This window comes from Haliotis cracherodii, unplaced genomic scaffold (assembly GCF_022045235.1).
Source record: "Haliotis cracherodii isolate W230 unplaced genomic scaffold, xgHalCrac1.p SCAF_2, whole genome shotgun sequence".
Lineage (NCBI taxonomy): Eukaryota > Metazoa > Mollusca > Gastropoda > Lepetellida > Haliotidae > Haliotis > Haliotis cracherodii.
This window is the reverse complement of record NW_027266275.1, coordinates 48,822,998-48,942,419: the sequence shown is the minus strand read 5'-3', so window position 1 is coordinate 48,942,419 and position 119,422 is coordinate 48,822,998. Positions and strand designations below refer to the sequence as shown.

At 40.2% G+C, this 119,422-nt stretch overlaps 1 protein-coding gene across 2 annotated transcripts; it reads left to right on the top strand.

Annotated features, from left to right (window-relative positions):
* The first annotated feature begins 21,983 nt into the window (after positions 1-21,983).
* LOC139468161 (2-oxoglutarate dehydrogenase complex component E1-like) lies at positions 21,984-118,341 on the top strand. Of its 2 annotated transcripts, none has more exons than XM_071249947.1 (20): positions 21,984-22,068; positions 22,183-22,774; positions 28,335-28,529; positions 35,115-35,217; positions 41,117-41,217; positions 52,074-52,228; positions 52,549-52,695; positions 56,667-56,937; positions 64,532-64,660; positions 68,340-68,519; positions 68,647-68,799; positions 75,076-75,295; positions 76,498-76,648; positions 77,005-77,132; positions 92,271-92,449; positions 93,333-93,404; positions 97,779-97,904; positions 106,459-106,695; positions 108,945-109,108; positions 117,764-118,341. In XM_071249947.1, exons 2-20 carry the CDS (start codon positions 22,562-22,564, stop codon positions 117,876-117,878), a joined length of 3,039 nt encoding a protein of 1,012 aa, XP_071106048.1. In that variant the 5' UTR covers positions 21,984-22,068; positions 22,183-22,561; the 3' UTR covers positions 117,879-118,341. The 2 variants fall into 2 exon arrangements, with proteins under 2 accessions (XP_071106048.1, XP_071106049.1); XM_071249948.1 differs by lacking the exon at positions 35,115-35,217 and adding an exon at positions 34,419-34,521.
* Positions 118,342-119,422: the final 1,081 nt, after the last annotated feature.

Sequence of the window (119,422 nt, the reverse complement as noted above, 5' to 3'; positions counted from 1 at the left end):
AACACACAAACACACACACGTACATGCACGTCGCTATATAAGTGCAATAATCTTGGACGCGACGTTAAACCCAATTTTACCTCACCTCACGTTAACTTTGTGCGGACAGACATTCGAGGAATGGAGGTGAGGTAATTATTTCCAATACCTGGCAAGACCACCTGGCAGACTCCAGCAGGCATATCTCACTGTTCACATGAACAAGTGTGAACTCGCTCAGGCACAGGTGACATGCCGTAGCCCCCGTCACAGCAAGTGTAGATGGAATCCTCGCTCTTCTCCGCGATTATACACATCATCACTATATTTGGAACAACTTTGTTCTCTTTCAATAGTCACCATATTTGGAAAAACTTTGTTCTCTTTCAGGTTGTCATTGACTGGACTGTCAGTAAATGAACATTTAAGTATACAACACTTTCTTGTGGGGTCTATGATACGTCTGTTAGCTAGTTGCCAAGTTCATCAGATGCCCACCATGATTTACGCCAGTATATTGTAACTATACTCACACACAAAAGAAACGCAAGTGGTTTTAAGCAAATAGGTAACAAACACGGAACCATAAACTGATACGAGTTTTACCATGTAGTGAAGCCTGAGGGTGTTATCAATATTTTTGTTTGCATTTTGGAAGCCCCGAGTAAAAACGCAACATAAAAAACGAATCGCCAAAACGCACCATTTCAATGAATGTGTGGGTATCATACACCCATTTCTCGCGAAATCGAAAATGCACGAACTGTCACGAACTGTAGTGGGTATAAAACTGTGGCCGATTCTTGGACCTACCACTCCTTGGTCAACAATGCCACGCCTAACGCAAATTCAGAGAAACCTGGCTATCGGACGTTTGGAAGCTGGAGAGTCTGTCCAAGATGTTGCCCGTCATTTCAACGTTAACATAACCACAATTTACCGTCTCCTGCATCGATACAATGCTACACAGACCACAGATGACCTTCCTCGGAGCGGTCGTCCTAGGGTCACCAAACCTCGACAAGATCGGCAGATTACCCGTCAACACCAGCGACATCCGTTCCTAACTGCAATTGAAAGTGCTCGACAGACCATAGGAACACATAATCGACACATTAGCCGGGACACCGTGATCCGACGTCTCCGTTCCAACAACCTCAGATGTCGCCGACCAGCACGTCTCCAGTGGGCACAGGGTCATCACAATTGGCGTCATCGTGAGTGGAGGCGTGTCATCTTCTCTGATTAAAGTCGCTTTTGTGTCTCCCATGCAGACGGAAGAGTCAGAATTTGGCGGCGGCGAGGTGATCGTTTCGCTGACAGAAACGTTGTGGAAAGGGATTCATGGGGTGGACCTAGAGTCATGATATGGGCAGGGATTGGACTTAATGCGAGACTTGGACCCATGTGCTTTCTGAATATTGGTCAAGGTCGGGGACACGGCGTCACTGCTCAGCCGTATATCGACCAAGTGATCAGCCCCCACGTTGTTCCATTTTTTGCACAACATCAACAACACATTTTCCAGCAGGACAACGCTCGCCCCCATGTTGCCCGAGCTACCATGGCCTTTCTGCAACAACACAACATCCGTGTTCTACCGTGGCCAGCCCTCCGCCATGATTTGAACCCCATCGGACACTTGTGGGATGAGGTTCAAAGGCGTCTGCACAAAATGTGCCCAGTCCCTACAACTGCCGATGAACTACGCACAGCTGCTCTGGATGTGTGCAGGGGGATCCCTAGGGCCTTCACAATGCACAGGAGATGTGTGGCAGTGATCAATGCTAATGGTGGTCACACCAGCTATTGACCCGAAACTGTGTAAGCCCTTAACATTTGAAAAAAAACAATTATGTCATCTGCCTTTTAATCCATTAAACTGTCTTCAGTCAAATTTTTGTCAACAATCTTGCCCTATTAGTATTTCTTGTCTTTACTGTTGAAAATAAATAACATGTATATTGCATACTCGACTTGCGTTTCTTTTGCGTGTGAGTATATTTTATAGTCCAAGTGACTAGCCCAAGTTGCAGGGAAATGCCTTTTGTGTTTATTTCCCGTTATTTAACCCAGCCGAGGTTATTCACTCATTAGAGTGTTGAGTTAATTGACTCAGGTGGTAACTAGTGGCAGCAAAATGAAGTCAGTTCCGTTAACGCCACTGGATTTTGGCAGGTCATTTCTAAGTGTGGTGGCAGTCTTGAAGTGATAACGTCTTGCTGCAATTGAGAGAAACCTGTCTTCCCACTGTAGGGTGGAATGCTGTGACCTCCTGCATGTCGCTGGGTAGCTGATCCAAAAGTCTAGTATCGATTCCATGACCTGCCGATTACACTTTGTCTGGCGCCAAAGACGTTTGCAACATCGCGTTATGCTGACCCAGTTTCAAACATGCCTATTCATCTGCCTAATCCTTCGGTCGTCAAACGACGTCTTTGACATTGAGAGGACACAAGTGCATTCAGTTGTTGCAAGCCTTCGTAACATATACTCAACAACAAAAGTTCCTGTGACACCAATATGTTAGTGTATTTTTCAAACAAGTAAAGTTTGGTTTTCAATATTGTAGTACATGTATGGAACCAAGTCACAAAAACGCAACTGCTACAGAAAAGTATGCATTCCATGCAAAAGTTGACTTTTATGCAAGCCCCGTGTATTTCACTACCCAAGAATGGGTATGAAAACGTGCGTTAACGGGATTCCATATGCATCGTGCTGACAACCACTCAGAAAAACAAGAAAATTGCGCAATTATTCAACATTACGAAATGCCCCACCTGTCCGAAAATGAGCGTCTGCGAGCCATTGGTATGCTTGAAGCAGGATCGAGTCAACGTGATGTTGCAAGACAATTCAACGTCCACAGAAACGCCATTTGGTGCAGTCAGAGGCCATCCTCGGAGTGCCAAGCCAGGCATAACCAATAATCGACAAGACAACTGGATTCGAACAACACACCTACGGAATCGATTCCAGCCAGCCAGCCTGCAAGAAGCATCCCTGGCCTTCGACGAATATCTTCACAAACCGTACTCAAATATGAAGGGATTGTCGCCAGAAGACCCGCCAGATGTCCTTTTTTGACAGGAAACCACCGTCAAGCACTTCTACAGTGGTGCAGACAGCGTCTACGCTATACGGCCATGCAGTGGGGACAAGTTCTCTTCACTGACGAGTTTCGTTTTCACCTCAGCCACAGCAATGGACGGATTCGAGTGTACCGACGTCGAGGTGAACGTTACGTCAATCATTGTGTCATGGAAGAAGATCGGTTCGGGGGCGGCAGCGTTATGGTATGGGATGGGATTACAGCAAGACAGAGGATAGTGGTAGAGGGAAATCTCCATGGACAGCGCTACCGCGACGAGATCATCGGCCCTGTTGTTCTACCGTGTTTGCGTCGTCATAGCCCAGGCATTATCTTTCAGTGTGACAACGCCCCGGCCTCATATTGCTCGACTTGTTCAGGACTCTCTTCAACAAAACAACGTGAATGTCATCCCCTGGCCGGCTCGCTCCCCTGATCTCTCACCAATCGAGCATATGTGGGAAGAGATGGATCGGCGCCTTCGACGTCAACCACGTGTTCCACAGACACTCGAAACTTCGAAACATGCTCCAGCAGATATGGACAGATATCCCACAGGACACTGTGCGACGCCTGGTCCATTCCATGAGACGAAGATGTGTTTCTTGCATCGCAACCAGAGGTGGACACACACGCTATTGATTTGTAAATTGACATTTTGGCATGTTCATGGGTTTTTTTATGAAATCGCGCATTTTCTGAAGTCCGTATGGCAAATTAAACCATTTGAGTCTTGTATCTGTTGCAAACCGAAATTGTTTCCGATTTGGTATAAAACATAACTTTGCATTAAATCTTATTCAATGTCACAGGAACTTTTGTTGTTCAGTATATGTTGTGATCTCTGATGAAAAAGGAAATTCAACGATTGTCTGACACGATACATACAAACACACGTTTGGCGGAATTTCGGGGTATATTAAGTGGGTATTTGGGACTCCGAAGTATGCTATCAGAGTCGCGAAACACGTGTTTGGTAACATTCTAAGACAACAATGCTGTTGGTAACTCATTCAAAATATGGGAAAAGGCGGGTGAATAAGTAAGCCACCATACACGGTCATGGTGGGCTGGACATGTTCTCGGCAATGCTAACCTTGCGTTCACCCTTTTTAACCTTTAGACATTCTCCCTTCCACAATTGGCACTGACCATTTGTACACTTTCCTTTGTATGAGTGGGATTTAAGGATTTAATTATACTCATCTTTCTTTCGACAACGGAAATGTGACAAAGGCCAATTATATGCTTGTCGTAAGAGGCGACTAACGGATCGGGTGGTCAGGCTCGCTGACTTGGTTAAAGCATGACATCGTATCCCAATTGCATGGATCGATGCTCTTAATGTCAATCTAAGGATTGCCTGGTCCAGACTCGATTATTTACAGAGTGCGGCGTAAAACAACAAACCAACCAACCAACATCACAAACTGAGTTAACTATTCCGCGAGAAAGCAATGTACGAAACATACTACATGTATTTCTTCAATTGCGTTTATTATTGAGACATTTTCTGTGTTTAAAATATTCGCTGATTTGTGTATAAAATGAAGCATCGATCATACTTACTCGGTTCCTTTTTTTGTGGTATCCTGGTCACAACTTGCCCATATGTTCCACTCTCAGTGACAATAGTTTTCTCGAGTTATTCGGAAGACAAATTACTGATTTCATAAGAAGTACAAGTGAATCCCTACATGTGACGACAATTGTGGCGAAAATAATCAGGCTTAAAACAAAGTCACATGAATGTTTGTGTGAACTTGGTCATGCACATTCATACTGTAATCCTCCAGTAGTCGGTGTATTGCTGATAAACTCTCAAATAGTTAACAACTAATGTTCACCCTCCAATAGTTATCAACTAATGTTCACCCTCCAATAGTTCTAAACTCCATTACCCGATCATGTCAGTCGAACCGTGTTTGTGATCTTTGATAGACAAAACGTAGAAACGCACCCGCTCCATCAGTTAAGGAACTACGCTCACCATTGGTTTGCATGTACCAGTCGACGTTCGCACGTTACCCTGCAACACATAACCTGGTTTTGCAGACTTTTCTTCTGAAATGAAATATGCCTTCGTGATATAACTGAAATTCTGTATTTAAAAAGGGCGCTTGATTCCCAAAACAAGAACCGTCCTGTATATGTGTTAACACTATAAAACTACCATGATTTCTGACCTCTGAGGTAAATGAAACGGAGACACATTAGAAATAAATTTATTTAAGAAAGACGACGACAAAGTTGCCCAATCTGGTAATACGAGTTTCATTGATTTTTGTGCTGCACTCTCGGCTGTAGATGTTTCAGTTACTGCGAGAGTTGACGTTTCATCCAGAACCGCTGTAGGTTGGTTGGTTGGTTGGTTGGTTGGTTTGTTGTTTTACGCCGCACTCAGCAATATTCCAGCTATATGACGGCGGTCTGAAAATAATCGAGTTGGAACAGACGATCCAGTGATTGATATCCTGACAACCCAATCCCGTTAGTCGCCTTTCACGAGAAGCACAGTCGCCTTTTACAGCAAGCATGGGTTGCTGAAGACCTATACTACCCCGGATCTTCACGGGTCACCGCTGTAGGTGTCAACATTGCCTCAGCCGATGTAGAGGCAGTGGATGTCAACGTTTTCGAAGTTGAGATAGTATTGCGATGAGGCGATCGCGATCAGTTCATAAAACGTATTTCCCCGATATTTTTCGCCCTTTAGGTTTCGTACTTCCACCAAGAAACGCATGAGAGTTTTTATTAATATCGGGGTCGGGGTTTAACACGACGTCATCACGTAACCCATGGGATTGTCTTTCCTTGACCCGCGCTTGGAAGACCATGGCGGCCTATCTACTCTTGTTTTCTGTGTTCTGAGAAAAAGCCGAATTACAATTAAGACTTTGAAGATCTTGCTCTGACACAGGCTTGCTAAACGGTTAGGATTTCCAAATACTATCTGCGTCTTCAATGTTATGAGTTGTAAAGGGAATTTGTATGGCCTGTGGAATACTTGCTTCTACGTGTTGAGAGAATTCCACCAAATCTGTATCATTTCCAGACAACTCATCTGATTCCAAGATATCACTTTTACCAACATCAAAGTCTGGTACAGCCACGTCAAGTATTTCAATATGGGCATTAATGAGTCTTTCAAAATCTGAGTTAAATGCTGCCTGGAACGAGCTCGTAAAATGACTTTGTGTAATGAATGTTCATCACGTACAAAGACTGAAAGCTAAATGAGAAATCGCACGTGCCTTTCGGCGCTCATATAAGACGAGACTTCCAATAGTTTTGCTCGAACTTTAGCGCGTTCATGCGCGCAGTTCCTATTGATTCAGCATAAACAAGAACGACCCGCCATTATATATGCACGTGCATATTGGGTGGACATTAGTTTAACATGTATTTTGAATGGGACTTTGTTTTAAGTTGGATATGGTCCTCAAAGTCACGGCCTCGAACTGACATCACGTGCAAAAATAATCGTGACTTTTCGGACCATATCCTACACTGATCCCCATCATGGACGCATGGATTACCAGTGATTGGTTCGTTTGTTTAGTATATTTTCTCCAAATCACAATTTCCTGTTGCAGTCTTACAATAGCACAACAAAGATGAAACAACATGTCATAGGCTCTGTGAATCTGTGTCACTTGCTTACATGTTACGTTGCACTATACACATGGCTGGGTGTTATATTATACCTGGACTAGCTGAAGACATACATTCTGCAATACTCTACTGAAGTTTCATGTTGTTGTGGTCCCTTACAGGTTAAATGAGCCAGAGTATATCTGCGTCACCCATTTCGGTTGTTTAAAACCACTGATATGTATGACCTTCATCTTCCATAAAACAATTTCTGTAAATATTCAATGCTGATGTTTATACGACGGCGTCCTTCAGTGTTCTGTTAGAGCGAGAGTCTTCTTTTACAACTTTCGAAATAATTTGTTTGAATATCTTGATTAAATATTGTGGGAGATTTATAATATGGTAGGAATAAATATAGCACATTTACATAATCCCCCAAAATATCAAAGAAAGTCAAAACGGTATGAGCTGTAAGAATCAAATGCATTCCTTCCAGTATAGATATCCAATGATGTCACAACACTTGATGTCGCAGGCTGTGCCTGATGCCCACACAAGTCAGTGTGACGCAGTTACTAGGAACCGCCTTTCCGAGTACACAGGTACATGCTGACGCGGGCTCCCGGCAAAACATTTGGAACCCGTAATTTGCTGTATTTAAGAGAAAGAAGAAGAAAAGTAAGCTCTGGTTTGGAAAAGACTGTAGAAACTTGAGAAATTTAATAAATCGAAGAAAGGTCTGATAAAATCTAACAGTACACTAAATGAGGCGTTATATCAGAAGAGCCTATAATAAGCATGGATGAAAATGTACGTTAGAAATGAATAAAATAAGATTCTTCGAGAAAATCTTAATTATTCACAAAGAGAATACTGGAATTGTTTCAATAAGAATTACACACAACCAAATGCCTTATATATCGATATCGATACTTCCTGTAATTTCTAAAACACGAAACTAACAAGGAGAATATGACGAGGATTTTAACTCAGACAAAATTTTGAGAGGTAAGTGTAAAGTTGCCAAATATCAGATAAGAGTAGAACAACTGAAGAAATTTAAAAGAAATACACCGTCAGATATAGATCATGTTGAAAATTATTATATCATCGATACAATTGATATTATAGTTCCTTTTTAGGTTGAATACTAGTATTTTAATCTAGTGTTCACTGTTTGGACATTACCTGAGATTTGGCTAAAATGCATAATAAGACCTACAAGGGCTGATCAAAAAGTTTTAAGCTTAACAAACAGAACCAAAAATTGGGAAAGTGTTTTTAATTATATTTCATTTCTTTTTCAACATAATCTACCTGTGTTTCAATACACTTCTCCTCGTTGTCGTCATAGCGTTTTCCACGAGGGTGTTCTTTCAGTGTAGGAAATAGGTGGAAGTCACGTGGTGCCAGGACTGGCGAGTATGTAGGGTGGGGAGGTCTTCGAACCTACATGGTCGCACAGCAGCCATTGCAAGTCAGGTGTGAGAAGAGGCATTGTCATGAAATAGTAGAACTCCAGCAGTCAGCATTCCTTGCTGTTTTTCTTTGATAGAATCCCCCAGGTGATAAAGCAAATGAGCATAATAAACACCGGTAAATTTGACTTCCTAAGTAATCAACAAGGATTTCACCCTTTGCATCCCAGAATACAGTGGCTATAGCTTTCTTCACTGATCTTGAAGACTTGAATTTCTTTGGTGCCGGAGAAGTGGAATGGTGCCATTCCATGGACTGACGTTTTGACTCGGGATCAAAGTGGTAGACCCATGTTTCATCACCCATTACTAATCACTTTTTGATTTGACAAAATATCCTCCTCAATTTGTTCTAAATTGTCTCTAGCAATGTCATTTCTTTTTTCCTTAAGATCAGAATTTAGAAACTTTGGCACCCAACAAGCAGATATTTTATTCATCTGTACATGTTTATGAATAATAGTTTCAATGGACCCACGGCTTAGACCTGTCTCTTCCTCAAGTTCAGCAATGGTAATAGGTCTATCTGACAGTATAGGTTTTCCTTGATTGAATCTTCATCGATGGAAGTTGAAGGACATCCAGACCTAAGGTCATTATCAAGGCTTGTTCTCCCGGCCTTAAACATAGCTGCCCATCGTTTAACATAACAATAGCATGGGCACTTATCCCCATACACTTGTGACATGCCGTCATGAATTTCTTGTCCAGTACTTTTCTCTAAAGTCAAAAACTTGATGACTGTTGGGTACTCGTTCTTTTCCATTTCTGTGTCCATTTGGACCGCTATCACGTTCAACTGTCTGTCACTAATATAAAAATGGTCCCAACAGACCAAATACACTTGCAATGAACTACTCAAACAATGTAGTACTTTGACAAGTTCACTTTATAGCCCATAGCTGAAAGTTAGGCTCAGAACTTATAACCAGCCCTCGTATTTACGAAAACAGGTTCAAACAATTACAGACCAATAACTATTTAGTTTTCCAAAATACTGAACACACGCCTGACAAATTTTCTAGATAATAATGAAATTTTATCTCCAGCTCAGGAGGGTTATCGAAAGACGTTATGACCGCAGACAACATCTTTCTCTTAAATACACTAATGTATATTTTTAAAACTATCGACAATGCTTGCGGTGGTCCAAAATACAAGTAAGTATTGCAGGTAAACATTAGCGAATAACCTGAATATTAATATAAAATCCCTGGTTCAAGCAAACAGTATGTCCCCTTGTCGCCCACGCGTCAGACAGGGAGAGAACTTGTCACCCTCAATATTTTTAAATAACATTAAACCATACCTAATATCTAAGGGCTGCAGATGGGATAGCATTAATACTAATTGTGTACATATTATTATATTTTTGTTTCAATTTATCATTCTTCTTTATGTTGATTACACTGTTCTGGTCGATAAAACGCCCAATAGACTGCAAAATACTGTTGATGTTTTGGTTTTTTTATGATTGTTGTACCATGTGGTAACACAACATATATATCAGCCAAACTAAGATACTAATTTTTGGAGATGGGCCAGCAAAATCTTCTAAATTAAATTTCGGTTTGGGGAAAAAAGTTGATAGTTATACATTCCTAGGAATCCAATTGCAAAGGAACAGACGACGTATCTATGGACTAAAAATATTAAGTGCAAAAGCAACTTAAGCTATGTACTGTCTGTTAAAAAATGCACGGAACCTGTGGTCTATCAGCTTGGATGCCTTGGTTGTACCCATTTTAAGAGAACCTTTAAAGTTATATCTTTTTTTGCTCAAGCTTACTTATGAAAATGGTCCTCCCATATTATCACATATGTTGTATCATTACATTGTGATGACAGTGACGTTAAAGCGAATATGTACCCATGGTTACACTTTGTTAAACAAATTTTGAATAATGTAAGCCTTACACATATATTTTATGACCTTTCTTTATGCACGGGTCACTGGTTTGTTTCATAATGTTTCATAACTACTGAAAGACCAATTTTTACAAAACGGGAGAAATATTATTAGCTGGAAATATTACCATCATTATAAGGCAAACCCAAACTTCGAATGTTATCTTCTTCTTTCCAAAGATATTTCCATTCCTATTCTAAAATTTGTAACATGTAATTATAATATCATTGAGACTACAGAAGATCGACATTGTCAATTAGGTAATTCTTCTGCATTTGGAGACGAGTTACATTATCGCTTTAGATGTGAAGCTCTTATACAACAAAGAATCGATTTAATTCCTGATACATGTATGATCTGGCCTAATCTGTTTATAAGGTATAAATTACACAACTTATGTAACGTTGCGGGATTGAGAAAATTGACAATATTTATTGTACAACTGTTAATTAAAATTGACAAAAATTAACCTCATGTATGTCTGAACTGGACACTCTGCCCATCCTTGTCTTCGTTATTTCTGAGGAACTATTCCACTCATTGTTGTTTATTGTTTATTTGTTTTGTATCAAACGTTCTGGGACAGTGATGCTGGTGTTGTCCTTGATTTCCCCAAGAGAGTATTCCCCCGAAGACATGTACCTTGACTTGAGTCCTGTTTTCTTTCTTTATAGAGGCGGGAATTTTGGGTGGCTCCAAAAAAGAGAGGTGAGATGTCTTTTACCTCACATTTCAAATACAACATATGCAAAGGATGTTAAACTTTTTTCACTGTTCACTAAATCAGTGAAGTTGATTTTGAAAACAGTGAAATGCAAATAGCAGCTCAATAGGGCCTTTTCATGAAATAAATGACCACTTTTTACAACACCATGTGTAGCAAGAGCCCAGGGTGCAGTTTTCTTCAGATTGATATGTTTGCCGAGGAAGTGCAACATGAACAAATAGTGCTATCTAAAAATTGTTTTTCCATCATTAGAATTTAACAGAGATTTACATGAATACCAATTTTGTAAACACTGGTATTTCTGTAGGATATCTACTTCCCTTAAATCAGTATAAACAGTACAAACAAGCAGTATATGAAGTTCATCCTCTATAAAAGTTAGACAGAAGGACACAATCTCACTGGCCTCGGTATAGAACGATGTTAACCATTATTTCAGACAATCCGAGACGAAATCTTGAATATGTTCTGCGCAGAGATATACGTGTTATAACATTTAAATACAATTCAGGTTCAATTAACGATTTAAAAGATCGACACATGACATATCTTGAACTGTTTTCAAGGATCTCCAGTCCTGCTGAAACATATCTAGTGACTTTCTATGAAATAATCATACAAAATCATGTTTATTACCGACACCTTGATACAACCACAGATAACCGAAACCGTGATAAAATAACATATAACGACTATTTGATGCCCATGTTGTGTACCCATGATTTTCCTGATCAAGTACCATTTTGTATGCTTTTCCAGACAGGCGGTCTTCGTGCTTTTCTAAAAAATTAAACCAGTATTTTAAACAACGAATATATGGATTTATATACATCGGATACCTTCCATATTCGCCATAAACCATACAGTTTGGAGTTGATATTCATGTCTTTAAAAACTCTTTACATGCATATAAATGTATCTTCTCCATTGGTTCATAATTTTTAAACCCCTAAACTTTTAAGTTCTGAGCCGAATAAAAGTATCGGCTGTATTTGGGCATCATAGGCTGTATTTGGGCATCATATAGAAGATCCGGGGTAGAATAGGTCTTCAGGAACCCATGCTTGCCGTAAAAGGCGACTATGTTTGTCGTAAGTGGCGACTAACGGGATCGGGATCGGGTGGTCAGGCTCGCGGTTGATGCATGTCATCAATCCCAATTGCGTAAATCGATGCTCATGATATCAATCACTGGGTTGTCTGGTCCAGACTCGATTATTTACAGACCACCGTCATATAGCTGGAATATTGCTGAGTACAGCGTTAAACAACAAACCAACCCACCAACCATATAGCTTAAAATAAACTCTAGGTGGACCAGGTTCTAATTTGGATACGGTAGTAAGTAACATGACCATTGCTATCTTGGCGTTTGCAACTAAATTTTGGACAGTTTTTCCTAAATTCAAAATCTTAGTAAATATAATACCGAGGTATTTATATTCATCGGCAAGACTAACTGTGATGTTTTTGTAAAACCAGTTTTCGGACTTAGCGAGTTCACCACCTCTCCTAAACGCAACCACATTTGTTTTATCTAGGTTTACTGTAAGTTTCCATTCATCTAAATTTTTCTAAGATATTCAGCTGGTTTTGAAGCCCAATTACAGTATCTGATACAAGTATAACATCATCAGCAAACAATAGCATGAATAACGCTAAAACATATGGGTACAGCTGAACACCCTGTTTCCCCTGTCTTACAATATCGAACGTTAACGCGTTAATGAAAAATGAGGACAGCATAAGCAACTTTGTTTCTAACCATGAGGACAATCGAACAAGTCTGTCAACTGATCATCAAACCATACTCATGCTCTTACATTAGCGTATATACATTTTAGCTTCTGTAGCATTTTACCCTTCATGCCAGTATTTTGCAAACAGAGCCATAATTTATGTCGATTAACAGAATCAAACGCTTTCTTAAAGTCAACGAATGCTACATAAAGCTTCTTTATAGATATTGCTGAACAATAGCATAAAGTGTAAACATGTGGTGAGTAGTAGAATAATGTTTTCGAAAAACAGCTTGCGTTTCCGGAATTTTGTCTCTCATATTTGCCCAAAGCGTAGGTCTTAAAATACATGTAAAGACTTTACTAAGTGCACTATTCAGGGAGATTCTTCAATAGTTATTTGGATAATTAAGATCACCCTTTTTATGGAGAGGTACAATTATAGACTTCGACCACGTATCAGGGAAACGGACACTTGAATATATCTTATTAAAATATTTCGACAAAAACGGCAGTATTATTTCCTTAGAACATTTAAGTATTTCATCAAGAAGATTATCTAGTCCAGGGGACTTTCCATTCTTCAGAGAATACATTGCATCAATTATTTCCTCAACGGTGATATTGACATCAAGAATACATCGATCAATATCAGTATAATGCTCATGATCAGAACTGGCTAAGTTCTCAAACATATCAGCAGTATGGAAGACATCTTTGAAATGAGTTAACCATTCGGTGGGATTAATTTTGCAATTGGTATATGGCATCTCTTTCCAAATTTTGTTAGGGTTATCCAGAGATTTGCATAGTTTATCGACTTTATGTTCCCCAACTTGAATTCATACCTCCGACATGTTTGCTAATATTATTCCTAACAGTACTCCATTGTTTTCTAGAACGATCATTTCTATGGCGTCTGAACTGCAGGCACATTTAGCAGATCTACATTCACCATTTAATATTATTCTATTGGGTGTATTGTGGATATTTGACGCATACCTTTTCATACAATCACCTGATTGTAAAATTATTTTATCATATCGTTCAGAGCTTCATCTTCATCTTCATCAACATCTAACAACAGACGATCTAATAACTTAGTAGATCGTAATCTATCTAAAAACTGAACACTGAAGTTATCATTCAAAATGTACTTATTATAATGTACCTAACAAATTCCCCGCTGCTGGTCTTCTGCGTCATCGCAATATTTTACAACTGAGTTACAGGGGGAAATGATCAGAATCTAATATTTCGCAAACATTCAACACAGATATGTGTGAAAAGAAATCCATAGAGCAGATGAAGTAATCGGTAACACTGCTGCCCTGGCGAGTGACGTACGTATATACACCATTAGTGTCACCCTCCATTCGACCGTTCACAATACAGAAGTCAAACAGATCACATAAGTTTAACAACGTGCGACCGAATCTGTCCATCATGGTTTCTTGTGAAGTTCTATCTTCAAATGAAGGGTGGTATCCTCGGGAAAAGGATCACCTCTATTTTGTTTGCTGTCTTGGTTAAAGTCTCTATAGTTTTTCTTGTTACCACAACGAGCGTCAATGTCTCTACACAACACAATATGACAATCTAATCCATCCGGAAATAAATCTGAGAAAAACCACTCCAGCTGATCTATAGCACACGTTGATGGCTTATTATCATACTACGTACATCCATGTGGAGGAATATAAACACATACTACGACAATGTCAAAATCAATTTTAAGAATATTTTTGATAGCCTGAGACAAACAACGTTAACTAATTGGTTTGTATAACTGTGCAAAAACCATCGCTAGCTTGCTTAATACAGACACAAACACCACCACTACATCGGCCGTATTTAGATATTTGATGGCAGGTAAAGAAAAAGTTACATATTCAGGTAACCAACTATTTGGTAATTCGTTGGACAAAAACGTTTCAACAAGACATACAATGTCAAATGTTTGTAAATAATTTAGAAAGTCGCGATCTGAAAGTCTGCTTGAGAATCCATTTATTTTATAAGTTAATAGACGAAGAAATGTGGATTCCTTTAAGGTGTTGTGAATTTCACCGGTGTCGTCTGGAAATAGCTCCTGTGGAAAAAGGCCTTGGCCGCTGTCCTAGCTGGTTGAAGTGTGTCGCTTCGCCGTCTGTCAATTCGACGACTGGCACGTACGAACGGACGCCTGGAGATCAATGATCCCGTTTCCGATGTGATGGGTGCCTGTTCCGTCTCATGTTGGTTCGCACTGTTATCAGTTTCCCTTGCTTGAAATACCATTTCAATCCTTTTCTCTCGTTCCTTCAGACGGTCACGTTGGCGAAAGGTGAGATCGTTGGAGACGCCATAACCGACCTCCTTCAGTACAAGCCTGACTCTGATGATCAATCGCAACATAATACTATGATTAACGCTAGGATCGAAACATAATTCTAAAATTATCTCAGCAACAAAGGGAACAAGCTGTTGATATGATGCATCAAGGAGTCATGACCACGTCGCAACGAGTTTTGGTTGTCACCAAGTGCATGGCCTGACTCGGGCAGACTGGGCCGGTGTGAGACAGGCCTAGGAGTGGCAGACTTCCTGTCACCACCACTCACAATAACGCTACATGCGTATGCTCCATCTGACGGATCGTATTATGATGTTGGCGTCATCAGCCGCGACAGTCTTCCTGTCAGTCGCTGGATAGTGTCCAAGTTAATGCGGTATCTGCAGTCAAGTTAATGCGGCATTTGTAGTCAAAAGAGATCTACTGATTTTGGAATGAAACATAACAGGAAAGGGTCGCTGTACCCTGTTTCAAAAAGATGACACAAGGCCCCAATGCAACATCTTGCCTTGGCCAGCACTATCTCTAGATTTATCACCTATAGACCACTTGTGGGATCACATTGATCGTCAAATTACAGCACAGCCAGGTCGCCCTTTTAGCAAGGATCTACAGTTTGAATAAGCCCTTTGAGAAGAATCCCATTTCTTGTGATCAGACGTCTTAGATAAACAAGCGTGACATTCTGAAGGATTAAAATGAGTTTCATGTGCTGATTTCAGTCTTGGTGGTTCATCGTTTACCGAACGACACACTTTACCTCGAAAACTATGAACACAATACCTTTATTTTTGTTCTCATTCACAAAATAACGTCATTTTTGTATATATAAACAAATTACAACACACAAAGAGAGAGAGAGAGAGAGAGAGAGAGAGAGATCCAAGGGTACGACGTGACTTGCATGACATGGCCTCTTGAAATGGAAGATTTGAAATGATTACAAATAAATATGTAAATAAGGATTATAGACATACTGTTTATCATGCTTATGATTCGGTGTGAAAGATTATGGCTTTGCTCACGAAATACGTTGAATTGATGAGGATGGCTATTTTGACGTCGAGACTTCTTATTGAAGATGGGCTTTGGTTTCAAGCAGATAGTTTCTTTTATTTACACAAAATTATGAGTTGTCAGTATTTGCATGGACCTTCACCTCTGTTCCCCCAGCAATCATAATAGGATGTTCTTCTTTCAACAGCTTTTATTCACTCTTTGTGTCGCTGGTCAACCCACTCTATTTGTCACTTAATTAAGAGACTTCGGCCGCAAAGCTTCAGTCTAAGTCGAACTTCTGGTGCCTTGAGATTGTTTCTGAGTACGAATTTTAGTGATAGTGTCATAGCGACTGATTTATGACTACCATTGTCTGCAGTACATTTGACTTCAAGGGCAATTTACCTTGTAGCCATGTCTCCATAACTTAATTGTCATTACGTTTTAGGCGCTAATCCCCGTTGTTAATCCTCACCAACATTTCATTGTATTTTGACTGTCAGTCAGCCTGGACTACCATATCACTTCCCTTTAACTACTGCTTTTTATAGTATGGCATTTATTGCCCTAATTGATCATCCCATGAACTGTGTTTGTTAATCACGCCCATATGTCCAAAGCAACGTCGTTGTCTCTTTGTCTGTCCATTGTTGTTCATTACTATATATGTGCTACCATTACACAGTTACTAGGGTGTTAGTCAGGCTTGGTATTCCGAGTGCTGGCATAGGGACGACCTCGAGCAGGATATACGCTGCTCGTAGGAAACGCCCTAAGCTGGAAAGTCTGCTCATTGCTGTGTTTGTGTTGTCAGAGCAGGTATTCCGCTCATTATGCAATTGTTGTTTATTGTTTACATGTTGTGCATAAAGCGTTCCGGGACAGTGATGTCGATTTTGTCCTTTATTCCCCCAAGAGCTAATTCCCTGTCAACATGCGCGTTGACAACTGGTGGAGAATCCGGGTAGAGTAACTTTTGAGCTTACTCCCGATCCCGTAACCTCTCTGTATGCCTACCACCCTGAAGAACAATCATCAACTCGAGCCATGAAGAAACAAGATTGAAGAAAACAACAGGAATCTCTCCGAATCTCTCAAGATTTCGTTCATACACAGGACCAAGGAAGTATAAACGCCTATCCCGCAGTGATCCTGACCACAGCCATCATGATGCAGATCATACAGAAACCGCCTCACGGGCACCTACAAGATGGACACTGTGTACAAGATATCTCATTGGGACTTACTAATTTGTGTTTACTTACATGGACTCAATCCAGGATATATTATGTGTGACTGTTGATAAGTGCAACCAGGTATGTTTAATCAAAGCCAGTATATTAATGCCAAAATGTGTATTTCCAAAATTAATTTTTATATGTGCAATATACTCCAATTCCATGTTAAGTCGCGCTAGATCTTTGAAGTTATTGTGTAGGGAATCTTGGAAATGTCTCTAGGCCACGCCAGACATAGATACAGCTAAGCCCTGACAAACCTAAGCTGTAGGGTTATCGAGTCACACCTGAAAGTTAGACTCGTAATTTCAAAAATCTAAACGACCAAATTTGTCATTCGTTACAAGTTTTTAATGTGCACAGTTTGGTACAAAATTGAAAGTATTGTCTTGGACTTTGAATTCAGATTAGGGATTTTCTTGGGTTATCCACCCACACACATGTATATTGTATGTCAGTATTAAGTAATTAACAGCACAGCGGTATTCAGCATTTCAGAATTTTGATGTCGGAATTAAGGATTATTATTTTCCTTGGGCATAGCACCCATAACATATGGGCAAGCTCCGTTAAAGACACGGGAAGAGCACCCATTGTACTTAAAAGGGCAAACGTACCCACAAGTAACGTTTGAGTCACGCGGTAAAGCTAGACTCCTGGTTTCAAATTTCTTTATGTGAAATATTTGCTGAGATGTTTAATTTGTACTTTTTATGACATTACTCATTATCATTATTCAGTACTGAGTCGCACCGCCAAACCAGACTCCTGAATTCAAAGAACCTCAATAATATATTTATTGAATCTGTCCAAAGCGGTAATTAACTCGTAGTGAATTTGCACATTACAAAGATCACTTTCAAACTGGCACTTAATCAAATTGGCTAGATGACCACTTTCATACCGTCATTGCATAGGTATATTGTTGCACAAGAATTTCAACGATATCATGAATTCATCTAACTGATTTTGTTCACATTTTTCACTATTGTTTCCGTTGGTGAAAAAGTTCATACATATCAATTTGGACTTGTCAAAGCTTGGGGTCCAAGCTTCACGGAACGGAGGGAAGTTGTCATAGCGACTGATTTATGACTACCATTGTCTGCAGTACATTTGACTTCAAGGGCAATTTACCTTGTAGCCATGTCTCCATAACTTAATTGTCATTACGTTTTAGGCGCTAATCCCCGTTGTTAATCCTCACCAACATTTCATTGTATTTTGACTGTCAGTCAGCCTGGACTACCATATCACTTCCCTTTAACTACTGCTTTTTATAGTATGGCATTTATTGCCCTAATTGATCATCCCATGAACTGTGTTTGTTAATCACGCCCATATGTCCAAAGCAACGTCGTTGTCTCTTTGTCTGTCCATTGTTGTTCATTACTATATATGTGCTACCATTACACAGTTACTAGGGTGTTAGTCAGGCTTGGTATTCCGAGTGCTGGCATAGGGACGACCTCGAGCAGGATATACGCTGCTCGTAGGAAACGCCCTAAGCTGGAAAGTCTGCTCATTGCTGTGTTTGTGTTGTCAGAGCAGGTATTCCGCTCATTATGCAATTGTTGTTTATTGTTTACATGTTGTGCATAAAGCGTTCCGGGACAGTGATGTCGATTTTGTCCTTTATTCCCCCAAGAGCTAATTCCCTGTCAACATGCGCGTTGACAATAGTAAGACGAGAGCGGGCGCGCACCAGACTGCCTATCTTGAAGTCCGTTCTACGCTTCTTTTCGTCACAACTTCCAACATTATCACTTACCATTGGTCGGTAACCCTTCCCCCTTGCAATAGACTATTACGGCCCTCTAGTGGTTCTTATCCCGATCCCTTATTTAACCCTCTGTTAGGTGCCTCCCAGGACAACTACTATGCCCTATTTGTGACAGATCGGGTGCTATTTTCAACCCTCATTCCCCTCATCCTGACATGTGGTATTCCTGTTGGCCCGAGTCCCACATATACATGCACTCACCTGTTTTCATGTGCTCGACCATTTCTCTCTAAACACTGTCAAATCTTGGTACAGTTCTATTCGCTCTTAATTACATCGATTAATGATTACAAATATAATGTATGATAGACGTCTTACTAATTATCTAAATTCATATTATAATTGCATGCCTGTAATAGAAAGTCAATAGGGGATTAAAGGGAACATCTCACATATGACAAATAATTGGTGAATATCTCACAAGGCAAAACGACACAACTAATTGGTGAACTGTGAGTGAAAAGTTTTAAAATAGATATCAGTGAGTGAGTGAAAATATTTATCATTTAGTATACGATTTGGGCTACAAAAGGATTTATGATACAGACAAACAATATTCCACTTTGGCAAATGCTCAGGCACTTTTACAGTTTTTTCTCAATTCTAAAAGAGGTCGGCTTCAAACTTTCATTGGAAATATTTCCAAAGAGGATGCCCGACCACCATCGGTCGATGTTATCACAATGCTAGTTCACTTTTAGTTGGACGATATGAAGGAAAATGTATCTATTTTGTAGCAAATCGTTATCTACGTGTTACAGTCAAGTCAATCCAGTGTTTGTACCCGTGAATGTTCCGGGGTAGAATAGGTCTTCAGCAACCCATGCTTGGCGTAACGGGATCGGGTGGTCAGGCTCCCTGACTTGGTTTGATGCATGTCATCGTATCCCAAATGCGTGTATCGATGCTCGTGATATCAATCGCTGGAGTGTCTGGTCCAGATTCGATTATTTTCAGACCTCCGTCACATAGATGGAATATTTATGAGTGCAGCGTTAAATAACAAACGAACAAACAAGAACGTTCAGTGTTTGATATGCCCCTCAGCCACACACCCACACACACCCGCACACACCTCAAACAAATACGATATGGGGAGTATCCCCTGGTCGGCTGCTGGGCAAGCGAGCAGTCACCGGTTATGGTGGGTACCCAGCGGGGTGTTGGTAATAAAATACTACTTACAGATTGCTGATTGGTATTTAAATTATTCACAATATCAAGATCCAAGGTGACTTTTCACACATTCAACAATTCTATGTATACAATGTTGTTATTTTTTAAGATTAACAGAAATAGTAGAAACAATATATGTATAGCTGCTATAAGAATCACACACCAGCCAATGAAACCCTTTGTCACGCACCGCTGCACTGGTACCTTCAGGGTACGCCCCAAATGTGTTTGTGTTGGAAGCTAATTACGGAGATTGTGATTTCAGCACTTTCGCTTTGACATTATATACTTTCTACTAATGTCATAATTTTGTTTTCCTCGGAAAATGATTTGACATACGAGTATATAGAACAATTGGTATTCGCCAAAAAATTGCAATATTTTTTTCACTTTGCTTGCCCTTTTAGTGCTTCGACTTTAGTCTAAATGGACTAACGGACAACGGCTCAAACCACTGTTCGAATTCAAATTCGGGATTTTTTCCTAGGAGGAAATATAGCATAAGCTACATATATATGAGTGGCAACAGCGTATTAAAGCTACAAAGGGAACAACAGACGTCGGTGTGGTGGTTTTTTATAACAAACTTTAATCGATACTACGGATTAACATATGTATTAAGGACATCATGAGAAAATGCAGCGTTTGCACTTAAAATGGACGTTATATATAAAAGTAGGAAATACATATGTTAATACCAAGTACCGTATTCGATGTAATAAGTGCCTAGGGCGCTCTCAAAATTAGAAATAGGGGGCTCTTATTAGAATATTATTTTCGTGGAAGAAACAGAGTTGAAAGATAAATTTCGTGGTTTATGCTGACAGGCTGAAATGTTTATATATGACAGATATATCTTTCCAGTATTTAATTGTCCACAATTAAGGGTGCATATAACACACGAGATTATACGCGAATAAATAAGTCTTTTGTCCATTGATCAAACGGAAGAGGTGCTTTTTTGGATTGTTCACTAGCCAATATATTAGCAAATATCGCCGTGGGCGCTTATTACGTCGAATACGGTATTATGAAGTTGACAAAAACACCCTATGCAAGAACGTTTATGTCTGTAAAACACATCCTATAGTCTCCACGTGCCTCAAGTTGTAGCGCCACACACCTGCGTTTGGTGTCATTCCTGATTTTGACACTTTCAAGGAAGGTCGTTAATCACTGTGGGCCATTTTTTTGTCAATCGCATTGATTCTGCTCAGCATACAGTTGTGATTTACTTGATTTCATTCATTGTTTGTGTATGAACTAGCGATGCGACGTCTGCTATGCATGGAGCGTATCATGCCTATTATTAGCATATGCTGGAACCTGACAGAAAGTCAACGTGCAATGTTGCAAGAGGAGTGGGTGGGACAGATTCCCTCAAATCGCCATTGGGAGACTCTTATACACAGTATACCTCTAACCCCAATTGTCCTTCAAGATCGTTGGCGGCCATGAATCTACTGTCATACTTCACTACCGGTAGTAAATAAATGATAGTAAACTTACATGGTAACTTGCAAACACCAAGACATAGCCGAGGACATTGGACTTCGAGGTACTACTAATAATAAGATAAACTACATAATGCTATTGTATAAATTCTCAAAATAACCGCAATGTTGAAACATAACAAATATTGTATTTTAACTTTTATTCATATTTTCAGCTTGACGAGGACTTCTTACCCGATGGCTTCGTCCGTGTAAATACATCACATACATCCAATAAAATGTAAATACATCAAATACCATTAAATACACCATATATATTACTACAAAAATTGTTCTTATCATTATTAAAAATAGAGGTGCCGTTTTCGCCCGACACATAGTAGCCGTTTTCGCCAAATGCGGTGCCGTTTTCGCCAGAGTAATTGGTGACATTTTGGTGAGTTGCCGTTTTAGCCTGCACCCGCCGAAACGGCACATTTCACTCTCGCGGTATCACGCGAGACTAACAGTTGACATTGAGATGGTAACTTCGGTTGATGAGGAAGAGTAAGAAAATACATGTACGTAGAACATTCGATGTTTATTGTCTTTTATTTACGACATCTTAACGTTATGTGTTTTCTTAGACAGCTTAGTACCTTTCATGGTCATATCTGATGCTTTTCGTGTTGCAGATATTCTCGCGGACGACAAGGTCGCCATTTCCTGAGAAGTTACAAAGTCAAAGCACAGATTGTTGCTCCAAAGCGAGTTTTGAGTTTCGACAATCAGAAAAGTGAAAGAAAGCAACATTTCGAAACAAAGATTTATGCGTTTGGATTAATTACCCCCAATTTGGTTGTTTCGTAATTGTGTGGAGTATACTTGAAGGTCACAAACGGAAACGTATACCGTCAGATCATCAACAGATGGTTTGCTAGGCCCAGTTGGAAACAAGACCAGACAACGTTGACAGTATCAACTACAGTGTAGTCCAGCCACCAGGCTGGCATCTATGATTGATCACCATCTTTGCCATAATATAAGACATTTTCACGTAAAAAAGACGTTTACATGATGTATCGCTTGTCTGTAAGGACTTTGTTGTCAAGTGCTCGAACATCTTGTTTGAGCAGAGCATATTCCAGTCGCTCTGATGACACATCCAGGCAAGCAAAAACTTATGCTACCCAAGCAGCAGCAGAGCCCTTCCTCAGTGGCAGTTCCTCAGCATATCTTGAGGACATGTATGTGGCATGGCAGAAAGATCCTGACAGTGTTCATAAGGTGATTATTTGGTATACAAGGGCCTACCTTTAGAATACAGTACCACAAACTTTTCAAACATGTCACAATACCCTATGACATAATTTGTAGTATTTTGTTCCAGTCGCACTGGCGAAGCAATGCCCTGTGGCACCAGGAGTCATCGATTGTGCATAGGCTCTTCCCAGTGATCTGTCAATGTCATTGAATAAGCCCAGATATGTTGAGAGTTTTGAAATATTTGTTTACTAGATAAAGCCTGCGGCAGCACATTTTATAGCAAGCACTAGTTTGTGAAAGCACTTTTAATTTCAATATATATTTTATTATGCACAGGAATGCAGTTCATTGAGTATATTATATGGTGCTAAACACATCCAAATGTCACCAGTTTTAGGGCACGTTACCCCGAACTCTGTCCTTAGCCCTTAGATCCCCTTTACGATCATTAGGGTTAGGTACCTATTTAGTGGCTATTACATTGCCCGAACTCGATCCTAAGCCATTGGATCCTCTTTGTGATTTATTAACCCTAGCTTTACAATCATTAGGGTTAGGTAGCCGTTTAGTGACTATAATAGATTCTATAGCAGCTCCTAACATTCTTCACACTAAAACCTCAAGAAAGCAGGGTGAAATGGTTTAGTGTCGAATATTTTGGCTACTGGAAACTGTCCTGGAACATTCACACAAGTCACTTTCACCCGCAACATTTATTCAGTACTGATTCAGTACTCACCCTAGAGTCGTCACCAACCATGCTTCTGCCTCTCTCGTTCTTTACTATGATTCACATTATTTTCACAGTGTTCCTTAACACACTTTTCTGTCACAAAAATCGTCTGACAGATTTTTAAATACCATGTCATTCATGCGTACCCGCAAGTTTGACTTCTGACACCTGAAGCCGTTTTCAGTTCACGCCATATAGGCTCATTCCTCAACACTGATGATTCAAAAACCTTATCCTTACAGTATTCCTTCCTACATTTTTCTGTCAAAAGTAGACCCAACAAATTTGAAATATAATGTCATTCATCCATAACCTTGAATTTGATGTGAATATTGTAACAAAAATTCCTATTCTAGCAAGGTTAACAGGTACTTCAAAGATCACACTTACAGCCTTTTATGACAGTGGAACAACTCCCAGCCTTCACACTAATTTCAACTATGGTACCAGCATTTGTGGACATCCGGATGACGTTTTGTTGACGTCCGGATGACGTCTGACAGTTCTGAGATTCCGACAGCTATTCCGGATTCATTCCGACGGAATATTCCAAGATTGTAATTATTCAAGCATACAAGGTTACAGTTATCACAAGTGCTGCTGACTGAAAAACCAATACCAACAAAAATGAGAAAAGTGGCCTCTTCAAGTTGGAAGTTCAACATGTTCAGGTGCTGACTGATGGGGGGAAAGGGTTGCTTTGACAATATAGTATCCCCACAACACATTAGTGTGTTTTTGGGTATTACTCTGCTTTCAACAGTATTTTAGTTATCTGACAGTGTCCAGTATTATGGCGGGAGGAAAGCATGCTTTATGTTGCAGTGAAATCTGTGGGCATCTGCTGGGACTGGCGAATCAAGGCTGATACTACACTACATAAAAGAATTGCACCCAAACTTCACTGCATGTAGAACTGGTCTCTTCTGCAGAAGACATACCGAGCCCTCAGATTGACCCGAAGCTGAATGCACTATTCCATGTTCCCTCCCATAACACGACATGAAGTGTTTAGTCTATGCTTCTGATTTGACAGTTTTAATAAATGTTCTTGACTGTTGGCTGAAAAAAAGTTATGATATCCTGTTTTTCAAATTAAGATTTCATCCTAGTTGCCTTCTGTGCCCAATTTAATATTTGGACATCTCTCATGTTCCAGTATAGATGTCCAAATAGTAAATGAGACAGGGAAGGCGTTTAACTTGCTGAACTTTGATGTGTCCATATACAGGGTTCACACATGCATGAAGAGTGCTTGAATTTGACTAATTTTGATAATATTGCTTGAATGTATTAATTTGCCACCAAAGTATGAGAGAAGTTCTTGAATTTGTGCATATATCCTGGAAAGGTTCTTGAATTTTTCTGTTAAATTATTCATTTGTTTACAAAATGTTACCAATACAATTGTGGGTTTGTATGTTGCTTTCAAGATAATTAAAAAAACAAAATGACTAGGCTTTGTCTTAAAAAAAGTATAAAATGATGCATGCTTCAAATACATTAACTTCTTAAAAAAACGTTACATTGATGATGACAGCAAACAAGGTCTAGAAATGAAGTCCTTGAAAACAGCGTGTTATATATGTCAGTGTATTTCAATTTGTTACCTGTATTTAACAATTCTGATAAAAAGTAATGCATATTTGCCTCCCACCATTAAAAGTGTTTACCATCATGTGTTCAAGTAATTGAAGTAAATGTGCTAAGCAATGACTTCTGTTGTTTTTTTAATGTCAGATTATTAGTGAGTAATCAGATGAATCACTTCCTGATCAAAATAATGCAGTTGGCATGGTTGGAGTTGCTTGACAGAACATTAATTTTTGCATTTACTTGTAAGTACCTGCAACTTTCAATTCAATCCAAATACCACAATATTAATACAGATATTTTATACTGCAGTATACAGGGTAGTGGCCTACTTGATATAGTTCATATATACAGTTGAAAGAGGCCCTTTTCTGAAACACACACATTACTTCTTTTCTTTCTTAAATCCCAAAATGTTTACTCATTTGGGTGAAAGTCCCAATAGAGTGATGAATAGATGAGTAAAAAAACCCAATCATGCCAATTAAAATAGAAATCTTTGAGTACAAAAGTTATCTGGAGCTCTGTAAATGGTATGTGAAGCCAACCTGTTTAACAGTTATTGTGAGTTTTATTTGGAGGTGTCCTTATGCTAAATGCTGGCGACACACTCCATCAAATGTGTTTTGACACTAGCATTGAGGACATTAAAGAGCACTGAGGTCTTTCAGATTCTGTCAGCATTAAGTGTCTCATCAGAATAATGGACTTGTCTCATTTGTCTTTGAGTTTAAAGTTCACGTTTGATATGTCATCCGGTATCATTATAATTAAATGTGTCTTTCAGGGATCAGCCAAAACAGAATATGTGCAAAATTTAAGATTATCTATTTCTCTTAAGAAATCTTGAAATCTTTAATCATGTTAATGGTTATAATTAATTTAATTTAGCCTCAATTAAGAAGTATTTCTTCACCTAACTTAGTAGAATGCCTAGTGGTGAAGTGGTGCCATTTGGTTGTTTGAGATTTTTGAAAGAAATATGTTTCAAGTTTCCATAGCAACAACTTTGACTTTAACTTGAAAATGTTCCCACACTAGATCTTTAAAACGGTACAATATTTCTTCACCAAACTTGACACTTAGATAGGCCTAGTTGTGAACTGGTGTCTTTTGAAGATTTGGTATTTTTAAAAATAATAATTTAATGAAATATAATAATGAGGCAAGGAATGATACATTCAAGTCAATAACACTGACCTGAAAAAGAATGCAAAAATAATTGGATAAATATTATTAAATAACTGCTTGAGACAACCAACGCTAACACCGTATTCGTGCATGCGTGATTCCCGTGCAACCTGTTGAGTTGATTGGTTCAACTGTGTCATATGGCCCTGTGATGCAGGGATAGCATTATGCAGATGGCTGTTACAATGAATGCTCGTTCCACCTGTGACGAACAGGTCTGGTTGTTGGTGAAATATAGTGATAGCTAAATAGACAGATTTTTTATTCATGCACCGATTGTCTTTAAATGGAATATCCAGTTATGTATGACTGTTTAATAATCTCATACCAACTTTGACTGGAGTAGGTCAAATAGTTTTTCAGATATTGTAGTTAACGTCGGTACCTTAAATTAACTTCCAAACTATAAGTGTAACACTAACCACCTGGTTATGTATTAATATTATTTTAAGTATTTATAGTAAGTCAAACCAACAGTAATACATATGTGTATCATGCTTGATGCTATTTATAGTAACTTAGATGAGGCAACTTCCCAGCATGCCTAGGTACGAGCATATGCAGCAGTGCTTCAATGTCAGCCATCTTGTACATGTTTTGTAAACAATGACAAGCAAACCCACCTCCATCCCCTACTACCGTCCATGCATATCCTTGTTTCACTTGTATTTCGTGCTTCCAGATTCTCCCTGTAGTATTCATTTATTTGTATTTGCAGTCATAATTTTGAGCATATGCAGTACATGTATTTACCCCCTGCAGTCACAATTTCAGATAGGATGCATTGGATGCCTGTTGTCAGAACACAGGTCATGCTTGACCTCCATGTATTTATCATCCAAGGTTTTCTGTCTGTAAAATGATAGATGTGTCGTTAATTGTCGGAACCAGTTCGTAATTCTCTGTATCAATTGATCAACTCTCATCAATTGATCCCACAGCTTGGGCCTGACCGATGCTCAGTCAGGTACACATAAGTGAGGTACATGTAGTCTATTCGCCTGTGTTTCTACCCATTGCTTGGGAAGGTTGTCAATTGTACAAAACGATTTGATCCCTTGCTGGGCATGGCTGATGCTCAGTCATGTACACCAATACTACGGCAATAGCATTTATGGTCACATTTATATAATTTGCAGTGAGAATCTACTCACACCAAACTTTGTTTTAGGTATGTGTTGTATTGAATGTGTCACAGGTATTAAATCATTGCTGCAAGTTTTGTGTTGAATTGTCATTATACATTAAACTTTCATTATTTTACCAACTCCTGAAACATTGCCAAAGTTAATTGGTTACATATGAATATGTATTGATTTGAAACTGGTGGCTAATTTTTTTTTTATTTATTACCTCTTACTTAGCATCCTTAGTACATATCAAATATACTTTTCAATTTTGTTTAGATGATCACATAATTGATGATCTCATAATTGATTTTAGCACTCTGTATTACTTTTATCAAAGTACCTCAATCCTTAAACACATTCTGAATTGTTTTGGGGATGTGCCTTCTTGCAGATTACAGAAAAGGGCAAGTGTTGACGGATGTGACAGCAATATGCTGAAATGTAACACAGTGTTGGTCATCCATAACCTTTTTCAAAGTTTCAGAAGTGGAATCTTTAGGATGACTTAAAACTGTCTTGCTCATGTTCGGCATACCATTTTTAAACAGTTGAATATGAAGGGCAGTTACACCAAAGTAGGCTGTTCATGCTGTTTTTTCTTGTTGAATTCTCACATTACAGTAATTATGGTAATTTACCTAAGGCAATATTTATGATGCACAAGCTGTTTGATTTACACTTGTAAGAATGTGTGATATTGATAGACATGATACAGACAGGTACTTGGACATGGAACATCTGGTAGATACACAAGATATTAACTATGTAGGATTTGTGTTATGACCAATGCATGGTGAAATGCTCATTTCTTCCCAACATTGCCTTTGTTTCATGAACTGACTAGTCCAGATGGGTCATTTCTATCTGTTGACCCACTTATTACATCAATCATTTCAGCCCTAATGATTTTTAGTAAATGTTTCCTCTTTTTCAGTCTTGGGATTCTTTCTTTCGTCAAACTGCACGTGGAGCCCCTCCTGGTCAAGCTTATGTCCGTCCACCATCGTTGTCTGCTGCCAGTTTGACCGTTGCTCCAATTCCCACACATGCTGTAGCCCAAGGAGCACCAGTAGATGAGAAGACTATAGAGGATCATTTGTCTGTTCAGTCTATTATCCGCTCATATCAGGTTAGTTTCCATCGCTAGTGTTGACAAAGCTTTCATTATTCATGATGTCTTTCAAAATTTGTCGAAGTAATATTTAATGATGTTTTAATGGTGATGTTGTGGTTATCACTGTTGGCCCTGATGGCTTCATGATATGCTTTTCAATAAAGAAATTCTTCAATACAGAGACAAGTAAGGATAATAAAGAGATTACATTGTGTGTGTATCATACTGACTTTACAGAACTTGTGTTAGAATCCAGGTGAGGCTGAAGTTGAACACTGTTGTTTCTTAAATTCTCGGTTTTCAAACTGATTGTCCAGACCCAATGCATTTCTGCAAATTCTTAGCTCACCCGACTGAAAGTCAAGTGAGCTTATGTCATTGCCTGTTTGCCTGTCATCTGTAAACATCTTCTTCCCAGAAAGCACTGAAGCCTGAAGCTTGTTCCCACCAATGATGACAACCCAATTTGTTCAAGAGGTCGAATCTGATTTTCCATATTGAAAAAGCCAATTATGGCCTTGTTTTGTGAACAGTGTAATGAAATTTGGTACATATGTATTTAGTTGTGGGGTTTGACACAAGTTTTCTGTTTTTCGTGGGTCTCATGTGACATTTGCTCACTGTAATCCATCTCCTTTGAAGACAGTAGACATATGAAGCTGAAATTTCACATGCTTGTTCCAATCAAAGATGACAGCTGAATTAGTTCAAGAAATTTGAAACTGCCACAAGAGCTAGATTTGAAAAACCTTTTAAAAGTCAGTATTCAGACATCATTATTCAATTATCTTGAAATTTGGTATATGTGTAGTTAGTACTGGGACTCAACCATGTGCTCCATTTTTTGCGATAGTTTAAGTTTTGACCGTACTGTTTAATTTTACTCCTGTCTTTAAACATGTAAAAGAACGGGTATATTGTTATACCAAGGAATTCTGTACGTCCTTCCGAGGACTTTTTTGCGTGCGACTTATAACTTGAAAACTACTGCATAGATTCTTTTCACAATTGGTGAACACTTTCTATACCAATAGTGGAGACGCTGTGCAAAGTTTGATTTCGAAAAGTGGATTTTCTAAGAAAATATTGCTAATTTCATGTTTTGAACTGAGAAATACTAAACGTCATCTGCTCAGAAACCATTTGTCCGATGAAGCAGAAACTTCACATGCTGATATCCATCGTGGATGAGACCTGAAATTGTTGAAGATGTTTGAATCTGATTTTTGTATGGCCATCAAGGTAGCTATTAACAAGCTATCAACATGATTAATGGCTGTTGCTCATCCATTTGTGCTCAAAATGTAATGTCATTCTCTTAAATTCCCTCAAAATGAATTTTTGAATGGCCAGACTTTTGAAGCTGAACTTGTTCAAATTATTGGGATGAAAGTGTACTTTATTTGAAACTTATGGACAAATTGTATGGCATTAGAAAAGAATTCTCTTTGTGTATAAAGCTGATTTGAAACTTTGTGCAAAGTAAGTTTAACTGCTGTGTATTGCAACAATGTTTTACAATAGTACATTTATTCTTGCTGATTTGGAAACAGTGTGGACATTTAGTTAATTGTTTCAGCATCTGTGCACAAAGTATTTGAGAATTAATGCTGACCTGACCACAAAGTGATTGTATTTGTTGACATTTACAATTGTTGACCAGATAACCATGTGAGTTACAGTGCCGTGGCACTATTTAAAAAAATATTCATGTGCATATTGTTATATTATTTGAATTCGTCATGTCAAGTGGCAAGGTCATCCTTAAGATATTGCTCAACAAGAAATTTGTTTACAACCTATGTCAAGAATGAGAGAGTGTGTGAGTAAGGTTTGGGCTGCTTTTAGCATGTTTAACAATATTTCTGCAATATTACCAGAAATGGGCTTCACACATTGTACCTATGTGGGGAATCGAACCTGGGTGGTTGGCATGACGAGCAAACACCTATAACAACTGGGCTACCCCACCTTGCCCTACTTATTTCAAGGAGGACATATACTGTAGGTCAATGAAACTTGGTACATGTCTTCCTTATGGTAAAACTGAAATCACTAAAGGTCATGTCAGGGTCACAGTGAAGGTCATTTGTGAAGTTTGCCATTTTTCTGAAAAATGCCTATTTTGCTGGTATCTTTCAGGTATTATACTTGTAGTTATATTCTTTGAATATATGATGTCACACTGACATACTTTTTAGGAGTAGCATATGCAATTTTGTCATAACAGGAAATTCTAACAAAGGACATCATATTGAGCTTATATGCGGGATAGCCCTGTTGGAACATTCTTTAGAAACTTGCAACTGATATTGAAGGCCAGATTCTCTACATGTGATCCTCTGAGAATTGTAGTATGTTCACTCTCAAGAAATGTTCATTGTAGTAGGGTCAGATTGTTGCATGTCATCCTTAGGGTGAGGCATCGAAGTGGTACGGTGTTGAGTCATTATTGAGCTGGTTCTGTTTCTTTGTGTCCTGAACCAACTCATGTGTTGGTATGACATGCATATAAGAGCTTATACCTGTGTAATAATTAAAAATAATAAATCATGGCGTTGTCTAAAATTGAGTGTTAGGCGAGACCAATTTAATTGCTAGGATTACGGATCCGCCGACACCATTTTTCGCCAAATCGAAAGGAAAAATATTCTACCCGATTTCCGACATCAATCGATTAGCTTTGTTGTGAGAGATGTTAGGGGAAGTAACTCTAGTTTTTAACTAATATTCGTTACGCAAATGTGTCGTCAAATTCCATTGGTCGTTCCAGGCGAACATAGCCAATCGAATGCGTACTCTCAATTACAAGTGTTTCCCGCATGCACACAACGTGTATTGATTATACATGTGTAGGACATGGGGTGTCAGTTTGGGTGTTTTAACTCTTTTAACACCGTAGGCCGGTGATACGGCAAAGAAGCATCGAGTCCCCAGACACCGAAGGCCGGTTATCCGGCCAAGCCGTAGTCACGTCAAAATAGTATATATTTTTATGGACCTACCTGTGATGTCATTCAATTTATCATTTTTAATCGATACATTAAAAAATTATTCACTATCTCCCGCGATGTTATTGAAAATAAAATTCTCGGACACAAATTTCGACAATGGGTCCACATCGAACATGACAATGAGCAAGATAAAGAGGTTCTAAACAAATCTTTAAATATATTATACAAAGTAATAAATAAGATCAACAAAAATATATCGAAAAGCAATCAAACTTACATCTAAGTTATTATTTTCATCTTTTCTTGCGATCGCTTGTAATGTAAGTCAAATGACATCTCGGCTTTCGTCGCCTTGAATTCTCGGCTCGGACACGATGTTTAATGCAAAAATATATGTGTGAAAAATCTTTGTCACAGCTGGTAACCTAGCAGGATACATTCACGAAGTTTTATATTTTTAATATATAATCGTGATTTCCGGCTTAAAACGTTCAGAATAATACGATTTAACAAAATTCTTTCGCCAACTTCTGAAATGTATCAAACACGAGCTTGGTACCACAGCTGTAATTTGATTGGCTGCATTAGGTCATGTGCTCAAAATTGACCAATCACGAAACTTGTAGCAGATTTCGGCAAGAAAGCGTCATTAGAAACCAATTTTAATCCAATGAAATCGCTTGTTATGACTACGAAAAAAACCAGGCGATGTTACGAGCGTCTAGATGAAGGAATAAACTTTCTAGCGATGTGTCATATGCCATTCTTCGACGAATGTGTTATTCATGCAAAGCCTCAAAAACGGCGGTATTTCTTCATGTTACTGAGCAGACAGCCGATGTTATCGGGAAATGGGTGATGACAGAAACTATATATAAATTCTTTTTAAAATGATTTTCCAATTACGTAAACAATGAAAACAAAACAGAAATAGGCAAGTGGATTTTATGAAATCTTATATTAGCCGAAAATCATCAAGTTTTCGCTTCCTTGGTCCTTAATCTGGATGTTAACAACGTGTTAGCTCACATTTTTTATTTACAACGAACTTAATTAAGTTGTAAATGCATTATTTTAAATAATGTGAAAAACATAACTTTCATATTTATAAACCATAGGATCAGACCTTTCAAATGGTGTATAACATGTAGCAAATATATTTTACAAGCAGATATTTTCTTTGATAAATGTTGGCTTCATCTATCACACAAGCGTCTCTGGGAACTCGGTGTTAATGCCTTTTATTATCTGGTGTCTTTCGACAATGTCAGCAAAGTATTTCAGCGTAAGCATTCTGAAGGGTAGTGCGTGCTTATCAAAGCGAATCATGGAAAGTCCACTGGATGACACAGTTGGTGATTTGGCGACGAAAGCCATATCGTCAATCACCGATGAGATGGACTTTCTATTCAAGAGGTGCATGCAACAGAATCTAAGGCTGGTTCCTACGGGGATATTGTCGAACTTACAACACCTATGCAAGTTTTAGCAGACTTTGGAATAAATTATGTGACAGTGGTGGCAAAATCGAGAATAAACAGGGCTATTTAATTTAAGTGCATTATATTTTTAAAATACAATAAAACTTTAATCAGTTAAAAGCTTGTTATTGAAGTCTACCTGCTTGTGGAAAACAGCCAAAAGATACCTGTAAACCCTGGTCATCAGTAAGGAGTGTCATTAGATAAAGGGACTATAGTGCATTGCTTGCAACATGCGTGGTGGGTAATACTGAAATACTTTTGTAGCTTCTGTGGCACAAGTTAGGGATTTTTTTTTTTATTTCCTCCTATCAGCATTCCCGCCTCCTAAAATCCGTGATACCTGCGGAAAAAAATTCACTCAAGTAATTTTTATTTTTTTTATATTCCCTCCTCCATTCAGCCACTTTACCCGAAAAAATCCGTAATTCTAGCAATTAAATTGGTCTGGCCTTAAATTCATTCAACCGGACGTGACACTTTTTTTATTAGTTGGTGGCTACTAGCTGGAGGTATAGTCTGGCTGTTTTGCATTGAATATATGATTTTCCACACCTGGAAGTGGTATCATTAAGCCATGCATTTTTTAGAGTAGTTGGGGTAGCATTAGGGGTCAAAGATGAATAGGTATTGGTGAAGTCCAATTGGTCCATGCTGCATGTTTCTAGGAGTAAAGTATTGGGCATTCAGTTTGAGGTTGGTAACGTGCTGCTCCTGATTTTGCCTATACTGCAAACTCCCTCAATCTTGAACTCCTAGTTCCATGTCATGCCTATTTTGAGCAAACCTTCATTCCCAAATGTGATTGTCTTCTCATATGATCATTAAATTTGTACAGATATCTTAAACTATGAGATTCACATTCACACAATATTTCAAACTTAGAGTTACTTGTGACTAAAACAATATCTGTATAATATTTGTAATTTTACCTCTAACCTCACTTGAACATGTTGAAATATTTTAAATGATTCGTGTGCACACGTTTTTCTGCTCATTGATATATTGTACTAATAATCATTGCTGAAAGCGCATCAATGATGAGTTCTTACTCAACCATTGTTGCGCGTACACATCTTATATTTGCAGGGTTTGAAATGCATGTAAGTCTATGAATCCAAAATCAGTAAAATTCAGGAAGAACTTGTGAAATTTCCTGGTGGACGACCACTTTTACCATTGGGTAGATGGCAACACTGAAGCAGATCATTTTTGTGGACTAGGGAAAATACATATATATTTCTAACCCTGAATATTGCTGAATTAGGTGTAAAACAGCAAATACACACACATTAGACATGTTAGAAATTATACTTTTCAGGATCTTCTTCAAAATTTAATGTTTTCCTATCAACCATGGTACAGGAACCACAGACTTGATTTTCAGAAACACTTTTATAAAACAGATAAATAGTTGCAAACCTTTATAATTGGTGATATTAATGTGTGATATTTTATGGGTACTGCAGATCCGTGGTCACAATGTGGCAACTCTGGACCCCCTTGGTATATCTGACGTGGATCTAGATTCCGAGGTCCCTAGCGAACTCATACCTAATACTTACGGTTTGGGTAGGTATGCCGGGGTTATTGTAGTTTATATTTGTTGAGTTTGCTGGTGTTCTGTTGAATGTTTTCCCTTTAGTTCACAGGATTGGTTTTGTATTGCAAATCTATTACTTTGTGTGTAATATGTCCTTCATTGGCAGATAGAGAAGGCAGTCAACAGAGGAATGACTTATCAAGGTCCTGCTAATGTTCATCTGTTTGCAGTTCATGGTACCGCACCCTAGCCCAACATCACCTCTTTGCTTTCTTCCTGGGAAATCATAGCATTTTTGTCCTCATTTTCAAGGGTTTTAATTATTATATAGTACCATGCTTAGTCAACAGCATAAATTTGGAATAAGCCCTGCTGTGAGGTGCTATGGAAGCACCTGAACACATGATGCCAGGTAATCTTGTAGTGATGGTAAATGTTTCATTATTGCCAATCATGCTATGTGCAGTGTGTTGTTCCATGTGCATGTTGTGTGAAGGTGACCTTTGTCTCTACATTTCTTTCAGATCCTCTCTTTTGCTCTACATTGCTGGGATAAGGGCGTTTGCCTTCTCTATGCAAGTTGTCTTTAACCCTTCTTTTGTCTGTATTTGGTTATTGCTAGATTCGTGGGCATCATATAGCAGATTTAGACCCCTTGAAGATCAACCAAGTGGACCTGAATGCCAATTCTCCACCTGATCTGCTTGTGAGCCATTACAAGTTTGGTAAGCCCCATGTTGCCTGTCATGTTGTCCAGACAGCAGGGTACACAACAATTTTCTATTTCGTTCAGTCAGTCCACTTCTTGTATGTAAGACATTGTAACATACACACCGAAGTTTCATTGCTAATTTTTTTGGAGGGAGGGAATATAAGAACGAGTTGTTGCATGCTTTGCAGTGAGCTGTTTTGCAGTTGCTGTGTGTAGATATTAGCAAGTGCACTCTGAGGTCGTGGACAGTGTTGCTAGTTTCTCCTGATCAGCTCCCCTTTCTCTACAGCATACCACTACAGTAGTTCTTTGTCTGCATGTTAACCCTACTTCACTGGTCATGCTGGTTCACTGCCATACATGGATTTTGATGGATACATTTTCATGATTTTATCAACTTTTGAATGGAGATACTGCTCCTTTTGTGTTTAAATCTAGGGACCCAATCTAGGGACTCCAGAAATGGGCTTCACACATTGTACCCATTCCGGGAATCGAACCCGGGTCGTCGGTGTGACAAGCGGACGCTTTAAGCACTAGGCTACCCGACCGCCCCCCATCAATCACATATTCAACCTAAGGACACCTTACCCGTGAAGATTCGGGGTAGAATAGGTCTTCAGCAACCCATGCTTGCTGTAAAAGGTGACTTAACAGGATCGGGTGGTCAGGCTTGCTGACTTGGTTGATGCATGTCATCGATCCCAATTGCATGGATTGATGCTCATGATGTCGATCACTGGATTGTTTGATCTGGATTATGTCCAGACTGCCATCGTATAGCTGGAATAGTGCTGAGTGCGGCATTAAACAACAAACAAGGACACCTTGACTTTCTTGCTTACTTTCAAAACTGTATGTCCATAGTCCGTATGTCCTAGATCATTTGTAGATATTGTGATGAGCCAGGGCACAGCTTGTAGTTGGCATTCTTTACAGCTTCACACTTCAACAGTGTTCAAGTGTTGTGTATCATTGATAACAAGATTGTTCAGTCTAGGTCATCATGGTCATTGTCTATATGTATGCTTTGTTTTGAAATCTATAGTAAGTAAAGACTTGTGACCAAAATAGCTTGAAAAGCCTTGAACTTGTACAAAATGACATATAGTTGTTCATAAAAGTATCAACATTCACAACAGACTTTATGTATTTTTTTTGTTTGTTGTGAAAATATACCTTGTTGAAATATTTGTTTTGTACATACTGCTAATATAGAAAAGCTTACGTTTAGTGTCTAATCTTGCAGGGTCAAATTAATTTTTTCACGTAACCTTTTCTTTTCAGAATTGTAGGCTACATTGTTGTCTTGAATTGTGTGGTTTACTTGTACATCTAGCTGCATGTTTTTGTGTTTGGGAGTTCAGTTTTGTTTCTATATGTGTTCGGAATGTTATTTTTTTATCATTCAAACGCTTTATCAGTTTGTTTTATTTGGTAATTTTTGCTCATATGGTCAAAGACCATAAAGGCTTATACAACTGCTCATTGTGCCTGTCATATATCAAAAATTGGTTTCTGGACATTGACAGATATCAATGGATTTTGTCCAAACGTGGTTTATGGATTGTTCCTCATAAGTTCCTCATGGTAGAACTAGGTAACTGTAGATATATTGGAAATGCAAACAAATAATGTGACATTTGTCTAAAACATCTTTTCCTCAGAAACACTGGACCAATGAAAGTAAAATTTCACATGCTAGTTCCCATCCATGATGGCACCCTAATTTGTTCAAGAGGATTGAATCCAATTTTCAGTATGGTTGCCATGACAGCCATTAGATTAACCCTTATATTCTCATTTCTGCAACTGACATGATGACCTTGAAAATGAAGTTTATATTCTGTCTAACGTTTGCATAATAAACTTACTGAAATTGTTCATAATTTACTGTCGGGCTGTTGTTTGATGATTTATACTCATTTAAAATTATAATTTTGGAGATATGATTATTGAAATAATGATTGAAACCATACACCTAAATTCTCTCAAAATGCATTTCCTCTCACTTTAAGCATCATCTCATGAACCACTGGACCAAAGAAGATGAAACTTCACATCCCAAATTTCGAACGCTATTTGTTTCGTCCTTTCTTTTTCAAAATGTCATTAAGCTTTAAATTTTTATCTTCACTTAATGTTTACAGGTTGGACCATGTTCTTTATTTCTCTCACAATACATTTCCTTGCTATGTTAATATCTCTTCAGAACAAATGATGACATATGAATTTGTCCAAGAGGCTGAAGTCTTGATTGGCTCATCGATGAAAATGGCCATTACTTATTAATGGTGTATTAATTTGGTGTATGTGTAGTTAGTAGTGGGGGTCGATGTATGTATTCCAGGATCGTTTTTTGGTGCAATATATACATGAATTCAATACTATCAGCAACTTCTGTCCAATGGCTGTGGTGACTGTCTTTGGTTTTTTTAATACTGTTGACACTTTAAACTTTTAGCTGCACAAATAGATGGGCTGCCGTGCAATGGCGTTATTCTGAATCTGTAAACCATTTTCTTGGCATATGATTAGAAATGTTGATATTTTTTTATCATGATGATTTGCATTTTGTTATTTTGGGATTCAGATAATGTGTGACAACTGTCCTCATATGTTTGCATGACTAACTATGAGTTGTTAAGTTTTCAGGATTTAATAGTGTGAAACATGCACAATATTTTCAATGATACATTAGATGATATCAAAATATACACAGTAAAAAAAAGTGTTGCACCCCCACATTAATACGTTTGATACATCACAACATTGAAAACGCCCAACTCTGGTTTTAATGGTAGGTATTCCTTGGGGATCTGATGTGAAATGTGTAATGTTTTCGGAGGGAAGATGATCACCAAAACGTAGCAATCAGCACGTGAATTGCATGGTGCATGACATTTGCAGATTGCAGTATCTTCTTAAGCTCAACATCGCCTATAAAAGATGTTCTCTGACAGCCCAGTTTATTGTAACCCACAATGCCGGGTAGACGATTGTCAGAAGCAGTCAAGTGGCAGATTATTGGCCTTCATGGAGCAGGTCTTTCGTTCAAGGAGATTGGCAGAAGAACCGGACATCACTACTCAACAATAAGCCGTTTGGTCAGAAAACACGCACAAACTAATGATGTAAGGAATCGCAGACCCTCTGGCAGACCACGTAAGACCACAGTTAGAGATGACAGAGCGTTGTTGAGGGTGGTAAGGCGTCATCCATTTGCTACAAGCACAACCTTGAAACGTCTTTGGCTTCCTCGTCAACAGTTCAGTACCCAGACCGTGAGAAATCGTCTTAAAGCTGCAGGGTTGAAGTCCAGAAGGGTTATCAAGCGACCTAAACTCACAGACAACCACAAACGACTACGTCTAGCCTGGTGTAGACTGAGACAGAACTGGAACTTGAGGTCCTGGAGAAGAGTCCACTGGTCGGACGAAAGCAGGTTCCTTCTGCATGTTGTGGATGGCAGAGTGAGAGTATGGAGGCGTCCTGGAACAGCTTATACTGCAAGAAACATCATGCCAACTGTACCATATGGAGGTGGATCTGTTATGGTCTGGGGATGCTTCTCATTTGATTGTAAGCTTGATTTAGTGACCATACGAGGCAACTTGCCAGGGGAGCGCTACATCCAAGAGGTGCTGAATCCAGTTGTGGTGCCCCATTTTGACAATCATCCACTGGCCACCAGACCGATATTCATGGATGACAATGCCAGACCACATCGTTCACGAGCTGTGACCCAGGTTATCCACAACAATGCTCTGACGCAGATTCCATGGCCAGCAATGAGTCCAGATCTGAATCCTCTGGAACATGTATGGGACATTGTGGGACGCCTGATTTATCGTCGGGACCCTCCTCCACAGAACTTGCGTGAATTGGAAGCAGCATTACACGAGGAGTGGCAGCAGCTGCCCATGGAGCGATTCCAACGTCTGGTGAGGGGTATGAGACGAAGACTTCAAGCTGTGATGCAAGTGCTTGGTGGAAGTTCTCGATTTGACTTACTGTGTTCGTCAAATCTCCATATGACATTCTTACCCTATTGGATGAATTTGGTCACTAAAAATTATTGAGATGTCACCATACTTAATGCGTCTTCGTTGTTCGTTCATTTTTCGTAAAAGTTCAGCATGAGATTATTACATGCCATAAGGTCATGGAATACCCCATTTAAGTTCATTGTATAGACAATACACTGGTTTGTTGGTATACACGAAATCCTGGTTATAATATTAATTCGGTTATCTTTACACCCTTTCAAAACACCCCTCCATGAAAAAGTATAGGGGGTGCAACACTTTTTTTACTGTGTATAGAATTGATTGTAGCATTGAATTTGTTAAAGGTTTTATGGTGGAAAGAACATAATCAATAGTTTATAGATTCTTGTTTAAAGTGATAATTAAGTTCTGCAATGATAAGACATTTAATTAATTTGCATTCTTAAAAGCGTTCTTAGTGCAAATTTATACATTGTGGTTTGTACAGCAACAACAACTTCCACTACTTATCATTAATTTCCCATTTGTTTTGCATTTCTACTTTCCTTTTTTAATGTTTGCATTTGATACACACGCTCAGTGTGCTTATATAAATCTAGGTAACGGATAAAGTCCAGTTTTCCATTGTCTCTGGTGCCATTGTGCCAGGATAGTCTGGATCACCACGACCCTTAGACAGCACATCCCCCATCTTACGTCCGAGTCACCACAACACCAGGACAGCACATCCCCCATCTTATGTCCCAGTCACCACAACCCCAGGACAGCACATCCCCCATCTAACGTCCGGGGAACCATGACTCCAGGACAGCACACACCCCAGGACCCCAGGACAGCACATCCCCCATCTTATGTCCAGTCACCACAACCCCAGGACAGCACATCTCCCATCTAACGTCCGGGGAACCATGACTCCAGGACAGCACACACCCCAGGACCCCAGGACAGCACATCCCCCATCTTATGTCCCGTCACCACAACCCCAGGACAGCACATCTCCCATCTAACGTCCGGGGAACCATGACTCCAGGACAGCACACACCCCAGGACCCCAGGACAGCACATCCCCCATCTTATGTCCCGTCGCCACAACACCAGGACAGCACATCTCCCATCTTATGTCTGGGTCACCATGAACCTAGGACAGTACATTTACCCCCTCCCCACCTCACTCCAGGTCAACACAGCCCAAGGGCTTCTTTCATACTGTTGTGGTATGTTTTATATGCCTGGTTTATGTTGATATTGGGGGCGGTCGGGTAGCCTAGGGGTTAAAGTGTTTGCTCATCAAGCTGAAGACCCGGGTTTGATTCCCTATATGGGCACAATGTGTGAAGCCCATTTCTAGTGTCCCCCACTGTGATATTGCTGGAATATTGCTCACATCGGCGTAAAAACCACGCTCACTCGCTCACTCACTCACTCACTCACTCACTCACTCACTCACTATGTTGTTGTTGCTGCACAAATTGTGCTTATGTGTTTATGAGCTGTTAGATGCCAATTTGTGATACAAAGTCTTTTTTCTATATTTTCCTTTACCTCAAAGGTTGATATTTGCAAGAATGCTTTGTACTTGTTAAAATATAACAACAATAGGTGATCTAATGGATCATGAATAACTGAATATGGAAGTGTGTGAGACAGCTTTACCATCGCTGCTTCATTTGGGATGTTTTGACATATCTTTCAGCCATTCCATTCAAGAATCTGTGAATGAAACACTATGTGTATGTAACAACACATCTTCAGATTATGCATCCTTTGTGTTTCATGCCTCTTTTGTCATAAGTACATTTCAGAGTACATCTAGTATCCTACGGTTGTTTACTATCTTGTGTTTTCTCAATGTTTTTTTATGTGTGTGTTTAAACTAATGCCGTTTACCCTGTATATGTACAGAGGAGCATGACTTGGATCGAGTGTTTCGTCTACCAGCCACCACTTACATAGGAGGCAATGAGGCAGCACTCCCTCTTCGGGAAATTATCAGAAGACTAGAGGTCAGTATTTGTCTTGGCTAAAACTATAATTCTGAAATACAGTCTCCAGGATAATACACATCAAACTTGTTGCTAATACTTCCCTCCCCTTGCCACAGCCCAAATGAGCTTATGTCATTGCCTGATTGGACCCATGAAGATCCGGAATAGAATAGGTCTTCAGCAACCCATGCTTGCTGTATCAGGCGACTAGTGGGATCGGGTGGTCAGGCTCGCTGACTTGGTTGATGCAAGACATTGAACCCAAATGCGTGGATCGATGCTCATGATATTAATCACTGGATTGCCTGGTCCAGACTCGATTATTTACAGACTGCATGTTGCTTGAATATTGCTGAGTGCAGTGTTAAACGACAAACCGACCAACCAACCAACCATTGCCTGATTGTCCAACTTGGTCAGCATCGGTGTCTTTTTTCACACAATTAGCGCAAAATTTAAATTCATCGGCCACCTGATATGCACTAACACTGTTTATGGCACATTTATGACTTTATCACCAAGAATGTATTTGAAGTCATTAGCAAAAGTATTCGAAATCCCATGGCTATATGATTTGGCAGCAATTCGCTGAGTTGCTATTCAGCAACAGCACAGAATTTAATGAGTTGTTCCAAACAATTATATAGAATGAGCCTACCAGTGGTTTGCACATGTCTTTCTTTGAAATCTGATTTGCAATGCCAACAAACATCGTGACCTTTCTGATAGTTACTGTAGCCTTAATATTTCAAGTGGCACAGTCAGGAAAACGTCTGAGGCAAAGAAAACATGTAGAATCACTGACCTCTTTGACATCAGTGCCAGTGATAGTGATTTTGATATGGAATCAACCAAGGCAAGAGAGAAAGTTAGATTTGTGCAATGGCTTGGAAAAAATGATAAAATATGTTGCCTGTCTCTTGTAGAAATTACCGATCGTCTACATTGAAACTAGTTCATCATTGGAATGCACTGAAAAATCAGTTACCGCGGAAAAACTTTGCTGTAGTTGCGAACTTGGCAATTTTTCAGAAAACAGCAAGCAATATTTCTGCCATGTTCTGTATGTATTGGTTATGTCAGGATGGCTTGGCCAATATTGAAACAAAGTGTGTCCTACTTGATGAAAGTATGGATATTAATTCTTTGTATAGTATTGACCTACTGGTTCTTCAAGAGAGGCCCACTTTTCATGAGGTGATGGGTTGTTTTGTTCACTAAATGCAAATCCTAAATGCAACACAGACATGTTGCCAAGAACAATTGGTCCCTGTAGCTAAAACATAGCTTGTATGTTCCAACCATGAATGCTAATGGTTATTCTTTCGGTGTCATACATGAGTTACATCATCTCATCCCAGAATTACTGCCAGCATGAACCTGTGACCCATGTCATCAAGCATTCAGGGTTTGCCAAACGAGTCGTCAAGGAAGCAGATTTTACTACTCTGCCGTTTCCATCATTCATGGAAAATTTTATCAAACAGGCTGATGAATCTATGAGGAACGAACAATTGGAGGATCTCAAAGTACCTTCCCTGCCAGCGAGTAAGTCTATTTACAAGACTCAACTGCCCTTTTCCACCATGCCATGCCATTGATGAGGACTATTTTGAACTAGTTAGAAACCATTCACCCAGAATGCGTATCAATATGCTCAAGGTCAAGGACCTAAGCATACGATGAACACTAGTACTTATATTAATTAGTTTGCTGAAGGTATTTGGCTTGTGCTACCTCTATTCAACAAAGAATATGCAGGCCTATCTGTCCACTCAATGATCGACATAACTTAGATCAGGCGGAATTCATCCACAATACCTTAGACTGTCTTGGAAGAGGTTACGCGAGCTACCAACCAAATATTCCAGAATTCTATCATTAGTCTGATGGCAAGTACTCACAAACGGCCAGCTGAACAAAGTGATCAGTATTTCTTTTTGTGGCAAAGATAGATCAACACGCCCAAACCCACACATATCAGAGATGAGTGTACCTGCCCACAAAACGGAAGAGGAGGCAGAGGGTGACGATGTACATGACGCGATACTAGAACCACATGCTCAACCAATTCCTATTGACCTGGCTTTGTCTAAAGATAAGCTAACTTCAGCATAATGCCAACTCTGGGAAGTTAATCACTTGAAGTTGTTTAATATACATGTTATATATACCACCCAATTGGGCACCAATATCTTCTACAAGGAGGCAGACCCCTGAAGATTCTGGGTAGAAAAGGTCTTCAGCTTACCGTTAAAGGCGACTATGCTTGTTGAAGAGGTGACTAACAGGATCGAATGGTCACTGACTTCGTTGATGCATGTCATCGATCCCAATTGCATAGATCGATGCATATGATATCAATCACTGGATTGTCTGGTCAAGACTCAACTATTTATAGACTGCTGTGATACAGCTGGAATATTGCTGAGTGCAGCGTTAAACAACAAACAAACAACAAGAAACCAAATTAGCGGGTGCAATCTTGCCATTGCCAATCTAGGCACAACTATTTGAGGGAGCTATTTGCCCTGAAAGGAGTCCGACACCACCAAGAGTTCCTACTCCCCAGACTTCTTTGTATCCCAAAAGAACACAAAGGATATTCACATGAGCACAAAAGCTGCTCAACAAACAAAATCTTGTTCGTCCACCATTCCACCAAATTTCAGATTGAATAGGTATAACATTTACGGAACTCTCATACTAGGAGATTCCAAGTGCTCTAGTAGTTGGATGAGGAAGATTGTAGTTTGCTTGATCTGCTGATAGGAAGTCGTCATTGTAGCTCTCCATTAATTTAGAATTTGGGATGTCAAACGAGATAATCCTTGTTGTGTACTTTCAAATTGATTATCATGTATATTTCCAATGTATTTTCCTTCGGAACCAGGAAGAACAGTGAGTAGAATATGGGGATAATATCTGCTTCTCATGTACTGATGGCTCGCTCAATACAAGCTTTTATGGCCAAGTTGGCAGCGGCTAGCTTGGCCCCTGCCGGAAGGAATTGACATCCATTAGGATGTATCACAAGACTTGGCCATACTAGGAAATGGTGTTTGTAGTCTCTTCTTACAACTTCAGACATCCATGCGTTATCTGTGGTTGCTTTCCAATTTTCTGTGAACTGATGAACTGGATCCGAGGCTTGTGTTGTGTTGAATATCAGTAGTCTTGAATGGATGTCGGTGAGGAAGGCAAGGTCAACGGGATTTGGAGAGATGTGCTGAAATTTTGATGAGTGACATGCTACGGGGACCGCCTCTGGGAATTCATTCTTGAGGACTGTCCTTGGGATGTGTAGATGTGTCATTCCAGGCTGGGGCATAAGTATAGAAGGTCAAGGTGTTAATTTTCAATCAAAACCGAGGACGCGTGTTTTATCCAACTTATGAACTGACTAAATGCAAGAAATAACAGAAAAAATAAGAAAACATCGACACACCGTCACACCTTATAGTGAAACAATACAGTGTATTGCTGTATAAAAGGAATTTGCTCAAAGCCTGCAAGAGGTAAAAACGTGCGAGCATGGACGAGGTAGACTCATGACATGATAAACTTAAAAAGTTCTCCTCACCTGCCCTGGTAGTTCAGTGGGTTACAAAACGATATGTGAGGATGCACATCGTGGAATTTTCATGTTTATAAAAATTATGACTTTCAACCAATGATCAAAGACAAGCGTGTTCACATCAAGATTCAACTTAATTGTTTTACCTAGGTATTACCATTTAAATGTATTCATCAGGTCCTGGGCATTGCACAGGAAGGCCCCGGGCATTGTTGATATTGCCTGCCTTGTTAGTTTATCAACATTTAGAAGAACCTCCTGTTACTTTTGTGTGACATCATCAGAGGTTTATAAAAAGGGTTGCCTCCTTGATGTCTCTTTGTTTGCTGGTGAAGACCTGTGGGGCTGTAATAGACTGCGACAACATACTTCTCTTCAGCGGCTCTGGAGGATAGTGACATACCTGCTGTAGAAGATGACTCTGTTGCATGAGCAAGAGCTGTGCCAACATCCATATTATATTATCTGAGCTGACTGGATGTCCTGCATCTTCAGGATATGGTCCAGAGATCTGTCTACGAATCCCACCTGGTGCAGGTCATGTTGACTTGAGTGTCTAAGGGTCGGCTTGTTAGTCAGAGGGACCCAGTTGATATAGTGTTGCTCTCTTGGACTAAGACAGTGTTGTTTTAAAAACATTGATGCAGTGATTATACCCATACTTTGTTATTATCTGAGATCTGGGGTATGGCCCACTGTGAATTAATCTAAAATGTGCAAACTTATTTTTGTAAAAGGGTTATGAAATCAAGTAAATATGCCAGTGTTGTTTGGGCATTTGGCAAATGTGGAAGAGTGCCGCTGCAATATAAGTATGTGTCCCAAGTGTCAGATACTGGTGTAAATTGCTCCAGTTAGTTACTTGTTGATTACCCCATCAATATTGTTTATTCATGTCCCTGGATAACGTTAGAAGGAGGACTTGGGCTACATTTAGTAGAAATATTTATCATGATATTGGAGATGTAAATGTTGTCTACATATAAGCAAAGATTGTATGATTGTCTTTGTCAAGATAGGCATTTGCTGTGGAACTTTCTTCCAAATGTAAATTATATGGGCAGTTTAAATCTGTGCAGAATGTTGAAAGACATTTTTCTTCAGATCTTCCATCATATTATAGACATGTTTTGTCTTGGTTCAGATGTAATAGTCTTAGATTAGTCGTGGCAACAGGAAGGCAGTCATACCACCTACACTGATAAGATTTGCATCTAGTGTGATCTTGACATTGTGACTACATGTCACATGTAGAGGATGAATTCCATGTGTTAATGGTATTTCGGCGGTATGAGGCTGTATGACAAGAACATTTTCCATCTTGTGTAATACAAGATCATGCATTAGAAACTTTCATTCAATGAATGTCCTCTGCTGATGTTGAGATACTCAAGTTCGTTGTCGTAAACAATGTTGCAAAGTTAGAGGTTTTTTCCAAGAATCTTTTCCACTAATTCGTCTACAACAGATTTTTGGACCAAAATATTTTTTTCTTCATAAGTCAGGTGAGCTACAGAGCCTTGTGGCTCTATGTTTCAGTAAAATGAGATCATTTAACTTATCCTGCATTACTCCTTCATGCATTTACTGCTGTTTTCTGACAGAAAGATGAACTGTGTGAGATCCATCTGCTTCAGAAAAGTTGTTCCAACCTGTAGGTGGCAGCACACTCGCACAGTCGTCACGTAACCCGGAAGCTATGATGAACTTTCTTCCAAATGTAAATTATATGGGCAGTTTAAATCTGTGCAGAATGTTGAAAGACATTTTTCTTCAGATCTTCCATCATATTATAGACATGTTTTGTCTTGGTTCAGATGTAATAGTCTTAGATTAGTCGTGGCAACAGGAAGGCAGTCATACCACCTACACTGATAAGATTTGCATCTAGTGTGATCTTGACATTGTGACTACATGTCACATGTAGAGGATGAATTCCATGTGTTAATGGTATTTCGGCGGTATGAGGCTGTATGACAAGAACATTTTCCATCTTGTGTAATACAAGATCATGCATTAGAAACTTTCATTCAATGAATGTCCTCTGCTGATGTTGAGATACTCAAGTTCGTTGTCGTAAACAATGTTGCAAAGTTAGAGGTTTTTTCCAAGAATCTTTTCCACTAATTCGTCTACAACAGATTTTTGGACCAAAATATTTTTTTCTTCATAAGTCAGGTGAGCTACAGAGCCTTGTGGCTCTATGTTTCAGTAAAATGAGATCATTTAACTTATCCTGCATTACTCCTTCATGCATTTACTGCTGTTTTCTGACAGAAAGATGAACTGTGTGAGATCCATCTGCTTCAGAAAAGTTGTTCCAACCTGTAGGTGGCAGCACACTCGCACAGTCGTCACGTAACCCGGAAGCTATGATGTCACCTAAGAGCACATTACTGTATTGTCACCTCCATGGACGGTCGTACTGATGTATTCCTTGTAGAAATAAAGCCTATTGTGTTTGCTTGCTACTCTGCTTGGTTTCTACATTCAACATTAGCTAATATATTATCTAATGTTTCTGGTTTGCGCCCTTTATGGTCATTTCCATACATATTTATGACATTTTATCTCTTGTCTGGGGCACTAGTAGCGGTAATTTACCTGCGTATTGGTGTTCCATCTGCTGTTTTTGAATTTGCCACATGGCCACACTTTCGTGTCTTGCATTCTGAATTATTTTGTCTGTCTTGGGTAATCCATTATTCTGTTTTACCTCATGTTTTGTGTGTTTTAAAAGCATTGAATTTTCACTAACCTTTGCATAAATGTCCAAGCTGAGCTAATGCCATAACGAGGCATCTGTCGTCCGTCCCTCCATAATTGTTTGGATGCATTCTCTGTTGGTGAGGATTCAAAATTGTACAAATGGAGGAGCTGAACCCCCACCCCCTGATGGGAGAAATTGAATCCTAACTTGACCTGTGAATATCCGGGGTAGAATAGGTCTTCAGCAACCCATGCTTGCCCTAAAAGGTGACTTTGCTTGTCTTAAGAGGCGACTTACGGGATCGGGTGGTCAGACACACTGACTTGGTTGATGCATGTCATCGATTCCAATTGCGTTGATCGATGCTCATGATGTCCATCACTTGATTGTCTGGTCCAGACTTGATTACTTACAGACCGCCGTCATATAGCCGGAATATTGCTGAGTGCAGTGTTAACAACAAACAAACAAGCATAACTTGGAATCTATATATACATATACTTGACATCATAACACAAATACATACATGTTACTGTTGCCACTCCAGGGGTCCGGTTCGAAAGGGACTATGGGTCATAATTGTTTAGATCATCAAAATCCCAATCCTATATACCCATGCTCATCTTCATTAGACAATACATCCATGCTACCAGGACAGGGGTTTCTGTTCCATCTGTCCATCACTCTCAAAGGAGTTAGAACCTTGACCATAATATGCAAACCGATATTATCCCCACCCTATAATAAACAGATACATTGTATAAATTTGTTTGTTATGAAGAGAAGAATAATACATTTATGCCAATAGGAATCGCCATGGAGTCTAACCTTGCCTCTGGAAACTTAGATCCTGGATCATAACATGGAAACGGTTCAGATCTATGTTACATTTGTATCTAGAGAAGTACATGTTCATGCTGTCAGTTTTGCCATCCACCCCTTTTAAATGCTGACAGTCAAAATTAGGAAATATTTGCAGTATTATATACCAATGCAAATGTATATTTTGTCATGATTGCTGAGATATCCAGGGGACCAATACAGTCCCAATGGGCCTCTTGTTTTAGTCACATTATGCCTCCCGTTTCCCTTAATATGCTTGCCACATCCATATGACTTAAACTACTTTAATTATCCCCCGCCGCGCGAAAGCGCGAAGCGGGGGATATAGTATTCACGACCGTCCGTACGTCCGTCCGTCCGTACGTCCCACCTGTTTGTTGCCGCGATATCTCAAGAACTAAACACTGGATTGTCTTCATATTTGGAACTATGGTGTATATGCAGACTCCGCAGACACCAGTCGGTTTTGGTGACCTTGACCCCATTTTCAAGGTCACAGCAGGCATATCTGCTTTTGGAGTTGGAAAACGGTGTTGCCGCAATATCTCAAGAACTAATCTCTGGAATGTCTTCATATTTGGAACTATGGTGTATATACAGACTCCGCAGACACCAGTCGGTTTTGGTGACCTTGACCCCATTTTCAAGGTCACAGCAGGCATATCTGCTTTTGGAGTTGGAAAACGGTGTTGCCGCAATATCTCAAGAACTAATCTCTGGATTGTCTTCATATTTGGAACTATGGTGTATATACAGACTCCGCAGACACCAGTTGGTTTTAGTGACCTTGACCCCATTTTCAAGGTCACAGCAGGCATATCTGCTTTTGGAGTTGGAAAACGGTGTTGCCGCAATATCTCAAGAACTAATCTCTGGAATGTCTTCATATTTGGAACTATGGTGTATATACAGACTCCGCAGACACCAGTCGGTTTTGGTGACCTTGACCCCATTTTCAAGGTCACAGCAGGCATATCTGCTTTTGGAGTTGGAAAACGGTGTTGCCGCAATATCTCAAGAACTAATCTCTGGATTGTCTTCATATTTGTAACTATGGTGTATATACAGACTCCGCAGACACCAGTCAGTTTTGGTGACCTTGACCCCATTTTCAAGGTCACAGCAGGCAAATCTGCTTTTGGAGTTGGAAAACAGTGTTGCCGCGATATCTCAAGAACTAATCTCTGGATTGTCTTCATATTTGGTACTATGGTGTACAGGCGGGGGATATTTCGTCACTCTGTGACAAATACTTGTTCAACTTAAATGTATGCCTCGTTGTACCCTCTGCCTGATTGTATGACACCTTGTACTCCATCAGCTCAATGCCACTATTGCAGTCCCCCCTTAGGGTGACGACCCTTACCAGGCTTGCGTCCATGCAGTCTCTGCCTTCTATGTCGACAGCACCGGCACCTGCGCTAGTTTACCCCAACTTGGCATCGGCGGCACCTCCAGCATTCCCAGCACTTCAGGATGCAGCGTCTGCGGCTCTTGTGGCTCCTCCAGCTCCAGCCCCAGTGGCACTGCAGTGCCTCCTGCAATGTTGGCGGCACTGATGGCCTCGACGCTCCATTACGTCTCCTCTTTTGTTGGTTCTGGTGGCTTCAACTATTGCCTCCCCGATGCCCCTCCATCTACTCATAAACCTCAATCATCTCTTGCCTCGTCATCTCTGCCTCTATCACCGCATTCTGCCAAGTCTTCCTGGTCCTGTCACTGCTCTTGCAGTTGTCTGTTGTTGAGATCGTACCTACCGCTCCAACTCCTCGGAGGGATCTTTTCCCCACAATTATGATCCCCCTTTTCCGGAGATTGACACCCACCTAGGTATGTCCCAGGTTCCTGATTGGATAGCCAACCACATATCCTCTGTCGCTCCCTCTCCGAGTTCCGATGTCGATAAGAAGACCACAGTTTGGTCTCACCAGACCTTGCTACCACCAGACCCCATGTTGACGGACCTCGTGGCGGCTTTAGACAAGGACTTTGCTAAGCTGTCTCTCATTCCCCCCTCATTTCTGTCGGGACGTCTTACCAGTCCACTCCTCCAATGTAGTAGATGGAGCGCACCTTTTGAAGAGGACCTACATCGAATGACCGGGTCGTCCAAACCTGACACACGTCTTGCCTTTGCGAGTCGGAACTCTGTCGTTTGCTAAATCCTCTCTCGACACTCGCTTCCTCCGCCACAGCTATCCAACAGGATTTGTCGGAATCCAAATCGGACTGTCATGGTCTTTCAGCTCCCACAGGTCTAGGGTACTTGGCTATTACAGAATGGAATTCCGAATTCCGAATTCCAGAGATCCCTCAGACGTCAACCATGGCCTGGGCCCTCCCTGTTTAACTGAGCTATCACTGCTACACATGCTCGGATTTCCAGCTTTTCGAGGCACGAGACTGTGCTCAAGGCCCTTGAGCACGTCACGCAGCAGTCAGCTGCCAAGTCGTCCAAGGGAAACTATAAACCTCGGCATTCCTCACTGAAGGACACCACCAAGACCCCACAACCTCTCCATCTCCATCGGCGCTACCTGGAATGCGCTCCCTACTTCCGGATGACGACGTTGAGGCTGCTCAGGACAAGAATCAATGCAGGCGATTCCCTGATTGGCCACTTGGAACCTGACACTGATTTTGGTCAGGCCCTGGTGGCCGAGGAGAAGTTGGTTTATTGACATCAGAGACCTCGCCAGAGACAACCACTTAGAACTTCTGGTGTGGCCCAACCTCCTGTTATACCCACACAACTGGTTGCCACACCTGAACTCCGCATGGTTTCATCTGCACGCCTGGCACATTTGCACAAAGCCCTAGAAGCCATGGGCTTTTCGGGTAGAGCAGCCATGGCTATTGCTTTAGCCCACCATCCGTCTACACAGGGACTGTATGATGACAAGTGGTGCTCCTTCCAGGCCTTCTGCTCAGACATGGATCCGATTACTGTGTCGCTGCAATTCCTGGCTGAGTTTTTCCTCTACTTGCGCAGCTCATGTCGGTTGAAAGGCTCTACCATCTCTACGTACCTGGTCTCCATTTACTCTGTGCTTGCCATCCTGGATGATCGGAGAATGACAAAAATTCCCGAACTATGTGGGATCTGAATGGGGTCTTGTAGGCTCTTCGGACGGCTCCCTTCGAACCACTCCACTCACCTTGCTTCTATGATCATAGGAAGAAGACAGTGTTTCTACTGGCTTTGGCTACTACTGCACGGGTCAGTAATGTGCTCTTATGTGACGTCATTGCTTCCAGGTTACATGCCGACTGTGCGAAGGTGCTGCCACCAACAGGTTGGAACAACTTTTCTTTACCAGGTGGATCTCACACAGTTCATCTTTCTGTTAAAACTCAGCAGATAATGCATTAAGGAATAATGCAGGATATGTATACAAATTTATACAGATTTTACTTATAAGGTATTATACTTTTGTTGTGATTAATGAAGGATGTCCATGACTTTTGTTATCCCAATCCAGGAGCTATGTTGTTGGACCGATGTGTAAATGTTTTTTATTAAGTAGCAACATATGTTGACTTTTGAGTTGAGGTCATGTGTTTTCAACCAGTAAAGTTATTAGACCTGAAATGTATTTAGAATTTTCATCAGGCTGACCTAAGTACATTGACAAGTAGGCGTGTGTTACTCTGATGGAAAGGAAATCAGAGTGGAAATTCATGTTTTCATGTTGTTTTACCCAGTGTCATTGTATCCCTGACTTATAAGAATCTTTCCTTCAGGAAGTCTATTGTCGACACATCGGTGTGGAATTTATGTTCATTAACAACCTGGAACAGACAGACTGGATTCGCAAGAAGTTTGAAACTCCTCGTATAATGCAGTTCAGCAATGAAGAGAAGAGGCTTGTCCTGGCCAGACTCATCAGATCTATACGGTATTAACTCTAACACAACTCAACACTTCACTTACATAGTCTCAAAATGGGACACAGATGCATTTCTGTCTTACCAATTTACACTTTTGTATCATCAGCATGCATACATCTACCACAGGATAGACACAAGATGCACTACCAGATCATAGCCCCTGTCATTATTTAGATGTATGAATCTATTGATTGATTGAAAGGTTACACAAGATGATTTTCATCAATTTGCAAATTGTTATTTTTTGGCCAGGGACTTCTTTTAGCACTTGCAGGTTACTTATGTTGTATGTGTCTTTCTGGTGTATGTATGTGGTGTTTATTTGTAGATTTGAGGAATTTCTTGCTCGTAAATGGTCATCAGAGAAGCGTTTTGGACTCGAGGGATGTGAGGTGCTTATATCTTCTATGAAGACGCTGATAGACTCAAGCAGTGCCCTGGGTGTGGACAGTTTTATCATTGGCATGCCTCACAGGTCAGTCTCACCTTCAGATAGATTTGTAATTATCAGTAATGCTGTTTGGTCAACAGGAGTGGAGTAACATCTGAAAATGAGACGGTACATTAATCCTTAGACAGTGTGTTACACCCAGAAATGGTGCATACCCAGATTCGTTAGGGGCATGTCAATTACCATTATCATTGAATTAGAAGTTGGAACAATTGATGTGAACTGTAATATTAACTGAATATACAGCAACATTAATCCAGAAAAAATAACTTATTTTGATACACTTACATTTCTGTCCCCCCATTTTAAAAAACGTCTGTCCGTCTGTCTGTCCTCCATCCGTTTTCCATTTTGGAGCAAAGTCCTGAACCGTTGAATATTTCTTGTTGAAACTTGCTTTACAGACGGTGAAGTGGTGCCTTTTGATAATTTGGGTTATTGAAAAATAATGAACAGCGTGATGTTTTTCTTCACTGAACTGAAGGTATCCATTGGCCATGAACCTAAAGTGGGGTATAAGTAACCAAAATCCATTTCTGAATTTGTCAAGTGCCGGGGGGAAGGGGGAATGTCATCTCCTGATGACACTTGTTAGAGAACATGCCTCTTGATCTTCCGAGGTTCACCCTGCCCTTGGTTAACAATCCGGAGTTATCTGTCCCTGATCCCTCCACTTTCTTCTTATCCTGCACTGTGGTAGTCATGTTGATTTGGACTCTGTATCCATGTTCCAGCTGATATTAGGTGTGAAGGACTAGAAAAAAACGTAGGAATAAGGACCTTGTACTGCTTTTTCAGAATAGAGGGGGGGAACACTTTCTGTACCAGCATATCATTCAATTTTTCGTGCATCAAAATTGATGATAGCTTAAGTGACAAGTTGGCACCTGGTTCCATTTCAATAGCTTACGAGGGGCGGTCAGGTAGCCTAGTGTTCGCTCGTCACGCCGAAGACCCGGGTTCGATTCCGGGTACAATGTGTGAAGAATCTGTACAATGTGTGAAGCCCATTTCTGGTGTCCCCCGCCGTGATATTGCTGTTGCTAAAAGCGGCGTAAAACCATACTCTCTCACTCACAATCACTTACGTTCCTAGGAGAGTGTTCAACACCAGAACCTGCAGGATGCATACCTGCACGTCCCTGTTCATCCGAAACACCTGCCATTCCTCAGATTTCTTTCAAGGGGAGGCATGGTGAGTCCTTCCATTTGGAATTTCTTTGGCCCTGTGGTTGTTCAGGTAAATAATCAAACCAGTAGTAGACTTAATACATGACAGGGATGTTAACCTTCGTAAACGATCAAGATCCTCAGGTTCTAGTTCCACATATCACCCTTTCCAGGTGCCTGTTCCAGGTGGGATAGTTAGTCACCCTAGAAAAATCAGACTTTGTTCCGTCTCAATCACTCCAACTCATAGGAGGTCTGTTCGATACCAGTAGAATTCTGCTAATGGTTCTGATGGACTGGTGGTTGAGGATACAACCGTCAGCTCTGCAGGCTGTCATTGGAAGACATGACAGTCTTTAACTGGCTGTTGACATCAGCCCTAGATGCAAAATGTAGAGTCATCTTCAACTTTCGCTATTTCCAACTGCTAACAGTGGTGGGTAATCTGTTGAACATTTGTGATGAAGTCACCTTGTGAGATTTTGTACCAACACAGCACCTCTTTGTGCACTCATCCCTCAGAGGTTGGGGTGCAAACATGGACCACCTAGCAGCTCTGTGGGCAGGTGATCAGGCACAACTGCGCATCAACAGACCCAAGTTCTTAGCCGTGATTTTGGCAATAAAGCAGTGGAAACAACACCTGAAAAGTGTCAAGGGTCTTGATCTCCAAGGACTATTCCATGGTGGCTCTTTATTTCATAAAGATGATGTATTCCAGCCACTTATTGGACTGAACCTTTCAGCTCTGCAAGCTTATAGACATTGTGTATCTGGAAATTTTAAACGTCAATGTCTCTATTATCCTTTGAAACAGATTCCATTGGGCGAAATAAAGAGCCAAAATAGTGGTGGAGAAAATATGAATAGATCACTGAAAATCAGTGATGACACCGGATGTTAGGGAAAAGGGTAAGCATATCCTGCCCTTCCTGTAGCACACGCCACTGTCACAATTTGCATAAAAAAGTAAGTGTTTGTTGCCTGATGCTGCATAAAGTCTGGGCTCGTGACACCCCAGGCATCACAAACGTTGCTACTAAAAACCATCAACATATCAACATTGTCTTCCATCCTGGGGAATGAGGTTGTTGCTGATGTGTTGTCATTATATCCTCTGCGTGCTCTATGACGCTATTCGAAAGTGAAAAGGCTTTCAGGAAGCGTATGAAAAGCTTCTTTCTTCGTTTGTCGGCTAAAAAGAGCTGAGGTTACAACGAATACCATGGCACTGCAAACTAATTGTTCAGTGGGGGATGTCATCATGGGGTGCTTTTGGCAAATGAATACTACCTTTGTCGTTTGTGGACTATGTATTTGTCAAATTCAGTGATCAGTCAATCAATGGTACATTATCATGATAATAATGTCTAAAATTGGATTTGATTATTGTACAAAACCTTACAACACTGATTCTTTAGAGGAGGTATTGAAATGTCATGTGGGCATTAGTGAGAATGTCTTGATTGATATTTTGTTATCATTTTCGTGTTTGTGGATGTTGAAATGTTGCTCTTGCATCACCTTTGACCATCATTTAGTCTAGAATATAGTACTTAGGGTCAAGAGCACTGCAATGACTAACTTGCCAAAACATATATGCTTCAGCACCAGTAAATTTCATCAGTACATACATGCTGGATCACATAACGAAATCAATGTTTAATATATAGAGGTTATCACGCGAGTGTGTTTTGGGATAGTTAATATCCTGCATTAGGAATAAACATTGTATTTAGCGAGCGTTGGTGAGCTAAATACATAGTGTTTATTCCTAATACAGGATATTTACCATCACCAAACACACAAGCATGATAAACCTCTTTGTCATATAATGTCATTCTTTAATTCTGTGCTTCAAAATCGCTTTCCCTCTCTCACAAACATTACCGAAAAATTGCGACTTTTCCTGGAATGCGAATTACGTCACAGGGTAAGTGATGTGTCAGTCAGACAGTGACAGTAGCCAATAAAGTTCCAATTTAATCAGTTTCTTATACAGTGGCGAAGCAACATATACGCAAAATAACAACTGTTTTTAATTGCCTTTCGCGGCAATCCATCGGTCTGTCCGCTTGAGTAACTGCACTTTGTCAAAGGGAAGCTACTCTAACCCTAGTCTATGAGACGTCATGGCCACGGTCAGACGTTGTTGGACCTTCGGCCTGTCCTGTCATTACGTTAAGAAGTGTAGTCAGATGTACACACAGCGACAAAACGAAACAAGGTAACAATTCAAACATATTTCGGCCAAATCCAACTATTTTTATTTGTGGAGAAGGTTTGGAACCGCGGAGATGTACAAGCACAGATATGGCTACTGATCCCGGTTGGCTAGGCCTCGTGCCCTCGCCAAATTGTTTCGAAATTTATATCTCTAAAGTTGCCAAAACTTACAAAAAAATGCCTTAGCTACGTCACAGTTAGACACTGATATTCAGTATATTAGACTGTTCTTTTGATAATGATAGCAATTATCCCTGTAGTTTATCATGTTTATCCAGATTCTCGATGGTTAATTCTGACTTGATCGCCGAATGACGAGGACGACTCCATGTTTGTTTATAAACAGTGAAAGTAGTCCCAACATGACCTTTGATATTTGCATCTCTATCCGCATATGACCCCACTGGATATCGTTTTTATCCGTTGGCTTTATCCTGCCGAGAAACCTACCCATTATATGATAAAAACAAATATTGACCTATTGGTTTCTGAAAATCTACACACAGTCACTGAAGCATTGTCATTCTATTAAGGTGAGCATCTATCACTAGGTATGTTGATCACTGATATTTGCTGACACATGTAGCTTTTCCTTGTAGAGGTCGCCTGAATGTACTGGCCAATGTGTGTCGCAAACCATTGGAGAAGATCATTTGTCAGTTTGACTCGAAGTTGGAAGCATCAGATGAAGGCTCTGGGGATGTCAAGTACCACCTGGGAATGTCACATGAACGTTTGAACCGTGTGACAAATAAAAACATCAAGATAGCTGTGGTAGCCAATCCTTCTCATCTGGAAGCTGTAGATCCTGTAGTGCAGGGCAAAACTCGAGCTGAGCAGTTCTACAGAGGGGACACAGATGGCAAAAAGGTATTTACGTCTCTTGTTTGAAAGACAGGTCAGGTTCAATAAACTTCTAAATTGGTCAAAATTAAGTAAGTCAAAGAGCACATGACCTGTATAAAATTTGTGAGGTATTTGTTTCCAGATGACAGCTTCAACATTCATTCATGAAATATTACTAAACTTAATAGTTTTACCTCACCTGACACTAAACAGTGCCAGGACTACAGCCCGTGCCTCTGCATCCACCAGCTATCCTCTTTGGCCCCTCCCCCTTCATATTCTTCTCTGTCTCCCCTGTGGACAGATGTATATTGGACTGAGTTCTACTTACCTTGTATCGTCATCAAGTTTTGTCTTCAGGTAGTGTTACCTCCATATATCATTGCCCTGCTTGATATAACCGCTTGTTTTCGGTTTATACCTTGATAAGTCATTTTTGTTCAAAGAGCATCACGCATCTCATATTTACGAGGTTGCAGGTAAATGTGTTTTGCTTCATATGTAATTCTGTTCATTACGCTTATGAGCAATTTACATTTTTTTTGCAAAATGTATTCTATATGTTTTGCTGATAAAGGCCCATGTCGGTGAAAGACCCCCCATCACCTTTGCCCCTACTGCAAGCCTGCGTGTTCAATTGACAATCATTCCCGCTCCTTATCGGATACTTCATCCTGGCGTTCTCCTGGCTCCCGTTGCAGTTCTCATACTACTGATGACATCCCTGATGCTTTTTGCAAGTGCTGACGTCGGCTATGTCCGGGAAAGTCACCAGTTGTCACCTGACAGTTGTCAGATGTTACCAGCCTGTTGCCAGCAGTGGTGGCCTACATTCAGAAGCAAGGCGGAACCAAGTCCAGTTTGCTGATGGTGGAAACTACTCAGCTATTTGCCTTGGTCGACTCATTCAGCTGCCAGATGGAAGCGAGACATATTCCAGGCAAACTGAACATACTCCCGGACAGCTTATCCTGGAGAGGGAGAATCGTACCGACAGAGTGGACTCTTCATACAGACGTTTTTACCTTGATAACCTTGAAGAGCTCTTCAGATAGATGAACTGTCCATGGATTGGACAGGACTGTTTGCCCACGCGTTCCCTTCATGGTTTCTCCTTGAGCCTATTTTACTCCAATCTTCCCAGCGTCCATCTCACCGCCTGGAAAGTATCTCGCAGAGAATGCAAGCCTCCGAATTCTCTCAAGCTGCCTCTACTGCTGTCGCAAGACCATGGAGATCGTCGTCCACCCAACTTTATGACAACAGATGGGGCAACTTCTTTTTGCACCTACGACAGGACAACAACTTTCGACATGGAACTATTGAATGATACAGATCCGCCCTCCATTCTGTTCTCCAGCTCGATGGATTAATGATTGGAACACATCTGGTGCTTAACAGACTCATGCGAGCATTCAGCCTAGAGGATATTCGCATTCCCCGGATCTTCCCAAAATGGAATTTATCAGTCGTCCTGTCTGCTCTACTAACCACTCCATACGAACCTCTTGAAAATGCTACTCTTCTCCCTAAATCCCGAAAAGAAGCATTTTCACTAGCCATGGCTACCGCAGCTAGAGTTTCTGAACTCCTCGCCCTTGACTACTCCAGTCTCACTTTTCAGTCCCTACTGGACTTTATAGCCAAGAATCAGTCCACGGCTACTGGTCCTTTGGGTCACAGACATTATACTATTCCTGCCTTTGCACTTACAGTGGATCATCCCGATCTCCTCCTTTGTCCGATACGAGCTCTCAAGTTCTATCTGACAGCCACTGATCCACATCACCAACGTCAAAGACGTCTATTCATCTCGTGCAAGCCCCACTCGGATAAAGATATCACTAAAGCAACAAGTTATTGGCAAGCACAAAGATACCCATCCTACTATGGCAACAAGTCTGGCGTCACGGTCATCCGTGTCAATTGAACAAGTCATAGCAGGATGCCAATGGGTGGCACACAATACTGTCACTAGTTTTTACTTACAAGACATCCAGCCAGACTTGACAGGGATTCATTCGTTGGGACCTATTGTTGCGGCCCAAACGGTTATATGTCCCTAGTTTTTCCTCCTTTCTATTGAGAAAAAAGGGGAGGGGAGCGAAGATCTGACATCAGCAGCTACAGAAGGTGAGTACACCTTCTACCTTGATTAACTTGTATGGTATGTAAGGAATTCAAGGGCTACCTGTATTAGAACAGCTGATAAACAGATCTACCGGAAGTGACGTCACAATCGGAAGGAATATAGACTGGAAGTGACGTCATAACTGAAGTAACGTCAAAGGTTCTAGAAATGACATCAAACCAGTCAAAAAGAGGAGCTGGTGTCATTTAGAACCGGAAGTTGATCAACTGTAAGTGACTTCAGTCTCATAATCTGAGACAAATGATGAGTCAAAATAGAACTGAAGACATCCTTTCATGATTATCAGCAAATACTAAGGTACTTCAGGTGAAGGTATCGCATATTGACTGATATAATCATAATACCTGATATAATCATAATACCTGATTTCAAGTCCTCTAAGAGAGATTCTAGAGTAATTACCTCTTGAAAGGCTTTGAATCCAGTAATATACAAGAACTCACACCATAGTATTGGATTGCTGTCAACTACACAGGGAGTTACTGGAGGCAGATCCCGCCTTAACCCTCTGGTATATTCTGGCTATGATGTAATAGAGGTAGAGGATTCGCAGGAATTATGAAACAATAGTTATCATTGTTAATAATTCTGAGAATACTACCTCTATTACATCAGGAAGTACTCCCACACACCTCCCCAATTCATCTGACTCCAGTGGTGAGATGTTTTGGAAAGTAGTGACGTTTTTCCCGCCTTTTTGCACAGAAGAGCTGAAGAGCTACATGTGCTGTTAGGGGAACAACTAGTTGTGTGTAGTTGACAGTGGAGATGACCTCTGTTGAAAATCTGAAGATTTAGTTATATTGTGTCTGAAGCCAAAATACAGGATTTATGGCTATGATGTAATAGAGGTAGTATTCTTAGAATTATTAACAATGATAGCTATTGTTTGATTTTTTCGTGTTTTGTATTTTGGTACACTTTAAAATCTTTGGCAATTGGAACCGTGTATTTTTCATCGGCATGCTCAAGTCTGCTTCAACAACAACCTTTAATTTTGTGTAATACATACTTGCGCAGTGTCTAAATTGTCATGGTACATAATCTGCTGAAGATCCTCATCCACGTTGCTTGGACTGCAATCAAATATACACTCCAAGTTTCAAATATAATTTTTGTTCACCTTTTCTGTCCGTTTATAGACAGGTCACTCAGAAACATATTTTACAGTTGCGAGGAAGATGTCTCAGTTGCAGGACGCTACCGGCCTCCAGTCCCTTGTTATTACAACCCAACCCATGCCGTCAGGTGAAGTTTTTCCCACGGTTATAGTGACTGCCGACATTCAATCATGTCCATACACTACGACATTGGACTCAATCGTGAGTATTGCACCTCTTTCAAATTTGACCTCCATGGCCTCCACAGTAGCGGTCCCAGCGACGCCAGTGCATGGGCCTTACGGCACTTCTACCTTGAAGGCGTTGGCGCAAGCCACGATCCAGTCGACACCTACGGGCGTCTCCTCACAAAGGCTTGTCCTGAGCACAGCGTCTGCCTACTCCCTCCTGGGCACTACAAAGCTGACTACAGCCTCAGGGCTTCCAGCATATACTGCGATGTCATCAACGTCAGGTCAGCTGCACCTTCTACCTCCCCGGTAGCGCAACATATGTATGTTCAGCCTTTGGCGCCGTACATGGACAACAACTGGATGCAGAACTTATGCAATCCATGTGGCAGAAGTTCATGGCACAAGTGTACCAGGCGCCGGGGCCAACATACCAACCACCACCATCAGCTACAATGCTTACGCATCTGACAACTAAAGCGCTAGCTCCTACACCTGCGTCTGACATTTATCAGATGCCAGATACGCACTCTGCTACAACTGGTTTGCTAGAGTAAGAGTTCGATGAGAACCATACCATGGTCACAGCCTACATCTATAACAGCGGATCCTATGCTCAAGGATATGGTTAGGGCGCTAGAAGCTTTTTCCAGGCTTAGGCTCGCACCATCATTTAAAGTGCCAAAATTTAGGAAGAATGATTTTTCCTATCCATATCTTCGCTGTTGCAGACCAGGCTCAAGCTTTGGATGAGGACTTGCAGAGCATGACTGCCTTTTCGGGACCAACCACACTCAAAGTCCCAGAGGCCAGATTCGCTTTCATCAAAACTGTTCAAAACCTATTCGCACTAAGGTCCACAACCCGTGCGATGGAGCAGGATTTATTGGAGGTTAACCCGAGCCGCATAGACCATACTTTTTTAACTTATCCTGCATTACTCCTTAATGCATTTACTGCTTTTCTCTGACAGAAAGACGAACTGTGTGAGCAAAGCTTCTAAAGTCGGCACTAGACCATCTCATTACAAATTCCAAGAAATGTCGTCAACTGTCCATCATTCAATTTCCAAGAAGCATGTGCCATATATGGAAGTGCTACTACGATTTATCAATGAAACAAGCCTGATTCTCATTATTGTTGACCTGCCTGACATCAAAGTGTATTAATCCCATTAGATTGCCATTCTGTGACAATAGCACGATATTAGCCAATGAAATATCATAACATGATTACATTCTCGTGGAACTTGACCCAGTTAATTTTGTATGCTTTACTTGTCCATGGGCATGCTAGAAAACGTATATAACTTGTCTGACATCTAAACCTTACTTTGCACGGGTATCGGTCAATGGTATTTTTCAACCCCTGAGGTGATGAGTATGTGATATATTCTACAGGTGATGAGTGTGTGATATATTCTACAGGTGATGAGTGTGTGATATATTCTACAGGTGATGAGTGTGTGATATATTCTACAGGTGATGAGTGTATGATGTATTCTACAGGTGATGAGTGTATGATGTATTCTACAGGTGATGAGTGTGTGATATATTCTACAGGTGATGAGTGTGTGATATATTCTACAGGTGATGAGTGTGTGATATATTCTACAGGTGAGTAGTGTGTGATATATTCTACAGGTGAGGAGTGTGTGATATATTCTACAGGTGATGAGTGAGTGATATATTCTACAGGTGATGAGTGTGTGATATATTCTACAGGTGATGAGTGTATGATATATTCTACAGGTGATGAGTGTGTGATATATTCTACAGGTGATGAGTGTGTGATATATTCTACAGGTGATGAGTGTATGATATATTCTACAGGTGATGAATGTGTGATATATTCTACAGGTGATGAGTGTGTGATATATTCTACAGGTGATGAGTGTGTGATATATTCTACAGGTGATGAGTGTGTGATGTATTCTACCGGTGATGAGTGTATGATGTATTCTACAGGTGATGAGTGTGTGATATATTCTACAGGTGATGAGTGTGTGATATATTCTACAGGTGAGGAGTGTGTGATATATTCTACAGGTGAGTGTCACGTATTGAATCAACCACAAACACAAATGAGATTGTAATACAGATTTATTCCCTCCCTTAAAGTAATTTTAAATCCCAATAACAATATCTAAATTCAAACTAATACCAAATTAACTAACACAACTAACTAAACTAGCTTCTCCTACCAATAACAATACTACCACCTACTACTAATACTAATATCTTAATACTAACAGTACAAATGTCTACTACTAACAATACAAATATCTACTACTAACAATACAACTATCACGATACACTATCCTAATACTAATAGTCTACTTCTAACAATACTAACACTAATACAAATGTTCTAAGAATAACACAACTAATACACAGTAAAACTTTGTGTGTGTATATATATATACAACAACAACACACAACCACAAAAAAAAACACCAAAAGATACAAAGCCACTTCACTGTCACTGTCACAACAGTTCTATACAGAACTTTAGAATCTCTGATGTTATTGAGCAGTTCATACGAGAATTCTTCCTCGTAATAACGAATGGTGATCTTTCCACCCAGGCGATGTTGTCCCCACGGAGTTAGGGGTGCCTGTTTACATGGATGCCACGGCTGTGTTCATCCTACGATGTGCCACGGAGAAGAAGATACTTCTCTCCTTACGTTGGGTCGGAGAACTTCTCTCCTTACGTGATGTTGGAGGTTGTTACTTCCTCCTACGTAATATCGGAGGTTCTTCCCTCCTACGCACTCTAAGGTTAACCGGCCAGTTCCGGGACACTACAATGTAATATAAGCAATTACAGTCACTGAGGTATGTGTCACTACCTCACAATACATACAGCCATGCACCAATACTCCGATTTACATATTACTGAGTTGAACTGTTTACACTTTGATCATGTTGTGGTTAATTGTTACAGTGGCTTTACGCTTTTACCATCAATATGTGTATATAATTACGTTTGGAAAAAATACATAACTCAAAATTCTATCCTCTAAAATACAATTCAACATGAAACAATAAATGTAAAAACTTACGCCAACCAGAGTAGAAGTCTCCCACAATATTAGTCCATGCCTTACATGACCATGCTGATTCTGGCTGACTGTACAAATTATTACCCTGCCCCGCTATTTAAACTGACTCCAAAGCCCAAGCTACCCCTGACCTCCCTATTGTTAAACCAATTAACTCCCCAGCTATCAGCCATACCCCGTCCCGCTTCCCTGAACCTAACCTGTTCCCATAGTATTACCTGACAATATCTAAAAACAACTCGCTAAGCTTAATATACTAATGTAACCGTACCGTAATACATCTATCTGAAGTACTAACATATAATTAAAATATACAAGATTATCTGTGATCTTGACAGTGTGGAGTGTGTGATATATTCTACAGGTGAGGAGTGAGTGATATATTCTACAGGTGAGGAGTATGTGATATATTCTACAGGTGATGAGTGTATGATATATTCTACAGGTGATGAATGTGTGATATGTTCTACAGGTGAGGAGTGTGTGATATGTTCTACAGGTGATGAGTGTGTGATATATTCTACAGGTGAGGAGTGTGTGATATATTCTACAGGTGAGGAGTGTGTGATATGTTCTACAGGTGAGGAGTATGTGATATATTCTACAGGTGATGAGTGTGTGATATATTCTACAGGTGATGAGTGTATGATATATTCTACAGGTGATGAATGTGTGATATGTTCTACAGGTGAGGAGTGTGATATATTCTACAGGTGAGTAGTGTGTGATATATTCTACAGGTGATGAGTATGTGATTTATTCTACAGGTGAGGAGTGTGATATATTCTACAGGTGAGGAGTATGTGATATATTCTACAGGTGATGAGTGTGTGATATATTCTACAGGTGATGAGTGTGTGATATATTCTACAGGTGATGAGTGTATGATATATTCTACAGGTGATGAATGTGTGATATGTTCTACAGGTGAGGAGTGTGATATATTCTACAGGTGAGGAGTGTGATATGTTCTACAGGTGAGGAGTGTGATATATTCTACAGGTGAGTAGTGTGTGATATATTCTACAGGTGATGAGTGTATGATATATTCTACAGGTGAGGAGTGTGATATATTCTACAGGTGAGGAGTATGTGATATATTCTACAGGTGATGAGTATCCTGCTACACGGAGATGCAGCCTATGCAGGACAAGGTGTTGTTTATGAGACCATGCATTTAAGTGACCTGCCTGCCTACACAACACATGGAACCATTCACATCGTTGCCAACAACCAGGTAAAGAAACCATCATGTTTAACCTTTAGCCTGCTGAATTGTTTACATACTTCCCTGTTAGTATGACGAGAGAGATACAAAATATGACAGCCATGTTTCAGTAAGTGTAAAGGTCACCGGATGTGATGTTACAGACAGGGACTAATGATCTTGCATTATCAAAAGATAACTGGAAATTTGGAAATATTTCATCACACCCAGAATGAATCACTCACATAGCATCAGTAATCACCACTCATATCAAATAATAATGTGACTTTGACGATACATGTAGCATATTAATAATATTATTAAACCCGTTTGACCTGTTTGTAACTGTGTGATATACTCACGATATGTTTTTCACTATGATAACTGTGTCTGCCGCAATACCTATACAGATATAGTTAGTTGTCATTGACCACCCTCCTTGACAGTATTTGATATCATTATTTGATGGAAGTATATGCATAAATAATAAAAAGATAAGATTAATAACATATACAGACACAAATCATATTTATATTGTTCTCGTTTATTGAGTGTTTTGTTTTGAAACATAACAAAGCTAAAATATATCTGTAAATCGAATATGGTAAATTTGTTTGTAACAGTACATGAGATTTGTTTTATTTAATCACCAAAACCTGGGAGGCACTTAAGTTTGTGAGGTAGCTACCAGTATACAGTCAAGTCCTGTTAATCCGACACTCGTTTATCCGACAATCGGCTTAATCCGACACAAATGATGGGAACCGATTTAATCAGTGCTATTTAGACCTGTTAATCCAACAGTCTCGCACTCCGACTCCGACATACCTAATTTGCAACGAATTGCTGAAATCACTCATTAATCGGTCTCGTTAATCCGACAGAGTGATCAGTGTACTCCATGGTCATCTGCCTGCGAGTACACAGCCCCATGTTTTGATGCAAGACGAGTCGGCGAGTAGCTGCATATTTCAACGGCTGCAGAGAAAAACTTGCTTAACAATAAACAATACTGCTTTAAATAAACAAAACAGGATTAATCACATGCCTAGATTGCCTCAATCTCATTAAAAGTTCTCGCCACCGCTGAGGACAACCTTTCGTGAACTTTGACCGACCAATGACATTACTAACAGGAAGTCGACATTAGCCACTAAAAAAGCAGCTTTCTTAAGCATTGCGGCACTAGTTTCAAATTAGCGACTTCCATTCCAAACTATGCTTTAAAAAGTATTTTGAATCAGTCATACAATCCGTAACAGTAGTTTTGTGTTTAACTTTAGAGGTTGCATGATTAGAAAACGGTTGCATGATTAGAAAACATATTCCGCTAACAATGTAAACACTACAATATGAATATTTCTTTTTTCCTTTTTTTATTACGTGTTTGTATTGTTATCTATTGTGAAGTTGTCCAATTTTCGATCACGAACGTTGATACCACCTAATTTCGTTTGTCAGACATATTCGTTAATCCGACATACTCGTTTATCCGACATACTCGTTAATCCGACATACTCGTTAATCCGACATAATCATATGCAACCAACAATGTCGGATTAACGGGTCTTGACTGTATATTGATCAGTGAATGTTATCTTTTTAGAAATGAACAGGGCACTTATGTACATTGCAAATCTTGTAGTTCTGTTCTGTTGGAGAACATACATGGAAAACAGCCTACCTAAAGTACTTTTTCCTGGGTTCATACGGAAGAAGTATTATGTAATCAATATGGCAGGACTTACCAGGTGTACGCCAGGCGTACGCGAAGACATTATCATGAGCACACAACACAGGAAGTATCATGTCAACAAATCTGTACTGAAGTACGCAAGTTAGTTAATTTCGGCAAAATAGTATACATGTATTAACTGTTCGGCACATCACATCAACTCACGATGAACTCAACTTGAAACGAACATTAGTTGTTAAAGATACAAAGTCTTCGGTCTGCCTAACACTGTATTGAAATTTCTTTTCTTTTGTCCTTGACATTAAGTATTTTTAAAACTAAATCACCCATAGATTGGGGAGAAAATGTGTGAACAGCTGATTGCTATTTCCGGCTTATTTTACGTGACAAATACACATGTGATCTAAATCTTTGCGTATGAAACATTGTCCAGCACACAGTACCCAAATACAAACGAATTTGTAAATCATCATGTCTAGTGATGCTTTATCGTAAAAGTCATGTTTTCATTGACCAAATTTGCAAACGACAAGACAAGCACACAAACTCCTATTGCCGCCGTCACCATAAAAAGAGATGTGCAGTAAAGCAATGTAAAGGGAAGTAACTGCATGCTATATTGGATAGCATTGTTTTTAAGTATTGCAGCATTTCACTGCTGGGATCATGTCTTTGAGACGTGGAATATTTAAGGATTTTTTTAGGGATGGGGTGGGGGAATGGAGATAAAAATGAAAGGTGCAGCGGACTTTGTGATGATGTTGCGGTGCCTGAGAACCAAGACACTTTTATTTTTTAGCCTGAGATATAACAAGAATTTCAATAGTACTACAACATGTACAATGCATGTGAAATTGCTTGTTTACTGCCGCTACCATTATCAGGTCCGATTCATCCACTCATTGATGTGTATTTTTTTTGTAGTTACTGTATTTTCTTGAGTATTGTGAGCACTATTTTTAAAAAAACGACAACAAAAAACACAGCTGTGTAGAGGCTGTGCATTATACTGGGCAAAATGAGTTTTTTCTCACAGTGAGTGAGTGATTTTGATTTTACGCCGCTTTTAGCAATATTCCAGCAATATCACGGCGTAGGTCACCAGAAATGGGCTTCACACAGTGTACCCATGTCGAGAATGGAACCCGGGTCTTTGGCATGACGTGAGAACGCTTTAACCACTAGGCTACCCGACCGCTTTTTCACAGTGAAAGGACATCACCGTGAGCCCGTAACATTGGAAATACCATGACAACACATCCATACTGAAGTACGAAATTTAATCATGTAATTACCCTGTCTAGTTATAAAATGTGTTCATTGTATATCTGGACTTCTGGTTGTAATCTATTTTTTAGTTTTACTATTGTTTACATTTATTTCATCAAAATTGTGGTTGAAGTTATCGGAAGATCACGCCAACTCATTGTTATTTACAGCAACGACAGTCAGATTACCGCTATTGATACCTTGAAAAGAACTATAATAATACAATACTGGACTCTCTTATTACTGATAAAATAATAGTTTCGAATATAATGTTTATAAATAAGGAAGTCAAATGTTTTCTTTTCATCAACTGACAAAAAATTATGATCAAATGAAAAGAAAGATAACATTGTAAGGAAAATATTGATTGCATGCTGCTAACATGAAGTGCCACAAGTCAACATTGGCTGTTGCGGGTGGTCGTGTGAGGAGAAATTTGACATATACTTTTTTAACTTACCTCTTTTTGAGGTACATGAACTCCTTAATTTTGTTATATTTAGAGAGCTGAGCGTTTGTGCATATCAAACATAATTTAAATGATAAAGCCTGCTTGGAAAACAGTTATTACAAGTTTTATTGGGGTGTGTTCTTATGCAGTTTGATTGAGTTCGCTTGCAAATGTATGGTAAGCGACACATTGTGCCGAATAGGTTCAACAGTAGCACTGAAAGCATTAAAGACAAAAATATAAAGCAAAGAATTGTCTTTGATGCACCTGTTAAGACTTTCTTGATGCTACAGATTGGTTTTACGACTGATCCAAGAGTAGCCCGGTCATCTCCCTACTGTACAGATGTAGCTCGTGTGGTGAATGCTCCTATCTTCCACGTCAATGCTGATGATCCAGAGGCTGTGGTGTATGTGTGCAAGGTAGCTGCTGAATGGAGGCAGACTTTTGGGAAAGACTGCGTCATTGACTTAGTGAGTACTTGCCATCTACACATTAATAAGATTTTGAAGTTTCATTTAGTTATTTAATGCTGCAGCTTGTATAATGAATGTTGACTTTATTGTATTATAGTTATGATATAGCTGTACATCATTACAGGTTGGCTATAGACGTTTCGGACACAATGAAATAGATGAACCGATGTTCACACAACCATTGATGTACAAGAAGGTGGCCAAGCAGCCAACAGTTTTGGCCCAGTATGCACAGACTCTCATCAAGGATGGCATTGTTACACAGCAGGAATATGAGGTGTGTAGCATTCCTTCTCAAACCTATTCTTACGAAGGTGAACCATGACCCTTCACAAATAAACACAATAACAACTTGAGTGAAAGGGTTGTTAGAAGATTGATAATTCCTTCGAATACCTTAGCTCTATTAGAGCGGTGATGGGTATTACCGAACAGCTAATACTATATCCCGCCTTATTTGTTCTGTGTTCCATTACATGAAACGATAATTCAATGTGAATCATGTTCACATGCAAAGACGAGTATATGTCGTTCAGCCAATCTGTTGTTGATAGATGTTTAACGTTGTCAACTTTTCATATTTTTTTCCAGGCTCTTCCGAACAATTGTGTCGGGCTGTTGAAAACAGTTGGTGAACTTTATGAATTTTGTTGTGGCCAAAGTATCATTGATTCACCTTGACATCTTTAGTTTACTTCATGTTCTGTAAGTTATAAACTCTGACCTCATTCTTGTTACTGAAATTTGCATATTTTTTATGTTTTACCTCTACAACAGTATGCAATATTCCTTCTTGCTTAGATGATATAACATTGTAGATCATTGTGAAAACAATCATCACCGGAACAAACCCTCCCACCACCTTGCTCCCATCATGCTCCAGACAGGGCTTCCAAGTGTGAGCGTTCTTCACTGAGGGCCTACTCTTGTTTTTCTTCACCTAGTGTTGCTACTTCTAAGACTGAGGAGCAGCCACTCTATGCCTCAAAGGGTCAGATCCTGTGGATCACGGAGGAGCCATCGAGGAATCTGTCCCACTGCCTTCTGCGAAATGCTCTTTTGATCCCAAGGGTACTACGCCATCCCTGTTCATCATTTGGTTTTCCTGTACTGTTGCAGACGGCTTTAGATGAGGTAGCCCTTAAGGGTTCACTTCCCAAACCCGCCATCACGTCGTCCTGCATTAAATTGCATGGGATTTCATTTCTAACTGCGGCGCATCCCCTTGATGCAGACAATGCTAAACCTTTGTGTTCCACGTCCTAGTGCCACAACATAGATGATAGATCCATTATGCTCATTGATTCTGACATTCGCCTGTCACTCCTACCATTGTCACTTATTACTACCCTTGTCCACTCGTTGGTTGAGCAGATTGGCTGGCAGAAAACAGAATTTTTGAGAGTATTGCTCTTAGCTCTGGATGCAATTATTTGTCTCTTTGAGGACTTAGCTGTACTCCTTATGTATGCCATTGGAAGCTTGTAATTCTACTCCTCTGGGGTCATTTCATTCCATAAGTCAGAGGAGGACAAGATCCAAGAAACCTTGTAGTTCTAAGGACAGAGTAAAGGAAAGTCAGGAGAAATCTATAGCATCTTTGAGCCACCCGGGGCTACAAGAGGCACAGAAAGCATGTGGATGTTGGGAGGGCTTCCATATCTACCTCTGCTGTCCTGCTCCATGCGAAAGCAGACAATACATTGAGAGACTGTCTTGTTTAGTGATTACCTGGACAGTCAGGCCGGGGTAATGGACACTGGGTTTGCCATGGTCAAGCCACTGGCATCAGTGAACTTGGGATGCCCCTGACCCTGCCACTCAGCACATGCAGTCAGCTATTACGTCAAATCTATTAAACAAGACATTACCGTGTTGAAGAGTTTTCAGGATTGTGTTGAGAATCAAGCTGGCTCATTGGCTCCATATTTACAGGTTATCCCTCCTGATGCATGTGCACCTTTTGAGAGAGCATGATTTAATCAAGTTAGCTCACAGAACAGATCTGTGGAGTCATACCTTCTGCAGGCTTTTCTAAAGGATTATGTTGCTGATACTATTAGACCTCTTGCTCCTCTACCTGACAGTAGTAGGAAGCCTTCTGCTACTGTCTCACGTGCAGATGTCTCTTGATGAGATTTGTCTACCGCTATCCACGTGGCTTATGTGGTTCACCACCCAAAGCGTTTATTACTGTCAGAAACAAATCACCTGATGATCAAGATACCCATGCTATCATCTCTCCAATGGATTTTGATGACATTAATGAGGATGTATGAGAGAACATTATTCAGTAACAGTCTGTGATTGATGAGGTTTTGTGGGACAAACATGATATATTTCAGGCATCTATCCTTAGTTTGATGGCTAGAGCACAAACACAGCCCACAGGGAGTACAAAAGGGGCTCTTCCATAGAGGAGACATAGTCTGTCTGGACTGGATTTCTTTCGTGCCTTTGATTTGGAAAGATACAGTCTCATGTCATCTTCCCTATGATGACAACAGCAGGTTCCAACAGTGCCATAAGGGTAGAGGTGGACTCAACCCCAGTGGCAGGGGCTGTTGCAAGAACTGACTATGCATGCATATGCCAACCTACTATGAACACTATCGACCTAGCTTTAATTACGGACCTTGATTACTGATGATTGATTTTCAACAAACACCCAAGTCCGGGACCAGTGGGAGATTGGAAGCAGGTGACATCAGACTGCTTCTTACTCGAGGTTGTGAAATACGGATACAAGATCCATTTCCATCGATGTGCAGCTCTTGTATCCCGGCCTCTAGGCTATCATTTCCATCTATGTCCAGCTCTTGTATCCCGGCCTCTAGGCTATCATTTCCATCTATGTCCAGCTCTTGTATCCAGGCCTCTAGGCTATCATTTCCATCTATGTCCAGCTCTTGTATCCATGCCTCTAGGCTATCATTTTCATCTATGTCCAGCTCTTGTATCCATGCCTCTAGGCTATCATTTTCATCTATGTCCAGCTCTTGTATCCTGGCCTCTAGGCTATCATTTCCATCTATGTCCAGCTCTTGTATCCCGGCCTCTAGGCTATCATTTCCATCTATGTCCAGCTCTTGTATCCCGGCCTCTAGGCTATCATTTCCATCTATGTCCAGCTCTTGTATCCCGGCCTCTAGGCTATCATTTCCATCTATGTCCAGCTCTTGTATCCCGGCCTCTAGGCTATCATTTCCATCTATGTCCAGCTCTTGTATCCCGGCCTCTAGGCTATCATTTCCATCTATGTCCAGCTCTTGTATCCCAGCCTCTAGGCTGTCATTTCCATTTATGTCCAGCTCTTGTATCCCGGCCTCTAGGCTATCATTTCCATCTATGTCCAGCTCTTGTATCCCGGCCTCTAAGCTATCATTTCCATCTATGTCCAGCTCTTGTATCCTGGCCTCTAGGCTATCATTTCCATCTATGTCCAGCTCTTGTATCCCGGCCTCTAAGCTATCATTTTCATCTATGTCCAGCTCTTGTATCCCGGCCTCTAGGCTATCATTTCCATCTATGTCCAGCTCTTGTATCCAGGCCTCTAGGCTATCATTTCCATCTATGTCCAGCTCTTGTATCCAGGCCTCTAGGCTATCATTTCCATCTGAGAGGCCCCAAATTGTCGAGCACAAACTTGGCCATTACTGGAGACAGGAGCTATATGCGCATTGGAAGAATCAGACCCAATCTTGTGATAGTACCCCCCAGTTTTCCCGGTACTAAAGAAGAGCACATCTTACATAGATAGTTACTCTTGTACCTAGGATTTCTAGTTAAACCTACTAAGTCGGAACTTAAACCACTCCAAATATTGTAATGATAGGAGTCTCCCACAAGCGATAAGCATGCTGTGTCAGCAGTATTTCTGCCTCGCAGAACCTGCTATTGGTGCATGTCCTGTTTAAGAATCCTCATTTTCCATGCAATGCCCTCCCTACCGAGAAAGGCTACAATTGTGTCTCCTCCAGAAGTGGATGAATACCTCACATATTCATGATCTAGATGAGATAATTCAACCACAAGCCTCCATTCTCTGAAACCTGAATTGGTGGTGCTCCAAATTCTGCTCATGTTTCCCCTTCCAGTTCATCACCTGTACACAGATGCCTCGAACATAGGCTGGAGAGCTCATATGGACGATCAAACTATCCATGGAGAAGTCCCAGGAGGATCTCGCCCTTCATATAAATTTAGGAAATGAAGGCTATTTAATTGCCCTCAAGGCATGGAGTCCACAGCTATTTAAGTCCTCAATACAAGTGGCCACACACATTACCTCTGTGGTAGCATACAACCAGAGGCAAAGAGGGGAGAAATCAAAGAGTTTACTGAATGAGGTTACTCATTTTTTTGACTGAGCAGACTCAATCAGCCGTGAAATTGAACATCAAAACAGATTGTCTTTAGGTAGAACAGGATTATCCTCACGGAGGTATTCCAGTGGATTACACATCAATTTGGGGCACCCTGCACATTAAAATGTTCATGACTTGTCAAAAAAGCTTGTTCCCACTTTATGTCTGGTACCAGATGGTTTATGTCTAGTCCATGTCCATGAATGGGAACAGCATATTTGTCACGCCTTTTGCCTGGATCAGCCTTGGTGTCAGTCCTCCAACATGATTGGATGTCAGCAGGTACTCACCAAGTCATGAAGTCTTTCCACATAGAGGACGTTAAAACACCACATATCTTCCCCAAATGGAATCTATCCATTGTGATGTCTGCCTTGTTAGAAGCACCTTATGAACTGATGATAATTCATGGATCTTGGGCAACTAGGTTGACCAGGTTTATCTCGGTGGCATTGCAACATAACCTCTGAAGATGATCTTTGGTTATTCTTGTCAGGAGAGTCTCAGAACAGTTTTCAGAACGTAATTGTCATGGAAATTATGTCAAACTGAAATATACATGTCTGGACAGTCTCCTAGGAGTAATGTCTATAGGGACTTCTATACATACGTGTCTGGGTGGACGGACGGACGGAATTCCTTGGTATAACTAACCCACTCTTTTAGGTTTGGGGTATAATAATGCAAGGGCAATTCATAAACAACAGAAAAGGCATCAACATAAGAGCATAAGGTACAAGTAATTTATTATACCCGTAACTGAAACAGAAATTTCTAATTAAAGGTTGTACAATGACCCCCCCAAGGCGTGTGGTTTTCTTGCATTGTTGCTATCGCCTTTTAGTGGTCCCTTATTTCTCAACATGGTCACCAGTAACACTATACATACAAAAATGACTCCAAGTTTAACTTTATATCAAACAATAGGTATCATTGCGTATAATTCTAAGAACACTACCACTAGCCGTAATTTCCGTTTGGGGTAAACTCACACTATGAAAATGGTAAGGTTTTTTTTAACATATGCTCTTTTGTCTGTCAGTTATCTTATGAGCAGTTTCGTGGGAAGCAGTATTAGAACTGATATACTGTGCAAACGCAGGGCAAGAATATGTCACTTCTTACCGCATAATCATCAACCAGATGCCTGATAAATGGGGAGGTTGGAGTGATTATTCCAAATGAAATAGAGGTAGTATTCTTTTAATTATACACAATAACTTTTGTTTGATAATTCCTTTGAATACCCTCCCTCTTTTCTGTTGTCTATGAATTGCCCTTGCATTATTATACCCCAACCTAAAAGAGTGGGTTAGTTATACCAAGGAATTCTGTCCGTCCCTCTGTCTGTCCTTTCATCCATTCGAGGACATTTATTTGTGTGACCTCTAACTTGAAAATTGCAACATAGATTCTTTTCAAACTTGGTGAACATTTTTAATACCTATAGGAGAGGTGCAGTGCGAAGTTTGATTTCAATATTTGAATTTTCTGAGAGAAAAAGCTTCTTTTTTTTCATTTGTTTTTTTTAAATTATTTTCTTCAACATTTGTGTGACCTATAACTTGAAAACTACTGCATGGATACTTTTCAAATTTAGGGAACAGTTTCCATTCTAGTAGAAGAGGTGCAGTGCAAAGTTTGATTTTGATATGTGTATTTTCTGAAAAAAATATGTTTTCATGCTGTGAACTTTTGTTTTACTTTAACATGTGTGCGACCTTTAACTTGCGAACTACTTCATGGGTTCTTTTCCAATTTGAGGTACAGTTTCTATGCCAATAGGAGAGGTGCAATGCAAAACTTGTTTTCATTACTGGATTTTCTGAAAAAACAGCTATTTTTTTATTTCTTGACTTAGAATTTTTTTATTGAACATTTGTGCAACCTATGACTTAAAAACTACTACATGGATTCTTTTCCATTTTGGGGTACAGTTTCTAAACCAAAAGGAGAGGTGCAGTGCAAAGTTTGATTACGAGAAGTGGATTTTCTCAGAAGAGATTGCTTTTTACATGTTTTGTTTTCACTTTTTGTCTTGGTTTTTTTGAATGTCTTCTAATTGTTTAGTTAATCCATCAGTATCCACACTTTAAAATATCACTGTGGTACCTCTTGTGTGACATTGTGTAGATTGGCTTTCATGTTCCAACCGTTCAGTGATGTTAGTTGTTGCCGTGTAACAGGAGGAAGTGGCCAAGTATGACAAGATCTGTGAGGAGGCGTATGTGGCTGCTAAAAAGGAGACTGCTGTCAAGAACACAGACTGGCTGGATTCACCCTGGCCTGGCTTCTTCGAAGGCAAGGACCCCATGAAAATCCCATCAACTGGGTGTAGTGAGGATGTCCTGAGACATGTTGGACAATCAGTCAGCACACCTCCAGATAATTTCGTCATCCATGGAGGTATTTTACTGATCATTACTGCTACAACTTCCCCTTTACTTATGGCTAACCCTTTCATTACCTGTGACATAGTAAGTCAGAAAAGAAGATCCAAGATAACCATATTGCTGACAAATGAAAGTCCTCTGTTGTTTGTCTTGGGTAGAACTTGTGTAAGCTGACAGAATAAGAAGTTTCAAAGTGACATTGTCAATGTTAGGTTATGCCTTTGTCTTCTCCATCAATAAGCACTGGACTAAAACACTTCCCTATTACGCTCCTGAACAACATTAATATCATTTTCAAATATCATATCATACAAATCCCCAGCTCCAACCAAAGGAAACTTCATTTTGAAAAGTTCATAGTTTGTGGGTGGATCCTTATAACATGTATAATGTAGTTAAGTTTTTAAAAAATTAAATAATTTTGATGGTAGTTATCCCATTTTGCCTAACACATGCTCCTTATACTTGTAAGACAAAAAATAAACATCTCCAATGTTTTTGTCATAATTCTGGCATAGGATTGAGTTTGGAGAACAAAGTCACTATTTATGAAATGAGCATTTACGTCTTCTTATACCTTGATAACTTGACATTTTGTCACCGCCCAGGGTTTGAAATAAGTTTAAATCACACCAAAGTTGCCTTCGCATCTTCAAAGTTACCTGCCAGCATTCAGACATTATTAATTTTGGAATAATGTGAAAAATAAGAGACAAATCGCATCTTGATTCTGTTGAAATGATGCAAACAATTAATCTACGAGGAATTATAATTAAACTTAATACGTAAGCAGCGGTAGAAACTAACATTTTTAGTTCACTAGTCCTTATAAAATTATGGACAACTTGAGGCAAAACGTTTAAAAATGGCAAATATCTACTAGTCCTTATGATACCTTAACTACTGGGCAGTTTGACAAGGACTACAGGACTAGTGCCAGTTTCTAACACTGTGTAAGAAGTCTTAAAATTATCTGCCAGACAATCAGGCAGGTGGAGGAAAATTTCATGCAGCCCCACAGAAAAGTTACCAGCCACGAGCAGGCAGTCATTTCGGACACAAGACTCCGCCACACTTTTGAATTTGAAATCCTGCTGCACTTGGGAATTGTTTTGACACCATGGACCATTCATGTCATGCTCTTATTTGGTTGTTACTGTGAGTATGTTGTACTTGCTACATATCTGCAGTTGTTCCTGTTGTGTCTTTCCTCAGGTTTGAAACGGGTTTTGCGTGGCCGGGAAGACATGGTTAAGAACCGGATGGCTGACTGGGCCCTTGGGGAGGCACTGGCATTTGGGTCGCTTCTCAAGGAAGGAGTTCATGTGCGTCTTAGTGGCCAAGATGTAGAGAGAGGAACATTCAGGTGACTCTAATACTATGACAGTAAAGGATGAGGAACTGTCAGAAATAAAATGAAAGTACTTTTCTGTTTGTTAATATTTTTATGGGATATATATGGAACAAAATCTATCCTGTGATGTGAACAGGCATTAACACATGTCACCATTATCTTAGTAATTTTTAAGTCAAGATCTCTTACTTGGCTACATTTGCATAAACAAGTCCTTCACAGTCTTATGAGTAAACATCCTTTCTTTGTATTAATCACACATTCACTTCCTAATATATATCAAGAACTGTAATACTACAACCCACAACCTGAAGTGATTAGTATACTTCTAACCATTGCTAACTTCAAGACCCACTTTTTTATTCCAGTCATCGCCATAGTGTATACCATCACCAAAATATTGACAAGAGCATGTATGTGCCTCTCAACCACCTTTACCCAGACCAGGCGACATACACAGTTGTCAACAGTTCCCTGTCTGAGTTTGCTGTACTAGGTAATGTTATTTACACCAAGTACATTGTCAGGCAACCCAGTGTATTGAGATTGGCATTAGAGTTTTTTAATTGTCATTGCTGTTTTTATATTTCCCTCTATGATACCTTTGTCTTGATACTTGATAAGGACCTCCCCATCAGCTTGATATCATGGTTGAATATCTTCCAAAAGGCCAGACAATATCATGCTTCACTTTTGAGACAATTACGAGATGAAATTAAGACAAATAATAAGAGACATGAGAAGCTGAGAAAAGGTGGGTATGCAAAAATCTGTCATGGCCATGGCTTCAATCCATGAGTCTTTGAACTCCTTCAGCACCCGCCTTATTGTCATGATCTGGGTATGTCATACGAAGGCTGGCTGAAAAGTTCTAAGCCTAACTGTGAAAGACCCGTACCAAGTCGATGGTTTTCATTTATTTCTCCACATAGTCCCCTTCCAGGTTTACACACTTTTGCTGCAAGGCCAGGATGCCGGTCAAGAAGAAATTTTCTTCAGCCACCCTAAAAAAGTCATTCACAGCGGAAATGACGTCATCATTACTAGGAAAATTGCTACCGGCTAGTTCCTTTTTCATTTTGGGAAACAGATGGAAGTCTGACGGGGCCAAATCGGGTGAATAAAGGGGATGGTCAATGAATTCGAAGCCACAATCATGGATTGCTGACATGGCAACCACCGATTTGTAAACAGGAGCATTGTCTAGGTGGAACAGGACTCCTTTTGTGAGCATTCCCCATGGCTTAGCTTTGATAGCTTCACCGAATGTCTCAGTAGGTCAGCATAATATCTTCCATTGATGGTCTGGCCTTTTTCAAGATAGTCAATCAACAGAATACCCTTGGAATCCCCAAAGACTGAAACCATCACCTTTCCAGCAGAAGGAACCGACTTGGCTTTTTGGGGGGCTGGTGACTCCGGATGCTTCCATTGAATAGACTGAATTTCGGTTTCTAGTTGAAAGTGATGAATCCAGGTCTCATCCATGGTTACAAATCGGGCCAAAAAATCATTGGGATCTGCTTCAAAACGGCATAAATTGTCACAGGACGTCAGGAATCTGACACGTTTCTGATCCACTGTCAAGAGCTTTGGCGCCCATCTTGCAGAAACTTTTGTCATTCCCAACTCGTTGGTGATAATGTGCTCAACCCTCTCATGAGAGATGCCCACAACACTGGCAATATGTCGAGTGGTCGATCAGCCATTACCATGTCATGCACACGGGTAATGTTTTCCGGAATGGTTGCTGTTGAAGGCCTTCCTGGACGCGGGTCATCGTCAAGGCTCTCTCTGCCACGCTTGAATTCCGCAACCCACTTCTTTACAGTGGAAAAGGAAGGGGCATCATCCCCTAAAGTGGAGACCATGTCAGCATGTATCTGTGTTGGAGTTAGCTCTTTCAGTTGCAGGTACTTGATGACTTCCCTATAGCCAGTTTTGTCCATTTCTGGTGATTTCAATGGGTAGGTTCACAAGATGGTCTGGTACAAAGACAATAATAACACTACAGTTGCAGTTCTTATGTCTATGATTCATTAAATGATTGTACTTGTTGGTGGCAAAAGATTGTTTCAATCCGATTGAGATATCCCGTTTAGGCTTAGAACTTTTCAGCCAGTCCTCGTACTTCCATCTCTTCCTGGGCAGGCGGGTAGCGTAGAAAAGAAAACTCTATCCAAAACCCATTTTGACTTGACCCATGACATCATAGCAGCTGTGGAGAACCTTTTGGACAGCCAAGAAAAGGACTTCTCTGAAACTGTGATAAGATCCCTCTAACATTGTTGGCAAAAGTGTATTAATGTGGAAGGGGATTTTGTTGGAAAGAAAATAATTTTATTGTCAAGTATTTCTATGTGAGGTCCAGAACTTATCAATCAACCCTTGTATGTTCCAACATCCATGTTGCCACCACCAGTTTGTTCAAGAAGTTCTCCTCAGATATTCAATTTGGCCACTGACAGCAACCTTTGTTGACATTTATAACTGTTTACTACCTTTCCAAGTGAGCTACAGTGCTTGTGCACTATTTGTATATGTAATGTCCCCCACTTCAAACTAAACAGCTAGGTGATGCAAACACATCATTATGAATCATGTCATTCCTCGGAAATATTGCCAGCACTTATGTTTACTGCCCTATATAGGAAATTATATTTTGTGCAGTGCGAAAATCGATAGTCTGCACATCTATTCACCTTTAGCCTGCTGAATTGTTTTAACATTAGGCACTGTAAAGAGGGTGGACGATTTCAAACAGTCGGTACTTCATGGATCAAGGGCCAATTGAAGAAATATTTTGCACATTAATTCCTGATGAAAAATTACACATATTATAAATATATAAAAATATCCTGATGTTTTCAATCAATACAACTTTAAGACCAAAGCGAACACAAAATTTGTAAATTTTCTTGAACTAACCTGAATTACATTATTGTCCCCCACCGCACAAAAGCGCGAAGCGGGGGATATAGTATTCACGACCGTACGTCCGCCCGTCCGTCCGTTCGTCCCACCTGTTTGTTGCCGCGATATCTCAAGAACTAAACACTGGATTGTCTTCTTATTTGGAACTATGGTGTATATAGAGACTCCGCAGACACCAGTCGGTTTTGGTGACCTTGACCCCATTTTCAAGGTCACAGCAGGCGAATCTGCTTTTGGAGTTGGAAAATGGTGTTGCCGCGATATCTCAAGAACTAATGGCTGGATTGTCTTCATATTTGGTACTATGGTGTATATACAGACACCGCAGACACCAGTCGGTTTTGGTGACCTTGACCCCATTTTGAAGGTCACAGCAGGCGAATCTGCTTATGGAGTTGGAAAACGGTGTTGCCGCGATTTCTCAAGAACTGAACACTGGATTGTCTTCATATTTGGAACTATGGTGTATATAGAGACTCTGCAGACACCAGTCGGTTTTGGTGACCTTGACACCATTTTGAAGGTCACAGCAGGCAAATCTGCTTTTGGAGTTGGAAAACGGTGTTGCCGCGATATCTCAAGAACTAATGGCTGGATTGTCTTCATATTTGGTACTGTGGTGTATATACAGACTCCGCAGACACCAGTCGGTTTTGGTGACCTTGACCCCATTTTGAAGGTCACAGCAGGCAAATCTGCTTTTGGAGTTGGAAAACAGTGTTGCCGCGATATCTCAAGAACTAATCTCTGGATTGTCTTCATATTTGGAACTATGGTGTATATACAGACACCGCAGACACCAGTCGGTTTTGGTGACCTTGACCCTATTTTCAAGGTCACAGCAGGCAAATCGCTGGATTGTCTTTATATTTGGTACTATGGTGTATATACAGGCGGGGGACATTTCGTCACTTTGTTACAAATACTTGTTGAAGGTGGTTTGTTTTTCATGTTAGGAAACTCTTTAAATTGTTAAATTTGTGGAAATTGATTTCAATAATCATATTTCAAGGTCATAAAGTTAGTTGCAGAAATATGAACATTTGGGTTAATCTAACGTGTCATGTTATGAAATTTGCAGGAAACAATTAATGATTTTTAAATATTCACCAATCCTAATTTCAAGTGTTTTAGTTGAATATTTACGATATACAAAAATACAAATCCCGTGTCATGATGTTAGCAGACATACGAAAATCAAACTTATTGTTTTTTTAATATCAACAAAGTTTACATTGCCTGCATATATATGCCTTGGAGAAAGTTGACGATCTTCTCAATCAAAGATTATTCATTTGTGATTTTCTATTTAATATGAAAAACGAACATAAAGATTGTGAAATCTGATTGCAATAGTTCACGAAGTGCAAAGGTGATGTCACAGACTGGGGTAGTCTGCTGATAATCTTTTGTTTCAAAACAATTACAATAAATAGAGGTTATCATGCGAGTGTGTTTGGGGATTGTAAATATCCTGCATTAGGAATAAACATTGTATTTAGCGAGCATTGGCGAGCTAAATACGTAGTGTTTGTTCCAAATACAGGATATTTAGCATCACCAAACACACAAAAGTGATAACCTCTTTATCATAAAATGTCATTCTTTAATTCTGTGCTTGAAAGTCGCTTTCCCTCTCTCACAAACATTACCGAAATATTGCGAGTTTTCCTGGAATGCACGCATTAATATTTATCACATCATAGGGTAAATGATGTGTCAGTCAGACAGTGACAGTAACCAATATAGTTCCAACTGAAATCTCTTTCTTATACAATGGCGAAGCAACATATTATGCAAAACAACAATTGTTTTTACTTGCCTTTCGCGGCAATCCATCAATTTATGTCTCCAAAGTTGCCTAAACTTATAAAATGCCTTACCTTTGTCACAGTCAGACACTGATTTTCAGTATATTAGACTGTTCTTTTGATAATGAACAGCAATTATCCCTTTGGTTTCTCCAGATTCCCGATGATTAATTCTGACTCGATCGCCGAATTGCAAGGGCGGCACAATGTTTGTTTATAAACACTAAAAGTAGTCCTTACTTGACCTTTGATATTTGCATCTCTATCCGGCGTATCTGCATATGACCCCAACGGATATTGTTTTTATCCATTGCTTTTATCCTGCCGAGAAACCTACCCATTATATGATAAATATATATATATCACCTGTCACATACAGAATAAACACAAATCAATACATAGTATCAGTAATCATCACTAATATGAAATAACATTATGACCTTCATGATATAATTGATATATTATATAATCCCTTTGACCTTGCATGCTCCTGTGACCCGGAAACGGTAGACGATGAATCAACATGCCACATGCAAGTTTCTCGGTATCATTTATTTGAACTTTCATTGATATTTAAGGATTACCATTCAATGTTACGTTGAATAATGTGAAGGGATATGATTAATGACAAACAAAACAATTCTAAAATATAATTGTAATATGAATATGAATTCTTGTAACAGTGCATGAGATTATTGTCGTTTAATCCCAATTACTTAAACTGGGGAGTTAGCCATATATTTATAAGAGAATGTTATTGTTTGGAAAAGGAATAGGGCAGATACATGTACCATATTATCTTGAGTATAGTGCGCACCAAAGTATAATGCGCACCCCCTCTAGCGGATTCAGTATATTTTTATTTTTTTTAAATATGTTGAATATTATGCACAGAAACATATTACACCGTACCCCTTCAGCGAAGTCTGGTAAACGAATGGGTGATAAGAACCTTGGTCAGTACAAATTTGAAATTTGAGATAAAAAATCACCAGACAATTGTACTTTTTGTTCTGCTAGGCATTGTTTTACATCCAGTGATTTAGATTACCTGGTGTAAACTAAGCTGGAAACAGCAATCACGTTTTCTTGGAATCTACCGGGGATCATTTCAGATTTTGCCTATCATCCAATATTTGTCATTATTCGCAGTGTTTGTTGACTTTATCCAACTAAACAAATCACCATTTGGACAACGCCCAAACATTTCACTTACGCAGGTCAACAGCATGTCAATGTCCGAAGGGTTTATCAAATGAAATCATTTGCGAACTCAATAAAAATGAGATTGAAGAAGATTTATACATCCGTGTAAATAATTCTAAAAAATTAAATACAGTTCAATTGGCATTGAGCTAGTTTGTAATGACTTTAAAACACATCCATACTGCTATATCTCGCAACATTAAACGGGTAAATCACAGTACATGTATTTACGTACCATTTTGTGTTGCCTTTCTCAACAACCAATTTCTCCTGTTACCATACATTTATCATCAATTTCGTTCGTAACTGCGTATGTAATGTATAATAGCACTTTGATATCCCAGACTGTATATTAGCAACATTATTTGTAGGTGTTTTATAATGCACGGTCTAGCTCGTTCTGTCTCCGTTATTATTGTTGTCGTCGTTTTTGTCTGTACTGTAAGCGACTTATGTAAATAATAGCGCTCGGTTCTTATATTTTCAACACCACCTACCTACAAGTTTGGTGGGTTCGTTATATTGCAAGGTCTAGCTTCTTTTTTATTTTGTCTTAGTTTTTGTCCATACTATAAGCGACAGGAAGTGGCTGCTTGTATCATGAGCAACACCGTCATGCGCATCCACAAGTCTTTCCTTTGTTCTGCTGCTTTGTTCTCGGCATTCTCATGTTAATTTTAAGCACTTCAAAAGCTGGCCACCTACTGCCGCTTACACCATCCTTATCTAATTACAGGCATGTTATCTTCATGCGGGAGTTTGCAACCATTTTCCATTACCATGTCACGGTACCTGTGTATACTGAAAAGATGTTCATGTATGTACCCAGTTGTTGGTGTTCGCACACGCCATTACAGTGCAAGCATAGACTTTTACCTCCTTCATGTATTTGATATTTGATGTATCTATGTCAGCTCTCACATGCCCATTGATGCACTTTGCTACTTTTATAAAGTATTTTCCATCAGTTCTGGAATTCCACCTTTATACGGGTATATCTATTTTATTAAACTGCTTAAGCAACCGCTATTTTTTCCTTAGCTCAGGACACTTTCTAGCGTTGGTCCCATGGTTCCATGGCATGGGCACTTTCAAGCTAAAAGTGTATGTACGTTTTTTCCTGTCGTTTGACAACTTTTCAAAATCTTTCGAGATAAAGACGAACTTTTTACTATATAACGGCCTTATCGTGGCCATTAAACACTATTTCAAGGCAAGTAATGTTGAACTAGAAGAATTGAACAAGTTGCAAAATCCAATTATACCCCCATGTATCGAAAATGTGCTTAAATATGCAAATGGATCGAAATGCTTCTACAACTGACTAATTTCAGAAGTCACTACAAAAAATGTACACTGTACGAAATGGGAAAAGAATATTCTAAAGGATGACTCAATTGATAACTGGTCCCAATACAATAGAATGCCTTTTCGATGTACGAGAGACACTAAACTGCAAAGGCTCCAATACAAAATACTTCATCATATACTTCCGACTAATGTTTTCTTGTGTAAATTAGGTTATGTTGAAAGTCGAAATTGCAGTTTTGGTTCAGTTGATATCGAGACCCCAATCCATCTTTTCTGGTCCTGTAATATGGTTCAGCAAATCTGGCGTCAACTTGAAGTTTGGCTACTTCAAAAGGCTAACATCCAAATCGAAATTACAAAGAAACATGTGATGATTGGCTTTCCAGAAAAGCGCAATGACCCTCTAAATATCATCTTCTTGATAACAAAAGACCTTATATTTAAAAGTAAGCTAAATAAGTCAAGTCTTTCAAACCGAAATAAGAAACTAAGTACTACAACCTTACTAAATGTGCAGGGATTATTGAGTGTGACATTGGCCTATTCTATAAATTTTGGTCAACTTGCCATCATCTATTTAGATGATTAATCAACTATGTACTGGAATGTCATATTTTATCAAATAAATGTAAAATGATTGAAAAAATCAAAAATTATTAAAAAAAGAAAGAAATCATAAGTATCTGTGCTTTGTGTTAGTTTGAATTTATGAATTCTTTACCATATCTGTTAAGGCTAGATGGAAATAATTAATTTATTGATTTTCTTATATGATATTGTTCCATTTTTTATGTGTTTTTAAATCAACAATTTTTTGTCCTTTTGATAATTCTTCTTATGTAACTCCTCAATCAAATTTTTATTCAAAGGTGTTCATGGTGATCTACTTCCTCGTAGTGAACACTGGTAACATGGGAGATTTGGGGGGGGTCATTTGTCACTGGAACTCAATCTTAGTTTTTGAAACATCGAAGTTAAAAATCAGTTAGAAATATGTAATATTTCATTAATTAACAAACTATTTACTATTTGTGTTTGACCAGCGGGAATAACGGGGGTATGTGAGCTTTGCTCACTTCTTTCTTGTTACGTTTGTTCCTCATTGACAAGGCAAAATAATGATATATGGTCATTTATGGAATTCATATCACTTCATCCAGTTTATTCTCTTGAAAATGTTTCATTATAACCTGTAAATTGCTCATTTAACTCATCAACCGAGAGTGTTCATTTCACAAAGCTCCATTTTTGTTACTTGACCAGCTTGTATTCTTTAGTCTCGTAGTTTTCAAGAATATTTTTTGTTAAATTTGATTTTGTACATAATGATATATATATGATACAGAATTTTCATGATCCTAAATATTTTTTGTTACTTTTGTTTATATTTTTTAAGATTTTGCAAACACTAAACTACATTTTAAGTCGCAAATACTAGGAATGGTGAACCGTCCCTGTGTAAATATATCCTTTCCCCTTGTCACTTGATGAGAGAAACATGATATATCGACACATGAAATGTCCTCTATGGTTTTCCATAAATTGTCTCTACTTTGTCATCTTTGTCAGCTTCTAAGTAATGTAAAATCTATATTTTTGTTTGTGCAGTGATAACATATATTCTCTACATTTACCCATGTTCCTAGCTTCACAATGACCCCTGCCATGTCCTGCCATAAATATATTTGCCCATATCCATTTACGTTTACAGATCACTTTATTCACCATAGTAATTCCCAGCTCACTTCCAACTTCCCTCACGTTAAAAATACTCTGTATCATGTTACATTTAAGCTATCCCACAATGCACCATTCTATCCACTGCTCATGCCCAGTACTAGGGACATGACGTCACAATGTTTTCTTATATTAACCACAACAGCCTCGATATCGTTTACCTATTTCTGTCATTGTCTATACCAGGTGCAGCGATATTCCTTGACAATCCCACGCAATCTATTGTTATCAAACACCATCCGTCAGCTATTCGTGCCTGCATGTGGCTTTGACACCTCATCATGGCTGATAAACGAGCCAACAAAGGATTTTCACCACAGTAATCTCAGGTGTTCTGTTGTTTCAAGTAGCTTACCTACTTACTTATATTGGAGATTTTACATGCGCTTTCCGACTGCAGCGTATTTCGCACACGGGCCCAAGCCATTTCATGTGTTTCCGAAAAGGGGAGAAAGTTGTTTGACAATCCAGTAGGGGTGTTTTAGTGGTTGCTTATATAGAATTTTGGAAATTTTGAGATTTGGAAAAAATGTCGAGGGTTTGGGGGCAAACTAAGGGAGCTGAGTATGGAAGTTTGTTAGTTTGATTATGTGGTTTGGTTTTGGTAGTTTATTGGGGTTTTAAATGCGATTTATTAGTCCTGTTTTGATTAAGTATACACCTAAGGCTTTGAATTTTTTTATTTTATTTTGTGGATTTAGGATTGCTTCTAGAGTAAGAGCCTTATTTAAATTTAGGGTGGTTTGTAGTGTAGTCCGGTGTGTTAGGTAGTGGGTGCAGTGTATGAGTGCATGTTCTGGGGTTTCTTGTTGTTTGCAATGTGGGCAGGTTCCTGTTCCATGTTTTCTTATTATTTTGAGATGGTTATTTAGGTTGGTATGTCCTGTTTGGAGTTTAGTGATTACTCTGTCGGTTTTTGGGGAACCTTTTTGATTTGGCTATTTGAGTTTAGATATAGGTTATGCCATTTTTGTGTGATTTTTTGCTTGTTTACACTTTTAATTTCTGATTTTGAGATGGGTAAGTTTAAGCTTATTTCTGGGATTTTGAGGGATAGTTTAGCTGTTAAGTATTAGGATTTTTCTGTGGTTTTTGGAATCTTGACTATGGAGGGCAGAGGCCATGCCCTTTAGTTCTGCCAAGAATATTGATTGGTTGTTTGGGAGTCTGAAGGATTGTGTGGTTTTAGTTGGGTGTGTGGTATGGACTCCGAAACCTGTGTGTTTGGAGGTCGGATCTGAGGATCCGTCCGTGTAAATGGGACACCAATTTGGCCAATTTTCGTGTATGTATGCTAGTGTGGTAGTTTTAGCTATGTTTGTGTCAGTTTGTTTATTTATTTGGCTAGCGAGTGTTGTGTCTATTTTGGGTATTTTAAGTTTAGGGGTGAAGATATTTGATTGTTTGCAGTTTTGTGTAAGATTTTTAATTTGGTGTTCATTTAGGTAGTTTGTTATTCTTTGGGATATTGGGGTAAGTAAGGGGTGTTTACAAGCTAGTGCTTGGTTTTTGGGGCTGATGTTTTGGTTTATTAAGTTTTGGATGAGAGGGTTTGATTGGGACGCGGCCCAGAAATTTAAGCTTAGCTGTTCCCTGCATAGACTTAGTGGCATTTCTCCTGTTAAGGCCTGAAGTGAGGTGTAGGAGGTGCCATGTTGGATGTGTGTAATTAGTTTGAGAGCCTGATATTGTATTGAGTCAAGTTTTTTGGATAGAGAGTTGTTTAGGGTGTTGTAAATGGCGCAGCCGTTGTCTAGTTTTGATCTAATTAGGGATATGTAGAGAGAGAGGAGGGTATCTTTGGAGGCTCCCCAGTTAGAGCCAGTTAGGCATCTTAGGTTGTTTAGGTCTTTACTGCATTTAGTTGTTAGGTTTTGGATGTGAGCATCCCAGGTGAGATATTCATCGAAAAATAAGTCCTAAGAATTTGGTTTGTTTTTGAAATTTGATTGTTTGATTGTTTGATTGTTTAGCTGGAGGATTGGGGAGGCGGGTTTCATGTTTTTATGTTTGAATACTATTCCTGTTGTTTTTTCTGAGTTAAGGGAGAAGCCCCATTTGTCAGCCCATTGTTGTATTTTATTAAGAGATTTTTGGATTTTGATGTGTGTACTTGAGGGGATAGGCCCTCGAATAGATCGTTTATCATTATATTGAAGAGGATGGGGCTGAGGATACTGCCCTGGGGAGTGCCATTTTCTAGGGGACATTGGTCCGATAGAGTTTGGTCTGGTTATTTTACGATTGTTTAGGAAGTCCTGGATGTAGTTTATTATCTGACCTTTGAGTCCTATTTTTTTAAGTTTTTGTATTAGCCCATCGTACCATACCATGTCGAAAGCTTTAGAGAAGTCTAAGAAGATGCCTGTGGTATATTGTTTATTTAGTTGTCCTGTCTTAATATCTTGTTCTAGTCGGGCGAGGTTATCTAGGGTTGAGCGGCCAGGAGTGAAACCGCTTTGATCTGGGTTTATGATGTTATTTTGGATTAAGTGATGTAGTAATCTATTTTTAGCCATTGATTCCATTACTTTACATAAGTTTGAAGTTAGGGATATTGGTCTATATGAGTTAGCTTGATTAGCTGGTTTATTAGGTTTAGGGATTGGTATGACTAGGGCCTGTTTCCAGGGAGTAGGAACCTGTCCGTTTAGGTAGATGAGATCGTATAGTTTGAGTAGTGCCTGGAGTAGTTTTAGGGGGAGTTTTTTAATTATTTGATAAGAAGTTAGGTCTAATCCTAGGGCTGTGCCCTTTTTCCTGTTTTGGATTACGTAGAGGAGCTCCTCCATTGTGAAGGCTTGATTTACTTCTTGTTATTGTTTGGTTCTTTTGTGGGTTTGTTTTCTGTTTTGAGTTTATCTTGGAATTTTTGACTGAAGTTGGTGTTACTGCTAACGACCGAAAAGTGGTTGGCGAGATTATTTGCTTTTTGGGCGGGGTTGGTTGAGTTGTCAATGTTAGGTTTTTTTTTATGTCGTTTTAAGCCTCTGATGGCGTGGATTTTGGGCCAGACCATTCTGGCATCTGTACGGTTATTTATACCTTCGCAGAATTTTTTCCAGTCTCTACTTTTGGCTATTTGGACTAGTTTTTGAACCTGGTGGTTTAGTTCGGGGGCTATGTTTAAATAGTGGTGGTCACGTTTTGCTTTATTGAAGGCTGATTTACGTTTTCGTCTAGTCTGTTCTATTTCCTCATTCCACCATGGTACTGTCGGTTTGCCTGTCTTAGATGTTTTGAAGGGGATGGAGGTTTTGGCTGCGTTTATTATATAGTCTGTTAGGTTTTTACAATAGGTTTCTGGATCATTATTTTCTATTTCGTTTAAGTTAGCTTCGTTGCAGATATCTTGGAATTGGTCCCAGTTAGCTTTATTGTAATGGAATTGTGGTTCTTGGTTTTCTGTTTGGATTGGTACATTTGTATTTCCTATGGTTATGTTTATGGGGGAGTGGTCACTAACTAGTGGGAAGTCCTGCACTTCCCACTGACTACTTTGGGCAGTGAAAGTAGCAATCTTGAATATTTTACATGGCCACACAATCTCGTGACTTGCGTTCTGTGTTCTTGTGTGTTTCCTGGTACTTCATCATTGAAGTATTCTTGCAATTATATTGTTTACTAAAGTGGTGTTGTTTTAGACTTCAAGATCAGGAAACTACAATAAGCAATCAACATCAAAAGACTTCAGCCCTCAATCAACCGTGACCAAGGCTATTACATACCCCCGGCGTACCATCAACTCATCAAAGACCCCAATCAGCCATAACCCCGTTGTTTATATTACTGGCTTCATCCTTTGTTTATGGCACTGACCCACCGATGATTGTCATCACTACCCCTTGTGTGTACATAACAGGCTTCTCTACTCCAGTATAACAATATCTACTCTACTGTATAAACGTTGCCTCCTTCTTGTATATATACTTGCCAACCACACTCTGTAAATCACTTCCTTGATAACAGTGTTAGAACCTACAAAGAAACGATGCTCCTAATTGTAATAAAGAAGTTGTTCATCCTTAAATTCTTATCCTTACTTAGTACTCCAACTTCTAAATGCCTATCAAAGAAGTTGTTTTACATGTTCTCGTAAACTTTTTTTTCATAAACTACATGGCTGGGAAAAAAGATTATAGCATACATAATGGGGCGGGGACGCATTGTGATTACACTCTGCTTCATTGCAGATAACATGCCATCTTGTAGCAAGTGCCGACGTAACAATCGGCCTGGGATCCCCATCCCCTATGCCTAAGTTATATGTCTCCATGCTCCTAGTCTACAAAATGTAAAGACTGATACCCGCTTTCCCCCCACAGCTTTTTCCAAGTATCTTCAAGTATCCCATAAATGAAAGACCCAGCCGGCCTGTAAACACAAGCACAAAATGTCTGATGTTTACGAGCCTGCTACCCCCCTGACCAAGTCGCCTGTCACCCTGGTTTCAACACCTGCACACACTGTGGTGTCGTCGACAGCCCTGTTGTCCCCCACCTCCATCGTCATCTCCACCTGGGCACCGATGCTGACTGCAATGATGTCTGTGTACTCAGCTGCCAATCATGTGGATACCAGTCAGAATCAGGGGGCTCCTTTGGATAAAGAGGACACTATTTGGTCCGACCCTACCTCCATCCCTCAAGGACATGATCACAGCGCTTGATGAGGACTTTACAAGCACTCCCTCCTTCAAGGTGCCTAAATACAAGAAGGAAGACTTTCCCGTCCACTCCTTCAAACTGGCAGATTCTGCCCACACGCTCAATGAAGACCTACATCGCCAGACAGGCTCGAACCCAGGGACCTCCTCTGTCAAGCATGGTCATCTGCCTCACTCTTTGAATGCCAAGTCCTCAAGACTCACTCCCACGTATCAGCCTTTGCCAGAGACGAGACAACCCTCAAGGCCCTAGCTCACGTCTCCCAGTCCGCTTTCTTCAAGCCATCATGATGGACACCTATTTGGCTCTATCTCACTGGAAGCATGCTTCAACAAGCTCAGATCTCTATATCCACATACAAAATCACAGTAGTATGGTGCCCTCGCAACCTGGGGACGACCCACTCCCTATTACGGCAGACAGTCCGCCTCTTCCATCTGATCTATCAGCTCAACATCCAGTTTCAGATCCAACACATCCCAGGTTGTCGCAACATCCTTCCAGGTGCCTTCTCCAGACCAGACAGGGTGGCCCCCACAGAGTGAACATCCGGACACCTTCGCTTTTGTCTGTCAACACCTCAGCGATCCCCAAATCGACCTGTTTGCTACCAGCCAGAACTACTAGGTCCGGACCTACATCTTGGCAGTTGATGCCTTCAGCGCACCCTGGGAAGGACTCAAAGCCAATGCTTTTCCAAAGCCAGTGCTACTTCCCAGGGCCCTTAAAAAAATCATATCGACCCGGAAGCTTAGATTGTGCCGGCGAGATGCTGCTTAGTGGACCACAGAGAAATGTCCTCCACCAAACCCCTCAAATTTCCAGACTGGCCAAACCTGCTGATCCACCCTCACAGCAGGTGAAGCCACCCAGCTCCAGATAGGTTACATCTTTACGCCTGGTCCATCTACAAAGACCTCTAAGTGCACAGACCTTCTACCAGGTGCCTTTATAATGACAAGTAGCACTTCCTTGAGAGTTTCTGCAAGTGGAAACACCAGGATCCTGTCACCCCACTGCTTGGCAGAATTTCTTCTGTTCCTGCACCACAAGTGTCATCTGAAGGGCAGCACCATCACGACCAACCTAGTGGCCCTTAACTTCATCTTGGCAGTTTCGGAAGATCGAAATATGACAAAGATTCCGGAACTCCAGGTGCTGTTAGGCTCCTGTCATCTGTAAGACCAGGAGACCTGGCCTGGTATCTGAACGTGGTCTTACTTTGAACCACTCCACTCGGCGTCGTACTACAACCTCACCCGAAGACAGTTTCCCTCTAGTCTCTGGCAACAGTGACACGAGTGAGCAAATTACATGCTGTAGACATCACCCTTGTGAGATGTGAGCACAGAGCACATGGAGCTGTTCAGCTTGGGCCGTGCTCTGACTTTATAGCCAAGAATCAACTCCCTGGACAGACGGATAGATCCTTCACCACCCCTCCCCCATTTTCGATTAAAGATTGAAGATGAACAGGAACTTCTACTATGTCCAGTGAAGGTGCTGCGATGCTTCATTCAACACATCATCGCCTCTTCATCACGGTGTCTCCAACATCGCAGGTAGAAGTCAGCCGTAACACGATCGCCCTTTGGCTTCACACTATCATTCTTCAGGCATTAAGGAGTAATGCAAGAATAAGTATACAAATATTAAAAAATATCTAGATTTTACAAGCTCAGGTAAGTTCAAGAATATGAACAAATTTTGTGTTGGCTTTGGTCTTAACCTTAGTATGATTGAAAACATTAGGATATTTTTATATGGTAATGTGTAATTTTCTGACAGGAATAAATGAGCAAAATATTTCTTTAATTGCTCGGCCCCTTATTTCATGAAGTATCAACTGTTTGAAATCGTCCACCCTCTTTACAGCACCTTATGGCAAAACAATTCAGTATGCTAAAGTTAAAAATGAAATGTCTCATCAATATCTGAAGCTTTGAACCCATTTCTTATTTTTTACAGGCTTTGAGCTGGGCTACTCCATGACTAACCCAAATGCCCTTGTTATTTGGGAGGCTCAGTTTGGAGATTTCTCCAACAACGCCCAGTGTATCATTGACCAGTTCATCTCCAGTGGCCAGGCCAAGTGGGTGCGACAGAGTGGCATTGTTCTTCTCCTACCACATGGCTATGAAGGAATGGTCAGTAGCTTAAGTACCAGCATTGTAGCTTTTATTCCACACTGTTACCTCTTTACAAAGTTTATCAAGTTTTAGCACAGACATGCAAAGACACAATTATAGCAAATTCCTTGTCTCTTCATTCCCATAACACAGAACCAAAATGTGCCTTTCCACCAGGGGGCACTGTACTCCAGGTCACTCAGATTTACCTCTTTACGAACCCTCCTCACCTTCCAAACACTGCAAGCTTTGTGCCTCCCCGGTGCTTAAACAAGACTTTAGTTGCACTTCACTGGTGCATAAACAGTTCCAAGTCAAACTTGTCTCCATCGCAGTTGTAGCCATACTCTGTGCCCTTGACACCATTGAAGTCGCAGCCAACAATGCAGGTCTGTCAAAATGACACCACAGACTAGTCGTCTAGCGCATGTCATGTTGGTGTTTCGGCGCCATTCCTATCTTTTAACCAAATTTCTGCAGGCACTCATTCTTTCCACACAATCACTCACAATCCATGCAGAAATGACCAGTTGATTATTTTTAAAAGTATTTTTGAAATTTTTACCAAATTGTTTTGAGATCTTATTTGCCAGAAACACAAGGTGCGGAAAGCTGAAATTTTGTGTGAAGGATAACAGAAAATTCACTATTAGCATTCATGGTCAGTGCTGGAGACATTATTGTTTTTTCTCCTTTTTCCAAGAATGTATTGGCCAGTTTTGCTATAACTAACTACTGATCTTTATTTACATAATCAGGTGGAACTATCACACAATTATTTCTTCAGGAGAGCAACAGAGCATTGTGGCTCCTGATTCCTGTTCAGAACATACTATCTCAGCGTCTTTCTGGTATACTGTTTGTGTGCAATGTGTTTCCATGTCACTTCTGTTGTTTGCAGGGCCCAGAACACTCAAGTGCCAGACTGGAGCGTTTCCTGCAGATGAGCAATGATGACCCTGATTATTTCCCGGTCAGTACCTATCCACCCACACTTTCCTCCACCCACAGTCTACACCATGACCCTGAACCCAGTCATGTGGTGTACTCACCTCCACCCACGGTCTACACCTGACTATTTCCTGGTCAGTAACCACCCTCCCACACTTGACCCCTGTAACCCAGTTATGTCATGTGGTGTACTTACCTCCACCCACAGTTTACATCTGACTATTTTCTGGTCAGTACCCATCCTCCCACACTTGACCCCTGTAACCCAGTCATGTCTAGTGGTGTACTTACCTCCATCCACAGTCTACACCTGACTATTTCCTGGTCAGTGCCCACCCTCCCACACTTGACCCCTGTAACCCAGTCATGTCATGTGGTGAAATTACCTCCACCCACAGTCTACACCTGACTATTTCCTGGTCAGTACCCACCCTCCCACACTTGACCCCTGTAACCCAGTCATGTCATGTGGTGTACTTACCTCCACCCACAGTGTACATCTGACTATTTCCTGGTCAGTACCCACCCTCCCACACTGGACCCCTGTAACCCAGTCATGTCATGTGGTGTACTTACCTCCATCCACAGTCTACACCTGACTATTTCCTGGTCAGTACCCACCCTCCCACACTTGACCCCTGTAACCCAGTCATGTCATGTGGTGTACTTACCTCCACCCACAGTCTACATCTGACTATTTCCTGGTCAGTACCCACCCTCCCACACTTGACCCCTGTAACCCAGTCATGTCATGTGGTGTACTTACCTCCACCCACAGTCTACACCTGACTATTTCCTGGTCAGTACCCACCCTCCCACACTTGACCCCTGTAACCCAGTCATGTCATGTGGTGTACTTACCTCCACCAACAGTCTACACCTGACTATTTCCTGGTCAGTACCCACCCTCCCACACTTGACCCCTGTAACCCAGTCATGTCTAGTGGTGTACTTACCTCCACCCACAGTCTATACCAGACCATTTCCTGGTCAGTACCCATCCTCCCACACTTGACCCCTGTAACCCAGTTATGTCATGTGGTGTACTTACCTCCACCCACAGTCTACACCTGACTATTTCCTGGTCAGTACCCACCCTCCCACACTTGACCCCTGTAACCCAGTCATGTCATGTGGTGTACTTACCTCCACCCACAGTGTACACCTGACCATTTCGTGGTCAGTACCCACCCTCCCACACTTGACCCCCGTAACCCAGTCATGTCATGTGGTGTACTTACCTCCACCAACAGTCTACACCTGACTATTTCCTGGTCAGTACCCACCCTCCCACACTTGACCCCTGTAACCCAGTCATGTCATGTGGTGTTCTTACCTCCACCCACAGTCTACACCTGACTATTTCCTGGTCAGTACCCACCCTCCCACACTTGACCCCTGTAACCCAGTCATGTCATGTGGTGTACTTACCTCCACCCACAGTCTACACCTGACTATTTCCTGGTCAGTACCCACCCTCCCACACTTGACCCCTGTAACCCAGTCATGTCATGTGGTGTACTTACCTCCACCCAGAGTCTACACCTGACCATTTCCTGGTCAGTACCCACCCTCCCACACTTGACCCCTGTATCCCAGTCATGTCATGTGGTGTACTTGCCTCCACCCACAGTCTACACCTGACTATTTCCTGGTCAGTACCCACCCTCCCACACTTGACCCCTGTAACCCAGTCATGTCATGTGGTGTACTTACCTCCACCCACAGTCTACACCTGACTATTTCCTGGTCAGTACCCACCCTACCACACTTGACCCCTGTAACCCAGTCATGTCATGTGGTGTACTTACCTCCACCCACAGTCTACACCTGACTATTTCCTGGTCAGTACCCACCCTCCCACACTTGACCCCTGTAACCCAGTCATGTCATGTGGTGTACTTACCTCCACCCACAGTCTACATCTGACTATTTCCTGGTCAGTACCCACCCTCCCACACTTGACCCCTGTAACCCAGTCATGTCATGTGGTGTACTTACCTCCACCCACAGTGTACACCTGACCATTTCCTGGTCAGTACCCACCCTCCCACACTTGACCCCCGTAACCCAGTCATGTCATGTGGTGCACTTACCTCCACCAACAGTCTACACCTGACTATTTCCTGGTCAGTACCCACCCTCCCACACTTGACCCCTGTAACCCAGTCATGTCATGTGGTGTTCTTACCTCCACCCACAGTCTACACGTGACTATTTCCTGGTCAGTACCCACCCTCCCACACTTGACCCCTGTAACCCAGTCATGTCATGTGGTGTACTTACCTCCACCAACAGTCTACACCTGACTATTTCCTGGTCAGTACCCACCCTCCCACACTTGACCCCTGTAACCCAGTCATGTCATGTGGTGTACTTACCTCCACCCACAGTGTACACCTGACCATTTCGTGGTCAGTACCCACCCTCCCACACTTGACCCCAGTAACCCAGTCATGTCATGTGGTGTACTTACCTCCACCAACAGTCTACACCTGACTATTTCCTGGTCAGTACCCACCCTCCCACACTTGACCCCTGTAACCCAGTCATGTCATGTGGTGTTCTTACCTCCACCCACAGTCTACACCTGACTATTTCCTGGTCAGTACCCACCCTCCCACACTTGACCCCTGTAACCCAGTCATGTCATGTGGTGTACTTACCTCCACCCACAGTCTATACCTGACTATTTCCTGGTCAGTACCCACCCTCCCACACTTGACCCCTGTAACCCAGTCATGTCATGTGGTGTACTTACCTCCACCCAGAGTCTACACCTGACCATTTCCTGGTCAGTACCCACCCTCCCACACTTGACCCCTGTATCCCAGTCATGTCATGTGGTGTACTTGCCTCCACCCACAGTCTACACCTGACTATTTCCTGGTCAGTACCCACCCTCCCACACTTGACCCCTGTAACCCAGTCATGTCATGTGGTGTACTTACCTCCACCCAGAGTCTACACCTGACCATTTCCTGGTCAGTACCCACCCTCCCACACTTGACCCCTGTATCCCAGTCATGTCATGTGGTGTACTTGCCTCCACCCACAGTCTACACCTGACTATTTCCTGGTCAGTACCCACCCTCCCACACTTGACCCCTGTAACCCAGTCATGTCATGTGGTGTACTTACCTCCACCCACAGTGTACACCTGACTATTTCGTGGTCAGTACCCATCCTCCCACACTTGACCCCCGTAACCCAGTCATGTCATGTGGTGTACTTACCTCCACCAACAGTCTACACCTGACTATTTCCTGGTCAGTACCCACCCTCCCACACTTGACCCCTGTAACCCAGTCATGTCATGTGGTGTTCTTACCTCCACCCACAGTCTACACGTGACTATTTCCTGGTCAGTACCCACCCTCCCACACTTGACCCCTGTATCCCAGTCATGTCATGTGGTGTACTTGCCTCCACCCACAGTCTACACCTGACTATTTCCTGGTCAGTACCCACCCTCCCACACTTGACCCCTGTAACCCAGTCATGTCATGTGGTGTACTTACCTCCACCCACAGCCTTCACCTGGTAGTTACAACAATTGTATCGCTAACAAAGAAACATTACCTTTTGCCAACCTTCATATATATATGAGTGGTCCATATTTCCTACGAATAGTTGTTTATGATTATAGAAATAAGTCTACGAAGACATATGTAAATTTTAGAACTGTAACTTCATGCATATATAATGCAGTATTGTACAACAGTTGTTGTTTTTTAAAACATATTGTAGCTCACCTGAATGAATATCAGGGCCTTTTTTTCCATTGTCAGTCTTCAATCGTAAACATCTCCTCAGAAACTACTTGACCAGTTAAGCTCAAACTTCACATGCTTTTTCCCACAAAGATGACGCCCTAATTTGTTCCAAGTACAAATTCATTTTTGATATGGCCTCCAAAGTCCAATGCATCCATATTGTGAAAAACTATTCATAATGATAATGAGGCCAACACAGACAATAAATTGTTGAAATAGGTGGGACTTCAGTAGGGATTTGAAGGTGGCCATACTATTTTTTAAATGAAATGAAATTTGGTACATGTGTAGTAAGTAGTGTGTCTCAACACATATGTTCCATTTTTTTATATTTTGAATTTGGACCTTGATTTGACCTTAACACTTTGAGCACACTGCAAGATGAAACTTCTTTTGAACTTTACTTAGCCATTTATCTGACTACATAAGCAGGTGAGTTGCAGCTCCACTGGCGCTATTTTACGGTTTTGGTGTCATAGAACTGTCTTAAAATGTTGCTGCTTTGAAATCCCAGTGTAGAATTACGTTGTTGTCATTGCTGCATTACACATGAACTAGTAGTATGCTTTACATGTATGAGTTCACCAGACATTGACTGTGGACTTTCTTACTGTGAACAGCCAGAGGGCCCAAACTTTGAGATCCAGCAGTCCCACGAGACCAATTGGTTTGTGTGTAACTTCACCACACCTGCAAATTTCTTCCATGCCATGAGGAGACAGATTGCCCTACCCTTCAGGAAGCCGGTAAATCTTGATATATTACACCATTTTACCCACACAACCTGTTTGAGAGTTGGAATGATTACTATAATTCAGAACTGAGATAACTTGTCTATGTAAGAACTTCAGTTCTTGTTACTGACACTATTATTGGGGAAATAATTTCTTGGTTAATATTCCAGGGATATCTTATAAGCTGTAGCAGTATCACAAGGGGTATATGTAGTAAAAAAAAAGAAAATTAGTTCTCAGGCCATGTCTTTTAGAAAAATAGCGCAGTCATGTGGGCACGTTCTTGTTTTGTTTGTCCAATCAGATTTGTTGCCAAGTAAACAGTAGTGTACAATTAATTTGGGAAACTGCCTCCCTACATAAATGTACTTGAGTAAAATCCTAATAAATTTGTTTCTTCTTCCAATTTGAAGCAGCTTGTGGTGATCACCATGGTAACTCTTCAGACTCTTAACTATTGTAAATCACAGAACTCAACTTCATTAAATCTTCATGTTATCCAATATATGCTATCAAGAGCATTCAAAAAAATCTTCTATCTTTATAAACCAATTCACCAGCCCTTTGCAATTACCCTAGCTCTATTAGATGTTATCCATAAATCCTGCATTTTGGATGCCACACGATAAAATCTTCAGATTTTCGGCAGTCCTCTTCACTGTCAACTATACATAATAGTTGTGCAAGTAGTAGTATCTTGCTATCCTGACCTTTTGCGCATGTGCAAGGCGGGGAAACCTCACTTCTTTCCTCTGTGTGGTAGCAGAAACATCATGAAACTGAATTCCATAAATACATTTCATTTCCAATGTTGCTTGCTGCATACAAAATGTTGTCACATGTTATACAATCAATAAAGAAGTTGGCCAGAGGAGTTTAGATGTCCGTGACATCTGGCGAGAAGAAAACTTAGATTAGACACCTGGTAAACATGCGCTGCCTGTGTATGCTTTAAGATAACAGGAGACCCGCTCAATGCGTGTTGAATATGTAGTGTTTTGGTGTACTGAGGATTCCAGGTGTGCCCAGTGCACATCTCTCTCATCTGAGAGGGAGTAAGGAGTCAAAAGGAAACTGTCCAAGTTGTCATCACCCAGTCCAGTTCCTAAAGGGTAACAAAAGAAACTATAGGACCCCTAAGAAATTACAACTGTCTGATGCTCCCTCCCAGACCAAGTCCACATTTCAACTCTTTCTCTTTGTTGGGAGACTGCTCAAAATCCAACAAGAGGAGATGAGCGCTGTGTGCAACCAACAGCTGGACGGTATCTCTTCGGAAATGGTGGCATTAAAGTTGTGAGGTCCTCCATTATGAGGTCCTGTATTTCACATTTTATTGAATTCTTAACAAGATGTTACTTTTTCAATTACTTTTAACCCAATTTAAGTATGGGCCCATGCATAATGTTTCGTTTCCTTTTTGCTATCATGTTGCCAAGCCTTCTGACAAACACTCCCTTCGTGGGGGTCAATATCTGGTGAACTGATTTGTGAATTATAAGATTTCTGATGACTTTTGCAACACGTCTACCTTTGGAGATCACTAAAGGCTGAATTCTCAACAGGGGGATGTTGTTCTATTCTTCATGAAGGGCACTTTCAAGTTGTGTACATTTTGTAATAGGTGGCTGGCTTCCTGACTCAAGATGACACTAATGGATCCCACAAGTGCTCAATTGGTCCAAACTTCTTGCTGACCATGTTTAGTGTCAATCGCATTCCAGCGCAAATGGTCAAACACTGCGTGACTTCTTTGAGCCCTGGTGTTGTTTTCCATAAATACTGGTCGTAAAAAAGGGATGATTGTGTAAATGTTGGATTATACTGTTTTCAAGGACCCGGTTGAGGTAATATTGGCCATTTAGGTTTCCTCGAACTGTTATCAAATGCACTTTACAGTCAAGGACACACAACCCCAAACCATGACAGAACTACCACCAAAGGGCACTGTGGTTTCTGGCCGATCTGGCTCCACTTGTGTCACTTACGTCTCAAAGGGTCATTCGTCACCAGCGTGTCATTAGTGACATTTTCAGAGCAAAGTATTCAGGATAACCAGACAGTGATAGATGAGCATTAGTGGGCCAGGGTTCTGACTGACCTAGCTCAATACCAGGCTCTGATATCATGAACACAATTCTCCGAACATATGCTGAACTGCAAAAGAAACGTGACTTCCAAGTTTAATGTTAATGGCAAAAAAAGTGATGTAAATATTGATGTAATGGGTCACCAAAATGTATTATTACATACGACCATGGTACAAAGCCCCATTGCGTTTAGAGGTTCATCAGTTAGACTCAGAGGTCGCAAGGCGCCTGGATGCAGCCCGGTGCCAATTTTGACGCCTGACACAATGGTGATGCATTTGTTGAGACGAACATGGACCAAAATATACTGTCTTGTGTCAGGAATCTACCTCATGCCAGGGGATCTCGGAGTGGCACAGAGAGAGCAGGAAGCGCCCCTACAATTATGATCACCTTGGGGATACAGACTAGAACTGTGTCTAGCTGTAGTATGAAGAATATGACAAGCCTTTATACTTAGCAGACACAATAATGGACTGGATGGTAGACAACTCAACTCAAAAGGGTGCATGGGAATTACGCACGCACGCACGCACGCACGCACGCACGCACGAGTACGGTGTTAGCGTTGGGCGTCTCAACGTGCGTGATTCCCGTGCACCCTTTCGAGTTGAGTTGATTGGTTCAACTGTGTCATATGGCCCTGTGATGCAGGGGTACAATTATGCAGATGGCTGTTTCAATGAATGCTCGTTCCACCCGTGACGAACAGGTCTGGTTGTTGATGAAATATAGTGATAGCTAAATAGACACTGCCTAGCCATTGATAAAAGTGCTGGTTTTGTAAGTTTCCTACTTTTCTATATTTATCGTAGTATGAAAGCACCCGAATGTGGCAAACATACTTAAGTAAGCGCCCTTGTTTCAAATCCAAATGTCCATTAATTCATATCATTGGAATGTACATATCCTATCAATGATAGACCTGTGACATTTATGTCGAAGTACACTTTGAGAATTGACCTTGATTTATACTTACCGAAAAAAAATCCCGATGAAATTGTCTGTGTTTTTGACATGTAAACAAATTTGACAGAAGTTCATGATATGTTCATATGCAGGACTGTTTCAAAGATTATGTTACAGTACGAATGACCGTTTGATTATATAGCTTGATAAAAGCCTAGTTACGTCCATATAGGTTTCAGTGTCTATTCTCTTTCAATAAAGTTCTCAATGCAACTGTCGAACCCAGTTGACAGGCGCATAGTCGAAGAACATCGCCAAATGAAACTCGGTATAACTGTTTAATTAGTAGGCTTTGCGTATATTTAAAGTTACATATGGTATGCATAAATGCTCAGCTTACAAACTATAAAAACTTTCAGTAGTTTATTTACCTCAAAAAGATAAGATCTTGAGTTAAGAAAGTATGGGTCAAATTAATCGGCACAGAACTACTAGAAACGTCCATTGTTGATTTTGGCACTTAACGTAGAGGGCATGCAGTCCGATATTTTCTGAAACCCGGAAGCATGTACTGCATGACACACTTCGAAGCAAAATATGCAAAAGTTGGTAAGTTATCATCAAAAAGATTCTGAAATAGATTCAAATTCAAACGAAAATACATAATTTACTATTTTTCGTCAACTGTTTACTATTTATTGACCTGGATAGCAGTCTTCACTCCTATTTATTTCATATTCATTCGTGATTGCTGCCTGTGCGTAACATCAAATTTGTAAGTCTAAATCCGAAACCGTAAAGGATTCCATGCTCTGATTTGAAAATTATTTTCTGAAAACAACTGCAACGGAGAGCGATATAACAAATTGATATGCCATAATAATAACAACATAATGTTGTTATTGGCCTGTCATTGCAATAAGCAATAAGGACAATTTAGAATATTTAAGATTGTTTTTAAAACGTTTATTACTTCTCCCCCAATCTTCAGAACGGATGAAACTAGGTACACAACAACTGGATTTTGTACCCAAGTAAACTAAACTAAATATGTATGATTATATTCATTTTTTCATGTTTATTGCAAACAAAGAGCTGAACATTATGATACTAACGGGATCAGATGGTCAGACTTGCTGACTTGGTTGATGCATGTCATCGATCCCAATTGCGTGGATTGATGCTAATGATGTCAATCACTGGATTGTCTGGTCCAGACTTTTTGGATTATTTACAGACCGCTATCATATTGCTGGATATTGCTGAGTGCAGCGTTAAACTACAAACAAACAAACATTATGATAAAACATTTCATCAAGATTGAGAAGATATGCCAAGGCATATAATATAAATGAAGTCAATGTAAACTTTGTTGATATTAAAATAGCAATAAGTTATGCCGAGGTCAGGTGAAGCGTGCCATATTTGATTTTCAAACGTCTGCTAGCATCATGACACGGTATTTGTATTTTCATATATCGTAAATATTCAACCCAAACCCTTGAAATTAAGACTGGTTAAAATTTATGAGGGGGACTTTATGAGTCATTAATTGTTTCCTGCAAATATTATAACATGACACGTTGGATTAACACAAATGTATTTCTGCAACTGACATGATGATAGTAGTATGTAGTTATCTATCAGGAATAAATGTGCAAAATGTTTCTTCAATTGGCCCTTGTTTAATGAAGCGCCGACCTGTTTGAAATCGTCCACCCTCCTTACATCGCCTTATGCTAAGGCAATTCAGCAGGCTAAAGGTAAAAATACAACTTCGGGGTATTTGACATCGGACATTTTCAAAGGAAAAAATGAAAAAGATTTCTGAACAGCCCTAACAATACTCAAATTGACATTATTTCTTAATAATTATACAAGATTAAATTAACATACTACCACCAAAAAGTAAGTACACATAGATTCATTGAAAATCACTGAATCGTTTTCAGAAGCAGCAAATCTATTCAAAAACCTACTTTCGATCTCTCGTAACTTGGGTGCCATATGTCATACAAACATTGCTTGGTTGTGCAATCGAGCGCCTCTGTGGTGTAGTGGTAGAGCGTCCGCCCAGATAGCGGAAGGTCCAGGGTTCGATCCCCGGCCGCATCATACCAAAAGACGTTAAAAGATGGTACTTGTTGTTACCCTGCCTGGCGCTCGGCATTAAGGGGCTAAAACAAGGACTGGTCAGCTCGGAGTCAGTATACTGTGTCTGAGTGAGGTATTCATGTTAAACTGCAGCATGGTATCTCAGTGTGCTAGCACTATAAATCGGCATCAGTCCGAACTTGTACAAGCGCATGCACGCACGCACGCACACACGCACACACACACACACACACACACACACATGCACGTTGTTATATAAGTGCAATAATCTTGGATGCAACGTTAAACACATTGTGCAATCATGCAGACCACTTATTTATACTTTGGGTGTTGTGATGTGTTGTTAATGGCTTAAATCTAACTTATAAAAAGCTTGAAACGAGATGTAATTGGACTATTTTAATACTTGAATTTGAAAGCTCAAGAAGTGTAGAAGAGTAGGTGCTAAATTTAATACAAGAAAACGATAACTTGCTCATGTGAAAAAAGGAATATTATTGTTTTTACAGTACAATTATAAGTAAAACCTAGATTATATGAATGAGAAAATTACAAAAATATGAATTACTTTGATTAAAGTGTTGTTCAATGTATATACTGTTTATGTGCTAAAAAATCTGAAAAATTTGTTCACTCTGACCACAAGAAAACATACATCCTCGTCTCAGCTTGAATGCCGCTTGAATTGCTATATTTTGCTACGCAGTTGCTATATTTTGCTAAGCAAGTTTTAGCAACTGCGTAGCAAAATATAGCAACTGCTTAGCATGACGATCGTTTGTGCGCATCATCATTTTTGCATAAAAAAATCTGTAGTAGCAGTATAGGTATATAAATCTGGCTCCAGTGGAAGTGGTCCAGAACTGTCATTGTCTATACTACTACTCACGTTAGATGTCGTGGCCACTCTTTTGAAATCACCTTTTGCGAAAACGGTTAGGGCAATTCATTTACACGGTCAGGTAGTTTGATCAGTCACTCATGACCCTTAGTCATTTCATATGAAAAAAAACAGCAGTTATTTGTTGAAATGGGTGAGCATGAAGAACAACTGGTAGACAAAAAAACATGCCCAGTGCATTATTTCGGACATAAATTGGCCAGTCAGTGATTACGTGTTCATCATGAACTTCCTGCCTATAAATATACACTATACCACCATAATATCAACAATCACAGCTGAGCTTTCCATATCTTAAATTTGAATATTTACTATAAATCAGCATCATAAACAGTTCGACATTCTGTACTGTCATTTTGTCTCTAGCGCTGTGCTAAATCTCCATGACACACAGTCGATAATAATATACAATACTTGAACAAAAAGACTTCTGTTGCGGACTAAACATCGCTAGCCTTACTTAAATAACTGTATGGTGGCGAAAGGTAAATCCTCTGACCAGTCTGATAAATTTCTTTTTAAAATTGATTGTCTGATATTATAATAGTGAACTTACGTGTATGTGACATGGGTGCATAATAAAAATTATCGTGATTCGCTTGAAGTTCAAACATGGCACTACAACGTCGAGAATCACGGTAATCACTTTAGGCTAAAAAAGTCTTGGTTCTCAGGCACCGCCTGCATCATCTTAAAGTTCGCTGCATGTTTCGTTTTTATTTCCATTTTAAAAAAAAAAATGTTTAAATCCTTAAACATTCCAAGTCCAATGGGAGTCAAATACTTTATTCCAGTATTTTTCATCCCCCCGGCATATAATGCAGGGGGATATAGCGATCAGCCAGTCTGTCTCTGTCTGTCTAATCATTTCCTTTTCAGGGGCAGAACTCGAAAACCATTCAGTGTATTTGATCGAAACTTGGCAAATCTGTCAGTCACATATGGTAGTGGTGTCTTTTGATATTTTGGGATTTTTTGAATTATTATTTTTTTTATTTTTTATGGAAAGAAGTTGGACATAGACTCCATTGGGAATGGGTTTCATTTCCAGGGCAGAATTCGAAAACCATTCAGTATATTTGATCGAAACTTGAAAGATGTATCAGTCACTTGTTGAAGTGGAGCCTTTTGCTATTTTGTAATTTAAAAAAAATTATTTTTGCTATTTAGGAATGTTTCAAAATTTCATTTTTCCATGTATCCATTGACACAAGTTAGACTTTGCTGAAATGGAGGTAGGTGACGTTTCTGGAGCAGCACTAAAACACTTTTCAACAGCGTTGAATCAAACTTGGAACATGTAATATTCAGGGGTTGAAGTCGTGCCTTTTGCTATTTAGGAATTGAGATATATATTTTTTCCTGTTTCCATGGCAAGAAGTTTGACTTTGACTGCATCTTTAAAACTAATAGGTATTCTTCTTTAAAACTATGCACACCTGTGATCAGTTTGTCATCTTGTGCCTTTTGCTATTTAGGGATTGTTAGAATTTACATTTTTTCAATATCCCTGGCAACAAGTTTGACTTTGACTGTTCATGTTGGTGTGAACCTGACAGAAATACAAAGTTCCGAATCCCAATTCCACGGTATTGTTTTGATAGCTCAATAACTACTCTAGTATACTGACAGACAGATCAGATAGAAATTCTTCATCAAGTGGACTTTAACAGGCAGATGATTTGTTCTTGCGAAGTTGTAGGGCCGGGGAGATTTGTCATCTTCTGATGACTCTTGTCTCACCAAGGAATACATTTATGTTGGGAGGCCCTCTCCCAGGTTGATTGTACACACCTGCTTATTGATTACACAACTGTTTATTGGTTACACAACTGCTTATTGATTACACAACTGTTTATTGGTTACACACCTGTTTATTGGTTACACAACTGCTTATTGATTACACAACTGTTTATTGGTTACACAACTGCTTATTGATTACACAACTGTTTATTGGTTACACAACTGCTTATTGATTACACAACTGTTTATTGGTTACACAACTGCTTATTGATTACACAACTGTTTATTGGTTACACAACTGTTTATTGGTTACACAGCTGCTTATTGATTACACAACTGTTTATTGGTTACATACTAGTTTGAACAAACAAACAACCCACCCACCCACCCCAAAAATGAAAAAAAGAACACCGCCTGCACTATATTTTCAAAAAACATTGCCTGAGAACCAATTCTTTTTTTTTTTTTAAGCCTTACTAATCTCACCGAATTTTGTATTCTGTAATACTGTATAAAATTTGGGTTACGTGATGTTAAAGCTAGGATGATGGTTATAATTTTTATTTTGTGCACTCATGTTTGACATCTTTATTCACAGTTCACACCTTATGTGGTCCAGTGCCACTGAGACGGTGTGCAGAGTGAGGGACCATATATGGTCCTGTGCCACTGAGAGGTTGGGAAGAGTGAGGGACCATATATGGTCCCATGGCACCAAGAGGGTTAAAGATATGGCTTATTTATAGTATTGTTGCTTTTAGAAATTTCAAGGTAAGTTCAATGTTTAATATGTTCTACACTTTTACAGCTGGTGGTGATGACACCAAAGTCATTGTTGCGCTTGCCCGAGGCACGCTCAAGCTTTGATGAGATGTTTGAGGGAACTCACTTCCAGCGATTCTACCCTGAGAAGGGGGTAGCAGCCAGTAATGCGGACACAGTCAAGAAGCTGATCCTCTGTACTGGCAAGGTGTACTATGAACTTGTGAAGGAGAGAGAGAAGAAGAATCTGGTCGAACAGATTGCCATAGGAAGAGTGGAGCAGGTCATTGACTCCCCCTGCACTTAGTACACTCTGTCAACTGTTGTACACACTCATCACTGTCAAGTCTAGTACATGCTCATCACTGTCAAGTCTAGTATACACTCATCGCTGTCAAGCCTGGTACACACTCATCACTGTCAAGTCTAGTACACACTCATCACTGTCAAGTATAGTATACACTCATCACTGTCAAGTATAGTATACACTCATCACTGTCAAGTCTAGTATACACTCATCGCTGTCAAGCCTGGTACACACTCATCACTGTCAAGTCTAGTACACACTCATCACTGTCAAGTATAGTATACACTCATCACTGTCAAGTCTAGTATACACTCATCACTGTCAAGTCTAGTATACGCTCATCACTGTCAAGTCTAGTATACACTCATCACTGTCAAGTCTAGTACATGCTCATCACTGTCAAGTCTAGTACACACTCATCACTGTCAAGCCTGGTACACACTCATCACTGTCAAGTCTAGTACACACTCATCACTGTCAAGTATAGTATACACTCATCGCTGTCAAGTCTAGTACATGCTCATCACTGTCAAGTCTAGTATACACTCATCGCTGTCAAGCCTGGTACACACTCATCACTGTCAAGTCTAGTACACACTCATCACTGTCAAGTATAGTATACACTCATCACTGTCAAGTCTAGTATACGCTCATCACTGTCAAGTCTAGTATACACTCATCACTGTCAAGTCTAGTATACACTCATCACTGTCAAGTATAGTATACACTCATCACTGTCAAGTATAGTATACACTCATCACTGTCAAGTCTAGTATACACTCATCGCTGTCAAGTCTAGTACACACTCATCACTGTCAAGTATAGTATACACTCATCACTGTCAAGTCTAGTATACACTCATCACTGTCAAGTCTAGTATACACTCATCACTGTCAAGTCTAGTATACACTCATCACTGTCAAGTCTAGTATACACTCATCAATGTCAAGTCTAGTACACGCTTATCACTGTCAAGTCTAGTACATTCTCATCACTGTCAAGTCTAGTACATGCTTATCACTGTCAAGTCTAGTACACAATCATCACTGTCAAGTCTAGTACACACTCATCACTGTCAAGTCTAGTACACACTCATCACTGTCAAGTCTAGTATACACTCATCACTGTCAAGTCTAGTATACACTCATCACTGTCAAGTCTAGTACACACTCATCACTGTCAAGTCTAGTACACACTCATCACTGTCAAGTATAGTATACACTCATCACTGTCAAGTATAGTATACACTCATCACTGTCAAGCCTAGTACACACTCATCGCTGTCAAGCCTAGTACACACTCATCACTGTCAAGTCTAGTACACACTCATCAATGTCAAGTCTAGTACTAGTTCAGTCCTATCCAGGATTCAAACTCACACTGCCAGAGTGAGGCATCTTATTGCCAGCACACAAAGTCAGCGATCAAACCCACTCGGCCACCGAGGCTTCCACGCAGTCCACAAGTGTGGGTTAGAGTCCTAGATGGAACTCAACTAAAAAAAAGTACTAGAATCTGTACTTTACTAAGAAAGTGTTATCCCAAATATAACATTTGTTACATTTCACCACTTTCTAAATGGCGTTGTGTGTTGGTGTTTCTCTCCTCACTTTATTGTTATTAAGGTAGCTGGTGATGTAGGTCTTTCATGTTTCCAAGTTGTATTGCATTGGTCATGTGTGTGAGGTCAGCTCTCACCTGATTTTGGATTGTGATTAGTTTCCATAGCTTAACTCAAGAATTTTCTATATTTCTTGATCAAAATGTGCACAGATATCAGTCTAGCCATGAAATGGTGTCTTTTGCTATTATGGAATGTGTGCATTTCTGAATTTTGTCTTGTTTCCATGCCAGCAAATCCAATCAGTTTAGTTACATTTCCAGCGCGTAAGTCATTCATGAACCTTTTGTATTACAGCACTTGCCAAATTGTCGATTGTACACTTTTATGTGTTTGGAGTTTTATGTTTTAAACCTATTTTACCCTAATTTATTTGATACAATTGGAAAAGCCAAGTGTAGTGATGATACATACTTACACCATCCTACTGAGGTGGCTGAAGGTACCAGTCAGGTAGCAGTGGATTAATCAGCTTTCATTGTCATTGACTCTTAAGAACAAACCCCAGGGTGCTTTTGTGGTCAGGACCTTGAGTTCACTAAGAAGAACAAAAAACAATTAAATACAAATGTCTGGCCTAAGTTATGTTATCGTGTGCTTTCAGTTGACACCTTTCCCTTTCGACCTGGTAAAGGCGGAGATACTCAAGTACCCCCGTGCCAGGTTGTGCTGGGCCCAGGAGGAACACAAGAACATGGGAGCATGGTTCTATGTGGAGCCAAGGATCAACACTGTCCTCAAGAAGATCAACAGTTCAGTGGATCTCGAGTATGTATCATGTGCTGTATATTACCGGGTAAAGCTGAATATAGCTGAGTGTGGCATTGACAAGAAACAGACAGTCAACAGATTTAAATCTGAATTTCAATGTGTCTGCCACTTTAAAAATATAATGAAATTGGGCATATGTGTAGTTAGTAGTGGGGCTGAACACTTTTGTTCTGTTTTTCATGATATCTAACTATTGTAGTTTGGAACATGCTCTTAAATTCTCACAAAATACACTCTCCCCAGAAACCACAAAGCAACCCATGCTTGCCGTAAAAGGTGACTATACTTATCATAATTGGCGAGTTAACGGAATCAGGTGGTCAGGCTCCCAGTTGTGTGAATTGATGCTCATGATGTCAATCACTAGATTGTCTGGTCCAGACTTGATTTTTTACAGACTGACGTTATATAGCTGAAATATTGCTGAGTGCAGCGTTAAACAATAAACAGAAACCACAGCACCAATGAAGTTGAAACTTTACAACGTTCCTTCGAATACCTTTCCTCTATTACATCATTGCCAATATTCTTGCAATTTGGTTAAGATCTAACATCACACAAAAAATGTCTTTAGATTTCAACAGCTGTCCTCTTCACTGTCATCCATCCTGATCAGTTGTTAGGAATACTGCATATCGTATCAAATGCCTCAGTGCAGGCACAGAGCGGGAGACACAACTTCTTTCTTTTGTGTGCTCAGCATAACACACTGTAAAGTTTTTCAATTATTTGAGCACACATATTTGTGTTACAATTCAGTACTAAAGTATTTTAGGTTATCAATTATATTTTTGTTGTTCTATTCTGGCGTAAAAATTATGTGGGCATCCAGGCCGTGATTCTTTTTGTGTGCCTCCTAGTTCATCACACCCTCTCCCCTTGGACAATAAAGACAGGCATACCTTCCAACGTCATCAAGGAGTAAGTAGGGAAACACCCAGGGGCAGCAGAGGGCGCTGTTTATGACTCTCTAGGGGCATCTGGTGGGGATGTCTCCGAGATTACGCCAACTATTGGCAGCATGTCATGTATGACAGCTGGATTCTCAACATGGTTCCACTTAGCTACAAGCAAGCTGCACTTCCATCAGCTTCCAGCATTACAGGTCATATTATTCCATCTGGGAGGGAGGACCGCCTCCGTGGTCTAGTGGTAGAGCGGAGCGGAAGGTCCGGGGTTCGATCCCCGGCCGTGTCATACCAAAAGACGTTAAAAGATGGTACTTGTTGTTACCCTGTCTGGCGCTCAAAACACACACACACACACACACACACACACACACACACACACACACACACACACACACACACACACACGTGCATGCACGTCGCTATATAATTGCAATAATCTTGGAAGCGACGTTAAACCCCATTTCACCTCACCCACCTCACCATCCAGGAGGGACCAGGTTGGAGGATGGGTCATCCAGGCGCTACTAGAGAAGGGAGCTCCTTTCGCACTCACCATATCGGAATTCAGAGGAAGTTTCTATTCTCTGGAATTCCCAGTGAAGAAAAGAGAGAACACTTCAGAGCTACGCATGATCATCAACCAGACTCTTTTAAAAAAAGATAACCTATTACGTCTGCCCAAGTTGCAGATGGAAATGATCAAGAAACTATGAAGTGCTCTCAGAATAGGAGATTAATAAGTCAGCTAGACCGCTATCTCTGTATCCATTCTGAGTGGCAAAAGTATGTCCGTTTCACAGGCAATGGACGGAGAGACAAGTTTCAAAGGCACCATGGCTCAGATAATGGCTATATTTACAGGCTTTGCTCATCTGCGTCTGTCAGACTGCAAGACAACATGGACGACCTCCTATTAGCTGATCTGGACCAACAGCAGTTGCAACGATACACACTCTGCTGGATACAACTCCTAGTTGAGTTCCTGGCTTCTTCCTGCCAAGTCTGAGTTTTGTCCTGCACAGGTCATCATCTTCATAGGCCAGGTTCCGCTTACAACAGGGTATATCCTTTGGCACCCTCAGATGAACTTTACGTGAATCTTCAACCAAGCAGAGCTTTGCACACTGTCATCAAAATGCATAGCTTCCAACTACAATGGGGAACAAAATCATGTTTCTTGAAGGAAACTATACAATTATTCGGCTTAGCAGACTTGATCAAGTGTAGATTGGAAGCCTGCCACACAACCAACACACTTGAGTATTGGTGGATTGTTTGTCCTAGAAGAAGAATGTCATATCAACAGATTGGTCTCTTCTTTACCAAGTCTGCAAGTGGATAACGATGCCTTGGGACACTCCACATCTTGACAAGCACCCCATCTATGTCAGTCCAGTACCAGATCCACAGGCTCCACAAGGGGAAGCTCTGTTGTTGAATTGGGAAGGCATGTTTGCGTACATATTTTACTCATGGCCGCTTCTAGATCGATTCTTAGAAGTGGCGGACTCAGGCTGTGTAGTTATCCTCATAGACCAGGCTTGGCCAAACAGGACATGATTTCCCAGGCTGTTCCCTCCCCTCATGGAAAGTCCACTTCAACAACCAATACCAGGGCTCTAGATAGTTTTTCAGCATCAGGAGAATATGCTCCTCATTATTTCAATATATAGGAGTACTGGCAAAACTGAAGAGTACACTTGGAGTACTGAATGGCATTTAATGAATGAATTTCATTTTAGATATCAACCATTGCATTGCTACTTTTGTGAAAGCAAGTCAATAAACAATATTATTTTCATTGTACATATATGTCTATTGTATAATGTGCACCCTCCTCTAGGGTATTCAGTATTGTGGGGGGGGGGGGGGAGGAGGAGGGAGAGTATTATAAGTAGACTTTTTTTTAACATAGTAGGCCTTCAGCCAAGTCAGGTAAATGCACAGCTTATAGCATACATGGTCAATACAAATTTCAGATAAAACATCAAAAGACATGATGATTTACTGTTTAAAATGAATTTCAAATTCTGCTAGGCATTGTTTAATATGCAGATTAAGATTACCGTGTGTATTTTCTCGTAAACTAGGCTGGAAACAGCAGTCAGCTGTACACACATTTTCTCACAATCTACCTGTGTTTCCATAAAAATTTACACAATAATATGACTTTAAAAGAATTTTGATGCAATGATCAGAAGAATTGTATCCAAAACTATTATTTTATCAGGAATAATATATTCCAATATCTTGAAGTTGCAGCTTTACTATATATATTTATAATAATAATAACCATAAGCATAGCACTTACTTTGGTACAGCAGATCGCTATTGCGATCTTATGTTGGCATATATAACAGTCAAACTATAACCATAATGACTTTTAATGAGCCAAGTATGGCAACTAAAGCTTGTTTCAAGGCATCAATAACATATATCTGACCGTGGGTGCTTCTACCAATCACTTTGAATGCAATTTTACCGAAATTAATGTATACAAATTGAATGAAAATATTCATTAAAAAATGTTACAAACATAAGTCCGGATGTGCAGTGAACACTTTTGGTAACCAGACAGTATAATTACTTGATTAATTTGCGTACATATGTACAGATTTATTGACATGGTATATTCGGTGTTATGTGCTCGTGGTATTCACTTTGCGTTGGGGAAAAAAACATGAACACTCATTATGGCATGTATTATGCGCACTCCCTTTACACAGCTGTTTTGGAAAAAAGAGCGAACTATGCACAAGAAAATATGCTGCTTACGTACATGTATGGTGTGATGAGTATTTGATACATTTTCAAAATTATCCCCCACCGAATCGTGCATATTTCCATCCTTACATACGCCTATACGGCTTTTATCCGGAGCCCTGCACTACAGTACCGTCAGCCCTGATCAGACGTACTTTACAGCAGCCTGCACAACCTTCACCTAAACACCTGTCAACAATACACATGGTGGCGGGTTTCTTGCTCCATCGTTATGGGACGATAGAAGGATACTTCAACATTCGTCTTCAACATGAGGGGTAATCTGTTGGCACCCATCCCTTCCTAAAAGCGACTCATGAAATCAATTCAAATGGACGATATCAAAACACTATGTACATTCCCAAGGTGGAACTTGTTGATCCGACTATCAACATAAATGGCTGCTCCTTAGAAGTCCATGAATAAGCGACTCTACAACAAAATTTATCAAAATCCTTAGCGTCATGGAAGGCCGTCTCTGTTGAACAAGTCATCGCCAGCCGTCAGTAAATGTCCAAAAATGTGTTCATGTATTTATATCTGCTTGAGATATTCTCATATCTAGAGGGTCTATACTCCCTGAAGCCTTTAGTGGCTGCCAAGGCTGTGGTTTCCCAGTTGCCATCTAGGGTTGGACAGACCAGAGGTGTACAACTGGGCCACACCAGAATATCTGCAGGTGATCTACGGTTCAACAAAAGTTAAGACAGCAAAAAAGGTCCTCGGCAACAGATGTGACATCAGTGTAACCATAAAAGGTGTCAGAGACAGAAGTGACGTCATTAGAACCAAATGAGATCACCCATAGAAACGGAAATGACATTGACACCACGAAGAATGACATCATAGACTGGAAATAATGTCATGGAAATGCCTATACAGTGTTCCCTCGTTATTGCGACCTTCAATATAGCGCTAACTTGGTTATAGCGGGCGTTAAAGCATGGCTCCCCAAATTAACTAACATTTTCAGTAACCTCAAGTTTTCCAATGACGCGATGTTTTCCCCCATCTCAGAAAACATTATCAGTTAATCACCACGATCCCATAACAGTCAACAAATCTGAACTGAAGTACGCAATTTAATCCTATTATTATAATATCTGGTAATATAAAAAAATGTTCATTGTTTATCTGGACTAATGTTTGCAATATATTTTTTCAATTATATTCAAAATTTCATTTAATTAAAATAATGTTTACAATAATTTCAGCGAAATCGTATGCGAAGTGATCGGTAGATCGTACAACTCACCATTATTTACAGCAACCACGGTCACATTACTGCTGTTGACGCCTTGAAACGAACTTTAGTTGCAAGAGAATGGATACACATATCATAAATGCCGTACCATGACATGCTTAAAGTCATATTTGAGGCAGTTTGACAATTAAATGTCAACATAACGTTTTCGCAAGATGGGTGCCAAAGCTCTTGACAGCGGATCAGAAAAGTGTCAGATTCCCGACGTCCTGTGACAATTTATGCCGTTTCGAAGCAGATTTTTTGGCCCCATTTATAACCATGGATGAGACCTGGATTCATCACTTTCAACTAGAAACCAAAATTCAGTCTAAACAATGGAAGCATCCGGAATCACCAGTCCCCCCAAAAGCCAAGTCGGTTCCTTCTGCTGGATAGGTGATGGCTTCAGTCTTTGGGGATTCCAAGGGTATTATGCTGATTGACTATCTTGAAAAAGGCCAGACTATTAATGGAAGATATTATGCTGACCTACTGAGACAGTTGCGTGAAGCTATCAAAGCTAAGCGACGGTGAATGCTCACAAAAGGAGTCCTGTTCCACCAAGACAATGCTCCTGTTCACAAATTGGTGGTTGCCATGTCAGCAATCCATGATTGTGGCTTCGAATTCATTGACCATCCCCTTTATTCACCCGATTTGGCCCCGTCAGACTTCCATCTGTTTCCCAAAATGAAAAAGGAACAAGCCGGTAGCAATTTTCCTAGTAATGATGACGTCATTTCCGCTGTGAATGACTTTTTTAGGGTGGCTGAAGAAAATTTCTTCTTGACCGGCATCCTGGCCTTGCAGCAAAAGTGTGTAAACCTGGAAGGGGACTATGTGGAGAAATAAATGAAAACCATCGACTTGGTACGGGTCTTTCACAGTCAGGCTTAGAACTTTTCAGCCAGCCCTCGTAAATCATCATGTCTAGTGATGTTTTATATCAAATTTCATACTTTTATTGACCAAGTTTGTTGTAGATCTACCTGCTTGCTCACCTGAAGGGATACGATTTGTTGGGTTTTTTTGAAAGCACATATTAATACTCGATCAATTCTTTTTTTACTCTATGAATCATAAATAACTTCTGAAACATGTATAGTGTTTTGTTGGTCATCTACCACCTACGACTCGACCTTCGTTAAACCGCTGATCATCTATAATGTTTATCAATTATTTGGACCCCGAAGGTAGCGTTGTAGCGAGGGATCACTGTATAACGTTGTTTACAGTGCAACTATCAAGTTATTGTGCATTTTCTTAAACGTTTCTGTGTGTATATGTGTCATTAACCGTCAGCTATCTTGGATTACTTTATGCTAGATCCAACCCAACCTTCTGGTGTATTATTATGATTATGTTCTGATCCTCAAAACCTTCCAAATGGTGTGCTGGTTTTTGTGGGGAATTAGTAACAAAGAGCAGGGGTCACAAGAGACTAATTACAATTTTATTTACAAGAACAGCTTGAACAGTACCTTAAATATAGCTGAGGGTGCCATGGGCGAGAGGTTTCCTTGGTTTGAGCATTAAACCCCTACTGCCTAACATCTTGCTTCTCTCTGTAATAGAATGGCAAGAGAGAGGGGAATACTAAATCCTGTTAGACTGGCACTAATCCTGTTGTCATATTTACTGGAAATACAGTATGATATCAGAATAGACAACCTTGTATGGGGCTAAACCTTATTGAGTCTAAATTGAAGTATTTGCTCAATGATATTCTAATATAGGTGATGACAGATTTACTTAAATAAAATAGTTCAAAGCAATCTATTCAACTATGTAGACATAACTTTTGTCTTATTGAATAGTGTGTCTGGGTGATGGGTTCTTGTTACCCTAGACTGCTATTTATCTAAAAGCTCTAACTGGAACTACTAATATTTTTTATTTGAATTTTTCCTGGATCCTAATATATATTACTTGCTGTTCTATAATTATATAAAAATTTGTATAAATGTTACATCATGATAACTTATAAAAGCACTTGTTGTGGATCTTATTATTTCATGAAAACTTAGTGTAAATATTTCACCATTACAGTATTCTGGCTTTTATGTAATATTTATGGTATTCGAAGGATTTATCAAACAGTACTTGTCATTGGGTATAATTCTTAGAATACTGCCTATGTTGCATGAGGAGGTATTCCCTCCCACCTCCCCAATTTACCTACATCTAGTTGATGCATTTTATTGGAATGAAGTGACGTGTCTCAAGCTCTGGGCATGCCCCGAGGCATTAATCAAATTAGGAACCCCTGTATCAAATGAGTATATGTCCAAGTGCTGCAAAATAAACCATAGATCATCTGTCAGGATACTGAAACTTGAATTTTCAATATAAATGATTCACCGAGTTGTCACTACTAATTCCTTCTTATTTTCCTCCACCATGAAGTGGGGTTTTGAGTTTTGAGTTTGTCCGTCCGTCCATCCATCCGCCCTTCCTTCCGTCTGCATCTGAATGGGGACAAATTTTCTCTAAAGCTGTTGAGTTAAAGAAATTAAATTTTGCTCGCTGAAGTTACTGGTCACCATCTCCAATGAGTTGGAAACGGTGCCTTAAATTCATTTTATACAGAGTTAAGGCTCTTGCTCCATGCAACTAATGAAGTTGCTTGAATGAAAGTTTGCATGCTTATCCAAGAGATACTTATCCAAAGTTTGAAAATTGGTGCTGTAAATTTTTTTTACATCTCTTGCTACATGCATTTAGATTTTGTGCATACAAGGCTCGGCCCTTGACTCGTGCATAGTGTCTGCAATGAAGACAAGTTTTCTCAGAAACTACTGAAGTGACATGAATGAAACTTCTACACTTACCAAGACCAAAAATGGGTGCCATAATTTGTTTATTCCAGAGAATTTGACTTTTGTGTGTCAAATTTAATCAGATTTTCTCATGACATAAAGCCACACTAGTGCCTATCTCTTCTTAAGGATATATAGGACTTTGTTTTTATGGTTAATGTTAACATCCATGTTATTCACTACTATATAAACAACAAAATTCCTGTGTGCCCCATGGCGGGCAAGGGGGTCTTGGTGGCCTGGTCATATAAGGTGCCCCAATTTGCTGTGCAGACTTGCATCCCTTGAGCCTGCCGGAAGCCACTGATCGTGGGTTTCACCAAAGTGGTAAATGCCTTAAGACCTGCATCACTTTGGGCTTTTCTCCCACATCAAGCTGACACACTGTAATATAACCATACTGTTCAAAAGCGGTGTTAAACCCAACTCACTCACTAAGACCTGCAAAACTTTGAGCTTTCCTCACACTTGAAGCTGACAAGCTGTGATACAGATGGAATATTGTACAAAGGGACGTTGAACCCAACCCAACTCACTCACTCACTCACTCACTCACAGCGGGGGATAGTGATGAAACCTTTTTCTTGTTGTAATGATAACTTCAATTTAATATTGATCGAATTTCAACATGTAACCCAACTGAATAGAGACATATGTAAGGAGAAGTAAGATTTGGAAGTCATATAAATTTGTCCTAAACATAGTTAAGCACAAATGAGGAAGTACAGTCAAACACCATTGTGTCATAATTTGATGTGTTGAACTTACAGTTGTCTCAAAGTAAAAGCTTGGTCCCTGCATGTTCCTTCTTTATTCATCACTTTTGGTTGTGTCGAACCACAGATAAAACAGTGTTTGACTGCACTTCATTTCTTGAAGCTAGACTCTTGATTGTTGTTTGTGTTGTTTGCAGATATGCAGGACGGTGTGCTTCTGCAGCAGCAGCTACTGGCAACAAACATATGCACATGATGGAGCTGGCCCAGCTGTACTCAGATAACATGGATGTTTCTCCACGCCTCGACTGAGCTCAGCATCACAGATGAGCAGATGTGTAGCTAAATTGGACAATTATTTATTCTATTTGTACATATAGAGGTACTGAGAAGATGAACATACTGATAACTGAATGTACACAGCAATCCTGCAGTGTGTTGCAGGCACAAAGTCAGGCAACACGACACATGCAGTCTACCTGACCACATCACAGACATAATGTTCTGTTAGTGTGTCTGGCTAGTAAATAATGTGAATGTGTTTGCTCAAACAAAGATGCCTACCAGTGAGTGTTGGTTGTATAAACATGATTACACACTGGCATACAGTGGATTATGTGACTAGAAACAAACACATATCCGATAGTGTGGACTGTTTCACTGACAGCGCTTATGCCATGTTTGACAATGGATGTGGTGTCATTAAATGCTTATATAGAAGAAACTTGTTAAAACTCTTGGAAATAAAAAGTGAAAATATTTTTACTGTAACACACAGACTGTTATTTTGTTGTTGTTTTTACATTGTAACATTCATTCTCATATCTTTTGCTGGTAATGCAAGTTTGAATAGCCATTGTATTTTGTATATAGAGGCAGCTAAAAGAAACCTGTTTCACAATAATACAGTTTTATATTGCAATCAATACAAAGAGATTGAAAGAGTCATTGCAATATCTCTGCCATATAGTGACGAAAGTCATTCAGCAAAGTTCAAACATAATAATCATACACCTTATGATTGTTTTAAATTCATATACACACATTATTTTGTCAAATTAAATTTCTCCAAATTATGAAAAAGATGTAAATCTTTCATGATTTAACGGATTATTTCCAATGCCTGATCTCAATTTCACCCAAGTGGGTAAACCGTCTAAGACCTGCATTAATTCAGGCTTTCCACATCAAGCTGCCACTCCAAGATATAACTTGAATACTGATTAAATACAGTTAAAGCCCAGCTTAATCACCATTTATAAATAAACTGAGGGCCAAAAGAAAAGTAACCAACATTAACTGATTTGCCACTTTGAAACAAAGATGCCAATCTGTTCAAAAACAGTAAAGAACACATCTCATGAATACAGCCATGATTCATGTTCTCTGTCGTTCTTTGCACGTGCTTTGCGGATTTTAGGAGATATTGGTGTTTGTCAGCAATTTTTAAAAAACATTCTCTCCCAAATTATCGTGCAATTTCCGGGTATAAATTACGCACAAATCTGTTCCCTATCATTGGTTGCGATGATTAACACCAACGAACATGCCAAGACTGACTGATGTCCACAGGTTGAGAGCCATAGGTATGCCGTAGATGGGAGCGTCACAGAGAGCGGTTGCCATTAACATGAATTGCTCCAAGATGACCATTACCAGACTGGTCGCACGTCTCCAACAGACTGGCAGAACCGCAGACAGACCACGGAGTGGCAGACCAAAGGTCACGACCCCGCAGGATGACCGCTTTTTACGGGTACTTCATCTGAGGAACAGATTTCTTACTGTGACGTCATCAGCTGCCAACAGCTTAGGACATCCGGTCAGCAGACAAACAGTGACCAGACGACTACGAC

Coding starts and splice junctions, on each gene's coding strand:
- LOC139468161 (XM_071249947.1), top strand. CDS start 22,562: ATGATGTATCGCTTGTCTGTAAGGACTTTGTTGTCAAGTGCTCGAACA. Junction 41,218..52,073: donor AAATTATCAGAAGACTAGAG/GTCAGTATTTGT, acceptor TCTTTCCTTCAG/GAAGTCTATTGTCGACACAT. Junction 52,229..52,548: donor AGACTCATCAGATCTATACG/GTATTAACTCTA, acceptor GTTTATTTGTAG/ATTTGAGGAATTTCTTGCTC.